The sequence below is a fragment of the Lagenorhynchus albirostris genome, chromosome 11 (genome assembly GCF_949774975.1).
Source record: "Lagenorhynchus albirostris chromosome 11, mLagAlb1.1, whole genome shotgun sequence".
NCBI classification, from domain to species: Eukaryota; Metazoa; Chordata; class Mammalia; order Artiodactyla; family Delphinidae; genus Lagenorhynchus; species Lagenorhynchus albirostris.
In genome coordinates, this window is record NC_083105.1 from 62,292,438 (window position 1) to 62,417,087 (window position 124,650).

The 124,650-nt window shown below is 38.7% G+C and overlaps 2 protein-coding genes and 2 pseudogenes across 7 annotated transcripts; all 4 read right to left on the bottom strand.

Moving 5' to 3' along the window:
* Nucleotides 1–4,092: 4,092 nt before the first annotated feature.
* Nucleotides 4,093–41,150, bottom strand: TMPRSS12 (transmembrane serine protease 12). The gene is made up of 5 exons (XM_060166495.1): nt 40,913–41,150; nt 40,015–40,213; nt 26,280–26,548; nt 8,140–8,282; nt 4,093–4,344 (listed from the first exon to the last, which is right to left on the bottom strand). Exons 1-5 carry the CDS (start codon nt 41,148–41,150, stop codon nt 4,093–4,095), a joined length of 1,101 nt encoding a protein of 366 aa, XP_060022478.1.
* Nucleotides 21,511–22,107, bottom strand: LOC132529041 (large ribosomal subunit protein uL11-like; annotated as a pseudogene).
* LOC132529174 (large ribosomal subunit protein uL29m-like) lies at nt 36,117–36,674 on the bottom strand (annotated as a pseudogene).
* A 21,184-nt stretch (nt 41,151–62,334) lies between the features above and the next one.
* ATF1 (activating transcription factor 1) lies at nt 62,335–116,623 on the bottom strand. Of its 6 annotated transcripts, XR_009543502.1 has the most exons (9): nt 116,398–116,623; nt 109,517–109,615; nt 83,673–83,792; nt 81,322–81,422; nt 71,723–71,853; nt 68,742–68,924; nt 68,497–68,656; nt 65,754–65,873; nt 63,711–63,849 (listed from the first exon to the last, which is right to left on the bottom strand). XR_009543502.1 is itself a non-coding variant. In XM_060166235.1 (8 exons), the coding sequence occupies exons 2-8, from the start codon at nt 109,607–109,609 to the stop codon at nt 63,705–63,707; spliced, it is 933 nt and encodes a 310-aa protein (XP_060022218.1). In that variant the 5' UTR covers nt 109,610–109,615; nt 116,398–116,623; the 3' UTR covers nt 62,335–63,704. The 6 variants fall into 6 exon arrangements, 5 of the variants coding, with proteins under 5 accessions (XP_060022218.1, XP_060022219.1, XP_060022220.1 ...); XM_060166235.1 differs by lacking the exon at nt 65,754–65,873 and having other exon boundaries at nt 62,335–63,849; XM_060166236.1 differs by lacking the exons at nt 65,754–65,873; nt 116,398–116,623 and adding an exon at nt 115,684–115,793 and having other exon boundaries at nt 62,335–63,849.
* Between the last annotated feature and the right edge of the window lie 8,027 nt (nt 116,624–124,650).

The window sequence follows — 124,650 nt, forward strand, 5'->3', positions numbered from 1 at the left end:
TATGGTAGTTCTATTTTAGTTTTTTGAGGAACCTCCATACTGTTCTCCATAGTGGCTTTATCAGTTTACATTCCCACCAACAGTGCAAGAGGGTTCCCTTTTTTTCCATGCCCTCTCCAGCGTTTATTGTTTGTAGATTGATTACGGCCATTCTGACCGGTGTGAGGTATTACCTCACTGTAGTTTTGTTTTGCATCTCTCTAATAATTAGTGATGTTGAGCATCTTTACATGTGCCTCTTGGCCACCTGTCTGTTTTCTTTGGAGAGATGTCTATTTAGGTCTTCCATCCATTTTTTGATTGGGTTGTTTGTTTTTTTGATATTGAGCTGCTTGTATATTTTGGAGATTAATTCTTTGTCCATTGATTTGTTTGCAAATATTTTCTCCCATTCTGAGAGTTGTCTTTTTGTCTTGTTTATAGTTTCCTTTGCTGTGCAAAAGCTTAAGTTTAATTAGGTCCCATTTGTTTATTTTTGTTTTTATTTTCATTACTCTAGGAGATGGGTCAGAAAAGATCTTGCTGTGGTTTATGTCACAGCGTGTTTTTCCTATGTTTTCATCTAAGAGTTTTATACTGTCTGGTCTTACATTTAGGCCTTTAATATATTTTGAGTTTATTTTTGTGTATGGTGTTAGGGAGTGTTCTAATTTAATTCTTTTACATGTAGCCGTCCAGTTTTCCCAGCACCATATATTGAAGAGGCTGTCCTTTCTCCATTTTATATTCTTGCCTCCTTTGTCATAGATTAGGTGACCATAGGTGTGTGGGTTTATCTCAGGGCTTTCTATCCTGTACCATTGATCTATATTTCTGTTTTTGTGCCAGTACCATATTGTCTTGATTACTGTAGCTTTGTAGTATAGTTTGAAGTTGGGGAGCCTCATTCCTCCAGCTTCATTTTTCTTTCTCAAGATTGCTTTGGCTATTCGGGGTCTTTTGTGTTTCCATACAAATTGTAAAATTTTTTCTTCTGATTCTGTGAAGAATGTCAGTGGTAATTTGATAGGGATTGCATTGAATCTGTAGATTGCTTTGGGTAGTTTAGTCATTTTCACAATGTCAATTCTTCCAATCCAAGAATATGGTATATTTCTCCATCTGTTTGTGTCACCTTTGATTTCTTTCATTAGTGTTTTATAGTTTTCTGAGTACAGGTCCTTTGCCTCCTTAGGTAGGTTTATTCCTATGTATTTTATTCTTTTTGTTGCAATAGTAAATGACATTTTTTCCTTAATTTCCCTTTCTGATCTTTCATTGTTATAGGAATGCAAGAGATTTCTGTGCATTAATTTTGTATCCTGAAACTTTACCGAATTCATTGATTAGATCTAGTAGTTTTCTGGTGGCATTTTTAGGATTTTCTGTGTATAGCATCATGTCGTCTGCAGACAGTGACAGTTTTACTTCTTTTCCAATTTGGTTTCCTTTTATTTCTTTTTCTTCTCTGATTGCTGTGGCTAGGACTTCCAAAACTGTGTTGAATAATTGAGGCGAGAGTGGACATCCTTGTTTTGTTCCTGGTCTTTGTGGAAATGCTTTTAGTTTTTCACCATTGAGAATGATTCTTGCTGTAGGCTTGTCATCTATGGCCTCTATTATGTTGAGGTAGGTTCCCTCTATGCCCATTTTCTGGAGAGTTTTTATCATAAATGGGTGTTGAATTTTGTCAAAAGCTTTTTCTGCACCTATTGAGATGAACATATGGTTTTTATTCTTTAATTTGGTAAAATCGTGTATCACATTGATTTGCATATATTGAAGAATCCTTGCATTCCTGGGATAAATCCCACTTGATCAGGGCGTATGATCCTTTTAGTGTGTTGTTGATTCTATTTGCTAGTATTTTGTTGAGGATTTTTGCATCTATGTTCATCAGTGATATTGGTCTGTAATTTACTTTTTTTGTGGTATCTTTGTCTGGTTTTTGGTATCAGGGTGATGGTGGCCTTGTAGAATGAATTTGGGAGGGTTCCTCCCTCTGCAGTTTTTTGGAAGAGTTTGGGAAGGATAGGGCAATACCAGCCCCCGCCAACTGGTAACCACTAGTTCTCTCTGTGACTCTGCTTCTTTTATGTTAAAAAATAATATAATTTAAAATTTGAGTTTATAAGTAGAATGAGTCCTTTGTTCTAGTAAGTTTTTCAGATGAAAGAAATAGGGTATTTATCTAATACATAATGATCTATATAATGAAAAGGGTCGTATGAATCATGGATGGGATAATAATAACAGTAAAAACAGTAACCAGTTATTGAACACCTTCAATATATCAAGAATTTCATATAATCAACTTATTTAATCATTCACAACAGTGGTGCCAAGGAGGTATTAATAATTGTCCAAACTCTTACAGTGACCAAGTTAACAGAAAGAAATTTGAAACAAAGTCTACCTTAGATTCCAAAGTCTTATCTCTTGTGGTGGAGAGAAATGTTACATAACTGAATTCTGGTTGGCTGAAATAAGTGAACTAAGCTGGGGGAAGAGGTAAGAGGTTACAGACAGTAGCTCCTGCCTGATTACAAAGGCAGACCCAAGCAGTAAGTAGGACGGACATACCTTTGAAGTGAAAAGCAAGGGTTTTTCCTCCAGTGCTGTCGATACATTTTAGAAGAGTTTCTTAATATCAACTAATATCCAGGGCTTATCAAGTGAATCTGAATGATAGTCAGGTAGAATAAACAGGAAATGACTAATGTATTATACTGATTGCTATGAAAGCATCACCAACTAATTCCTTATAAGACCTTGTTGGTGGATAAACTAGGGTCTCCTTCAAGAAAGAACAGTCAGTATCCCCTCAGTGTTGCTCATAAGTCTATAAAAATCAGTTTTCTAGGGCTTCCCTGGTGGCGCAGTGGTTGAGGGTCCGCCTGCCGATGCAGGGGACACAGGTTCGTGCCCCGTCCGGGAAGATCCCACATGCCGCGGAGCGGCTGGGCCCGTGAGCCATGGCCGCTGAGCCTGCGTGTCCGGAGCCAGTGCTCCGCAACGAGAGAGGCCACAACAGTGAAAGGCCCGCGTACCGCAAAAAAAAAAAAAAAAAAAAAATCAGTTTTCTACCCCTTGAATGTTAAACCAGTAATGATCCCCAAGGGAATTAATTGATGGAAAACTAATGCTTTCAGTTAAATCCTGAAATTAGGTTAAAGCCAAGCAAAACAAAACAACAACAAAAATACATGATCTTAGCTGGTTGAATGTAAAAAAGAAGGATGAGAAAATAATTATTTCTCCCTTACTACATGGGTTCTCTAAAGTTTAAGGGAGATGTGAGTTGATTAATAGTAGATACTAAACCAGTCAATTTTTTCTTTTGTTTTATATAATCCATATTAAAGATTAGTCATCATAAAGTTAATCCCAGGTTGGCATCCCTCCTTTCCCAGCATGCTCTTCTGTCACCTCTGCTCACAGTTAATTCCAGGGCCCAAGAAATACAGACCTTTCGCATGGGCTTCAAGAAAATAATGTTCAGAAAATAGGTTATAACGTTGCAAAAAAAAGTCACAGTATACATTTCTAAATAAAAAGTAAATTATTTGGGGATGTTTGCACCACAATTCTCTCTTGGCACAGGAAAGGAAGTATTAATATTAAATAGTTTTAATTAGAATTTGAAAAACAGGCAAATACTTACTTCTTCAAATATCCTTTGAGAACCAGAAACAAGATGATGATTCAAAAATATATATATCATACAAACAAATGTTTTTGAATAAAATAAAATCTAACTTAAAAATAAGGTTTGATTAATTTAACAAAAGAACATTTTTAAAATTATTAACTCTTTATTTTGATATTTATATACATAAAGTATATATTTAACTGAATATTTTACACAAACTCTAGGAAGGTATTCCAAATGAAAAAGTATGATTATAAAGTACAACAAGATACATCGAGGAAGCATGTGATTCAGTGCCAAATTTATAATCACTTATCTAATATGTCACAATCCTTTTATTCCAGAAAATGTCCACATGAGGACTCTAAAATGGGCAATTACTTGTCAAAAGAATAAATGATTTTCATTATGTAGAACATGGAAAGGGACACGAGGCAAAATAAAGATTCTTCAGAATTTCTTTATGGAGCTGCTAGTAAGACAACAGAACCTAGGGCTACAAGGACCTGTCCAAGCAGAATATTTATATTAAATATAACTTCATTGCTTGCCTGGTAGAATTGATCTGTCAGCCACTTTTGGTAGAAGGATGGCCCACTATAGACACCAGGAAAATTTTTTCGCCCACAGCCATATCCGTAACTGGTAATTCCCATTACAAAATATCGTTCATGTTCTGGTAAGTAGCACATTAATGGTCCACCACTGTCACCCTATTAAAAAAGTCCCAAAATAGTATTAGTTACTTCCACTAGTCCTTAAACAACAATAAAGCTGAAATAAATTAATCACATTAATCATACATTTATATATATATTTTCAAAATACCTCCAACTTACAAAGAACCATAGATTTTCAGTTTTATATTCTGACTAAAACAGGAGGTATTCAGTCTGGCCTGGTGTTTAGAGGCACCATATAGCTGGTGGATAAACTTCGCACCTGCATAGTTTTGAACCAGAATACTATAAATCAAATTGTTTGAACTTTTTAGTGCAGTTACTCAGGAGAAATGTAATTTAGGAAGTGTGAAAAATACTGCAAATATTGTCTATTAGAATACTTCTGTTAATGCTGTGTGGGAAAGGTAGAACTAAGATATATAAAGGATTCATTTAGGGATGTGTGTGTGTGTCGTTTGCTAACTAGAGGACAGGAGTAAATTGGCATCTTGCAAGAGATGGCATCTTTCTAAGTGTTGACATTGGCTGGTGCAGGATAACAGGAATCAATGGCTAGTCCTCTTAATAGTATTACAAATAACAAATCTCTATCATGGTTTATACAAGACTGTTAATGCACTGAAACACCTTTACTGAGGACTGTTAATCATTCAAAACAGTAAGGACGCTGAGATAACTGTTTCAGTGCCTAAAGTATAAGGACTGTGTTTCTAAGGTGTTTGCAAATTCTCTACATAAGGTAAGCATTGAATAATTATTTTTGAAGGTAAGAATGTTTCACTTAGGAATACAATTCATAAGTGAAAGTATGTAGATTGGATTCTTTCACTCAGCACGATTTTTAAGGAAAAGGACACAGGAAAGATAGACCCTGGATTGCAGAAATCAGAATGAGTAGGAAAAGATCAGAGCATGGGACACTGTTTGGGAGTGATGTGCTGGTAGATTTAGAAGCAGTGAAGAAAAGAGGAATAAAGAAAGATTCAAAAAGCACAAGGGACAAAACAAAAAATAGATAAATTGGACTCCATAAAAAAATCAAAGACTTTTGTGCTACAAATGATAACATCAGGAAAGTGAAAAGACAGTCCACAGAATGAGAGGAAATATTTGCTAACCATACATGTGGTAAAGGACTTGTATCTGGAATATGCAAAGAATGTTTGTGACTCCATAATAAAAAGATAAATAACTCAATATAAAAATGGGCAAAGGATCCGAATAGACCTTTCTCCAAAGACGATATACAAAAGACTAATAAGCACATGCAGAGATGCTCAACATCATTAGTCATTAAGTAAATACAAATTAAAAGCACAGTGAGATACCTTGAGATACCCACAAGGATGGCTATAATCGAAACTCTAATTCAAAAAGATATATGCACCCCAATGTTCATAGCAGTACTATTTACCATAGACAAGACATGGAAACAACCCAAGTGTCCCTCAAGAGATGGTTGGTTTAAGAAGATGTGGTATATATATGTACTATGGAATATTACTCAGCCATAAAAAAGAATGAAATATTGCCATTTGCAGCAACATGGATGGACCTAGAGAATATCATACTAAGTGAAGTAACTCGATAGAGAAAGACAAATATATATGTTATCACTTATATGTGGAATCTAAAAAAATAATACAAATAAATCTATATACAAAACAGAAACACGACTCACAGACATAGAAAATATATATAACTGAAAAAATATATATATAACTGAATCAATTTACTGTATACCTGAAACTAATACAATATTGTAAATCAACTATATTTCAATTAAAAAAAGATAGATTGTAAGAAATGCTGTAAAGGATGTGGAGAAATTAGAACTCTCATACATTGTTGAGATGGCCAGAAAGCACATGAAAAGATGCTCAACATCACTAATTACTAGAGAAATGCAAATCAGAACTACAATGAGGTATCACCTCACACTGGTCAGAATGGCCATCATCAAAAAAATCTACAAACAATACATTCTGGAGAGGGTGTAGAGAAAAAGGAACCCTCCTACACTGTTGGTGGGAATGTAATTGGTACAGCCACTATGCAGAACAGTATGGAGGTTCCTTAAAAAACTAAAAATAGAACTACCCTATGACCCACCAATCCCACTCCTGGGCATATATCCAGAGAAAACCATAATTTGAAAAGATACATGCACCCCAATGTTCATTGATGCACTATTTACAATAGCCAGGACATGGAAGCAACCTAAGTGTCCATTGACAGATGAATGGATAAGAAGATGTGGCACATACATACAACGGAATATTACTCAGCCATAAAAAAGAACAAAATAATGCCATTTGCAGCAACATGGATGGACCTAGAGATTGTCATGCTGAGTGAAGTAAGTCAGACACAGAAAGACACATGTCATAGGATATCGCTCATATGTGGAATCTAAAAAAAAAAGGGCACAAATGAACTTATTTACAAAACAGAAGTAGAGTCACAGATGTAGAAAACAAACTTATGGTTACCAGGGGATAAGGTGGGAAGAGATAAATTGGGAGATTGGGATTGACATATACACACTAGTATATATAAAATAGGTAACTGATAAGAACCTGCTGTATAGCACTGTGAACTCTATACTCTGTAATGGCCTATATGGGAAAATAATCTAAAAAAAAAAAGAGTGGATATATGTATATGTATACTGATTCACTTTGCTGTACACCTGAAACTAACACAGCATTGTAAATCAACTGTACTCCAAAAAAAACAAACAAAAAAAGAACTCTCATACAGTGCTGGGTAAAAATGTAAAATGGTGCAGCCACTTGGGAATACAGTTTGGCAGTACTTCAAAATGTTAAACATTGACTCAGCAGTTCTACCCCTAGGTGAAATTTCCAAGAGAAATAAAAACATACCTACACATGGGCTTTCCTGGTGGCGCAGTGGTTGAGAGTCCGCCTGCCGATGCAGGGGACACGGGTTTGTGCCCCAGATGGGGAAGATCCCACATGCCACGGAGCGGCTGGGCCCGTGAGCCATGGCCGCTGAGCCTGCACGTCCGGAGCCTGTGCTCCGCAACAGGAGAGGCCACAACAGTGAGAGGCCCGCGTACCGCAAAAAACAAAAACAAAAACAAAAAAACCTACACATAAAAACGTACACGAATGTTTATAGCCACGTTATTCATAAAAGCCAAAAAGTAGAAATAGCTCAAATGTCCATCAACGAATGAACGGATGAATAAAATGTGGCATATCCACACCATGGTATATTATTTGGCAATATATCAATGCATGCTGTAATAGAGATGAACCTTGAAAACATTATGCTAAGTAAAAGAAGCCAGTCACAAAAGACCACAAATTGAATGATTCCATTCATATGAGATTTCCGGAATAGGCAAATCTCTAGATATTAGTGGTTGCCTAGGGCTAGGGGTAGGTGAGAGGAGAATGGGGAGTGACTGCTAATGAGTAGAGTTTTTAGGGGCGGGGGGGTGACAAAAGTGATCTAAAAATTAGATTATGGTGATGGTTGCACTATTCTATAAATATACTAAAACCCCACTGGGTTGTACACTTTAAATGGGTGAATTGTATATATGTAAATTGTATCTCAATAAAAGTGGTAATGGAAAAAAAGATTCAAGGCAAATTTTGATTAAGGTTGACCATGATTGTAGAAACCAAGGAATCAGGCAAGCAAGACGATTTGGATTGTTGGAATAGTTAAAAAAGGAGAAAAACAATTTAGACTCGAGAATTAAGACTTCACCAGAAAGTGATCAAAGGACTTGTTCAAGTTCTGTTCTGTCTTTAGAAAGTATTTCTAAGGAAAATTATTTGGTCTTACCTTGCAAGTATCAACAACTCCATCTTCATCACCTGCACAAAATGAAGTGTAAGGGATTATATCCCCATAACTCTTGTCAGAATTACAAAAACTTGGAGAAATATAATGCACTTCTGCTTCATGTAATTTTTTTGTAATATTACCTATTAACAAAAAAATACCAATAAATTATTTTGGAGAGCAGACATTTTGACAGCAATATAAAGTATTCCTGATGAACAAGTTTTCTTTCCATAGTGCCTGATTGAACAATTATGTAAAATTGTATCCATGTATGTATGTATGTATGTATGCCTAGAAAGACTGTGAAAGAAAGTTCACCAAATCTTAATGACAGTTATCTCTAGATAGTAGGAATTTCAGGTTACTTTTGTTACCTTTGCTGTCTTGTATTTCCTGGAGGTCTCACAGCAGGATCTATAGCTTTTTTTTTTTTTTTTTAAAAAGGGTATTTATTTATTTATATTTTATTTTGGGCTGCATTGGGTCTTTGTTCCTGCACACGGGCTGTCTCTAGTTGCAGCGAGTGGAGATGCTTTTCATTGTGGTGTGCAGGCTTCTCATTGTGGTGGCTTCTCTTGTTGCAGATCACGGTCCTAGGTGCGTGGGCTTCAGTAGTTGTGGCACGCGGGCTCAGTAGTTGTGGTTCGCAGACGCTAGAGTGCAGGCTCAGTCGTTGTGGCGAACAGGCTTAGTTGCTCCGCGGCATGTGGGATCTTCCTGGACCAGGGCTCGAACCCATGTCCCCTGCATTGGCAGGTGGATTCTTAACCACTGTGCCACCAGTATTTATAGCTTTTACAAAGTAAAACTATATAAAAATTGTCAAGGGCGAAAGAGGTAAATGCTGAGGTCTATCTTTCTTATGTTGTAAGCTGTGAATAATTTTAATTAAATTTTTAATGATGCTAAAGTCTTGAAGGATGTTGAATATGAAAATAAAACAGATTTTTAATTCATGCACTCCCCTAAATTCCCTGCTAATTCCTGAACATAAAGTGGTTCTTTGCTACAGAAAAGATAGGAAAATATAAGAACACTTCAGGTACTATTAAAGGACAGATCATTTTAAGGTTTATCCATAGAAAAGCTACTGTAACAGCAGCATCTCTTCTCATCAGCCTGTCTCAGAGTTACAGGTGTCACATGTGGTAGCTGAATATTTTGTGTGCCCCACATTCTTCCCTAGCTTTTCAAGTAATAGACATTTTACCCTTAGCTGCAAGTGGGTAAATGACCCAACTGTTCCATTCACAGAATTCCATTCTCCTGGTTGTGCTGATTGGTCTAGAGGTGACTATATTTGGTATAAAGCTAGCCAATTGGAATACTTATCCAGCATTTTAATTTAATTTTATTTTATTTTAGCAATATAGAAATACCTTTAATATCGTAAGTGAAAAATAAGTACATGAAATAGAATGCAGGCTATTATGACAGCTATATACAATTATGTAGAGAAGACCGAAAGGAAGCATATAAAATCATTTGTAACTTATTTAATGATAGTGGGATTATATATTTCCCCATCTATTTTTCAAATATTCTGCACTATTGTTATAATGTTTTAATAAAAATGTTAAATCAAAGATTATTAATAATACTCTTCACTTATTTCCAGTATGGCTGTAATGTTGGCTGTAAATATGAAACTTTCTTCCACACACCAATATTTTCAAGAATGGCATATTCTCACACAGTATGTTTATCCAGCATTTTTAAACTGGAGCTTCCAGAGAAGAATCTGTTTCACCCTAGTCACATGACTGTTTAGCTATAAATTCAAATCAGTCTGCAGCCATAGTTCCAGACTTATGAGGACAGGCAGCCTGAGAAAGTAAAGTCAACATACAGAGAGAATAGCAATAGGAAATAGAAATTAAATATGTCTAATGGCGTCCAGATTCCTGGATCAAGGCTCCTAGAGGCCAGCCTTTCTGCGCTTTATTTATTTATTTATTTATTTATTTTGCGGTACACGGGCCTCTCACTGCTGTGGCCTCTCGCGTTGCGGAGCACAGGCTCCGGACGCGCAGGCCCAGCGGCCATGGCTCACGGGCCCAGCCGCTCCGCGGCATGTGGGATCTTCCTGGACCGGGGCACGAACCCGCGTCCCGTGCATCGGCAGGCGGACTCTCAACCACTGCGCCACCAGGGAAGCCCAATGCACTTTTTAAAAAAATAATTGAAGTAGTACTAGCTGTATATAAAAAAATATATATATAACATATAAGTTATAGAATACAATAATGAAATGAACACGTGTAAATCTACCACCCAATTTATGAACAATACTAATCCAGTGTGGTATTGGTATAGGGCTATTCAAAATAACCAGAGATTTTCAAAGTGAATAGGAGAGAGAGCCCAGAAGTAGATGTCTGGGTTTTCCATTTTGTTCCACTGGTCACTTAGAATATTCTTGCACAAATACAACACTGATCAATTACCATAGCTTTAGAATAAACCTTGATTTCTGGATGGCAACTTCTCCAACATTGTTTTCTTCCATAGGAGTGTCTTGGCTATTCTTAGGTCTTTTAGAATGAACTTTTTCATTGTCTTAACACTCATGTTAGGGTTTATCGTAACCTGGTGCTTTTCAGTTTTTCAGATAGAATTGACATCTTTCTTTTTTTTTTTAAATAAATAAATAAATTTATTTTTAAAAAAGCCAACAACAGTAGAAACGCACCCTTGCATGGAAGGAAGTCCCTGATGTCACATGAAATAGTAATTCAGAACAGTCTGTGTGATTCTGTTTATGGAAATGATGATAATATATGATCATTTTTATAGAGGAAAAATCTGGAAGACACATCCAACTTGATAGTTTTATCTCTGGAGGAACTTTTTTTTTTTAGTATTTGTTGGGTTTTTTTTGTTTGTTTGTCTGTACTGCAGGTTCTTATCAGTCATCAATTTTATACACATCAGTGTATACATGTCAATCCCAATCGCCCAATTCAGTACACCACCATCCCCACCCCACCGCGGTTTTCCCCCCTTGGTGTCCATACATTTGTTCTCTACATCTGTGTCTCAACTTCTGCCCTGCAGACCAGTTCATCTGTACCATTTTTCTAGGTTCCACATACATGCGTTAATATACGATGTTTGTTTTTCTCTTTGACTTACTTCACTCTGTATGACAGTCTCTAAATCCATCCACGTCTCAACAAATGACTCAATTTCGTTCCTTTTTATGGCTGAGTAATATTCCATTGTATATATGTTCCACAACTTCTTTATCCATTCGTCTGTTGATGGACATTTAGGTTGCTTCCATGACCTGGCTATTGTAAACAGCGCTGCAGTGAACATTGGGGTGCATGTGTCTTTCTGAATTACAGTTTTCTCTGGGTATATGCCCAGGAGTGGGATTGCTAGGTCATACAGTAATTCTATTTTTAGTTTTTTAAGGAACCTCCATATTGTTCTTCATAGTGGCTGTATCAATTTACATTCCCACCAAGAGTGCAAGAGGGTTCCCTTTTCTCCACATCCTCTCCAGCATTTGTTGTTTGTAGATTTTCTGCTGATGCCCATTGTAACTGGTGTGAGGTGATACCTCATTGTAGTTTTGATTTGCATTTCTCTAATAATTAGTGATGTTGAGCATCTTTTCATGTGCTTCTTGGCCATCTGTATGTCTTCTTTGGAGAAATGTCTATTTAGGTCTTCTGCCCATTTTTGGATTTGGTTGTTTATTCCTTTAATATTGAGCTGCATGAGCTGTTTATATATTTTGGAGATTAATCCTTTGTCCGTTGATTCATTTGCAGTATTTTCTCCCATTCTGAGGGTTGTCTTTTCGTCTTGTTTATGGTTTCCTTTGCTGTGCAAAAGTTTTGAAGTTTTATTAGGTCCCATTTGTTTATTTTTGTTTTTATTTCCATTACTCTGGGAGGTGGATCAAAAAAGATCTTGCTGTGATTTATGTCAGAGTGTTCTTCCCATGTTTTCCTCTAAGAGTTTTATAGTGTCCAGTCTTACATTTAGGTCTCGAATCCATTTTGAGTTTATTTTTTGTATATGGTGTTAGGGAATATAGATTGACATCTTTCTGATAACTGAGTCCTCCTATTGTGGCATAAACTATACCATTTCGTTTACTTAGATATTCTTTAATGTCTTTTTTAAACGTTTCAGGATTTTTTTCTATAAAAGGCCTGCAATCTTTTGTTAGATTTGTTTTTAGCTACCTAATCATTTTGGTATTATTGTATTTGTTGACTTCCATTATCTTTTGTTACCAAGAATTGTCAAATACCCTTTATTCAGATTCACCAATTGTTTACTTTTTGTCACACTGCACTATCATTTTTATGTGTATGTGTATAAATTTTTCTGAATCATTTAAGAGTGAATGGCTGACATTGTGCCCCTATACCCTTAAATACTTCAGTGTGTACTGCTTAAGAACAAGGACATTCTTTTATATAACAACAGTACATTTATCAAGATCAGGAAATTTAACACTGGTCCAATACTATTATCCAGTTTAATCTCCATGTATTTTTAAATTTTCCAGCTATCTTTCTGTTATTGATTTATAGTTTAATTTCATTGTTTATAGTTTATTTCTAACCATTGCTTTGCTTTCTGTCTCTATGATTTGCCTATTCTGGACATGGCATCATATAAATGGAATTACACAATATGTGGGCTTTTGTGTCTGGCTTATTTCACTTAGCATAAGATTGTAGCAGGTATCAGTACTTCATTCCTTTTTATGGCTGGATGATATTTCATTGTATGAATATATCACATTTCGTTTACCCATTTATCAGTTGATGGACATTTAGATAGTATTCTTTTTTTTGCTATTATGAATAATGCTACTGTGAACATTCAAATACAGGTTTTTGTGTGGACATATGTTTTCATTTCTCTTGGGTATCTACCTAGGAGTGGAATTGCTGAGTCATAAGGTAATTTATATGTTTAAATTTTTGAAAAACTGCCAAAATGTATTCCAAGGCAGCTGCACCATTTTATATTCTTACTAGCAATGTATGAGAGTTCTAATTTCTTCACAACCTCATCAACACTTGTCTAACTTTTTTTTTTTTTGTCTAACTTTTTGATAAGTCATCCTTGTGGGTGTGACATCTGTTACTTTTAAAATTACATTTTCTAACTACTGATAGTGTATAGAAATGAAATAGATTTTGGTATATTGCTTTTATATCTGGCCACTTTACTAGACTCTCTTAATTCCAGTGGATTATAAATTATTTTTTAATATAATGACATCATCTGCGAATAATGAATGTTTTGTTATTACCTTTCTAAGTCATATGTCTTCTGCATCTTTTTCTCGTGTTTCTGTACCTGGTAGAAGCTCTACTAAATATGGAATAAAAGTGGTGATAGTGGGGGAAATCACTGCTGATTTTAAAGGAAATGTTTTTCTGTAGTAATGATGTTTGCTGTAGAGGTAGATAACCTTTATCAGGTTAAGAAAGTTTCCTTCTATGTCCAGACTTAAGAGTTTTTAACAGTGTTTCTTCAGCACTATTGAGATAATCATGGGGTATTTTTTAATCCTTTAATCAGTTAATATGGTGAATTACATTAAGAAACTTCTAATATTAAACCACCCTGAATTCCTTAGATCAGTGGTCCCCAAACTTTTTGGCACCAGGGACCACCGGTTTTGTGGAAGACAGTTTTTCCATGGACCGGAAGCAGTGGGGGGAATGGTTTCGGGATGATTCAAGTGCATTACATTTATTGTGCACTTTATTTCTATTATTATCACATTGTAATATATAATGAAATAATTATACAACTGACAATAATGCAGAATCAGTGGGAGCCCTACGCTTGTTTTCACTTGCCATTCATAATAGGGTTTTGATATGAGTCTGCAAGCAATTGATTTATTATGGTCTCTGTGCAGTCAAACCTCTCTGCTAATCTGTATTTGCAGCCGCTCCCCAGCGCTAGCATCACCGCCTCAGCTCCACCTCAGATCATCAAACGTTAGATTCTCATAAGGAGCACGCAGCCTAGATCCCTCAGCATGCGCAGTTCACGGTAGGGTTTGCACTCCTATGAGAATCTAATGCCACCGCTGATCTGACAGGAGGCGGAGCTCAGGTAGTAATGTGAGTGATGCGCAGCGGCTGTAAATACAGATGAAGCTTGGCTCGCTTACCCGCCGCTCACCTCCTGCTGTGCAGCCCGGTTCCTAACAGGCCACGGACCGGCACCAGCCTGTGGCCCAGGGGTAGGGGACCCCTGCCTTAGTTAAACTCACCTTGGTTATGTGGAATTCTGTTTATACTATTCTTTTTTAAAATTAATTAATGAATTAAATTTTTTGTTTATACTATTCTTGATAGATTTGGTGTGCTAATAATTTGGAATGTCCACATTTATGATACTGGCATTTCTTGTACTATACTTACTTAATTTGGGCATCAAGATGATTATTATCCTCATACACTGAGTCGGGGTATGTTCTCTTTTTTTGGATTCTTTATGAAGATATTTATATAATACTTAAATAATTGCTGGTAATTATGGTTGACTCACTTGTTCTGAGTTCTGGTGTTTTATTTTTGAAAAAAATTTAATTACGGATTAAGTTCTTTTACTGTTTAAAGGACTATTCTTATTTAGTTAGTTTGGGTTAGTTAGAATTTTCTAGGAATTTATCCATTTTGTTTAAGTATTAAAATTGAGAGCATAACATTGTTTAAAGTATTATTTTAAAAAATTATTTATTTATTTATTTAGGCTGTGCCAGGTCTTAGTTGTGGCGTGTGGGATCTTCCTTGCGGCATGTGGAATCTTTTAGTTGCAGCATGTGGACTTATTAGTTGTGGCATGTGGACTCTTAGTTGTGGCATGCGGGATCTAGTTGTCTGACCAGGGATCAAACCCAGGCCCCCTGCATTGGGAGTGTGGATTCTTACCCACTGGACCACCAGGGAAGTCCCTAAAGTATTATTTTTTAATTCATAATATTATTTATATTTGTGCCTTCTCTCCTTTTCTCATCAATCTTACCAGGGGTTTGTGGTTTTTTCAAAGATCTAGATTTTGGCCTTGTTGGTTCTCTTTTTTTCTGATTTTATTTTATTTTCATTAATTGTTGTGCTTATCTTTATTTCTTTTCTTCTGCTTTCTATGGGTCATGTAATATTCTTTTAACCTTTATAAAGGTGGACATTTAATGTATAACATTCAGCCTTTCTTCTTTATTAGGCTGAATATTCTAGGTCAAATATTTGCTCTTCCGTATGGCTGAACCTAAAAGTTTTAAAGCTTTATTATTTTTATTTTATTTATTTATTATTTTTGGCTGCATCAGGTCTTAGTTGTGGCATGCGGGATCTTTGTTGAGGCATGTGGGATTTTCCGTTGTGGCGCACAGGCTTCTCTCTAGTTGTGGTGTGCGTGCTTTCTCTCTCTAGCTGTGGCAGGTGGGCTCCAGAGCACGTGGGCTCTGTATTTGCAGCACGTGGGCTCTCTAGTTGAGGTGTACTGGCTCGGTAGTTGTGGCGCGTGGGCTTAGTTGCCCTGTGGCATGTGGGCTCTTAGTTCCCCAACCAGGTATCGAACCCGTGTCCCCTGCATTGGAAGGCGGATTCTTTACCACTGGACCACGAGGGAAGTCCCTAAAGCTTTAAGTGTCCCTTTATGTAGTACCTTACTTGCAGCACTGAAGTTTTGCTATGTGGTATATACATTACTATTCAGTTATAAGGATTTTAGATGATTATGATTTCTTCTTTGATATAGGAGTTATTTAGCAGTATATGTTGAATTTTCCAAATGTGTGGTTTGAAAAAATTTTTTTCTCATTTTTTAAAAAGCTTTATTGATGTTTAATTTACATAGCGTAAAATTCTCACAGTGTAAGCACGCAGTTCAAAGATTTTTGTAAATTTATACAAGCCCCACATCTAATTTTAGGATACTTCCTTCACTCCAAAGAGTCCTCCTCCCGTGCCCATTTGCAGTCAGTTCTCACCTCCAGCCCCACACTCAGGAAATGATGGTTATGATTTCTGTCTGTGTAGGTTTGCCTTTTCTAGAAATTTTGTGTAAATAAATCAGTTGGTCATAAATATAAGTTGGGTTTTGTTTTGGACTCTGTATTGTGTTCCATTGATCTCTGTGCTATTTTTAAACAACCAGCACAGCAGAAATACAAAGGATCATAAGAGACTACTACAGGCAACTATACACCAATAAAATGGACAACGTAGAAGAAATGGACAAATTCTTAGAAAGGTACAATCTCCCAAGACTGAACTAAAAAGAAATAGAAAATCTGAATTACCGTACTGAAATTGAATCAGTAATTTTAAAACTCCCAACAAACCAAAGTACAGGACCAGATGGCTTCACAGGTGAATGCTACCAAACATTTAAAGAAGAGTTAACATCTGTCCTTCTGAAACTATTCCAGGAACTTGCAGAGGAAGGAACACTTCCAAACTCACTCTGTGAGGCTCCATCACCCTAATACCAAAACCAGATGAAGATATCACAAAAAAAGAAAATTACAGGCCAGTATCACTGATGAACATAGATACAAAAATCCTCAACAAAATACTAGCAAACAGAATCCAACAATACATTAAGAGGGTTATACACCATGACCAAGTGGGATTTATCCCAGGAATGCAAGGATTTTTCAGTATCCACAAATCAATCAATGTGATACACCACAGTAACAAACTGAAGAATAAAAACAATATGATCATCTCAATAGATGCAGAAAAAGCTTTTGATAAAATTCAACATCAATTTACAATAAGGACTCTCCAGAAAGTGGTCATAGAGGAAACATACCTCAATATAATAAAGACCATATATGACAAACCCACAACTAACATCATACTCAATGGTGAAATGCTAAAAGCATTCCCTCTAAGATCAAGAACAAGACAAGGATGCCCACTCTTGCCACTTTTATTCACCATAGTTTTGGAAATCCTAGCCACAGCAATTAAAGAAAAAATAAAAGGAATCCAAATTGGAAAGGAGGAAGTAAAACTGTCATTGTCTGCAGATGGCATGATACTATATATAGAACATTCTAAAGATGCTACCAGAAAACAAACCAATACCATACAGTCTTGATGGCTATAGTTTTTGGTATATTTTGAAATTAGGTAGAGTAACTCTTTCAGCTTTGTTGTTCTTCAAAAATTTTTGGCTATTCTAGGTTCTTTGCCTTTCCATATACATTTTAGGATCAGCTTGTCAAATTGTATGAAAAACCTTGCTGGGATTTTGATAGAGAGTGCATTGAATATATAGGTCAATCTGGGGATAATTGCCATATTAACAATATTGAGTCTTCGAATCCATGGATGTGGTATGTCTTTCCATTTATTAGGTCTTCTTTGATTTCTGTATGTAATGTTTTGTAGCTTTCAGTATACAGGTCTTGCACATCTTTTATTGACTACAATGAGTCTAGGTGTGGATCTCTTTTTTTAATCTTAATTGGGGTTTATTGAGCTTCTTTTATAAATTAAGGGTTTTTTTCATGAAATTTAGGCAGTTTGGGGCCATATTTTCTTCAAATATTTTTTCTTCCCCATTTTTCCTTTCCTCCCTTTCCAGAAATCTCATTATATGTATGTTGGTACATTTGGTGTTGTGCCACAGGTCTCTGAGTGTCTGTTTTTTTCCAAAAATATTTTCTCTGTTTTCTCCAGATGAGATTATTTCTATTGCTGTAGTTTAAGTTCACAGATTCTTTCTTGTGCCATCTCAAATCTCTAGAATTTCCATTTGGTTCTTTTTAAAATTGTCTATTTCTCCACAGACATTCCCCATTTGGTAAGTCATTGTCATCACATTTTTCTTTAATTCCTTGAACAATAATTCCTTGAACAATAATTTCTTTTAACTTGTTGAACATATTTAAAGAGCTTCTTTGAAATCTTCGTCTGCTGTATGCAACATCTAAACCTATTCAGAGTCAGTTTCTATTGACTACTATTTTCCCCTGAGTATATGTCAGTGGGGTTTTTTTTGTTTGTTTGTTTTTTATGATGTCTTACAATATTTTTGTTAAACTGGACATTTTAGATTAATGTATTGCAACAACTCTGGGTTTTGATTCCCTTTTCAACAATATTGTTGTAATTTTTAAAATAACTTGCCTGGACCTAAATTGTGTAATCTGTCTCCCCCACATTGCGTGATTGTTGATGTCTCTGCTCAGTTTTTTAATTCTGATTTTTTTTTTTTAACTTGTTTTGGCCATGCCTTGCAGCATGTGGGATCTTAGTTCCCCGACAAGGGATCAAACCCATGTCCCCTGCATTGGAAGCGCAGAGTCTTAACCACTGGACTGCCAGGGAAGTCCCTTTTAATTCTGATTTTTACCTTTTAACCTGGCTTCATAGAGCTTTCCCATGTGTCTGCATAGTTTACTGGTCAGTTAATGATTTAAACTTTCATCCTCTGCTGATGGATCTGTGTGTGGGTTGGGGAGTGCATTCAAAGTTCAGTCAGATTTCAAATCTACCTTGGTTTTCACTTTATGGTAAGCTGTCTCAGATTTTTTCCCACACATGTATACATGTATGTTTCCCAGTAAGCCAAGGATGTTTGGAGAGCTTATCTAGCCATTCTATAGCTGTCTCATTTTCAGGTTCTTCCTGTCAGATTTCTGACTGTTCCACTCCTGGCTGCATCTAGGACCTCAATCCCAGAACAGCAGAGCTGTGGGTTTCCCCCATTCATCTCTTGCTGAGTCTAATACTTTTTTAAAAATTTATTTATTTATTTTTTCGATACCTGGGCCTCTTACTGCTGTGGCTTCTCCCGTTGCGGAGCACAGGCTCCGGACGCGTAGGCTCAGCGGCCATGGCTCACGGGCCCAGCCACTCTGCAGCATGTGGGATCTTCCCGGACTAGGGCACGAACCCATGTCCCCTGCATCGGCAGGTGGATTCTCAGCCACTGCGCCACCAGGGAAGCCCTAAATTTATTTTTAAAAATTTTATTTAGTTTTTTGAGTCTACTACTTTTATTGACAGTGCTGCTAGACTGGATTATCAACTACTGCTCTAAATCAAGTCCATCTCCTCTGGTACCAAGATCCTTTTTCCTCATGATCCTGGTAAAACTGTTGCACTGATTGATCTGAGAGGGGAGTTAGGAGCAGCCACAAGCAAGAAAACTACAAATTCCTCTTTTTACCCAAATTTCTAGCTGCTTATAATAAACAAATACTCTTCAATTTATTGTGCATTTTGGTTGATTTCCAGGGCTCTGAAATGGTTGCTTTTGACAATTTTTGTCCATTTTATACTTACATTGGGGGAAGAGGATTTTCCAACTCCTTATTCCATCATAGCCAAAATTCCCATCTCTCTTATTGCTAAAATAATTGTAATCAGAGTATATAGTCTGTACATTACCTATTCTTTGAATTTTGAGATTTGCTATATGGCCTAGTAAGTGGTCAATTTTTATAAAGTTTCCACCTGTACTTGAAAGGATGAAATTCTCTGATTTTGGGATGCAGAATTTTCTGATTTGGCTATTAAATCAAGCCTCCTACTTCAAGCATTATAAATCTTTACTAATTTTTCATCTGCTTAATATGCCAATAATAAAAAAGACAGTTGTGTTAAAATTCCCTCCTATCATAGGGAAGTTATAATGTTTGCCATACAGTTCTATCTATTTCTCTTTACTGTTATCTGGGTCCTAGTTATTAGCCTCACAAGTCTAGAACTGTGCTATCTTCCTGGTGAGTTGAATCATTTCTAAACATATAATGACCTTCTTCACCCCTAATAATTCTTTTATCTTAAAGTCTATTTTGTCTGCTGTTTGTATAGCAATACCAGCTTTCTTTTAATTAGAATTTGCTTGGTATATTTCTTTCCTATTGTTTTACTTCAATCCTTCCATATTGTTACATTTTAAGTATGGCTTGCTAAAGTAAGCTGAATTTCCTGCTTCCTAATCTGATTATCTTTATTTTAACTAGTGATGTGGTCCATTAACATTTATTATGATTATGGATGTATTTGGGCTTGTTTCTAATGCCTTATATAGTTTTATTTTTCTTATGCTTCTTATTTCTCCTTTCTTGATTTTTTTAATTGAGATTTTATTTGCCTTTATGTTCTTATTCCTTTTGTTTCTTTCTACTGGTTTACAAGCTGTATCCTCTATTTCTGTTATTGAAATTTGACCATTCATGCTTAAAATCTAATGTTAATCAGTATTTTAACACTTTTCCTGAATAATACAAGGACCTGAGACCACTTTAACTCTGGTTACCCATTCTGAAGTACATGCTTTTTTCCAATTATTTAAATATCTTTTTTAAAATTCCACAGAATATGCATTGTTTTTATTTTATTCCAAGGTTTCTCCGTTTTGGCACTATTGACAGTTTAGGCCAGATAACGCTTTGTTCTGGAAGGTACGAGTACTCTCCTGGGTATTGAAGGATGATGAGCAACATCTCTGGCTTCTACCCACTAAGAACCAGTAGCATGCTTATCCCCTGCCCAACGGTAAAACCAGAATTTTCTACAGACATTACCAAATGTTCCCTGGGGGCAAAAGTGCCCTCAGTTGAGAACCAATGTTGTATACAGACAATGTTTACTTACAATTACCTATGATTTTAGCTATTTCTTTGCTCACTTCTCTTTTTTAATTTTTATTTTAATTAATTAATTAATTAATTTGGCTGCACCATGCGGCTTGCGGGATCTCAGTTCCCTGACCAGGAATTGAACCCAGGCCACGTCAGTGAAAGCCCGGAATCATTTTGCTCGCTTCTTTCATTTCATACCTCCCTTTTGGCAGCATTGGCATCGTTTTCTTTCTCTCTGATATATTTCTTATTTCCTCTGTGAAAAATTATTGGTAGTAAATAGTTTTGTTCACTCTTATTTTTGAATGATAATTTTATTGGATACACAATTGTAGGTTCATAGTTCTGTCCTCTCAGTAATTTGATCATGATATCTTATTGTAGTTTGACTGTCATTATTGCTATTGAGAAGTTTTCTGAAAGCCAATCTCTAGTTATTGTATAAGGATTTCTCTTTTATCTCTGGCTGTATTCAGCTCTTCTCTTTGTTTTTTCTCTTCTACAGTTTCATTACACTGTATGAAAAGGGATTACATTTTGTTTTGGCTCATGTTGTGCTTACTGTAGTATCTAGATTCATGTTGTCTTTCATCAGTGATAGAAAAATTTCAACCCACATCCATTGAATATTGCCTCTCCTCTATTCTCTTCATTTGTTCTCTCTAGTGCTCTCATTAGGTGTATATTTGACTTTCTTTTACTTGACTTTCTCTCTCTCTCTCTTTTTATTTTTGGTTGTCAAATAACCCTTTATTAAATTATTTTTCTTTGCAGTTCTTAACTAGCTGGACATTCCATCACACCACTGTTGATGTCATCTGTGATGTCGTAAGGGTGGTGGCCATCAACATTGCAGCCCACAGACTGGGCAGTTCCCAGGATCTCTTGAATGGTTCCAGAGCGTTCTCTAGCTAAAGATCAATGCCTCATCTGTCAGGCATTGTTGACAATCTAATCAAAAGTGATGTTTCCACTATGCTTAATGTTTTTCTGCTTCTTTCTGTCTCTTGGCGGTTCCTCAAGGGCTTTGATGATCAGGGAAGAGGCAGAAGGTATCACCTCAATCTGGGCCTGTCTATTTTGAATGGTCAGTTTCATTGTAATCCTCAGACCCTTCCAATCACCAGTTGCCGTGGAGCAACTTGGATGCCTTGGATGTCATCACCAACCTTTTTTGGAGAGAGACCCAGGGGGCCGATCTTGGGGGCCAGGGCAGATGTGGCACCAATCTCCCCACTGGTGCACCTCAGGTATACGGCTTTGATCTCGCTGGGGTCGAACTTAGGCGGCATGGTGGAGGCCTCTGGTGTCGGATGAAACCAGATTCAGGATGACTGAAGAAAGTTGCACCTTGGCCTCCTCCGAGCCAAGAGCCAAAAGCTCTTTATTTTCTCTGTGCCACAGTCTAGGCACTTCTTCAGATACATCTCTGATTCACAGATTCTCTCTTCAGATGAGTCTAATAGGATGTTTATTTCATCCAGTGAGTTTTAAACTTAGGCAATTACGTTTTTCATTTATAAAGATTCTATTTGGTTCTCTTTTAAATCTGCCTGATCACTCTAGATCATCTATCGCTCATTTTTAATTCTACTCTTTTATTTCTTTAAACAATTCACATATACTAATTTTATATTCTATACCTAAAATATTAATATCTGAGATCTTTGGGGGGGCTTTATCAGTTATTTAATTTCTGTTGACTTTCATAATTATGATTTGTTTCCTTATGTGTTTAGTGATCTTTGACTGTGAACTGATATTTAGCTGATTTTAATCTGGGAATCCTAAGTTCCTTCTGACTTGGTACTACTTTAGCCATTGAATTTATTTCAATTATTGTATTTTTTAATTGTCACAGTTACGTGGTTCTTTTTCACATCTCTTTTCATTTTTTAAGCACATCTTTTATTCTTGTAATATCAATATATTAAACATTTAAAAAAATATTTATGTATTTATTTGGCTACACCAGGTCTTAGTTGCAGCATGTGGGATCTTTGCTGCTGCATGCAGGATCTTTAGTTGTGGCATTCTGGAACTTTAGTTGCAGCATGAGAACTCTTAGTTGCGGCATGTGGGATCTAGTTCCCCTGGCCAGGGGTCAAACCTTGGCCCCCTGTATTGGGAGCACAGAGCCTTAGCCACTGGACCACGAGGGAAGTCCCATTAAACATTAAAATATATTATCTGATGATTCTGGTATCTGAAATCTTTGTAGGTCTTATTCTGATGTCTGTTGTGCCTTGTTTCCTTTGGTGTTTAGCAATTAAAAAAATTATAATCCATTTTCTTTGAAACTTTGGTGAAGTTCTTTGAGGTTTCAGGTGACATTGGGTTTCTACACAAATTATTGGCATTTGATTCTCTCAGGCACCTAGAGAACATTAACAGTCTAGGAACTACTTAAACTAAATTCTAACCTTGAGGCTTTCTAGTCTACTCAGAGTGATTTGGGGCATATGAGTGGTATTTGTAGTTACATATTTTATGGGAAAATTTCTTCATTTTTTGCCTTCCATTAAGCAGTTTTCCTAGCAATCCTGGGGGTGGGGTGGGGGTTGAGGATGCTTTTGTTATATATGATTCATTTTTTTAAAAAACTTTATTTACTAATAATTATAGTTAACAGGAAGTTGCAAAGCAAGTACAGTGAGGGTCAGTGTAATCTTTACCCAGTTTCCTATAATGGTTCTATCTGTATTATTGAAGTACAATATCAAAACCAAGAAATTGACACTGGAACAATGTGTGTGTGTGTGTGTGTGTGTGTGTGTGTGTGTGTGTGTGTATGTGTGTGTGGTTCTACACCATTTTATGGCATATGTAGATTCATGTAATCACCACCACAATCAAGATACAGAACTATTCCATCGTCACAAAGATCTCCATGCTATCTAACCTTCTTACCCCACAGCGATCAGTAATCTCTTCTCCATCTTTATAATTTTGTCCTTTTGTGAATGTTGTATAAATGGAATCACACAGTATGTGACCTTTTGAAAATTGCTTCTTTTCACTAAGCATAATGCACTTGTGACCCATCTAAGTTGTTGTGTATATCAATAGTAAATTCCTATTAACTGCTTAGTAATGTTTCATATTAAGGATATACTGCAGTGTATTTAATCATTCACTTATTGAAGGACGTTTAGGTTTTTCTAGTTTGGGGATATTACAAGTAAAGCTTTTATGAACATCTATGAACAGGTTTTTGTGTGGACTTATGTTTTCATTTCTCTGGGATAAATGCCTAGGAGTGTGATTGCTGGGTTATATTGTAAGTGTATGTATGTTCACATATGTTTTTAAGAAACTGTATCTCTGCTGTTCCATGGTTACACACTTAGAATTGCTGTGTCTCCTTGGTGGATTTACCCTTATAATTATGTTATGTTCTTCACTGTCCCTGGTAATTTTCTTTGCTCTTAAGTCTACTTTATCTGATATTAATGTAGCCAGTTCTGCTTTCTTTTCCTTTTTCCCCCCCATTCCAGCTTTTCTTTTGATTAATGTTACCATGGTATGTCTTTTGCCATCCTTTTACTTACTTTTTTTTTTTTAATATTTATTTATTTATTTGGTTGTGCCAGGTCTTAGTTGCAGCAGGTGTGCTCCTTAGTTGCGGCTCGCCAGCTCCTTAGTTCTGGCATGCGAACTCTTAGTTGTGGCATGCATGTGGGGTCAGTTCCCTGACCAGGGATTGAACCCAGGCCCCCTGCATTGGTAGCACAGAGTCTTAACCACTGTGCCACCAGGGAAGTCCCCATCCTTTTACTTTCAATCTACCTATATCATATTTGAAATGAACTATGTATATATGAACTATGCAGCTAGGTCTTGAGTCTGACTCAATTTTAGAGTACAGCCCTGAAGCTCCAGCTTTATGAGTGTCTCCCCACACACACTCAAGCAGGCTTTGTTCTTCAAGCCTCTGAAGGCCTATGAAACCACAGAAATCAATATTGAATGTTACCAATTTGACAAATACCCTTAAGATGAAAGGCAGCTTTTGTGCTCCAGTTATCTAAGTTCCTGTCTTCACACTCAGTCCTTGACCTATGCATTTTCTCTCTTTAATAATTTTCAGTGGGAAGGTCGGTGTGTGCATGTAATCTGCCATGTTGCTGGAGAGCCAATATAATCCTCAAAACAACTCTCTGATAAGGTATTATTGCTCTCATCTTACAGATCATGAAAATGTATGACATTGTGAGACATGATATAATATAATGGAAACACATGAGTTTTGAGGCAGGCCGACCTAGGCTTGAATTTTTGACTCCTCAGTTAGCTGTGTAACTTTGGGCAATTTATTTAATCTCTTTAAAACTCAGTTTATTCACCCATATTATAATATTTCTTATAGTGTTGTTGGGGCATTAAATGAGAAATACATTAAAATGCTTAGTATTTTATTTAGTACCTAGCCCTGAATAAATAGTAGTTGCTCCTATCATCATTGTTCTAACTGTTGTAAAAGATTCAATAACCTGCCCGTGGTAATTCAGCTAGTACATGGCCAGGCTGAGATTCAGACTTAGGTCTGTGATTCTAAAGCCCATGCTCTTTTTCCTGCACCATGTCACTTTCCTTATCTTCCTTAGAAAATATTCACAGAGAAAAAAAGAAAAATAATAATTCACAGACTTTTCATACATTTATTTCTATCCTATCTAAATAATCCACAAATATTTAAATGGCTAGGTTTGGTAGAGAATAGAAAAAAAAGAGTCTCAGCACTTGATCTCATATATTGCTAAACAGACTTCAATTCCCTCAGGAGCAGATTGTATTTAATGTACTACTTAAATATTCAGGCTTTAGAATAAAGAAAAAACTTAAACTTGAGTCCCAGCTTCTCAACCTCTAAGATTCACAATTCCTGGTCTGTTAAATGGGAATAACAACATTAACTCCCTAATAGGAATATTGGGAGGATAAGATAAAATAAAGTAATATATTTAGAACAGGGCCTAAAACATGGTAAATGCTCCCAAATGGTAGCTGCTGTTATTACCAAAGGCAGAGACTGTTTTCTACATTTTTCATTCCTCCCATTAGTTCAGTCAGTCAACGATTTGTGCCTCTTTGTGCACTAAAGAAAATACATGGCAATCAACCTGTTCGATACTAAACAGTGCACTAAATAAAAAGTATACTAAATTTGATTCCTTATAGCCAGAAGCTTATTATTTAAGATAAGCAAATCTGCTACAGAGCTTGCTTCATCACCTAAGAGTCTCAGAAACTACAGAAATACTTGGAACCATCATTCTCTCTGAGAATGTCTAAAGGTTTAAGTATCTTGGCATGTATAACAAAAGAAGTCTCTATTTCTGCTTTGGAAGATAATTTTCTCTCTCCCACAAGCAAGAAAAAAAACACAGAAAATTTAAAAAGACATTTCCTTTTCACTGGTTTATAAAGACCTGTTGTTCAAACTCATGATATAAAGAGATAAAGACATACATATTCACCCTCTGCCAATCATCAGGAAAATCTGTATCAACAAAATTCAGATCATAATTACCTTTTTCTGTTGTTCTTCCCCATCCACTTATAAAACACTTCGTGTTTCGGTTCAGTCTTTGGAAAACACCAAAAGGTAGACAGATAGGCTGAATATAATCATTATATCTCACTGCTTTTTTTAAATGAAAAAGCGCAATATCATTTTCATAAGATTCCACATCGAAGTCTGGATGGATAATGATTGCTTTAACTTTCATCATCTTGGAGTGTGGCTGACGCCCACCTATATTATTAGTTCCAATCACAACTCTCCACATTACAGGATCTCTGAAAGAAAGTAAATGTTCTTATCTTAAACAGGTATTTAACTAAGTAAATATTCTTAATCTCCCACTAGTTTTTGTTTTTCTCATGTTAGATTAATAACAAAAAAATTAATCCTACTTTCATGTGACAAAGTCATAGCAAGTAAAAACCTAAATATTGTGATGTAGGAAAAGAGAAAAAGATCAATGGGACAGAAAGTCCCAAACGGATTCAAGTACATGAGAATTTAATATATGGTAGCAATTCTTACCAATGGACAAATGGATGAATTATTCAATAAATGGTATTGGGACAACTAGCTAACTAACAAACTAGTTTGAAAAGTGAAATAAAATTAAATCCCTGAAAAATTATTAAACACTAAAATAAACTCCAAATGGATTAAATATTTAAATGCACAAATCTTTTAAATAAAGACTTCCTATCTTTCAGAGATACGTAAAGTGGTATGTCTGAGATTTCTTTCAAAATAATTAGAGGGGGAGTTGGCAAGAATAAAGATGAAACAAGATCAGCCATGAGTTGATAAACTGAAGCTGCATATTATGCATATGGGAATTCATTAAACTATTTACTTTTACAAATTTTTGAAATTTTAGAATGAAACATTTGGATATTAAATTAGGATGAGAAGTTTAAAAATTAAACCAGAAAGAAAATATAGATGAATACATAACATTGTTATGGAAAGGATGCCACCAGGGAAGCCCAAATTTGCCTTTTTGTAATTCTATTTGAGCAAGTTGGAACATTCCACTGGACTATATCTCAGTGAGAAAGGACTTTATAAAGCATGACACTAAATATAAAAGAAGCAGCTAATGGATCTTGACGTCTTTAAAAGCAAAAAGCAAGCAGAAATCAAACCAAACCAAAAAAGTCTTCTGTAGGTCAAAAATCAACAATTAAAACCCCAAGTGGTTAATACTTATTGCATGTGAAATTTACAAATGCCGAAATTCCTTTCACGCTTCAAATTGGCAGAGTGTGTGTATTTAATGATTATGCTCAGTGCAGACAAGAGTCAGAGGAACAAAGTTACTCTTATTCACTGAGGAATATATAAATAGATAGGCACTCTGGCAGCATGTACCAATAGCCTATAAAAGTTGCATTGATTTTGACACTGCAATTCTACTTCCTAGAATTTATTCCAAGGAAATAGAAGATAATTAGCTATCTTAAAATTGGACTAGGTAACCTCTAAAAAGTTTGTAAAAATGTTTATACAGTCCTAGTTCTATTGTGTTTAAAAAGAAATTGTAGCTTAAATGCTTTAAGCTGCTTTAAAAAAATGATGTTTGGGCTTCCCTGGTGGCGCAGTGGTTGGGAGTCCGCCTGCCGATGCAGGGGACGCGGGTTCGTGCCCCGGTCCAGGAGGATCCCACGTGCCGCAGAGCGGCTGGGCCCCGTGAGCCATGGCTGCTGAGCCTGTGCGTCCGGAGCCTGTGCTCCACAACGGGAGAGGCCACAACAGTGAGAGGCCCACGTACCGCAAAAAAAAAAAAAAAGTTTCTTTTCCAAATGTATACAATTTATCTTTCTTGAATTAAAATTTTTTCCCGTTTTATTGAGAAATAATTGACATACATCACTAAGTTTAACGTGTACTGCATGTTGGTTTGATTTACATATATTGTAAAGCGATTACCACAATAGGTTTAGTTAACATCCATTATCTCATATAGATACAATAAAAAGGAAAGCTGGTGATGAAAACTCTTAGGATCTACTCTCTTAACAATTTTCCTATATCATACAGCAGTGTTAACTATAGTCATCATGTTGTACATTACATTCCTAGTCCTTATTTCTCTTATAAGGGAAGTTTGTACCATTTGACCACCTTCCTCCAATATCCCCTCCCCCCACATCCTGCCTCTGGTAACCAACCACAAATCCCATCTCTTTCTCTAAATTTGGTGGGGAATTTTTGTTTGTTTATTTTTATTTGTTTCTACTTATAACTGAGATCCTGCAGTATTTATTTGTCTTTTTTTGTCTGACTTATTTCACTTAGCATGATGCCTTCACGGTCCATCCTCAATGTCACAGATGGTAGGATTTCCTCATTATTTATGGCTGAATTACACACACACACACACACACACACACACACACACCCCACGTCTTCTTTCTCCATTCATCTATCAGTGGACACTTAGATTATTTCCGTGTCTTAGCTGTTGTAAATAATGCTGCTATGAAATGCGGTGCAGATATTTTTTCAAGTTAGTGTTTTCATTTCTTTTGGATATATTCCCAGAAGTAGAATTGCTGGATCTTGTGATAGTACTATTTTTAAGTTTTTGAGGAACCTCCATACTGTTTTCCATAGTGGATATACCAATTTACACACTCCCATCAGTGGTGCACAAGTGTTCCCTTTCCTCCACATCCTCCCCTTGATGATGGCCATTGTGAGGTGATATTTCATTGCAGTTTTAATTTGCATTTCCCTAATGACAGTGAGTTGAGCATCTTTTCACTTACCTGTCGGCCATTCATATATCTTCTTTGGAAAAATGTCGATTCAGATCCTTTACCCATTTTTAAAATTGGATTATTTATTTTTTTGCTATTGAGTTGTATGAGTTCTTTATATATTTTGGATATTAACGCCTTATCAAATAGATGATGTGCAAATATTTTTCCCATAGGTTATCTTTTCACTTTGTTCATATTTTCTTTTTCTGTGTGGTTTTTTTAGTTTGATGTAGTCCCACTTGTTTATTTTTTATTTTGTTGCTTGTGCTTTAGGTGTGATTTCCAAAAAATCATTACCAAGACCTATGTCAAGGAGGTCTTTTTCCTGTGTTTTCTTCTAGGAATTTCATGGTTTCAGGTCCTACATTTAAGTCGTTAATCCATTTTGAGTTAATTTTTGTTAATGGGGTCAAGTTTCATTCTTTTCCATGTGAATATCCAATTTTCCCAGCACCATTTATTGAAGAGACATTCTTTTCTCCACTGAGTATGCTTGGCTCTCTTGTCAATTATTAGTTGACTGTATGTGCCTGGGGTTTTTTTCTGGGCTATCAATTCTGTTCCATGGTCTATTTGTTTTTATGCCAGCACCATACTGTTCTAATTACTATAGCTTTATAGTATATCTTGAAATCAGGAAGTGCGATGCCTCTGTTTTTTTTGTTCTTTGGATTCAGGATTTCTTTGGCTATTCAGGGTCTTTTTTGATTTCACATAATTTTTAAGGGTGTTTTGTCTATTTCTGCAAAAAGTGCCATTGGAATCTTGATAGGGATTGCACTGAACCTATAGATGGCTTTTGGTAGTACTGACAGTTGAATAATATTAATTCTTCCAATCCGTGAACATACCTTTCCATTTGCTAGTGTCTTGTTTATTCCTAAGTATTTTATTGTTTCTGATGCTGTTGTAAATGTAATCAATTCTTTTATTTCTTTTTCAGAGAATTCATTGTTAGTGTATAGAAATGCTATTGATTATTTTGTACCCTGCAACTGAATTCTTGGATTAGTTCTAATGGTTTTTTGGTTGTGTCTTGGGATTTTCTATATATAAAATCATGTCACTTGCAAATAGAAACAATTTTACTTCTTTTCCAGTTCTCATACCTTTTATTTCTTTCACTTGCCTTATTATTATTATTTTTTTGTGGTACGCGGGCCTCTCACTGTTGTGGACTCTCCTGTTGCGGAGCACAGGCTCCAGACGCGCAGGCTCAGCGGCCATGGCTCATGGGCCCAGCTGCTCTGCGGCGTGTGGGATCTTCCTGGACCAGGGCATGAACCCATGTCCCCTGCATCAGCAGGCGGACTCTCAACCACTGCGCCACCAGGGAAGCCCTACTTGCCTTATTTTTTAAAAAAATATTTATTTATTTATTTATTTAGGCTGTGCCAGGTCTTAGTTGTGGCATGCGGGATCTTTAGTTGTGAAATGTGGGCTCTTAGTTGCGGCATGCCTGTGGGATCTAGTCCCCTGACCAGGGATCGAACCCAGGCCCCCTGCATTGGGAGTGTGGAGTCTTACCCACTGGACCACCAGAGAAGTCCCTCTTTTACTTACCTTATTGCTCTAGCTAGGACTTCCAGTACTATGTTGAATGGGAGTGCGAGAGTGGGCAGCCTTGTCTTGTTCCTGATCTTAGAGGAAAAGCTTGCAACCTTTCAGCATTGAGTATGATGTTAGCTGTGGGCTTGTCATGTATGGTCTTTCTTATGTTGAGATATGTTCTTTCTATGCCTAATTTCCTAAGTATTTTATCATGAATGGATGTTGAATTTTGTCAAATGCTTTTTCTGTGGCTATTGAGATGATCATATGATTCTTTTCTTTCATTCTATTAATGTAATGTATCACATTGATTGATTTGCACATGTTGAACTATCCTTGCCTCCCAGGGAGAAATCCCACTTGATCATGGTGAACAATGCATCCTTTTAATGTGCTGCTGAATTTGGTTTGCTAGTGTTTTGTTGAGAATGCTGCATATATATTCATCAAGGATATTGTTCTGTAATTTTCTTTTCTAGTAATGTCCTTATCTGTCTTTGGTATTTGTAATGCTGGACCTTGTAAAATGAGTTTTGGGAGGTTCCTTCCTCTTCAATTTTTTGGAAGAGTTTGAGAAGGACTGGTGTTAATTCTTCTTTAAACATTTGATAAAATTCACCAATGAGCCGTCTGGTCCTGGGGTTTTCTTCTTTGGGAAATTTTTGATTACTGACTCAACTCCTTACTAGTAATTGATCTATTTAGATTTTCTGTTTCTTTCTGATTCAGTCTTGGTAGGTTGTATGTTTCTAAGATTTTTTTCATTACTTCTAGGTTATCCAGTTTGTTGGCATCTGGTTGTTTACAGTAGCCTCTTACGACCCTTTGTATTTCTGTGGTATAAGTTGTAATGTCTCCTTTTTCATTTATAAGTTTGTTGATTTGGGTCCTCCCTCTTCTTTTCCTTGGTAAAGCTAGCTAAGGGTTTGTCAGTTTTGTCTATCTTTTCAAAGAACCAACTGTTATTTCGGTTAATCTTTTATTTTTATTATTATTTTATTTATTTTTGGCTGCATTGGGTCTTCGTTGCTGCGTGCGGGCTTTCTCTAGTTGTGGCGAGCGGGGGCTACTCTTCGTTGCAGTGCACAGGCTTCTCATTGCAGTGGCTTCTCTTGTTGTGGAGCACAGGTTGTAGGCACACAGACTTCAGTAGTTGCAGCACGCGGGCTCAGTAGTTGCGGCACGCAGGCCCTAGAGCACGCAGGCTTCAGTAGTTGTGGCGTATGGGCTCAGTAGTTGCAGTGCACAGGCTCTAGGGTGTGTGGGCTCTGTAGTTGTGGCGCACAGGCTTAGTTGCTCTGTGGCATGTGGAATCTTCCCAGACCAGGGATCGAGCCCATGTCCCCTGCATTCGCAGGTGGATTCTCAACCACTGTGCCACCAGGGAAGTCCCTGGTTAATCTTTTATATTGTTTTTTTGTTATCTATTTAATTTATTACTGCTCTAATCTTTATTATTTCCTTCCTTCTAATTTTAGGGTCATCTTTTTCTAGTTCTTTAAGGTGTAGAGGTAGGTCGTTTATTTGGGATCGTCTTGCTTCTTTTTTTCTTTATTTTTTGCGGTACGCGGGCCTCTCGCTGTTGTGGCCTCTCCCATTGCGGAGCACAGGCTCCGGATGTGCAGGCTCAGCGGCCATGGCTCACGGGCCCAGCCGCTCCGTGGCATGTGGGATCTTCCCAGACCGGGGCACGAACCCGCGTCCCCTGCATCGGCAGGCAGACTCTCAACCACTGCGCCACCAGGGAAGCCCTGTCTTGCTTCTTAATGTATGCATTTATTGCTCTGAACTTCCCTCTTAAAACTGCTTTTGCTGCATAAGTTGTGTTTCCATTTTTGTCTCAAGATACTTTTTAATTTCTTCTTTGATCCACTGGCTCTTTTTTTTTAGGAGAGAGTGTTGTTTAATTTCCATGTAGTCATGAATTTTCCAGTTTTCCTCTTTTATTGATTTCTACTTTCATGCCATTGTGGTCAGAGAAGATCCTTGGTATGGTTTCAATCTTCTTGAAGTTGCTAAGACTTGTTTTGTGGCCTAACATATGGTCTGTCCTCGAAAATGTTCTATGTGTACTTGAGAAATACTCTGCTGCTGTTGGTTGGAATGTTCTGCGTATGTCTCTTAAGTCCACCTTGGTCTACAGTGTTATTTAAATCTGCTATTTCCTTACTGATTCTCTATCTGGATGATCTGTCCGTTGTTGAGAGTGGGATATTAAAGTCCCCAACTATTATCAAATTGCTGTTTATTTCTCCCTTTAACTCTGTTTTTGCTTTATATATCTAGGTGCTCCAACGTTGGATGCATAAATATTTACAATTGTTATATCTTCTTGATGGATTGACCCCTTTACCGTTGTGTGGTGACCTTTTTTTGTTTCTTTTTACCATTTACATTTAAAGTCTATTTTGTCTAATATAAGTACAACTACCCCTGCTTTTTTGGGGTTACCATTTGCTTGAATGTCTTTTTCTATCCCTTCACTCTCAGTCTATGTGTGCCTTTAAAGCTAAAGTGAGTCCCTTGTAGGCAGCATATTGTTGGACAAAGACTTTTCTGAACAGACAAAAGCTGAGAGAGTTCATTACCACTAGACTAGCCTTACAAGAAATGCTAAAGGAAGTTCTTTGACTGAAAGTAAAAGGACACTAATTAACATCATAAAGACATTAAAAGGTAGTGCAAAACTCACTGGTAATGGTAAATATATAGCCAAACTTAGATTCTGTAATTTGGTAATAGTGGTGCATAATTTACTTACAACTTTAAAAGTTAAAGGAATTAATATAGTAAAAATAACTATAACAACACTAATCTATTAGTTACACATTATAAAAAATATGTAAATCATAACAGCAATAACCTAAAATGTAAGGTGGAGGAGAAGCAAAAGTGTAAAGTTTAGGAATTCTATTGAAGTTAAGTTGCTAACAGCTTAAAATAGTGTGTTATAATTTTAAGATAGTTTATGTAAGCTTCTTGATAACCTCAAGGTAAAAACCTGTAGGAATTACACAAAAGGACTTGATAAAGAAATCAAAGCATACTGATACCAAAAGACATCAAAACACAAAAAAGACAGCAGGCTAAGAAACAGGGAACAGTGGATCTAGAAAACAACCAGAAAGCAATTAATAAATGGTGATAGTAAGTCCTTACCTAGCAATAATTACTTTAAATGTAAACAGATTAAATTCTCCAATCAAAAGACATAGAATGGCTAAATCAACTTATATTACTTACCTATTTCAATTTATATTCAGACCGTGAGATTAAAAAACAGGTTATATACACTGAAAAGTACAAAACATTGCTGAAAGAAATTAAAGAAGACAAATAAATGGAAAGACATCCCTTGTTCATGTATTGGAAGACTTAATATTGTTAAAATGACAGTACTAGCCAGAATGATCTATAGATTCAATGAAATACCTATAAAAATCCCAGTGATGCTTTTGCAGAAATAAGAAACCCATCCTAAGATTCATATGGAATATCAAAAGACCCCAAATAGCCAAAATAATCTTGAAGAAGAAGAATAAAGTTGGAGGACCATACTTCCTGATTTCAAAACTTACTGAAAAGCTACAATAACTGAAACAGTGTGATACTAGCATAAGGGCAGATATATATACCAATGGAAAATAGAGAGCCCAGAAATACACCCTTGCATATGTGGCCAATTGATTTTCAACAAGAGTGCCAAGATAATTCAATGGAGAAAGGAAAGGCTTTTCAACAGATGGTGCTGGGAGAATTGGATATCTACATACAAAAGAATGAAATTGGACCCTTATACCATATGCAAAAGTTAACTCAAAATAGATCAAAGACCAAAATATAAGAATAAAGCTATAAAACTCTTAGAAGAAAACACAGAAAAGCTTCATGATATTGGATTTGGCAGTGATTCTTGGGTATGACACCAAAAGCACAGGCAACCAAAGAAAAAAATAGATAAATTGGACTTGATCAAAATTAAAAACTTGTGCATCAAAGGACACTTTCAAGAGAGTGAAAAGACAACCCACAGAATTGGAGAAAATATTTGTATATCATATATTTGACAAGGGATTAATATCTAGGATATATAAAGCACTCCTACAGCTCAACATCCACAAAAAATCCAGACAGCCGAGTTCAAAAATGGGCAAAGGACTTGAATAGACGTTTCTCCACAGAAGAAATATAGGACTGCCAGTAGTTGGTCCAGTAGTTAAGTAGTTGGTCCAGTAGTTAAGAATCCGTGCTTCCACTGCAGGGGGCACGGGTTCGATCCCTGGTCCAGGAGCTAAGATCCTGCATGCCACATGGTGTGGCCAAAAATAAAATAAACCTTAAAAAAACAGAAGAAATACAAATGGCCAGAAATCACATGGAAAGATGCTCAACATCACTAATCATTAGGGAAATGTGACTCAAAACCACAATGAGGGACTTCCCTGGTGGCGCAGTGGTTAAGAATCCACCTGCCAATGCAGGGGACCATGGGTTCAAGCCCTGGTCCGGGAAGATCCCACATGCTGTGGAGCACCTAAGACCATGCACCACAACTACTGAGCCTGTGCTGTAGAGCCTGTGAGCCACAACTACTGAGCCGGAGCGCCTAGAGCCCATGCTCCGCAGCGAGAGAAGCACCGCAATGAGAAGCCCATGAACCGCAACGAAAAGTAGCCCCCACTCGCCGCAACTAGAGAAAGCAATGAAGACCCAACGCAGCCAAAAATAAATAAATTAATTAATTAAAACAACAGAACCACAATGAGATACCACTTCATGCTCATTCAGATAGTTACCATAGTAATAGTGTAAGTAATGAACTAGGGATATGGAGACTGGTATTCTGAATCTACTTCTCATCAGTGGGGAGTATTGGGGGACAAAAAGAAGCAAATTTAAGAGATACCGCACAGAGAGAGTCAGCTAACTGTCGAGGTAATGGGACTGTTGGTGAGGCTGTTATCTGAGAAAATAGAGAAGGGATAGAATTAGAGGGAAGATTTTTTTTTTAATAAGATGGGAATTTAAACTTTATACCTGATTTTGACCACTTCCAGATTTAGCATGCCATAATAACACTTAGAACAGTTGATAGTCAGTTTTTAAAAATTAATTATCTTTGCCCGTGTTGGGTCTTCGTTCTGTGCGCAGGCTTTCTCTAGTTGCAGCGAGCAGGGGCTACTCTTTGTTGCGATGTGTGGGCTTCTCATTGCGATGGCTTCTCAATGGAGCACGGGCTCTAGGCAGGCTCAGTAGTTGTGGCTCTTAGGCTCTAGAGAACAGGATCGGTAGTTGTGGCACACGGGCTTAGTGGCTCTGCGGCATGTGGGATCTTCCTGGACCAGGGCTTGAACCCATGTCCCCAGCATTGGCAGGCGGATTCTTAACCTCTACGCCACCAGGGTAGTCCCAGTTGATAGTCATTTGACTAAAAACACAAGTTATTTATAAACCACTTAGTATGTATTCACTTTTGTATATAGATTGTAATCCAAGAAAAACAAAATGGTAAATTAAAAGTTCAGATGTCTTAGATAAGACTTGATTTCTGGGCTTCAGAAAGATGTGGAAACTTTTCCTGAAGAAAATTTTCTTTCTTGCTTGCTAAACTTGTCTTCCTTGCTTTGATGCAGGCTTGTTTCTCAATTCTCAATCTGACAAAACGTTTCACCTAGGGCACTGCAAAGAATCGTTTTCTATTGTTTCCTTTATTTAGGTACCAAGGTATAGGCCACTGCTTGAACTGGTGCCAGATGATTCTTCGAAAGATGTCTCTTCTCCAAGAACCAGGTCTAGCTTTTTCTTGACCAGTCTGAAGAATTCTGAGGGCATCTTCCCTTTCCTGGACAACTTTATCTAATGTATCCATGGAATCTACTACCTTTTCTAACTGCTTCAGACTTGGCATTGGCAATCTCTGCTGCTTAGCCTCCTGCTCTAGAGTTAGGAGCATGTTTCTTTCAGGAGAACATACCAAAGTTTATGTAAATCTTCATGACTTTTGTTCCTTAATTGCTGACAGGTCCATGAAGCTCCCTGTGCTAGCAGGGGCCTGAGGACTTATTAACAACCTGAAAGCCTTCAGGGCTGCCGAGACTGTTCTCTAGAGGAAAGAGTTTAAAAGTTCATGTTTGGACTTGTTGGGAATGTGACTCCAGTATATACGTATAGTAGGGAGCTGGAAATACGACTCAGCTGGAGAGACTTGGGAGTTGCCAGGACATGGTGACTCCTAAAACAGAAGTAGATGAGACATCTCTAGGGAAGAGTACAGATGATAAGGCAAGAGGATAGAAGGTGGAACTCTTGAAAATACTGCCACTTAAAAGAAGACAAAGACTCAAGGAATAAGGAAAAAAATTTTTTTAAGGTAGAGAATAGTGGTGTCTTAAAAATCAAGAAAAGAGATCAGAGGGAATTCCCTGGCAGTCCAGTGGCTAGGAATCCGAGCTTTCACTGCTGAGGGCCCGGGTTCAATTCCTGGTTGGCGAACTAAGATCCCACAAGCCGTGCGGCATGCCCAAAAAAAAAAAAAAAAAAAAAAAAGATGTAGAACAGCAGTCAACTTTGCCAAATGTTATACAGATGAAATAGGATGGGGATTGAGTAGAGGTCATTGGATTTGGCATAGAGGTGGGTCTTTAATAGTGTGTTCTGGCTACAAAAATCAGACTGCAATTGGGATTTTATGAGTCAATGCAGGTGAAGCAAAAGGGAGTCTTTCTTTCAAGGAGTCTAGTAGTGAAAGGAAGAATAGAAACAGGTAGGGTTTGTTTGTTTGCTAAATAACGATGAGGTGACCTAAACATGTTTGAAGGCTGTAGGGAAGAAGCAAGAGGAAAATACTGAAAAATACTAAAGAGACAATGAGGTGTAATGAAACAGCTATAGACTTGAGACTAGGTTTAAATCAATAGGTTGCCACTTTACAGCAATGTGGTCTTGGGAAAATTACCAAATATCTCTGATCTCTGACTCCTCAGGTGTGAAATGGAGATAACAGCTATCTCAGAGGGCTACTGGGAGGGCTTTTTTTAAATACAGAGTTATATGTAACATGCTTAAACAGTACCTAATCTCAGAGCGGGTCTTTCATGTTATAAGAAGGAATAAGGGATAACTGATGGTGCAAGGTTTAGGAAATGAGGGGGAACAGGAATAGAAGTGGCAGAGTCTTCTGAGACAGGAGGTACTCCTGAAAAATACAGACTATGCCTCAGTAATGTCGACTTCCTCAGCACCTAGCCCAGTCCCTAGCATATAATATACATTTAGTAAATGTTTGTTGAGTAAAGGGGTAAAAATATCAATAAGATTTAGCCTTGAGAATTGTTAAGTGGAATATTAATATTATCTTCAAATGCTTGGAAGAGTAATGAGGTTTAATATATATGGCTTCAGAAGGCAGAATGAAAATCAAGACACTTAGTTCAACATAAGGAAAGGCTTTCTAAGAAATAAAGCTGCACAAAACTTAAATGAAATTCTTTCCAAGGTAGCAGTTCATCATCACAAGAGGTGTTTCAAGTAGAGAGCCAAATGATATAGTTATGGTTATGTGTGTGGATTTTCATTATGACACACCTGGATTTGATCCCTGATTTCACTGTTTTCCAGTCAGGGTCTCCCTACAGTAAAGAGTGGTTGTGAAGAGTAGTGGAAATTGTGTCTGAAAATATGCCTGACTCAATGAATTAAAGCAATAATTATTTCAGACTAGAGAACCCTTTACTTCAATATTTTAAGAAGGATTCATATACAGGACAGAGAATTGAACAACACCTTTATAATACCTCTTTGAACTCTAAGATTGTATGACAATATAACAAAGCTATATTATTTGACCAAGGTGGTATATCTAGTAGGTTCTGGAATCTTACTTAAAGCCACTGTACCACAAAGTGTCAGAGGAGGACTAGTATACAGGTCGCCCCTCTCCAAATGCATTGTTCTCCCCACGTGTCAAAGGAACAGACTAGGGCTTCCCTGGTGGTGCAGTGGTTGAGAGTCCGCCTGCCGATGCAGGGGACGTGGGTTCGTGCCCCGGTCCGGGAAGATCCCACATGCCGCGGAGCAGCTGGGCCCGTGAGCCATGGCCGCTGATCCTGCGTGTCCGGAGCCTGTGCTCCGCAACGGGAGAAGCCACAGCAGTGAGAGGCCCGCGTACCGCAAAAAAAAAAAAGGAACAGACTAGTAAAGGCCCAATATCAGGACTTAATAGGTGAGAAGAGCTTTTCCAAGAATCTTCAAATCATTCCAAGCAGGCTTTTCCTTCCTTGGTTTAAGGTTTGAAAGCTGTTGAAAAGCAGTTTTTAAAGACAGCATTTCAGGAAAGAGTTGTAAAACACCCACACCTGAAAGACCAGAATTGATTTCTAACTCTGAAGCTGTTTTCTACATCTTTTTCTACACCCTTGGGTTTATACCTCAATAGCTTCCCATTTTTCTGATCTCTATTCCTCAAGAGGCCAACTTATGGAACTGAAATGCATATTTTTTAAATGTGGTAAACAGATTAAAAGATTAAAACCTTAGGAACCCCATCAGGCCAGTTACCCTCAGTTGAATTTTGAAGTTGTTGTTAGTTTTTCTTAGAGACTTTTCATTCTTCTCCCAGATAGCTCATAAAAATTAGAGACTAAAGAGAGACTGTATGACAGGTACCACGGTTTTCCACAGTATTTATCTTAGAGCTTCATTTTAAATGTTAGGAGGGTCATAAAGTTCTATTACAACTGTGGTAAATCTATTTCTCCAAGACTGACTTCATCCATAGACTCAATAAATATTTATTATGTCTCCTGTAAAGTAGGCCAACTCCTGTATTAGTACCAGAAATACAAAATAAAACATGTAGTCCTTGTCTTCATGGACTTGTCTCACCATGATCTAATGGTGAGAAAGACAAATACATGATTACAATACAATAATTTTTAAAGCTAAAAGAAATGCTATTTATTATTTAAAGCAAGGTCCAACAAACTACAACCCACAGGCCAAATCTGGCCTGTCTTCTATTTTTATATAGCCCATAAACAAAGAATGTTTTTTACACTTTTGAATGGTTGGGGAAAACCCAAAATGACAAAATAGGATTTTGTTCAGATTTCAGTGTTCATAAATAGTTTTATTGCATCACAGCACACTCATTCAATGATGTATCATCTATGACCACTCTGGTTCTACTGTGACAGAGTTGAGTATGGCCTGCAAAGCCTAAAATATTTACTGTCTTTACAGAAGACGTTTGTTGACCTCTGACTTAAGGGATTTATTTCAACAAATATTCAGTGTACTATTCAGTATAAGGCATTATGGCTACTTGGAAACATATCGCTTAACTGAACATGGCTGAAGTCAAGTGGTCCTCCGCCACTTCAAAATATCCCCCAAGAGCATAAAATAAGAGTTCTGTTCTGAATACATACCTAGTGTCCTTATTAGTGCAGTGGGCAGCCGTGAGGACCCATCTATTTTTCACTAAGCTTCCCGCACATACATGAGCACGATATCTGCCAGATTGAATCTGTAGGCTAACTAGCCATGGCCATGCGCCCATTTGAGCTTCTGTGCCCCCTACAATCCGAGACCCCTGGAACATACTTGCAAGTGGTGCTGTTCCACAATCTAAAAATAAAAATGATATATTATTTGGACTGAACATATTATTATATGTATTACTTTATAATCTTAACACGTTAATATAATATTTGAAATCCTTATTGAAAAAACTCATAAAGCAAGCTGGATACCTAAGCCATGCCCATATTTTGAAAAAAGACCTTAGAGAGCTAAGACAAACATGCCTTAATTGCTTACTTACAAATAGAAAGACATTAAATCAGCACAATTCATCCATTTTAAAACTCTTCTCCTCAGAAGTATAACCATGAGGCAAGTTTCTCTGGCCGGGTATCATATTTTTCCCCCGTGTGAAACGGCCACTAAAAGAGCCTGAGACTGGTCAACCAAGAGCTACAAGTTCTAATACTTGCCATTTAACTTGTTGGGTTAATTCTCCTTAACTGTAGTATGAAAAAGTCACCTAACAGCCCTTTCATCGTTCAATTCTAATGAATTATTAGTCTGTAAAATGGGAATGACAAAGCCCAGAATGTTTTGAGGTGCATATACAGACGCAGAAGCGTATGGCATTTTTACTATTAGTACTACTACTATAGTCATTAAAATCGGGCTGCTTGGATCCGTAAATTTTTAGTTAAAGGCAGCTGGAAAAACAGAAAAGGAGGGCCCCAAATTCAAATACTACTTAAGTGGGGAAAAGGCAAGGACGACCGTCCAAAGAGAAGAACGAACAGATACTGCCCTTTGCGTTCAACCCTTCCTCTTCCGGGGCCTGGGGCTCCTGCGCCCTGGGCCTCCCACTCATGGCTTCGGGCCACCTCCGACCTCCGGCCTGTTCCCGCGAGGAGCCATGCCCACTCCTTTCAGAGAGTGGGTAGTGTTCTGAGCATATGAGAGCGCCCCCCAGAAACAACAGCGCTGCGCTCAGGAGTCCCAGCCCCATGTCGGAACTCCTGGTGGGCAAGATGGCGGCAGGCATTTCCTGCCCGCCCCCCTGCCCCCTTCCCCCACCCCGCGAGCCTGTGGGCCCTCGGCCTGAGCAGCCCGGCAGAGGAGGTGGGCGAGGTGGGCGACGCGGGAGCTGTGCGGCTGGCTAGGTGCAGGGGGCGTGGTGGGGGGCAACGTCACACAACCGAAGTAGGTGAGGGGTTTTGATGGGGGCTGAGGCCTGTGAGGCTGCGGAAGTGCCCGGATGAGTCAAGGCCTCAGCCGGTGTTCTGGTTACGCGACCAATGAAATGTCTCGCCCTCAGCCAGAATCTGGGGATTCGCTAACTGGCGAGACCTTCCTGAGCCAGATCTACACACTTAGATGGTACAGTAGGACTGTTGTGGTGAGAGGGGAGCTGCTGGAACCTCTGGAGCAGCTCAGACTTCAAGGCCAGGAAGGCTTCCTGAAGTAAGAGCACCTAAACTGAAGTGGGTAAGCTGGGGAAGGGAGACGTAAAGCAGAAGGCAAAGCAAGTGTAGAGGTTGGGATTTGAGACAATGTGGGCGTTGGGGGAGCCCAATTTCTGTAATGCACATTGATCTCATCATTAATTGTTCTGTAGTAGTTTACCTTCGACTGGTCACCTCATGGTGAGCTGATTAAATCAAATGTAAGGACCTGCAGGGACATCCCTGGTGGTCCAGTGGTTAAGACTCCATGCTTCCGCTACAGGGGGCGCGGGTTCATGCCTCCAAGCGCACCCCCCAACCCCAGAATTTAAGAACCTGCCTGGAAGTTGAGGACAAAGTCTGACTGAAGGTCACTGCACCCACCCCCACCCCAAACACACACACACACACACACACACACACACACACACACACACACACACACACACACACACACACACACACACACACACACACACACACACACACACACACCCAGTCCCCAGCCTGAGAGGTACATTATTCCTTGCACCATCAGAACCCCCAAGATGCCCCTTGACATTACAAACACTGTGGGAAAAGAGCACAGAGAAGTGGCTCCAGTTAATCGATCCACTGAACACGTAGGTATTAACCTCATACTACGTACCATACACCAAAATAAGTATCATATCATGGGAGGTGTGTTAAGACCTGGCCCTCTGACCCAGAGAACTTTATAACTTGGCTAGAAGAGAAAATCAGGGGTAATTCACTTGGAGAACAAAGAAGGAAGCCATGACACCCAAGCCTAATATGAATTCAGACACAAGGGATTGGTGTGGGCTGTGGCAGTCTGGGAAGGCTCCCTGCAGGAGGGGAATGTGAGCTGGACCTAGGTAGAGGGGGAAGATCAAGAAGAGGAAGGAGATGTAGTGAAGACAGACTAAGCAAAGGTATGGATATGTATTTGTGTTTCTCCAGAGAAACAGAACTGATAGGATATATAGAGATATATAAGAGGAGATTATTTATGGGAATTGGCTCTCCCAATTATGGAGGCCGAGAAGTCTCATGATATGCCCTCTGCAAGCTGGAAAACCAGTGGTATAATTCAGTCCCAAACGAAAGCCCGGAGAACCAGGAGCTCTGATGTGGGAGGGCAGGAAAGATGGATGTCCCAACTCACGAAGAAAGGAGAAATTGCCCTTTGTGCACCTTTTTGTTCTGTCTGGGCCCTCAGTGGATTGGAGTGAACGATACCCATCCAACATTGGTGACGGCAGGTCGTCTTTACTCAGTCTACTAGTTCAAATGGTAATCTCCTTCAGAAACACCCTCACAGACACACCCAGAAATAATATTTTACCAGTGATCTGGGCGTCCCTTAGCCCTATCAAATTGACACATAAAATTAACCACCATAGTAATAATAATACAATGTATAATTTTAGTTTTTTGGGTTTTTTTTTTTTTTTTTTACTGTTTTCTGTTATCTTTCAGAGACTGAAGAGAGAAACCATGCCTTAAAATTTTTGATCAGGATATATAAGAGAAAAAACTAAGTTTAAGGCTTCTTCCTGGTTTTGTATTTGATTTGATTCTTTTTGGAGTCCAGGATTGTGTATGACCCTTCTTCCCTTTAGCAGAACCATTTACTATGGTTTTGGATACGCAGTAGTAGGCTTGGACCCTGCTTTGTACTTAGGGGTGTAAGTATGCTCAGCATAATGAAGAGAAATTTTTCAGTGTGCAAAGGAGGAGAGAGAGGAAAGAGGTAGGCCGCCCACCAACATGGCAGAAGGCCAGGCCCAAGCCAAAAAGGTATCTGTGAGAGTTTCACTGTGGTGGGTTGACCCATGGTTTTTAAGAACAATGATGTGTAATGTTTGGTTTTAAATTGTTTTATCATTGCTATCTTGAGCTGTGCTAAAGGTTTCCTCAGTTAACCTGACTCCTTCAGTAACAAGGGCACAGTGTGGGCTTGTGGTAGTCTGGGAGGCTGGTCACATGGTGGGGAATGAAAGTAGGGGTCAGCAAAAGGACAGCGCTGTGCTCATATCATCCTCCTAGTTTGTCATGGTTGGCTGCATTAAATCAAAGGAGCCTATTAGTTGAGCCTTACAGGTGGTAACAAGTGGAAAGAGAACAGAAGCTCCTGGGCTGAGCTGAAATCAGTGGGAGGGAAGCAGGTGGTGTTGGATAAACAAGTTGCAGCATGAACTGACCTAACCCAGGAGCAGAACAGGAAACAAATTGACTTTTCCCCAAATAGTTGAGTGAAAGATGATACTTGAAAGGGGGGAGACACAGTTGGGGTGTGTTTCTGTGGGGGAGGGATGTGATCAGATTGGAGATGGCATTGTAAGCAGGGCAAGATGACTGGTCTTGCTGTGGCAGATGACAGACATTCAACAGATTTCTTTTCCACATCCTGATCAAAAACAGTTGCATGCAGCCAAGTCATGAAAGAGCAATGAAAAATGCAGTGGACCGGTACATGCAAAGGTCCTAGGCCTGGATTTCCTCTGCCTTCTCTAGGTCTTCACTCTTCTCTCCTGCATTGCTACTTCCTTGTTTTGTGGTATCACTCCAGTCCGCAGACAGATGTTCTCTGGTGTGGTAGGCAGCCACCACGATGGCCTTTAATTAGCCTTGTCTTCTGGTATTCATACCCTTTGTTAGCCCCCTCCCCTAAGTTGGCAACTCTAAGTTGGCTAGATTTAGTGACACGCTTGTAGCAAACAGATGGTGGCAGAGGGGATGGGCTATCCCTTCCAAGCCTAGATTATAAAAAGATTGTGACTTGTCTTGAACATTTTCTCTAGCTCTCTTGCTCTGAGGGAGGTCGGCTGCCATATTATGAGCTGCCCTATGGCCCTATGGAGTAGCTTACAGTCATAGTAGATCTAACGGCCTATGAAGAAGCAAACCACACCACATGAGTGAGCTAGGAAGCAGATCTTTCCCAGGTCAAACCTTCAGATGAGACCACAGTTCTGGCTAAGATCTTAAATGCAGCCTCATGAGAGGCCTGAAGCCAGAGACATCCCCCAAGCCACACTCAAAATTCTTGACCCACAGAAATTGTGAGATAACAAAATTTTGTTGTTTTAAGCTGCTAAGTTTTGGAATAATTTGTAACATAGTAGATAATGCATCTTGTTTCTCTTATCTTTGAAGGAGGATGAGGGCATTAGTGCTGAGCCTGGGGCCTGGGGTAGGGTGTGGGGGGGGGATGTAGGATGGTAGGGTTGATTGGGTCTGGAGTTAGGGGAGATTTTATTCTTCTTGGTTGTCCCTTGCTCCACTTGAGTTAGTGCTAGAAATCTTTTTTTTGGATAGTGGATGAACAATAAATTTACTGGATGTCTGATAAATATGTGGATAGTCAATAAATGTGCCCCCAAGTATTCAGTGAATGCCAAACAAATATGTGCAAATACGGACGTCTAACAAATGAGTAAACAAAAATGAAAGAAGAGGTATGTGACTTGATTTAACCTCTCTCAGGCTCTATTTTTTTCAGCTGAAAAGGGGGATCCGATACCTAACTCATGGGAGCAAACCTTAAGAGAGGAAAGAACCTAAGTAGATGGTAGAAATTACTATTTTTCAGAACTTGCGTCCTGATTTTTAGTTCAGGGTCTTGAGCTCAACGTCTCGAGATTTATATCTTAAGCCATGAGAGGACCCTTTTAGGGTTTTTTTGTTGTTGTGTTTTTTAAACATCTTTTTGGGGTATAATTGCTTTACAATGGTGTGTTAGTTTCTGCTTTATAACAAAGTGAATCAGTTATACATATACATATGTTCCCATATCTTTTCCCTCTTGCGTCTCCCTCACTCCCACCCTCCCTATCCCACCCCTCCAGGCCGTCACAAAGCACCGAGCTGATCTCCCTGTGCTACGCGGCTGCTTCCCACTAGCTATCTACCTTACGTTTGGTAGTGTATATAAGTCCATGCCACTCTCTCACTTCGTCCCAGCTTACCCTTCCCCCTCCCCGTGTCCTCAAGTCCGTTCTCTAGTAGGTCTGTATCTTTATTCCTGTCTTACCTAGAAATCTTTTTAATAAAAATATTTTATTATGTAGACTTTAAATAATAACAACAAAATAAACTTCTGTGTACCCACAACCTCATTCACTATTTTTGTTTTGTTAAATATTTAATCCTTTTGAAGGAATGTTTATAGTACAGTTTATGTACAGATTAAAGAATAAAAACAATATAAGGATACCTATTTAAGAAAAAGAACATCATTGTTACTTTGGAAATCCCCCGTGTACCTGTCCCTGTCCCTTTCCCTTTCCCTTAGAAAAAACCAATATTCTGAATTTTGTACTTAGTATTCCATTGATTCTCTTTATAAACCTGACTGTACAGTATGGTGGTCACTAGTGACAGGTGACAATTTAAGTTTAAATTTAAATTAAATTAAAATTTAGTTCCTCAGTCATGTTAGCCCTGTAGCCAGTAGTTACCATATTGGACAGCATGTTTAGTTTTGCCTGTTTTTAAACTTTATATCAGTTGAATCATGCAGTTCATTTTCTTTTGCAGCTAGTTTTGTTTCATTCAGTATTGCATGCTCAGCATTCATTCATGTGGTTATTTATAACTGTAACTTATTTATTTTTACCATGTGCATGGTGTGAATATGCCATGATGTATTTATCTACATTGGAATCTATTACTGATGAACATTTGAACTGTTTCCAGAGTTTTGCTCTTACAACTGATACTATTATGGATGTGAGCAGGAGTTTCTCTGGACTATATACCAGGTTAGGACTGCGGACTCTTACAGAATATACACCATCACCTTCTCTAAATAATGCCAAATAGTTTTCTGAAATGTTATAACAACATACTGTCCAACTAGCAGCACGTAAACGTTCCCATTATTTATATTATCATCGATGCTTTTTAATTTTTTACGAATCTTGTTGGTATGAATTGAGAACTCATGGTTTCAATCTGCATTTTCCTGACTCTAAATGAGTTTGAGTATTTGAATATCTTTTCATATATTACCTACTTAGGTCTTTTATGTGTTTATGTTATGCATTTCATTAATGCAGCCACTCATCTTTTACTGTTTCCATAGTTTTGTCTTTTTCAGAATACCGTATAATACATACCTACAGTATGTAGCCTTTGCAGATTGGTTTCTTTTACTTAGTAATATGCATTTAACATTCTCCATGTCTTTTCTTGTTTTAATATTTATTTATTTATTTTTTTGGCTGTGTCGGGTCTTAGTTGCGGCACGCGGGGTCTTTGTTGTGGCGCTTGGGCTTTTCTCTAGTTGTGGTGTGGTTTTTTTTCTCCCTCTAGTTGTGGCGTGCGGGTTCCAGAGTGCCTGGGCTCTGTAGTTTGCAGCACGTGGGCTCTATTGTTGAGGCACGTGAGCTCAGTAGTTGTGGTGTGCGGGCTTAGTTGCCCCGCAGCATGTGGGATCTTATTTTTTTTTATTATTATTATTATTTTTTGCGGTACGCGGGTCTCTCACTGTTGTGGCCTCTCCCGTTGTGGAGCACAGGCTCCGGATGCGCAGGCTCAACGGCCATGGCTCACGGGTGCATCCGCTCCGCAGCATGTGGGATCTTCCCGGACCGGGACACGAATTCGTATCCCTGCATCGGCAGGCGGACTCTCAACCACTGCGCCACCAGGGAAGCCCAGCATGTGGGATCTTAGTTCCCCGACCAGGGATCGAACCCTGCATTGGAAGGAGGATTCTTTACCACTGGACCACCAGGGAAGTCCCCCTCCATGTCCTTTCATGGCTTAAGAGCTCATTTCTTTTTTGTGATCAATAATATTCCATTATCTGGATATACCACAGTTCATCCGTTCACCTATTGAAGCACATCTTGGTTGCTTCCAAGTTTTGGCAGTTATGAATAAATTGGCTATAAACATCTGGGTGCAGGTTTTTGGGTAAACATAAGTTTTCAGCTCCTTTGGCAAATACCAAACAGTGCAATTGCTGGATCATATGATAAGAGTATGTTTAGGGCTTCCCTCGTGGCGCAGTGGTTGAGAGTCCGCCTGCCGATGCAGGGGACACGGGTTCGTGCCCTGGTCCGGGAAGATCCCACATGCCGCGGAGCGGCTGGGCCCGTGAGCCATGGCCGCTGAGCCTGCGCGTCCGGAGCCTGTGCTCCACAACGGGAGAGCCCATGACAGTGAGAGGCCCGCGTACTGCAAAAAAAAAAAAAAAAAAAAAAAAGAGTATGTTTAGTTTTGTACGAAATTGCCAAACTGTCTTCCAAAGTGTCTGCACCACTTTTGCATTCCCAGTAGCAATGACTGAGAGTTCATGTTGTTCATGAGCATTTGGTGTTACAAATGTTTTGGGTTTTGGCTATTCTAATGGGTGTATTAGTGGTATCTCATTGTTTTAATTTGCATCTCCCTGATGACACGATGTGGATCATCTTTTCACATGTTTATTTGCTATCTATATATCTTATTGATGAGATGTCTGTTAAGGTCTTTGGCCCATCTTTTTGTTGTTTTTTTTTTTTTGCTGTATGCGGGTCTCTCACCGTTGCGGCCTCCCGCATCGCGGAGCACAGGCTCCGGACGCGCAGGCTCAGCGGCCATGGCTCACGGGCCCAGCTGCTCCGCGGCACGCTGGATCCTCCCGGACCTGGGCATGAACCCGCGTCCCCCGCATTGGCAGGCGGACCCCCAACCACTGCGCCACCAGGGAAGCCCTGGCCCATCTTTTAATCAGGTTCTTATTGTTGAGTTTTAAGAGCTCTTTGTATTTTTTGGATAACAGTCCTCTATTAGATATGTCTTTTGCAAATATTTTCTCCCAGTCTGTGGCTTGCCTTTTTCTTTGTCTTTCACAGAGCAGAAACTTTTAGTTTTAATGAAGTCCAATTTATCAGTTCTTTTTTTTATGGATCATACTTTTGGAGTCATCGACAAACCCAAGGTCATTTAGATTTTCTCCTATGTTATCTTCTAAGAGTTTTATACTTTTGTGTTTTACATTTAGGTCTGTGGTCCATTTTGAGTTAATTTTTGTGGAGGATATAAAGTCTGTGTCTAGATTCTTTTTTTTTTTTTTTAATGTGAATGTCCAGTTGTTCCAGCACCACTTATTTAAAATACTATCTTTGCTCCATTGTATTGCCTTTGCTCCTTTGTTGAAGATCAGTTGACTGTATCCCTGTGGGTCTATTTCTGGGCTCTCTGTACTGTTCCATTGATCTATTTGTCTGTTCTTTTGCGAATATCACCCTGTCTTGATTACTGTAGCTCTGTGTTATGTCTTTTTTCTTAACTGTTTTTTTTCTTTTTGGCCACTCGGCATGTGGGATCGTAGTTCCCTGACCAGGGGTCGAACCTGTGGCCCCTGCAGTGGAAGTGTGGTGTCTTAACCACTGGACCACCAGGGAAGTCCCACTATGGTATGTCTTGAAGTCAGGTACTGTCAGCTCTCCAGGTTTGTTCTTCTCCTTCAATATTGTGTTGTCTATTCTGAGTCTTTTTTCACTGTGTATAACCTTTAGAAGCAGTTTGTTGATGTCCACAAAATAACTTGCTGGGATTTTGATTGGGCTTGTATTAAATCTGTAGAACAAGTTGGAAGAATTGCCATCCTGACAGTGTTGTTTTTCTATCCATTAACATGGAATACCTGTCCATTTATTTAGTTCTTGTTTCATTTCTTTTATCAGTTTTGTAATTTTCCTCATATAGATCTTGTACATATTTTGTTAGATTTATACCTAAGTATTTCATTTTGGGGGGTGCTAATGTAAAAAGTATTGTATTTTTAATTTCAAATTCCAGTTGTTCATTGCTGGTATATTCTAATGAGATTGACTCTTGTATATTAACCTTGTATCCTGCAACCCTGCTGTAATCACTTATTAGTTCCAGGAGTTTCTTTGTCAAATCTTTTGGATTTTCTAATAGATTAACATATCATCTGTGAACAAAGACGATTTTATTTCTTCCTTCTCAATCTGTATACCTTTAATTCCTTTTCTTATCTTATTGCATTAGGACTTAACAGTATGATGTTGAAAAGCAGTGGTGGGAATTCCCTGGCAGTCCATGGTTAGGACTTGGCGCTTTCACTGCCAGGGCCTGGGTTCAATCCCTGGTTGGGGAACTAAGATCCCACAAGCTGCACGGTGCAGCAAAGAAAAAAAAAGTCCACTCTTTCCAATTCTCTTTAACATTATACTAGAAATCCTAGGCAGTACAGTAAAGCAAGATAAAGGCATACAGGGCTTCCCTGGTGGCGCAGTGGTTAAGAATCCGCCTGCCGATGCAGGGGACACGGGTTCGAGCCCTGGTCCGGGAAGATCCCACATGCCACAGAGCAACTAAGCCCGTGCGCCACAGCTACTGAGTCTGTGCTCTAGAGCCCGCGAGCCACAACTACTGAGCCCATGCGCCACAACTACTGAAACCCATGTGCCTATATAGCCCATGCTCCGCAACAAGAGAAGACAATGAGAAGCCTGCACACCACAACGAAGAGTAGCCCCTGCTTGCTGCAACTAGAGAAAGCCCACGTGCAGTAATGAAGACCCAACACAGCCAAAAATAAATAAATAAAATAAATTTATTAAAAAACTAAAGGCATACAGACTTTAAAGAAAGATATAAAGCTGTCTCTATTCACAAATGCCACTATCTCAATAGAACCCCTCCCCCCCAAGAAAATCTATTTTAAAAACTCCTCAAACTTATAAGTCAATTTATAATAAGGTTACAGGACAAAATTCCTCTTTTTATATATTAGCCAACAGTTGGAAACTGAAATTTAAACATTTAAAATACCTATAAGAAAAAAGAAAAAGAAGTAGTAATTAGGTATAAATCTAACAAAATATGTGCATGGTCTCTGCCAAAAACTACAAAACACTGAAGAAAAAAATCAAACACTAAATAAGTGGAAATATATTGTGTTTATGAATTGGATGAATATTGTTAAATGTCAGTTCTTCCCCAGTTGATCTGTGTATAGTTTTAACACAACCCCAGTCAAAATCCCAGCAGGATCTTCTTTTATAGATACAGACCAGCTGATTCTAAAATTCATATAGAAAAGCAAAGAAACTGGAATGGCCAAAACAATTTTAGGGGAAAAATAAAAAATAAAACTTGAAGAATTCATACCACCTGATTTCAAGACTTACTATGAAGCTACAGTAATCAAGACAGTGTGGTTTTGGTGAAAGGAGAGACACACATAGATCAATGGAACATAGTCTGGATAAAACCAGTCCTTTGGAAATTTGTTGAGACTTTACTGCCCAAATTATATGGTTCTATTTTCATAAATACTCTTATGTGTTATTTACAGTTGTATTTTCTACATCAAATTTCACTGATTAAAAGATGTCTGTTTTTCACATTTAAACATCTCTGAAATCAGTATGCATCTGGCCATCCATGGCATGGCGTAGTTTAACTGGCAGTGGCTTTTCTTTCTTAGTGGTACTTAAGATATAGCTTGCTTTACAATCAGCGGTGGCTTACAGTTGATGAAATTTAGTATGTTAGGTCAAGTTTTTTTATTGTTCAAGTCTTTGTACTGATGATTTTCCTGCTTTTTGTATCAATTATGAGAGAGGTATGCTAAATTCTACTAAGATTGTGAATTTTTCTTTCTCATTATATTTCTGCATTTTGCTTAACATCTTGATCCTGTATTATTGGGTGTATCCAAGTTTAGATGTGTTTTATCTTCCAAGTGAGTTAAATCTTTTTTCATTTTATAGTGACCATCTTTGTCCCAAGTAATAATTTTTTCCTTTAAAGTCTATTTTGTTCAATATAAATATAGCTATACCGATGCTTTCTTTTGGCTAATATTTGGCTGGTATAACTTCTTCCATGCCTTTACTTTCAACCTTGCTGTGTCCTTATATTTTAGATTTACCCCTTATATAAACAACATATAGCTGGATTTTGTTTTCTAATCCAATGTGACAATTTTTAATATTTAACTAATATCCAGTGCATTTTTATTTATTATCATTACTAATACACATAGATTTCTATAATTTTATTTTGGGCAATTTGTCCTGCCTGTTTCTTTTCTCTCCTTTCTTATCTTTTGGATTGATGAGTGTTTATTAATTAAAAAAAATTTTTTGGCAAGCATTTTTTTCCAGATGTGATATTAAATTCTAAGAGTTGTCAGTTGGAAAAAATAATGCTCTGATGCTCAGGTTTTTTCCAAAACAAAGTATTGTTACCATAGCTAAAATCCTAAATTTTCTTTGGTCTGAATTAAGGTACCATTTATAAGCTTGTAAAAAAGGTACTACAGTCTGATATGTGTTATTTATGTATTCATACAATAAATATAAAAACATGGACTGGTTCCATCCTAAATTCATGATAGTGGTTTCCATCAGGGAGGGAAATTGGACTAGGGAAAGAAAGGTGAGGAATTTATCTGTACATCCTTCCTCTTCAGAAAATGATCTGAAGTAAAGGCAACAAAATGTTAACAGTTATTAATTATGGATTGTGCATGTACAGGATTTGATATATTAACTTCTGTAGTTTTCTATATATTTATTTTAAAAAGTTTGTAAAACTTCCGTGATTTTGAAATGGAGGTTGCCATCTAGTGGACACATTTAAATAGGACTTTTTTTTTTTTTTTTTTTTTGCGGTACGCGGGCCTCTCACTGTTGTGGCCTCTCCCGCTGCGGGGCACAGGCTCCAGATGCGCAGGCTCAGCAGCCATGGCTCACGGGCCCAGCCGCTCCGCGGCATGTGGAATCTTCCCGGACTGGGGCACGAACCCGTGTCCCCTGCATCGGTAGGCGGACTCTCAACCACTGCGCCACCAGGGAAGCCCTAAATAGAACTTTTTAAACCTTTGATGTTGAGTGCAGAAGGATTCAATGAAAAAAGCTTTTCAGACTTTGTAACACATGCAAGACAGAAGGTACACTCTGGTGGCTAAGACCACAAACTTTGGAGTTGATCAGACCTAGGTCCGAACCCTAGTTTTGTTATTTACCATTTAACCTTAGGCAAAGTATCAAACCTCTCTGTGCCTTAGTGAGTTTGAACCCCAGACCCTCATTCATTTTAACAAACATTATAGAGCACTCCTTTAAACCAGGTGAGCACTGCCCTAGACTGTGGGGATACAGAAAAGCACGAAAGAGACAGAGTCTCCCCTTCACGTTTGATAAAGGAGTGTGTTGGGCGGGGATGTGCTACTATTTCATATTGAATGGTTAGAGGTTAGGTTTATATCTGAGATCCCTAGTTACTAATACTCATATAACTTTAGGTAAGTACCAATCTCACAGGATGACATTAATATCCAAGTTCCACAAGAGATATAACTCTGCCTTGTCACTCCTCCTAGTAATGCTTGGCATATAAAAGGCCTTCGATAAATATTTGCTGAATGAATGAATGTCATTACTTTTACAGTTTCTTATGCATAGTAGATACTCAATAAATAGTAGATATTAAGGAAACAGTAAGGCTGTGTATGTTATGTACATAGGTAACCCTAGATTTTTCTTTTTCTGGCTGCACTGGGTCTTCATTGCTGAGTGCGGGCTTTCTCTAGTTGTGGTGAACAGGGGCTACTCTTCGTTGCGGTGCATGGGCTTCTCATTGCAGTGGCTTCTCTTGTTGCGGAGCACAGGCTCTAAGCTTGTGGGCTTCAGTAGTTGCAGCACGCGGGCTCAGTAGTTGCGGCACGTGAGCCCTAGAGCGCGTGGGCTTCAGTAGTTGCAGAACGTGGGCTTAGTAGTTGTGGCTCGCAGGCTCTAGAGCGCAGGCTTAGTAGCTGTGGCACACAGGCTTAGTTGCTCTGTGGCATGTGGAATGTTCCCGGACCAGGGCTCGAACCCATGTCCCCTGTATTGGCAGGTAGATTCTTAAACACTGTGCCACAAGGGAAGTCCAACCCTAGATTTTATAATAAATTAAATTGACAAATATTTACCTAAGTTAAAAACATATATACTTATTGAAGGCAGCAAACTATTAAATATATCCAGTCAATTTTGAGGAAAAGGATTTCAACCATGAAAGGGCAAAGACTTGGCCTCTAATGCCTATCTATGTTTGCTATAAAGAAATTTACACTGATAAAAGGGGATTGAGTTATCAGAATCTCTCTTAAAAAAAAAAAAGTTAAATGGCCTAAACCTCCTCCAACTGACTCCCTCAAAGACTTCTGCCAGGGACTTCCCTGGCGGTCCAATGGTTAAGACTCCACCCTTCCACTGCAAGGGATGAGGGTTTGATTAAAAAAAAAAAAAAGACTTGCCAAACACTCCCTAGAGTGGCCTCCTGAATTCTACAACCTTGATATAAGTGTTCCTTTACTTTGTTTTATAGCAAAAAAACAAGCAGTATTTATTAAAAATAAAAACCTACTTTGTATAACAGAGTAAATAATGTTATATGATTACTGCAATTAGATTGTGGTATACTTTGACATTATTTCATTTCACTATAACCTGTGACTTTTCCTTTAACTTAGCTATCAAGTCCCTGGTCAAATTCACTCACTTTATATCATTTCAGCATCTTTTCTGGGAATTTGAACTGCATTTACGACAACTTTATATTCCAAAGCATAATACATTTTTTAAAATATCTGTTGTTACTTTATTTAATTATTTAATTTTTTGTTTTTTGGTGGTACTCGGGCCTCTCACTGTTGCGGTCCCTCCCACTGCGGAGCACAGGCTCTGGACGTGCAGGCCCAGCGGCCATGGCTCATGGACACAGCCGCTCCGCGGCACGTGGGATCTTCCCGGACCGGGGCACGAACCCGTGTCCCCTGCATCAGCAGGCGGACTCTCAACCACTGCGCCACCAGGGAAGCCCTATAATACATATTTTTTTATTGGAGTATAATTACTTTACAATGTTGGGTTAGTTTCTGCTGTACAACAAAGTGAATCAGCTATATGGATACAATATCCCCTCCCTCTTGAGCCTCCCTCTCACCTCCTGCATCCCACCGCTCTAGGTCATCACAGAGCACCGAGCTGAGCTCCCTGTGCTATATACAGCAGCTTCCCACTAGCTATTTTACACACAGTAGTGTATATATGTCACTGCTGCTCTCTCAGTTTGTCCCACCCTCCCCTTCCCCACACTCCCATGTCTGCAAGTCCATTCTCTACATCTGTGTCTCTTTTCCAGCCCTGCAAATAGGTTCATCAGTACCATTTTTCTAGATTCCATATATATGCGTTAATAGACAGTATTTGTTTTTCTCTTTCTGACTTACTTCACTCCGTATGACTGATTCTAGGTTCATCCACATCACTACAAATGACCCAATTTTGTTACTTTTTATGGCTTAGTAATATTCCATTGTATATATGTACCACATCTTCTTCATCCATTCATCTGTTGATGGACATTTATGTTGTTTGCATGTCCTATTGTAAATAGAGCTGCAGTGAACATTGGGGTACATGTATCTTTTTGAATAATGGTTTTCTCAGGGTATATGCCCAGTAGTGGGATTGCTGGGTCATATGGTAGTTCTGATTTTAGTTTTTTAAGGAACCTCCATACTGTTCTCCGTAGTGGTTGTATCAATTTACATTTCCACAAACAGTGCCAGAGGGTTCCCTTTTCTCCACACCCTCTCCAGCATTTATTGTTTTCTTTTTAAATTTTTATTTATTTATTTATGGCTGCAGTGGGTCTTTGTTGCTGCCTACAGGCTTTCTCTAGTTGTCTCCAGCGGGGGCTACTCTTGGTTGTGGTGTGCGGACTTCTCATTGCGGTGGCTTCTCTTGTTGCAGAGCATGGGCTCTAGGCACACGGGCTTCAGTAGTTGTGGCACGGGGGCTCAGTAGTGTGGCTCGTGGGCTCTAGAGTGCAGGCTCAGTAGTTGTGACACACGGGCTTAGTTGCTCCGCGGCATGTGGGATCTTCCTGGACCAGGGGCCGAACCCATGTCCCCTGCATTGGCAGGTGAATTCTTAACCACTGCGCCACCAGGGAAGTGCCCTCTCCAGCGTTTATTGTTTGTAGATTTTTTGATGATGGCCATTCTGACCGGTGTGAGGTGATACCTCATCGTGGTTCTGTTTTTTGTTTTTAATTGGGGTATAGTTGTTTTACAATGTTGTGTTAGTTTTTATTGTACAGCGAAGTGGAGTTCCCTATGCTGTACAGCAGGTTCTCATTAGTTATCTATTTTATACATATCAGTGCAGCAGTCCCCAACCTTTCTGGCACCAGGGACCGATTTCGTGGAAGACAATTTTTCCACAGGGCAGGGGGGATGGTTCAGGCGGTAATGTGCACAGTGGGGAGCGGCAGATGAAGGTTTGCTCGCTCACCGACTGCTCACCTCCTGCTGTGTGGCCCAGTTCCTAACAGGCTGCAGATCGGTACTGGTCCATGACCCAGGGGTTGGGGACCCCTGTATTAGTGTATAAATGTTAATCCCAATCTCCCAATTCACCACCCCCTTCCCCCCTTGGTGTCCATACGTTTGTTCTCTACATCTGTGTCTCTATTTCTGCCTTGCAAACTGGTTCATCTGTACCATTTTTCTACATTCCACATATATGCATTAATATACGATATTTGTTTTTCTCTCTCTGACTTACTTCACTCTGTATGACAGTCTCTAGGTCTGTCCATGTCTCTACAAATGACCCAATTTCATTCCTTCTTATGGCCGAGTAATATTCCATTGTATGTATGTACCACTTTTTTTTAATCTATTCGTCTTTTGATGGACATTTAGGTTATTTCCATGTCCTGGCTATTGTAAATAGAGCTGCAATGAACATTGGGGTGCATGTGTCTTTTTGAATTTTGGTTTTCTCAGGGTATATGCCCTGAGGGATTGCTGGGTCATATGGTAACTGTTTTTAGATTTTTAAGCACCCTCTATACTGTTCTCCATAGTGGCTGTGTCAATTTACATTCCCATCTACAGGGCCAGAGGATTCCCTTTTCTCCACACCCACTCCAGCATTTATTGTTTGTAGACTTACTGATGATGTGAGGTGATACCTAATTGTAGTTTTGTTTTGCATTTTTTTTTAATAATCAGTGATGTTGAGCATCTTTTCATGTGCCTCTTGGCCATCTATGTGTCTTCTTTGGAGAAATGTCTATTTAGGTCTTCTGCCCATCTTTCGATTGGGTTGTTTGAGTTTTTGGTATTGAGCTGCATGAGCTGCTTGTATATTTTAGAGATTAATCCTTTGTCGTTTGATTCATTTGCAAATATTTTCGCCCTTTCTGAGAGTTGTCTTTTCATCTTGTTTATGGTTTCCTTTGCTGTGCAAAAGCTTTTAAGTTTAATTAGGTCCCATTTATTTATTTTTGTTTTTATTTTCATTACTCTAGGTGGTGGGTCAAAAAGGATCTTGCTGCAATTTATGTCAAATAGTGTTCTATGTTTTCTTCTTTTTTTAAAAAAATTATTTATTTATTTTTGGCTGTGTTGGGTCTTCACTGCTGCGCGCAGGCTTTCTCTAGTTGTAGTGAGCAGGGGCTACTCTTTGCGGTGTTTGGCCTTCTCATTGCAGTGGCTTCTCTTGTTGTGGAGCACGGGCTTTATGCGTGTGGGCTTCAGCAGTTGTGGCTTGTGGGCTCTAGAGCAGAGGCTCTGTAGTTTTGGCACATGGGCTTAGTTTCTCTGCAGCATGTGGGATCTTCCCGGACCAGGGCTCAAACCCGTGTCCCTTGCATTGGCAGGCGGATTCTTAACCACTGTGCCACCAAGGAAGTCCCCATGTTTTCTTCTAAGAGTTTTATCGTGTCTGGCCTTACATTTAGGTCTTTTAATCCATTTTGAGTTTATTTTTGTGTATGGTGTTAGGGAGCGTTCTAATTTCATTCTTTTACATGTAGCTGTCCAGTTTTCCCAGCACCACTTATTGAAGAGATTGTCTTTTCTCCATTGTATATTCTTGCCTCCTTTTTCATATATTAGGTCACCGTAGATGCTTGGGTTTATCTCTCAGCTTTTCTATCCAGTTCCATTGATCTATATTTCTGTTTTTGTGCCAGTACCATACTGTCTTGATCACTGTAGCTTTGCAGTATAGTCTGAAGTCAGAGAGCCTGATTCCTTCAGCTCCATTTTTCTTTCTCAAGATTGCTTTGGCTATTCAGGGTCTTCTGTGTTTCCATACAAATTGTAAAAATTTTTGTTCTAGTTCTGTGAAAAATGCCATTGGTAATTCGATAGGGATTGCATTGAATCTGTAGATTGCTTTGGGTAGTATAGTCATTTTCACAGTGTTGATTCTTCCACTCCAAGAACATGATATATCTCTCCATCTGTTTGTGTCATCTTTGATATTTTTCATCAGTGTCTTACAGTTTTCTGCATACAGGTCCTTTGCCTCATTAGTTAGGTTTATTCCTATGTATTTTATTCTTTTTGTTGCAATGGTAAATGGGATTGTTTCCTTAATTTCTCTTTCTGATTTTTTTTGTTGTTAGTGTATAGGAATTCAAGAGATTTCTGTGTATTAATTTTGTATCCTGTGACTTTACTAAATTCATTGATTAGCTGTAGTAGTTTTCTGGTGGCATCTTTAGGATTTTCTGTGTATAGTATCATGTCATCTGCAAACAGTGACAGTTTTACTTCTTCTTTTCCAATTTGGATTCCTTTTATTTCTTCTTCTTCTGATTTCTGTGGCTAGGAGTTCCAAAACTATGTTGAATAATAGCAGTGAGAGTGGACATCCTTGTCCTCTTCCTGATCTTAGATGACTTGCTTTCAGTTTTTTTACCATTGAGAATAATGTTTGCTGTCGGTTTGTCATATATGGCCTTTATTATGTTGAGGTAGGTTCCCTCTATGCCTACTTTCTGGAGTTTTTATCATAAATGCGTGTTGAATTTTGTTGAAAGCTTTTTCTGCATCTTTTGAGATTATCATATGGTTTTTCTCCTTCAATTTGTTAATATGGTGTATCACATTAATTGATTTGCATATATTGAAGAATCCTTACATCCCTGGGATAAATCCCACTTGATCATGGTGTATGATCCTTTTACTGTGTTGTTGGATTCTGTTTGCTAGTATTTTGTTGAGGATTTTTGCATCTGTGTTCATCAGTGATATTGGTCTGTAATTTTCTTTTTTTGTAGTATCTTTGTCTGGTTTTGGTATCAAGGTGATGGTGACCTCATAGAATGAGTTTGGGAGTTTTCCTGTCTGCAGTTTTTTGGAAGAGTTTGAGAAGCATCGGTGTTAGCTCTTCTCTAAATGTTTAACAGACTTCTCCTGTGAAGCCATCTGGCCCTGGGCTTTTGTTTGTTGGAAGATTTTTTTTTTTTTTTTTGCGGTATGTGGGCATCTCACTGTTGTGGCCTCTCCCGTTGCAGAACACAGGGTCCGGATGCGCAGGCTTAGTGGTCATGGCTCATGGGCCTAGCTGCTCCGCGGCATGTGGGATCTTCCTGGACCGGGGCACGAACCCGTGTCCCCTGCATCGGCAGGTGGACTCTCAACCACTGCGCCACCAGGGAAGCCCCCTGTTGGAAAATTTTTAATTTTTTTTTTGCGGTACGCGGGCCTCTCACTGTTGTGGCCTCTCCCGTTGCGGAGCACAGGCTCCAGACGCGCAGGCTCAGTGGCCATGGCTCACGGGTGCAGCTGCTCCGTGGCATGTGGGATCTTCCCGGACCGGGGCACGAACCCATGTCCCCTGCATCGGCAGGCGGACTCTCAACCACTGCGCCACCAGGGAAGCCCACGTTGGAAGATTTTTAATCACAGTTTCAGTTTCAGTGGCTTGCGGTTGGTCTGTTCATATTTTCTATTTCTTCCTGGTTCAGTCTTGGAAGGTTGTACTTTTCTAAGAATTTGTCCATTTCTTCCATGTTGTCCATTTTATTGGCATATAGTTGCTTCTAGCAGTCTCTTATGATCCTTTGTATTTCTGTGATGTCCATTGTAACTTCTCATTTTTTTTTTTTTTTTTTTTGCGGTACACGGGCCTCTCACTGCTGTGGCCTCTCCTGTTGCGGAGCACAGGCTCCAGACGCGCAGGCTCAGCGGCCATGGCTCATGGGCCCAGCTGCTCCGTGGCATGTGGGATCTTCCTGGACCGGGGCACGAACCCGTGTCCCCTGCATCGGCAGGTGGACTCTCAACCACTGCGCCACCAGGGAAGCCCTGTAACTTCTCCTTTTTCATTTCTAATTTTATTGATTTGAGTCTTCTCCCTTTTTTTCTTGATGATTCTGGCTAATGGTTTATCAACTTAGTTTATCTTCTCAAAGAATGAGCTTTTAGTTTTACTGATCTTTGCCGTTGTTTTCTACATTTCTTTTTCACTTATTTCTGCTCTCATCTTTTTGATTCCGTTCCTGCTATACTAACTGTGTGGGGTTTTTTTTGTTTTGTTTTGGGGGTGTTTTTTTTTTTGCTTTGTTTTTTGTTCTTTCTCTAATTGCTTTAGGTGTCAGGTTAGGTTGAGATTTTTCTTGTTTCTTGAGGTAGGATTGAATTGCTATAAACTTCCCTCTTAGAACTGCTTTTGCTGCATCCTGTAGGTTTTGGGTCGTGTGTTTTCGTTGTCATTTGTTTCTAGGTATTTTTCGATTTCCTCTTTGATTTCTTCAGTGATCTCTTGGTTACTTAGTAGCGTATTGCTTAGCCTCTATGTGTTTGTGTTTTTTCACTTTATTTTCCTGTAGTTGGTATCTAATCTCATAGTGTTGTGGTTGGAAACAATGCTTGATATTTCAATTTTCTTAAATTTACCAAGGCTTGATTTGTGACCCAAGATGTGATCTATCCTAGAGAATGTTCCGTGTGCACTTGAGAAGAAAATGTATTCTGCTACTTTTGGATATAATGTCCTGAAGATACCAGTTAAGTCCATCTGGTCTAGTGTGTCATTTAAGGCTGTGTTTCCTTATTAATTTTCTGTCTGGATGATCTGCCCATTGGTGTAAGTGGGCTGTTAAAGTCCCCCACTGTTATTGTGTTACTGTTGATTTCCCCTTTTATGGCTGTTAGCATTTCCCTTATGTATTGATGTGCTCCTATGTTGGGTGCATAAATATCTACAATTGTTATGTCTTAATCATTATGTAGTGTCCAAGGCATAATACATTTTAACTGGAGAAAAACACAGGTTTAACTAGTAACTTCAATATAATAACTGCTGAATGACTAAATGTATATGGTAAGATTTCCAAAGCTCTAAACATGCCCATTCTTTATGCTCTATTCCAGTGGTCCCCAACCTTTCTGGCCTCAGGGACTGGTTTCGTGGAAGACAATTTTTCCACAGACCCTGGGGGGGATGGTTTTGGGATGATTCAAGCACATTACATTTATTGTGCACTGTATTTCTATTATTAATACATTGTAATACATGAAATAATTATACAACTCACCATAATGCAGAATCAGTGGGATCCCTGAGCTTGTTTTCATTTGCCACTCACTGATACCGTTTTGATATGAGTCTGCAAGCAATTGATTATGGTCTGTGTGCAGTCAAACCTCTCTGCTAATGATAATCTGTATTTGCAGCCACTCCCCAGCGCTAGTATCTCCGCCTCAGCTCCACCTCAGATCATCAGGCATTAGATTCTCATAAGGAGCGTGCAAACTAGATCCCTCACATGTGCAGTTTACATTAGGGTTTGTGCTGTGAGAATCTAATGCCACACTAGATTCTGACAGGAGGCGGAGCTCAGGAGGTAATGTGAGCGATGGGGAGTGCCTGGAAATACGGATGAAGCTTCGCTGGCTGGCCTGCTCCTCACCTCCTGCTGTGTGGCCTGGTTCCCAACAGGCCATGGACCCATACTGGTCCATGGCCTGGGGGTTGGGGACCCCTGCTCTGTTCAATAAAATTAAAGGGTTATCATATTTTATATGCTCAAGATGTGTTCCTGGGCAATAATGTATTTCCGTCGATATAACAAATTAGTAAATTGATTATTTAAAATAGTAAATTGAACTAAGGAACTAATTTCTTTGGTCTGATGAATTTCTGAAGTCTAATAATTTCAGGTTTGTACCACAATCACCTTTAAAGTGTCATAAGCCCCACACTGAATTCAAATTAGAAAAACATCTAGGAAGATAATTTGGTATGCATTTATGGAATCCTCAGTGGCTTGCCCATGCCTGTTACATATAGCTAAACTAGTTAACATTATCTAGTGAGCAAGGCCCTATACCAGCAACGTGTAGGCTGTGGAGAATTTACATATATGTGTGGATGTCCAGTTGTTAAGGTACTAAGAGCTAGGCTACTGGAGCCAAACACAACACCTACCCAATATATTATCTTTTAAAACACTCTGGATATAATCCACTGACCCCATACCTCCTAATATTCTTTAGCCTAATGGGTGACTATTTTGAGACTCAGGCTTTACACAGGACAGGGATATAAGTAATCCCACTGGTGATCAGACTTTATCTATCTTTCTTTACATAAACTGCTGCCAAGTCAACAAAATCCCATTTTAAAAGATGCCGTTAATGAAAAATTTTACTAGGATTAATCACAAATTTATCTGTTAGGTTAAGATTTCTACACGACAGGCTCCTTAACCATGTCCTAAACACTTGTAGAACAAAATATTTAGCTATCTTCAGTTTGTTATAATTGGTTCTGACTGAATCAAAACATATAAACATATCCCCTTCTTAAAATAGGTAGTGTAGCCCAGATTTTTAAATTTATCCTCATTTTAAAACTAGAAATGCACTATAGTTAGTATAATTAACACAATGGCTATCAGGAAGCTTGTCATTCGTATATCAAGCAATATATTTTACATTCGGCAAACTTAATTTTTATCAAATGTCCTTTAATTTCATAGACAACAATATGATACATATTGTATAAGAAGCACACAATAGTTTTGCAGTACAATTTCAAAGTGTATACAAATTGGAATACAGAGGTTAAACACTGGTGTGCTGACAGCATTTTTGAACTCTGGATAAACTGCATACAAAACTTACAATTCAAATATTAGCCAACCTGGAAACTTTACTTCCTATAATATAAAAATGATACTTTGAGATGCAAAATATTTTTTACTAACAAACTATATAAACATTTAAAATAATCATTAAAAACTCAACTTTAGAATTTATAAAGATTAGCTATAAAAATATATTGGCAGTCACATTTCTTATAAATGTACCATTCACTACATTACAAAATAGTCTCTCACATAAAATTGCCTTAGTAACTGTACTATTTTAGAATCTGATAAACCTTACATTAAACCAATTATAAAATCCTCTTGGAAAACTTTGGTATGCATCTTCAGAAGGTTTTTAAAATACTCTAACATCTCAAGGGCCTGTAAACATTCCATTCTATTAAAGCACAACAGAATAAGTAATGTATATTTAACTAACTGCATACAGAATATAGAATCAAAAAACAATTTATTAAATATTTGTAGAAAATCACCATTCCCAGAGTAACCAAAAAACAAACGATTTAAAAGTATCAAACTTTTAAACAATTCTCTTTCCATTCTGATAAAAAAAATGTTACAAAAATCACCACACTCCATTCATGTACCTTAGATGCCTTTTAGGACAAGGCCTCAAAAATAGTTAACCCAGTCTCAAAAATCCTCTCAAGTTCAATAAACAAACTTTTAAACACCCATTTAAGACCTGATGATAGAGCAAGTATACATAATCAGAACACATAGTTTATATATTTAGTTGTATATTAGCTTTTTTCTATTTGTAATTTAGAATTTATTGGCAGAAGTTGCACACACACACAATTGAGAAAGGTAAATTTTAGGAAACGGTAAGAAATGCAAACCTATAGGGTAAATTGATTTATTTTTAAAAATCTGATTTATCAAATTTCATCTTATCTGCCATTTTTGGAATATGACAACTATTGTTATTTAGAAAATTTGAATTTGTGAAAGTTTATTTCTTGTTTCTTGAGTATGTTTAATTTTTACAGAGTTTCCAGTTGTGCCAGTAACCTCCTTGAGGTCTTTTTCCACTTTATCCTCTGTCACCAGATCTCTTGCATAAGATATTTATCTTTAAGTTGCAAAAGCCTAAATAAAAAGCTTCATTTTTGACCTTTTAATTCATAAAACTCCACTAAAAAAGAAAAGAAATTCCGTCTAATTTTTAGGCAAGTCCACAAAAATATTTTCTTTCTTAAGCATCAAACACTTTTATTAGAATAAAGATCCTTCAAAGTTTTCAACTCTTCTATTAGAGTTTTATTTTGATTTTCCAGGACTGCAACTCGATTTTCCAGACATTTCACATATTCTTTCTTCTTTCTGCGACATTCTCGAGCAGCTTCTCTAAATGTAAGCATTAAAAAAACCAATGTTAGAAAAAAGTTCACATTCCTTAAATGGTAAATGCACTTCAGTAATCTTCCCTGGTCATTTTCCTCATTAAAAAAAATTAAGGTATAATCTATATACAGTGAAACACAATGATCTTCAGTGCAGAATTCAATCAGTTTTGGCAAATGCATATACCTGTATAACCCACCCACTCATCAAGACATACATTTTTATTGCCCCAGAAAGTTCCCTCATGCCCGTTCATCTCCCCAAGCAACTACTGTTTTGATTTTTATCACCATAGATGAAATTTTTCCTATTCTAGAACTTCAGATACCAGAGTCATACAGAATATACTCTTGTGTCTCATCTCCTTTCACTCAGTGTATTTTTGAGGTTTATCTGTGTTACTGTGCAGTGGTTTGCTCCTTTATATTGTTGGGCATATTCCACTGTATGAACATCATTACAATTTGCTGATCCATTCTCTTGGGCTGTTTTCTAGTTTTAGCTGCTATGCATGTTCTTGTGCCAGTCTCTTTGTAAACATATGTCCCATTTCTCTTGGATAAATACCAAGAAATGAAATTTATGGGTCCTCTTATTAACTTTTGGCACATAGACTCTCTAATTTTTATTTATTGAGTTTTAATTACAAACAGTGATTTCATTCTCAGTTTTGTACATGTCCTGTTAGAATATTTCTATGGATTTACATTCAAGTTTTACATACATATAGAAGTAAAAAGTATTACTTTGAGTATTTTTTATACTACGGACTGTAGATATTATCTGCAACTTGCTTTTTTTACACATACTATTTTAATGATGTTTCTATTGATATACTGGTACACAGTTCTTTGCATGTGGACATTTCATTGTTAATTTTCACTTCCCTAACTACTAGTGTGATTGAGCATATTCTCAAAAATTTAACGGTCTTTCAGATCTGCTCTTACGTAATTTGCCTATTCATACCCTTTTCCATTCATACATTTTGCCCATTTTACAATTAGAAATTATTTGAAAGATGAACAACCTAAGAACTCTCAGTGCATTATACACAGTAACCCTTTATCTGTTTCTACATTATTTTCTAATCTACCACTTGATTTCTGATATTTTTATTTCTTAATGCAATAAATGCTCTTTTTTAAACTCTTTCTTGGCTTAAATTAAAATGTGATACACTATGTATTTCTCTCTAAATTTTATCTTAAAGATTTTATTGCTTAATTTTCACAGTTAAGTCTTTAATCCATCTGCAATTACTTCTGTATATGGTATAAAATAGGGGTCCAATTTAATTTTCCTCCAGATGTGGAGTTGTGTCAGTATCATTTCAAAAATATATTCAACATTTTTTCAGTTGGGTTGTACTTCTGATTAATCCAGAAGATCTTTATATTTTTTCAAACAAATCTGTTGTTTTTGGTTAGACATGTTGCAAATATCTTCTATAGGTTTGAAGCTTATATTTTCATTCACTTTGTCTTTTGATGAAAAGTTACTCATTTTAATGAGGAGTCATCAATTTTTCATGTTAATTATTGTGTGTTTATGTGTGTTGTTTTAAGGAATCTTCCTTATACTTGAAACCATGAGGTTATACATTTTCACCTAAAAGTTTTTAAAATTTCACCTTTCACATATATGTTTTTAATCCATTTAGTATGATTTTTGTGTATGGTGTGAGGAAGAAATCCAATATATTTTTTCACATATAAATAACTATCTTAGCACCATTTATTGGAGTCCCTCCTTCCCCCAATAATCTGCCCTACCAGGGTTTCATGTATTCACAGATCTGTTTCTGAGCTCCCTACTCTATTTCACTGGTGATTTTGTTTATCTCAATGCCAATATAACATGATTTGAATTACCACAGCTTTAAACAAAACTTGATATCTCCTCACCTTATTCTTGTCTGGAATATTTTGGCTGCTCTTGGCCCTTTACTCTTCTACAAATTTTAGTATCAACTTGTCAAGTTCTTCAAACAACCTGTTTGGGTTTTGATTGGAACTGCATTGAATCTATGGATCAATTGGGGGGAAAAATAGTCATCTTTATAATACTGAGTTTCCATATCTATGGACATAGTATATTTCTCCATTTATTTAGATCTTCCTTAATGTCTTTCAAAAACATTTTACAATGTTTTCTGTAAACGTCCTGGACAGCTTTTGTTAGATTTATTCTCACATATTTTATTTATTGATAATATAAATGATATCTTTTAAATAATTATTTACCAAACTCTTTATTGATGATGTGAAGAAATACAGTTGATTTTTTTTTTTTGCGGTATGCGGGCCTCTCACTGTTGTGGCCTCTCCTGCCGCGGAGCACAGGCTCCGGACGCGCAGGCTCAGCAGCCGTGGCTCACGGGCCCCAGCCGCTCCACAGCATGTGGGATCTTCCCAGACTGGGGCATGAACCCGCGTCCCCTGCATCGGCAGGCAGACTCTCAACCACTGCACCACCAGGGAAGCCCTACAGTTGATTTTTGAAAACTGATTTTGTATCTAGTAAACTCATTACTTACAATAATTTTTCTCTAAACTGATTTTATATCTAGTAAACTCATTACTTACAATAATTTTTCTCTAAATCCATTTGGTTTGTTTTTTTTTTAAATCAAGCAATCGTATAAAAGATAGTAATAGTTTCTATTTTTTTCATTTAAATCCTTGTAATTTCCCCTCCCTTTTCCTGTTTTACTAAACTGGCAAGGGCTTCTGGTACAAATGTTGATTTTCAATTTCAAATAGTTTGCAGACAGATCTTCCTGGATATTCTAAGCAGATGAATATATCTTTGCTAATAATAATAGTTTTATTTTTCCTCTCCAATTTTTATCATTTTTATAGTCTCTTGAGCTTTGATGATTTACAATGACATCCTTTTTTTTAAATACAAAAGACATACTTCTTTCCCTCTCTCCACTCGATTACTAAGACTTCACAAAACTCATTCTGTCGTCTGCTCTTTCTGCTGACTCTTGCTCCTGAAAGGCAGTGTGGGATTCCCTAAGACTTTGGACTCTAAAACTTGGACCCATGAATTTAAACCCTACCTCTATCAGTTACTAAGCAGTGTAACCTTGGTCAAGTAACTTAACTTCTCTAGGCCTCAGTTTCCTCATCTCAAAAAAATGGAAATAATTTTTTGTGACAGTTGCCTAAGGGGTTGGCACATATAATGGAAGCCTAATTCCTTGGGTAGTCTGATTTTTCAACTTATATTTGTTAGAACTCAATGTATGGGAATTCATTAGAGCCAGTGTTGAAGTTGCTTTCTCCAACTGGGGGCACTAATTTTTAAAATTACAATTCTCAGCTTATGGATGTAGTACTTCTTGGGTCTTGACCTCATGAAAAATAATCTGTGATCCAGTTCTCCAGCCTGCAGAGGCCCCAGGCTCTGTCCCGAGTCCCCTCTGCATACCAAAGCTATACCAATCACAAAGATCTGAATTTATCCCTAGGATATACAGGGGCTGCTTAAGTGCTTATTTAACATCATGGTCCTGGGCTTCTGGTTCGCACACCTAACCTCAATAGATTTCTCTTACTTTCTGCATGCTCATCCAGTCATTTAAAAGGATGGTTTTTATCTTTCATCAAGCTTTTATTATGTAGCTGACGTTACATTGTCAGAAAGAGAAGTCACACTCTAGTAATTTTTAACAAGTCTTTTGGGTTTCCTAGGTACACAGTCATATCATCAGCAACAAGATACAATTCTTTTCTAATAATTTACATAACTTACTTCATTTACTTGTATTTGTTGGAACCTCCAAAACAACAGATGGTCCCTGCCTTGTTACCAAGTCATTTACAGTGATGCTTCCTCTTGTTTTTAGTAAAGAAACATTTTATCTTGAAGTAATTAAATGTATCCATCTGGTCCTTTTATGGTAATTTTTATTGCTCTAGAAAATTATCCTTTATTCTAATTTTCTAACTTACTGGAGAGGACCTGAAAATAGAACCTTATTATAATTTTAAAAATTTGTTGTATCTGTGGCTATTTACCCTTTTTTGTTTCTAATATAGTTTACTGGTGTCTTTTCTTTTCCCTTGAACGCACTGCAGAAGGCTACCCATCATATTCTTTTTCTCAAAGAACTAGTGATTTTTAATGCCTGATGTATATGTAGTGCATATAGCAATGTTTAAAATACATTTAAAACAAACAAATGTTTCTGGGGGTTAAATGACTACTATATTTCATGATCAAAATTCATTTTTAAGAGCAATTCTGTATCCAGAAGTATATTAGGTATTATGCAGAATCCTACTAATTCTTGCCTATTCTTACTCTGCTCAACAGCAAGCAGCAAATTATTATTTTCACTTAACTTTGTCATCTGAATAAGAACAAAATATATTGTTTGAAAAGTTTTGCTTAACAGTGCTATTCAAAGGACACAATAAAAATAGAAGAACTCTAGGTTATATATTAAATAAAGAAACTATGCAAAGGGACTCACTGATCCACTGGAAATGTACTAGACATAATCTAAAACTCTTAAAATAATGTTGATATAATCCCCTCTCCTTGTTTCTAATATACAATCTCAGTTAATATCTGGTTATATTTTGAGGTTTATAAAAACATTACCCATTCTGATAGTATAATTTTACTACCTACCTATTTTTCATCAACCTTATTTCTCTTTTCAGTTGGGGGTCATCTGTCTTAGTTGTCTGAGATGTAAGGGTTACGGGAGATGTCATCACCACGGTTTGTGGTAGCGAAGTAGCTGAAGGTGTGGTACGGATCTGATATGTCTGCATATCTCCTGATGCAGCTGTGTGGTCAAAAGAATTAGTTAATTTGTAAGTGTCTTTGAAAGTACTTTGTGATGCTTTCCATAGATACTTAAGCAAACTTACTTTGTACAACCACCTGGTTGCTGGGCACAAGTATTTGCTGTCCATCAGAGGTCTGTGCATACTGGAGAATTGTTGTACCTTGTTGAGTACTGCCTGAATTTGTCATGGTTAATGTCTGAAGCCCCTGTACTCCATCTGTGCCTGGACTGGCCAGCTGTAAGGCTCCATTTGGGGCAATGGCAACTTAAACCAAAGAGAGAACATAGCTAATATAAGGCTGTACAACACACTAATGACAAAGGATTGGCAAAAAAAAAAAATTTGCTATTTATTAAAACAGGTTTAAATGCAATTCCACTTGATAACTGTTGACTACTTTGGGTGAGCTATATGTAAAACAAGTAAAACGGCATTTCTTCAGAAAATATTGTATTTCAGATGCACTAATCTTAAATTTAGTCTCAAACTGTAAAATAACTGACTGGTCAAAACCCATTTGGGGCTCTATAGAGCATTCCATGCTGTTAATGTTGTCACAGCAATTTTGGGCCATTAGAAGAGGGTACCACCGATGACAAACTTTTAAAGGAAAAATAAGTAGTAGGAAATATTAACATAGTTTGTAATTTTTATTTAAAAGCATTAAAAAGATTGTATTTTAAAGTATTTTTGAATAGATAAGTGTGCCTATGGAAGAAAATTCAAAAAGGATAAAAGGTTACATAATGAAAAAGTAAATCCTCATACTCTTTCTTAGCTCCACTCTCTAGTGGTGACCACTGTTTCTGATTACCCTTATCCTTTCCCTACTACCACACAACAAATATTCCCATATACTTTAATTTATAAAATGACTTTAGAAGTAAAGACATTAAAATTTTTTAGGGGCTTCCCTGGTGGCGCAGTGGTTGAGAGTCTGCCTGCCAATGCAGGGGACACGGGTTTGTGCCCCGGTCTGGGAAGATCCCACATGCCGCGGTGCGGCTGGGCCCGTGAGCCATGGCAGCTGAGCCTGTGCATCCGGAGCCTGTGCTCCGCAACGGGAGAGGCCACAGCAGTGTGAGGCCCGTGTACCGCAAAAAAAAAAAACATTTTTTAGATTCAGAGATTCGCTTTAAACTTATACTAGGAATTACTTTCAATCTCCTTCCCTGCAACACACATTACATACATATATAAATATATATATAAAAAGTCCCATTATCCCTATTTATTCCACTGTCCACTCCCCACTCCCCTCCTGAGGTAAACATTATTTTGGTGCACAACCTTCCTAATCTTTCCCTATGCTCACACAGATTGATATATAAATATCGAAATAGGTTTATTTACACACATTATAGATACACATCTTTTGATGTTAAATATATATGTTAATACAGGATATTTTCATTTTTGCGACATATCTTCCTGTACTTGCTTAACAAATGTATATTTACCTGGTTGAATTTACTTCTTTGAAGAACTCAACTGTACTGTTCAATACAGTAGCCATGAGCCATGCGTGGCTATTTAAATTAACTAAAATTAAAATAGAAAATTCAGTTCCTCAGTCTCACCAGCCACATGTCACGTGCTCAGTATTCAGATAGTTTAGCAGCTACTGTACTAGACAATGCAAATACAGAACGTTTGCATCATCAAGTTCTACTGGATCATGCTGCCCTAAATATGACTTGTACTGTACTTACTTCAGTTGTAACATATGAAATATTAGCCCAAGTTTCTTTGTAGTTTTCATAATTCTAATTTTTAATGGGTTTAGAATAATAAACCATTTAATATATCATAACTTTTAACTTGCTAATATGCTGCCTTAAAAAAAATTTTTTGGAAATAGCAATACATGTATATGATTAAAAAAAAAAATTCAGTTTTGTTTAAAATGAAAAGTGAACCTCCCAATTGCCTCTGATCTCTGCTCCTAAGTTTCCTTCCTTGCAACTGCTATTCCCAGTTTCTTATGTGTCCTCACAGAAATATTCTACATATATTCTTAAAATCATATATTCATAACACATTTTAATGAAAGCCTACATGCGCCAGGCCCTGTATGCCAAGGTCATAGTTGTGAACTTACATTCCTTGAGAACAGATCATAAATAAGCTAATCTATAATTATATACATTCTGTAATTAAGCTACTATATTTTATGGCATTTATACGTAATTATAAAAAGTGAGGATGTAAGGCATGTGAGGATCTGGTGAAGAACGCGCAGGTAGTAGGGATGACACCTCCAAAGATCCTGAGGTAGAAACAAGCTTCATGTGTTAAGGAACAGCAAGAAAGTCTGTGTGGCCAGAATGGCATCAAGTGGTAGGAGATGAGATCAGAGTGGCAGGCAAAGCCAGATCCTGAATGTAATGCTTTGTGGGACCTATTCTAAAGTCACTGGAAGATTCTGAGCAAGAATGGTGTGATCTAATTGACATTTTAAATAAACTGCTTTGGCTGAGATATGGAAAAGTATTAGAGCAAGAATGGAAGCAAGATGACCAATCGGATACTGCAGTAATTCAGATGAGAGTGTAGACTGAGGTGGTGGAGAGGATGACTGGAGATGGTGACAGGTGGTCAGATGGGACGCCAATAAAACTTGAAGAACAGAGGTTAGGAGAGGAGGGAGAGATTATCTACAGACGGACACAGCACAAGTGAATTTCTTGGGGTGATGGAGTGTCTTGATTGTGGTGGTGCTTAAGACAGCTCCATGTATTTGTCAAAACTCACAGACTTATACCCTAAAGTAAGTATATCATTTACAAGCCGTGTATCACTTACAAGCTGTATGACTTCAGGGATATTATCTGACTCTCTAAGCCTCGGTTCCCTCATAAATTGATAACTGCCCACCTCACAACAAAGTTGTAAGGAATAAATGAGATAATACTGAAAAAGAACTTTGCATTATTTCTGGCTCAAAATGTTATCCTTTAATAATCATCACTATAAAGTATGACAGTTTACACACCACTTCTTCAAACAGAAAGGTTAGTTTTTGTGTGTCTATCGGGTGGGAAATTTATTCCTATACGTACTGTACTGTCCGGTGCTAGTCTGATAGATGGGAGTTGGAACAGACATAGAAGTGACAGCAGAAACTCCAGGATTTTCTCCGTCTCCTTTTCTGCCCCGTGTATCTTCAGAAGATAGGTCTTTCAAAATTTTTCTGTGAAAAATAGAACTCTATTATTACTGTTGGTGATGAGGACAGCTTTACAAAGAAATTACTAAACCTTTTAAATCTCAGTAATCTGGTAGACACCTAAACTCTTATGTCAAGGAATCCTTTGTTTAGCACATACTGTATTTTAGCACAAACTAGACTTTGTTTATTAGCAGGCTGGTTATATTTTAGTTTATGACGACATGAAAAGAGACACTGAGCAAATACCCATACAGAGTGCCTTTCAATATACAAGGCCCTTGTAGAGGTATAAAATGTCTCCTTCCCCTACAGGAGAGATGGCTCCATTGTGAGGTATTTCATTAATTAACAAAGTACTATTCATTTTCTAAATAGTGTCAGTGACCTTTATTAAAAAGATTAAATTTTGGACTTCCCTGGCGGGTCCAGTAGTTCCAGTAGAACAATCCGCGCTTCCACTACAGAGGGCACAGTTCGATCCCTGGTTGGGGAACTAAGATCCTGCATGCCACGTGGTGTGGCCAAAAAATTAAAATGAAAATAAAAAAAAATACTACTATAAAGACTGGTGGTTGTCAAGGGGGAGTGAGGTGGGAGAGGGATGGATTGGGAGTTTGGGGTTAGCAGATGCAAACTGGTATATATGGAATGGATAAACAACAAGGTCCTACTGTATAGCACAGGAAACTATATTCAATATCCTGTGATAGACCATAATGGAAAAGAATATGAAAAAGAAGGTATATATGTATGTATAACTGGGGGGAAAACCCCATTTTCCTAACTTTGATGGAAAGTACAAAAAAAAACTACTATAAAAATGCAGTTATCAGTGATAAATAAAATTGCTTATTTTAACGAGAAGTACATTTGATTCCACAGGCATCCCTCAGACTTGGTTAAAAAAAAAAAGGGACTCATGGCAAGAATAAGGGGATGGAAAAAGATGCCTTGCTGAAAAGAAAGGTCTTCCAAAACACAGCTGGGGATGGAGGGAGCATAATTTTGTTTCTGGGGAAAAAAAGAAAAGGAAAAAAATGTTTACTCAAGAATTCTGTGTTTATTGTAGAAAAATCAGAAAACCTAAACTACTTGTGTGGAAACAATAATAAAAAAGAATCACAAAGGAAAAAAAAAACCCCTCAGCATTAAAAGGGATCTTTCATGTTATCTATGCTAACCCTCCAGCCAGTGGAGGAATTCTCTAGCATTGCTAACAGCCTCTACTTCCAGGAATAATTCATCTACAACTTCCAAAAAGCAAACTATTCAATTTTTTGGATGGTTAGAGCTCATCCTTATTTAGACTCAAAGCTAATTCCACCCAATGAAGCTAGAGAAAGTTAAGCTTTACCCTACTTGGTTTGGCCAAAAAGTTCATTCGGGTTTTTCCATAACATCTCACAGGAAAACCCGAATGAACTTTTTGGCCGACCCAATATATCCATGTCCTTCTTTGCAATATTTGACAACTGCTACAGGTCTTCTTTATTGGAGGCCAAATAATTTTAGATCCTTCAGCTGTTCTCTTACCACACATTGAAGATCCTTCTCCAGCTTGGTCTCTTTACTCTGGACAGTCTTCCCACAAAGACCTGCAAGTGTAGACTGTACTAACAGAAGTCCCACACAGAGAGCAAGAGAGGTGGCAGTCCTATAGGACTCTGTGTTAGCCATCTGTAGAATTGTCACAGTGGTTCCTAAACCTGCTTATGTACCAGAATCAGCTGGAGAGGTTCACTGAATTCAGATTCCCAACTGGTAACCCTAATGATCGAGTGGACAGAGCTCCAGAATCCATTTAACAAGCTGCCTGCATGGTCTTAAGCAGCCAGCCTCGCATGAGACTGGGGAACGCTGTGGCCATTTCTTTTTCAATTTTAAGTTACGAAACATTTTGAGCATAAAGAGAAGTACAGAAAATAAAACACCAATGTACCATGTACCAAGAACCATTAGATGGTATTTTGCCATGTTTGCTTTAGATATCTCATTTTTAATAGGAATTAACTTACAGATACACCAAAATGTCACTACCAATTCCTTTCCCTGCTCTTCTCCCCCCTTAAAGAGTACCATTATCTAAATTGTTGTTTACCATTCCCATATATATTACTTTATTTTTACTATATTTTGAGATATTATTTGCCACTGTTTTGCATTCTTCCTCATCCTCCTGCCTCATTCTTGGAGAACCTTAGTCTTTTGGACTTCTCTTTATCTGTATTCTTTCTAATGAGCTCATCTGTCCCATAGGCTTGAATACCTTGTGTATACTGATGACCCCTCAAATGATATTTCCTCAACTTCTCTCCTTAACTCGAAACTCCTATATCCAATTGTGTATTGAATACTTCCACTCAATAGCACCTCAAACTTAATACATCCAAATCTAATGTCAGATATCCTTCCACCGCTTGCAGTCTTACCCACGTCAGTAAATATCGACTGTTTTTCAAAAATTTTGGAGTCATTCTCTCTTTCTCACAACCTTTATCCAATTCATAAACAAATCCCATTGTCTCTATCTTGAAAATATATCCAGAATCTTACCCACCCTCATCACCTCCACTGCTACACCCCAGTCCATGCCACCGCCCTCTTGACTGAATAGTAGTAGCCTCTAACAGGTCCTCCTTTAGTCTACCCTTCTCTTGCTACATTCCATTCTCCACACCAATCATCAACAACCAGTCATCTTTTTAAAAAGTCAGATCAAGTCACTCATCTGCAGTGGCTCCCTATCAGAATAAATGACACAGTCTACAAGGCCATAACTTGTCCCTGTGACCTCCCCAACCTCATCTCTGACCACTCTCCCCTTTATAGTCACCATTCCCCCCATCTTGCTACCGGATTATCAATTTTACTAATTCTTTTTCCCCCAAAGAACCACCTTTCAGTTATATTATCTCTATTAGTTTTCTCTTTTCAAGTTCATTGACTTCTGCTCTATTTTTCTCCCCTGGCCGTGCCATGCATCTTGCAGGATCTTAGTTCCCCCACCAGGGATCAAACCCGGGCCCCTGGCAATGGAAGTGCAGAGTCCTAACCACTGGACCACCAGGGAATTCCCTGATTTCTGCGCTTAATCTCTGTAATTTCATTTCTCCTGCTTGCTTTGACCTTATTTTGTTTTTCCCCTAGTTTCTTAAAGTGGAAACTTGTTGATTTGAGACTTTCCTTCTTTTATAAGTTTTTATTTAATAAGGTAAATTTTCCTCTAATTATTTCCCACTGGTTACAGCTCCAGATTTCGATATTTTCATTTTTCATTAAGTTCACAGTGCTTTCTAATTTCCCTTAAGATTTTCTGTTTGGTCCATGGATTATTTCTAAGTGTGTTAATTTCTGTATGTTTGGAGATTTTCCTCTTATCTTTCTTTTACTGGCTTCTAGTCTAATTCAAATATAAAAGAACTTTGCACAATTTCAATTCTTCTAAATTTGTTAAGGTTTGTTATGATCCAGGATGTGGTGTTTCTTGGTGAATGTTCTTTGTGCACGTGGGTAAAGTGTTCTAAAAATGTCAATTAGATACGACTGATTGATTGCATTGTTCAGTTGTTCTATAATCTTGCTGAATTTCTGGCTACAAGTTCTGTCGGATACTGAGGTAGGTGTACTCAAATTTTCAGCTATAACTGTGGATTTATTTTGCTTTCCAGTTCTGTAAGTTTTTGATACATGTATTATGAAGCTCTGTTGTTAGATGCGTACCTATTTAGGATTGTTATGTCTTCTTGGTGAACTGACTCCCTCTTTATCTCTGATAATCTTCTTTGCTCTTAAGTCTTATTTTGTTTGCTTTCTTTTCCTTTTCTTTTCTTTTCTTTTTTTCAGTACACGCGCTTCTCACTGTTGTGGCCTCTCCCGTTGTGGAGCACAGGCTCCAGACGCGCAGGCCCAGCGGCCATGGCTCACCGGCCTAGCCGCTCCGCGGCATGTGGGATCTTCCCGGACCGGGGCACGAACCTGTGTCTCCTGCATCTGCAGGCGGACTCTCAACCACTGCGCCACCAGGGAAGCCCTTAAGTCTTATTTTCTATGATATTAATATAGCCAATTTTCTTTTGATTATGTTTTTATTTCTCTTGCTTATATATATAGCAATAGTAGTAATGGCTTATAAGGTATGTATGTTCAGTATTTTGAAGAACTGCCAGACTGTTTCCACAGCCACTGCCCCCCTTACCAACACCTGTTATGGGTTTTTTGTTTGTTTTTTAGGCATCCTACTAGGTTTGAAGTCATATCTCATTATTTTGATTTGCATTAACCTAATGACAAATGATGTTGATCAGTTTTTCACATACTTATTGACCATTTGTATATCTTCTTTGGAGAAATGTTTATTCAAATCTTTTCTTCATTGTTTAACTGGGTTATTTGTCTTAACAATATTTAGTCTTCCAACTGATGAACATGTGATGTCTTTTTGTTTAGATTTTTAAAAAATGTCTCTCAACAAGGTTTTGTAGTTTTCAATACACAAGTATTATACTTCTGTTTTATATAATTTGAATTTATAAATTTAATTGCAAGTATTAAAGTATTTTATACATTTTATGTTATTTTAAGTAGGACTGTTTTCTTAATTTTATTTTTGGATTGTTTATTGCTAGTGTATAGAAAACCAATTGATTTTGTATCCCACAACCCTGCTGAACTTATTTATTAGTTCTATTTTAGTGGATCCTTTGGGATTTTCTATATATGAGATCATTGTTATCTGCAAACTTTTATTTCTTCTTTTCCAATATGCCTTTCATTTCATTTTCTTACCTGATTGCCTGAGTAAAACGTTAAGTAAAAATAGTGAGAGCAGACATCCACAGCCTTGTCTTGTGCCTGACCTTAGGGGGGAAAACATTCAGTCTTCCACCATTAAATATGATGTTAGCTCTGGGCTTTTGTAGATGCACTTTATCAGGCTGAGGAAACTCCCATCAATTTGTTTGATGAGAATTTTTATCATTAAAGGGTACTGGATTTCATCAAATGCTTTTTTGTGTCTCTGTTCAGATGACTATAAGTTTTTTGTTTTTATTCTATAAATACGATGTATTACATTAATTGATTTTCAGATGTTAAACCAATTTTGCACTCTGGGATAAATCTTACTAAATTATGGTGTATAATACCATCTATATGTTGTTGTACTTGGTTTACTAATATTTTCTTGAGGATTTTTGTGTCTATTTATAATCTGTCTTTTAGTGAGTTTAAGTCATGCTGTCTTAATATAACTACTGATATTGGTTGATCTACCATTTTATTATTTGCTATCTTTTAAAAAAATTCTGCATTCTTTTGGGTTAAGATTTTTCAAAACTCTAATATATTTATTGTGTATTTGACTAAATCTCTTTGTAGTTTCTTTAGTAGTTGTTCTAGGTGTTACAGTATAGATGCCTAGTCTACTTATAGTCACTATTTTATCCCTTCAAGTGAACCTTAGAAACTTTACCACCATATTAAATCTCTTTATCCTCCCCCATTTATGTTGTAGTTGTCTTACATATTAAAACTGCCTACACTGGAAACCCCATCAGACAGTGTCATTTTTTTCAACCATCAAACATATTTTAAAGAATTTAATAGGAGAGTAGTCCATTATATTTGCCCAGATCTTGCTGTTGCCTTTATTCATTCCTAACCTTCCAAGTTTCTTTTGGTCTTAACTTTCTTAGCAGTTATTTTAGAGCAAGTCTGCTGTCAATGATTTCTCTTAGTTTTCCTTTATCTGAGAATACATAGTTCACCTCCATTTCTGAGGTTATTTTCACTAGATAGAGAATTCTGGATTAACAGTTTTCTTTAGCACTTTAAAAATGCTATTTCATTTCTTCTAGCTTGCACAGTTTTTGATGAGAAATCTATAATCATTCACATCATGCCCTTATAAGTAGTGTCATTTTTCTCTGGCTGCTCACAATATTTATGCATTTTTCAGCAGTTTGATTATGATATATGTCTGGGCAGGGATTTCTTTGCATTTTATCTATTTTAAGATTTGCTAAGCTTTTTCAATTTGTAGGTTTCACCGAATTTGGGAACATTTCAGCTATTATTTCTGCAAGTATTTTTTCTGCAACATTTTTCTGTTCTGTAACTCAAATGACACAGTTTAGATCTTTGGATATTGTCTCACGAGTCCCTGAGAACTAGTTAATTTTTCCAATCTCTATTCTTCAGATTGGATAATCTCCAATGAACTATCTTTGAAGTTGACTAACTCTTTATCTCTGTTCTCCTATTGAATCCGTCCAGTGAGGTTTTGTTTCTGTTAGTGTATTCAGCTCTTAAATTTCTATTTTGTTCTCTTTATATCTTCTGTATTTTGCTAAGAGTTCCTATCTTTCCATTCATTTCAAGAGAATTCACCCTTACTTGTTAGTTAGAACATTTCAGTAATAGCTCTTTTAAAGTTTTTGTCATATAATTCCAACATGTGGGTCATGTAGGAGATGGCATTTGCTTATAATCTTTTCCCTTACAAGTTAAGATTCTTCCAAGTTCTTTGTATGCCATGTAATGGTAGACATTTTCAATATTATATTAGACTCCTGTTTAAATCCTATGGAGAATTCTTGATATTCTTGTTTTAGCAGGCTTTCAGCCTGGTTGTGTCCAAGCTGCAAGTTCTGACCAGCCTTCTGTGGGTCGTGGTTCCATCAATTTAGTTTTCAAAGACTATGCAGTGCTATTCAGATTTGGTCCATGTGTGTACCATGTTTGGAACTTGAGCTATGATCTGTCCTATGTATAGTTCAGTTCTCAAAGTCTGTATATGCTAGGAAAGTCCATTTTTATTCCTATTTGCTAAAAATTTGAGTGGGTGCTGAATTTTATCAAATACTTTTCTGCATTTATTGAGTTCATTGTATATTGTTTCTGCTGATTCTCACTTATAATGGTTTATTTCTTTGTATGCTTGATGATTTGTGACTGTAAATTCATATTTGGTTGATCCTATCTTTGGTAATTCGGAAAGCTTAACTTGGGGAAACTTTGTTTCAGGTGCTCTAGCCTGCTGTAGGGATCTCAGCTTAACACAAAAATCTCAGGTTCGTAGTCCCTTCCTGCAGTAGACCTAAAGTAATGGGTGTACCTTGGTCTTCATGCTTGCTTCTGCTTCCCATTCTAGTTTCAGCTCATGTATTTGTATGTATATGGTTTTATGTTTATTAGAGTAGGCTGATAAGACATTTCTGTTATTTCCTATAAATGCACAATTCATTAACAAGTATTTATCTAGGAGCTAAATAACTGTTTTGTGCCAAAAGAGCCCCACTATTTGGAAATTAAACTTTTTATCTGTATTCTTTTGCCAGTTACCTCTAACAGTCTAAGGTAAGTCTAAAGGTAGTCGATGTAAGACTCTAGTAGACCATTCCTGTCTTATATATTTCTGCCTGATATATTTCTTTCCATTTGTTTTTAAACTACCCAAATTAATCAATCATTATTAGTATTATTCTAAAAAGTCAATGGTAACTTAAATGAATGTCTTGGTTCACCATTCTTTCTTATATTCACGTTCCTTTTGTTTGGTTTCATTTTCTTCTTCCTGACATGTACCCTTTAGTAATTTCTTAAATCAGTTTGAAATGATTTTAACTTCACCATTATTTATGAGTGATTGTTCAGGTGGGTATATAATTCCAAGGCCAACTGTTACTTTCTCTTGGCATTTAAAGATTTTAGTCCATTGTCTTCTAATATTACCATTCAAAAATCTGTTGTCAGCCTAATGGTCACTCCTTTCTAGGTAATTTGTCTTTTCTCTGTGGAAGCTTTTAAGATCTTATTTTTATCTTTGGTGCCCTCCAATTTTGCTTCATAAGATATATCTAGATGTAGGTTTAGATTAACTTACATGGTTGGAACCTTGCTTTCTAAGGCTGAGAAATTCATAATGGATTACTTTTTTTTTTGGCCACACCGCGTGGTATGTGGGATCTTAGTTCCCTGACCAGGGATCGAACCCATGCTCCCTGCAGTGGAAGCACGGAGTTTTAACCACTGGACAGCCAGGTAAGTCCCTGGGTTATTTTTTTATAGTTTCAAATTGAACTCATTTTAGTAGGCTTATTTTTCACCCCCCCAAAAATTCACAGACAAAATTTTTTGTGTATTCAGTAGAGTCCCAATTCCTTAACATGGTAACAAGGTTCTAAGTAATGTGGCTCCTGTTTACCTTTTCTTGCTAAACCACCCCTTCTTCCTTGTACCTTAAAATTGCCAATTCCCAGAACAGGCCAACCTCTTTGATATCATACAATCTACCTTTCATTACACACTGTTCCCTCAACCTAAGAAGCTCTCTTCCTGCCTTACAAAACCCCTCCCTGCTCCCAGAATTTATCAGATTGATGATGAACTAAATTACATCTTTTTTTTTTTTTTTTGCGGTACGCGGGCCTCTCACTGTTGTGGCCTCTCCCGTTGCAGAGCACAGGCTCTGGACGCGCAGGCTCAGCAGCCAGGGCTCACGGGCCCAGCCGCTCGGCGGCATGTGGGATCTTCCCAGACCGGGGCATGAACCCGTGTCCCCTGCATCGGCAGGCGGACTCTCAACCACTGCGCCACCAGGGAAGCCCTAAATTACATCTTTTATGAAGTCTTTCCTACTTCTTCCGTCAGGCAGGAATGAATACACCCTATAAAAAGTTCTCTCGTAACATCGAAAACCTTACTGCATTTGTCTATGTGTTTCAAAAGAGCATTTCATCCTTTTCTGTCTCCCTTTCCTCCTACCATCTAGTCATCAGGTTTGGTCAGTTCTACCACAGAAGTGTCTCAGATCCAGCCATGCCAAAGATACCACACTACCTATATGAAATCACCCAGATTATTTCAAAAGCTTTCTGTCAGTTAGTTGTACTACTTCAGCTTTCTCTTCATTCAACAAGTAATTATTAAGCATCTACTCTCATCTGGTCATTCTGCTCGGCCCTGAGGTGACAAAAAATAATAAAGCACTGGCCATGCCCATAAATAAACTGGAATTCCAGTAGCATGAGATAAGTACTATAATAGGGGTTAGTAAAAAGATGCCACAGAAGAAAGACCTAACCTGGTCTTGGGAGGCTGAAGAAAAAGTAAACAGAGAAGGTTTCCAGGAGGAAATGAGGCCTAAAGTATGTGCAGAATGTAGAAGAATGTGTTTTAGCAAAGGGACACACACACAAGGGAAAGACAAAGGCTCAGAGCTAGGAAGCTAAGAAAGGGAACACAAAGTCGTTTAATTCTTTCATATTACTATTAAAGTTAGTAAATATGGATATCTAATACTTTGCCAGAAGATGAGTCTAAATTCCTCTTCAGCACAGCAACTTGGGCCCTTCAAAATCTTGCCCTGTCTCTCTTAACACTTCCCTTCCTATACAAACACATGCTCCTTCTTGATATAATTTGCTTTGCCAGCACCATTCCAACTCATATGGTAATATAACACATGCAGGGTTTGACACGAGTACTCACCTGTAAGATGGGCGCCGTGCTAGGATCCCGTGGGTTTTCTGTGAGGAGCCTATGCTGTCAGATGAGTCCTGAGACTCTTCACTTTCTGATAAAGATGATACCTGAAAAACAGAACTGGTTTTACTATGATGAACAAAGCAGGTAGAAAAAGAATTAAATTTAATTTTTACTTTCAGAAAAAATGATCTGTCTTCTGCCACCCAAATTCCTTTGTCATTAAATCTAAGGTCGAAAAGAAAGAAATAAAAGGAAAAGAGAAAGTTTATTTCAGGAGCCCAAACTAAAGGAACATACAACACAGCAGGCTTAGAACTAAGAAGAAAGTCTATCCCCCAAATAAAGCAATACTACTTCACTAGAGTTGTAAAGATCAGTCTCTACACTGATGCACATTATTCAAAGTTTTTTTTTAATCATTAATGCTGTCCGATTTGGATTTTGGACATGCTAACTTTGAAATGTTATCAGATATCCAACCAATATCTAATTATTAGATAATGAAATTGAGGAGACTGCTGAATATACAAGCCTGTGAGTCAGGGAAGGGGTCTGGGTGAGACATATATTGGAAGTCACAGTTCTTTAGATAGTCCTGAAAGCCACAAGACTCAGTGAGCTCAATAAGGGGATAAATATAGGACAAAACCCAGGGACACTCTAGCAGTAAGAGGTTGGAAAGAACGGGAGGAACCAGCAAATGAGACCAAGAACAGGCCACCATGAGGAATAACTAAATGAGCAAAGTGTCCTTGGAAAACTAGCGAAGACAGTGTATTGAGGAAAAAAGAATAATCAACCATGTCAAATTCTGCTAGCAGGTGAAGTAAAACAAGGACTGAGAACAAGCATTAGATTTGGCAAAGTGGAGGTCACTGGCAAGGGCAGGTACAAACACATGCAACTTAAATATCTGTAATAATTAGCTGTATCTCACTGCACAGTTGAATGAGTTAATACATGTAAAGCACTTAGTGCACGGCACAGCGCAAGCACACAGTAAATGTTAACTCTTATTAATAATAAACCTATTAAAACTAGTTACTACAATAACCATATGCAAGTTTTAAGTTATGATATCTTACAATTGAGGAAACGACTTATTTTCAATTTTTAAAATGTATTAAATTTCTCAGCATTTTTCTGAAGTTGCATTGTGACACCTGACTTCATCTTCATTAAAAAAAATAAACAAAACAGGCTTCTAGAACGGACATAAATTCTCTACCTTACTTACTCTCTACAGAAGGCCTTCCCCTGAACTATGTAGACTCAGATCTTAAATTTCCAGAGAAGCTTGTTTTACATTCTATAGTCTCCTTCAAAAACAAGGTCTAGTGTACTTCTACTTTTTTGTATCTTAAATCTTTGTCTTTAGATAGGAAAGAAAGATCACAATCTGTAATAATTAAGAAATAATCGCAGTAACGAATAATAAAGTAATAATTAAGGAAGATCTGTCACTTCTATATTTCCTCATGCACCACAGATATGCCATTTCTAATCTAAATATTAGCTGTTTTCCCTGTCTGTCCCTAAATTTACTCCAAAGCCTCCCACTGAACTCAAGTAAGAAAATCACTTCTAAAACTAAGAGATTCCTTATAACTAAGATCAAGTATTTCTCTTTAATAACAGCACTAATAAGAGTAAAATCTTCATATAAAACCTCAAAAATCCATGCAGCAGTCACCTTTCCTATAGGAAAAAAACCAAAAACAAAGACAAAAACAAAAAACACATAAAGATGCAGCTCTAGAGCTGACAACACATTCAAGAGGAAAAAATGAGTTATACAGCTTTTCTTCCAGGATAGCTGCTTCTAAAAATGAGAGATGACCAAAGGCATTCTGAGACTCACAGGAGCCAGAAGATAAAATGGGGAGAAAGAGTAAAAAGAAAAGGAACCCAGGATGGCCTTTTCCTCCCTACTGTTGTCAGGTGTAAATATGAAGGTAGATAGATATAAATAAGAACTTCACTATGAGAGAACTTCTTTTATTTGATTGCCATAAAGCATAAGGTAGGTACTTTCTTAGTTTGCTAAAATGCTCACATTATCACCCTTTCTTCAGAATTCTCTTTTTCATGAAGGATACCACTAGGATAAAAAGGTGTTTTCCCTTCAGAAAATTTTTCATTTCCTTAAATTCTAAGCAATAACTTCTTCCCAAAATTGCCTTATATTTTTACCGGGTAGTATATACATGAAGCTAGAAGTTCTAAAATCTAATTTCTAAGACAACTTTATTATCTTGTTTTACAATATTATAACTATAGCAACTTCAGTGTGTCCAGAGACTCAGGGTTCAAAAGTCCCCTCTCTCAACCACTAAGTCTTTGAATTTCTGTACCGTTTGCACGTGTGGTGGGTGAATTACAGAAGACTGAGCTGTCTGGATGACCCCCTGAACCTGTACTTGCTCTCCAGGAAGAGGTACAATTGTCACTGGCGCAGATCCTCTTAATGACATCTAAGAACAAATAAAAATTCAATTAACATAATATAATTATACCTGTGCACGTAAGAAAGCTGAGTTCTTAATACTGGAAAATACATTTCAGAGCTTATTATATTTAACCACATCTATTAATCACATATTAGGTATCTTCTGTGGGCAGGAGACTGCATTAGGGGGTTGAGAGTACAAACTAAACAAACAATAAGAGCTATAATATAAGCAGAGAAGTAGACAGCACTGTACTGTGGGAGCAAAGAAAGGGTGCTACTTCAGCTAGGTCTTGAAAGATATACAATTCCCTGAAGGTGTGCTTGGGGGATAGGGTTGGAAGGTATTTGGGGCAGAGGAACTGATTGTGTAAAAACATGGTGGCTCTTCAGAACATGTCATTCTGAAGATATCTGGTTAAAAAACAATTAAGAAATCAAGAATCAAAAAGTGAGAGAAATACCAACTTTGGGCAGTATCTTCAAAGAAAAATAAATTATAATTTCATGATTCAATTATTTACTTGAAATATTTTATTTCTGTGGAAAGTAGATGGGGTTTCATGGAAATAACACAATAAAATGCTAAACCAAGAAAAGCCCACCCGTCATCCTTCAAGACTCAGCTCAGGTTCTACCTATTCCAAGAAGCTTTCCCAGATATTTTCAGATCTCTCACCTTCCTCTACACTATCCTGGTTCATACCATCCATCTTGGGCTTAAATCACAAAATAAAATCCAAGGCTGCTTCTCAAGTCCTGAAAAACACCTTTATGACTCTTTTCTGTGTTTGCATCAGGCCCCCAGAACAATGCCTTATTCTGTTTCATTGAAGGTTCTTTACCCTTTCCCAAGACTGGATTAAATTCCAGTCTCATTATCTCCCAAATGCCCAGGTCAGGGAAATATGTATATAAAACTTTATCCAAATATCAGAAAGGAAATGTAAAAAAACAGTACCTTTTAAAATCACACCTCCCCAAAATAAAATACTTAGGAATAAACCTGACCAAGGAGGTGAAAGACTTATACTCTGAGAACTATAAAACATTAATAAAGGAAACTGAAGATGATTCAAACAAATGGAAAGATATCCCATGCTCTTGGAAATGAAGAATTAATTTGTTAAAATGGCCATACGACCGAAAGCAATCTAATGTGACCCCTATCAAATTACCCATGACATTTTTCACAGAACTAGAACAAATAATTCTTAAATTCATATGGAACCATAAAAGACCCAGAATTGCCAAAGCAATCCTGAAGAAAAAGAACAGAGCAGGAGGCATAACCCTCCAGGCTTCAGACAGTACTACAAAGCTACAGTAATCAAGAGTGTGGTATTGGCACAAAGTCAGCCATATGGATCAATGGAACAGAATAGAGAGCCCAGAAATAAACCCACACACCTATGGTCAATTAATCTTTGATAAAAGGGACTTCCCTGGTGGTCCAGTGGTTAAGACTCCAGGCTCCCAATGCAGGAGGCCTGAGTTCGATCCCTGGTCAGGGAACTAGATACCACATACGGCAACTAAAGATCCTGCATGTGGCAACAAAGATCCCCTGCAACTAAGACCTGGCGCAGGACTTCCCTGGTGGCGCAGTGGTTAAGAATCCTCCTGCCAATGCAGAGGACATGGGTTTGAGCCCTGGTCCGGGAAGATCCCACATGCCGTGGAGCAACTAAGCCCGTGCGCCACAACTACTGAAGCCCATGCGCCTAGAGCCTGTGCTCTGCAACAAGAGAAGCCACCACAATGAGAAGCCCATGCACCTCAACAAAGAGCAGCCCCCGCTCTCTGCAACTAGAGGAAGCCTGCACGCAGCAATGACGACCCAACGCAGCCATAAATAAATAAATTGATTAAAAAAAAAACTGGTGCAGCCAAATAAATAAATAAATATTAAAAAGAAAAATCTTTGACAAAGGAGGCAAGAATATACAATGGGAAAGACAGTCTCTTCAGCAAGTAGTGCTAGGAAGGCTGGACAGCCACATATAAATCAATGAAGTTAGAACACACCCTCTCTCACCATACACAAAAGTAAACTCAAAATGGCTTAAAGACTTAAACATAACACATGACACGGTAAAACTCCATGAGAACATAGGCAAAACATTCTCTGATATAAACTGTACCAATGTTTTCTTAGGTCAGTCTCCCAAGGCAATAAAAATAAAAACAAAAATAAACAAATGGGACCTAATCACACTTACAAGCTTTTGCACAGCAAAGGAAACCATAAGCAAAACGAAAAGACAACCTAAGGAATGGGAGAAAATATTTGCAAATGATGTGACTGACAAAGGTTTACTTTCCAAAATATACAAACAGCTCATACAACTGAACAACAAAAAAACAAACAACCTAACTGAAAATGGGCAGAAGACCTAAATACACATTTCTCCAAAGAAAAAACACAGATGGCCAATAGGCACATGAAAAGATGCTCAACATTGGTAAGAGAGACATGCAAATCAAAATTACAATGAAGGGGAATTCCCTGGCTGCCCAGTGGTTAGGACTCTGTGCTTCCACTGCAGGGGACATGGGTTTGATCCCTGGTTGGGGAACTAAGATCCCACATGCCACATGGTGTGGCCAAAAAAAACCTACAATGAGGTAGCAGCTCACACCAGTCAGAATGGCCATCATTTAAAAGTCTACAAATAACAAATGCTGGACAGGGTGTGGAGAAAAGGGAACCCTCCTACACTGTTGATGGGAATGTAAGTTGGTGCAGCCACTGTGGAAAACAATATGGAGGTTCCTCAAAACTAAAAAATAGAATTAGCATATGGTTCTGCAATCCCACTCCTGGGCATATATCCAGACAAAACTTTAATTCAAAAAGATACATGCACCCCTATGTTCATAGCAGCACTATTCACAATAGCCAAGACATGGAAAGAACCTAAGTGTCCATTGACAGATGAATGGTAAAGAGATGTGGTACATATAGACAATGGAATACTACTCAGCCATAAAAAAGAACAAAATAATGCCATTTGCAGCAACATGGATGCAAATGGATTATCATACTAAGTGAAGTAAATCAGAAAAAGACAAATACCATATGATGTTGCTTATATGTGGAAATATGACACAAATGAACCTATGAAACAAACAGAATTGCAAACAGAGAGAACAGACTGGTGGCTGCCAAGGGGAGGGGCTGTGGGAGGGATGGAATGGGAGGTTGTGGTTAGCAGATATAAGCTTTTCTATATAGAATGGATAAACAACAAGGTATACAGTACAGCACAGAGAACTATATTCAATATCCTATGCCAAACCATAATGGAAAAGAATATATAAAAAAATGTGTATATATATATATATGTATAACTGAATCACTTGGCTGTACAGCAGTAATTAACAACACTGTAAATCAACTATACTTCAATTTAAAAAACAAAACAAAACAAATAACAAAACAAACCAACCTTTATCCAGGTACTGAAAACTGCAGACTTTCAGCACAAACAACTCCATTCAACCTCCCTCACACACACTAAGAGACATGACCAAACTCTACCACAGCTTCTATCAGTTCAAGGCTGAGTCCCTAGGATGACCCAGCCTCCTTAAAATGCCTCCTAGAGAAAGCTCAATGCTGCCAAAATAATTAACTGTTTGTTCTAGCCAAAACCTGACTATAGGCCTTTGACCTCACTTTTCTTAGAGCACTTACTTTAGAAAACTTGCAGTTGTCAATCTCTGACCCTGGAGATAAACAAATCTTGTACAACCCAGAAATGTCTTTCTCAAGGACCTGGGAGTCATCCCTTCGCAATGTAGTCATCAAGAAGGATAGGGCCTTTGTCTACCAGTCTCTGTTGGAGGATGGGAGCCTAAATTTGATAAGCACCAATTAGCAACTGGACACAAATGGCTGAATCACAGTGACCAACCTCTCCACCTAACATCTTCAGTACTTTTCCTTTAGCACACTCCAGCATTTTAAAAGGGACCCACCTTTTGTTTCAGCAGAGTTGAGCTCAATTTATGCTGGAGTCTCTCTTCCCTACTGCACTAGTCTGAATGAAATCTATCTTGCTGCCTTTAACAGGTGTCTGGCTCTGTTTCTCACTGACAGTATCCCAATATGGGGACACAGAAATTAATGAGTAAAAATAAACAGAATTCATGAATCTGAAGAGTCCAGCTCTAGAGTCATCATTACACTCAGAGGTCCCCTTACTTTTCAGACCCTAACTAAAGCCACTCACTCAAATAATGAGGAGAGCTTGTGAGGGGGTTAATTTACGTTTCTAAAGGGATAAAAGCAATCATTCCTCCAGAGTTTCTGGCAATCCTTGTGATTTTGTGCAGACTGAGGATCTGGCAGGCAGAAAAGGAAAAACAGCACCAGATTTTGTTTTAGCTAGCAGTCATCACTTCCCCTTATTATCACTGTTCTAACCTCACAAAATGCTCATCACTCAGGGTCCCAAAGCCTGGTGTCTTCCCACTGCCACTCTCAAATGTGATCATCTAAATCCTGAGATCTTTCTCAAAGAAGGAAAAGAGGGACCTGCTGTTCCCCACCCCCCAATTTTAATCTGCAGTTGAAACACAGATGATTGCCTTCACCTGTTACTTTTCAGTGCTGTCTGAGCCTTCTGCAATGATAGAAATGTTCTAAATCTGCACTATCCAATATAGTAGTCAGTATCAAGCATTTGAAATGTGGCTAGTATGACTGAAAGACTGATTTTTAATTTTGTTTAACTGTAAGTAATTCAAATTAAAATTGAAATATCCACTTGTGGCTGCCATACTGAACAGTGCAGTCTGAGATCTTAGAGCTGTAGCACGTGCTAGTACACTATAGCACCAACCTCAGAACCCCTCTTAGGAGATGTTAGAAGAAGTAGAAAAGGATTTTTTTTGGAGCTGCTCTGATTAAATTGGGAGCTGTAGGACTAAGGCCCCCTGATTGCCTCTCACTCCACAGGGTAGCTGAGCTCACTCTTATTCAAGTGACTGGGCAAAAATTAGCATTCTCCTTAGCTCCCTAATTAGGGGATCCCTGGACCACAAACACTTGGGTGAGGGAGGGTGGGAAGTTAGTAGAGTGGCATGGGAAAAGAAACCTCTATTTAACAGAGTTTGAATCCAAAGTCTTCTAAATCCAGAAAGGCATACAGATTTTGGAGTCAGACAGGCTTGGGCTGATTTTTAGCTTAAGGCAATCATTTGCTGCTCTGTGATGCTAAACAAATTACTTAACTTCCCAGGACCTCAGTTTCCTCCTTTGTAAATAGAACTAATAATACCTTTTTCAGAGTTACAGTGAAAATTAAATAATAAGTTAAAAACAAAAGGTGTGTTAAAAAAATTGTGTACACACATACAATAAATAACAATTTAGAAAATTTAAACACTGAATGGTCATTTGATAATATTAAGGAATAATTTTTTTAGGTGTGTTAATAGTATTGTAGTTATGTTCTTTAAAGGAGTTCTTATATTTTAGAGATACATACTGAAATATTGAAGGCTTTAATGATACCTAGATTTGCTTCAGTATAATCCAGTTGGTGGTGGGTTGGGGGGACAAGGAGCCGTGCTGAAACAGGGTGACGGGAACCATGATGGCTTAACCTAATCATCTCTTCTTCTGAATATGTTTGAAATTTTCTGTATTAAGTATTTTGAAAAGTAAAATACTGAACACAATAATGGGTGGTCCTGTGTCGCTCCAGAGCCCAGTGCTCTTTCCAAGACATCTTATCCCTCCTGGTACCACTGACTTTTAAAACCTCTCACACTCTGTATGTTCTCAATTTGCTTCCTACACAACAAGTTTATTTGTTTTGCCTTTTCATTTCAAGGAAAAAGGAAGAACAGACTGTTTTGACATTTGGAATAATGATTTTTTACTTACTTCAGTATCAACTATGGCAAACCCTTAAGCCCAGGGTATCCTGCACAGTTATTAATGGACTGAAGCCGTTATTTCAAAATACAAATGAAAAATAAAATGAACCAGAGCTGTACATCTTTTAGTTTATTATTTCATGTAAAGATAATTTAACTGTAATTTTGTGGTTTTAATTTTTTTGCCCCATAGTTAAGCCTACGCTGTACTTGCCCCAAAATGTCACTACTTCCTAGGTCTCAAAAGATTCAAATGATCCTTGGACAGAGAGGATTTATACATGGTAAACTGACCAAAGTAAAGAATTCATACTCAACAGCATGCTTTCAGGAAAGTGTATCTCCTATACTATTATTTACTTCTTATTTTTCTTTAAAGTATATATCTGCTTTTGTAAACTCAAAGTACTTAAAAAGAAAACCTTAGGGCTTCCCTGGTGACACAGCAGTTGAAAGTCTGCCTGCCGATGCAGGGGACGTGGGTTCGTGCCCCGGTCTGGGAAGATCCCACATGCCACAGAGTGGCTGGGCCCGTGAGCCATGGCCCCTGAGCCTGTGCATCCGGAGCCTGTGCTCCGCAACGGCAGAGGCCACAACAGTGAGAGGCCTGCGTACTGCATTAAAAAAAAAAAAAAAGAAAAAGAAAACCTTATTTCACTATGATAAATAGAAACTAGTATCACTTGCTGTAAGTATATGGTAACTATAAAAATAAATATAATGAAAACAATGCTGTTACTAAATATATTTTTAACTTAAAAACAGGGTAAAATTTTAGATGCTTCATATTTCTTGACACTTCTCTGTCCTCTGCTTCTTATATTCTAAAGACTCTATAGATTCTAAATCACCAAGCCAAAATCTGAAGTACAGTGAGAACAAATAAAAGAGTAAACAAAATCACCTATCAAGGTAGATTTGAACTGCTCTCAAAGGAGAGGTGGGAATAAGAGGCCAGATTTTTCTCTAGGTAAAAATAGGGGACCTCCTATTAAGCTGGGACTTTCAAAGGGCCACATCATCAGGGTAAGGTAACAGAAGGAAAGTTGCCTAGGTATGGAGGAGGGAAGGGCTGAAGAAGATGTAACTAGCTCTCCAGCAGACTCAGAGCCCAATTAACATCACCTAGGTGGTACAAAAAGACAAAAAGAGCCTCAAACCCTGAAGGCGGTTCCCCAGGCACCTGGCAATAGTAAATTCTTTCTGGAGAAAGGCACACTCATCCTTGGCCACAAAAAATTCCCACAGTTTGTCAAGATTAATGGACAGTAAAGAATAAAAAATAACAACAAGGCACCAGGAGCAAGATGCAAAAACAGCAGACAGCACAAGCAGACCCAAGTGATTTTTAGATATTGACATTATCAGACATTATAAAGCAATTATGCTTACTATGTTTAAAGAAACAGCAGATTATGTTTCAAGACAAGCTTGAAAATGTCTTCAGTAAATAGAAAACTACGGTCGATTTGAAAAAGAACCAGATTTTCTAAAAATAAAGATATAATACTTGAAATTTTAAATATCATTGTTCAGGGCTTCCCTGGTGGCGCAGTGGTTAAGAATCCGCCTGCCAATGCAGGGGACATGGGTTCGAGCCCTGGTCTGGGAAGATCCCACATGCCACGGAGCAACTAAAACCGTGCGCCCCAACTACTGAGCCTGTGCTCTAGAGCCCGTGAGCCACAACTACCAAAGCCCATGTGCCTAGAGCCCATGCTCCACAACAAGAGAAGCCACTGCAATGAGAAGCCTGTGCACCGCAACGAAGAGCAGCCCCCACTTGCCACAACTAGAGAAAGCCCGTGTGCAGCAACGAAGACCCAACACAGCCCTCCGCCCCCCAAAAAAGTCATTGTTCAGATATACCAAACAAAGCTAAAGGGAAACTTAGTGAGCTGGATGACAGGTAAGAAGAAATTATCTGAACTGCAATACAGAGAGACAAACAGATGGAAAATATAAGAGAGGTTAAGAAATACAGAGAATAGAGTGAGAAGAACAAAGAGTAGGATACAGGCAAAATCTGAAGATATAATGCCTGAAAGTGTTATAAAACTCATGACAGACACCAATCCATACATTCAAGAATCCTAGTAACTCCCATGTGGAATAAATAAAAAGAATTCTACACCTTGGGACTTCCCTGGTGGCGCAGTGGTTAAGAATCCACCTGCCAATGCAGGAAGACACGGGTTCAATCCCTGGTCCAGGAAGATCCCACATGCTGTGGAGCAATTAAGCCCGTGCACCACAACTACAGAGCCTGTGCGCCACAACTACTGAGCCCGAGTGCCATAACTACTGAAGCCCACATGCCTAGAGCCCGGGCTCCACAACAAGAGAAGCCACTGCAACAAAGAGCAGCCCCCACTCGCTGCAACTAGAGAAAGCTCGTGTGCAGCAATGAAGACCCAACACAACCAAAAAAAAAAAAGAAAAAGAAGTCTACACCTAAACACAACACAGTGGAACCTACAAAACAACGAAAGGTAAAAAGAAGACTATAAAAGCACCCAAAAGAAAAAAAACAGATTATATTTAAAATAGCAACAGTCCTGTTTTAAGCTTACTTCTCAAAAGCAACAATGGAAGACAGAAGCCAGCAGAATATTTTGAATGTGCTAAAATATAACTTAGAATTCTATGCCCAGTGAAAATACCTTTTAAAAATGAAAATGAAATAGGTATTTTCAACAAATAAAAATAGAGCAGCAGACCTACATCAAAGTAAATTCCAAAGCAGTGGTTCTCAACCAGGAATGATTTTTGCCCCCCAGGGACATCTGGCAACACCTGGGGACATTTCGGGTTGTCATAATGGGGTGGGGTGGTTGGTACTGACATCTAGTGGGCAGAGGCCAGGGGTGCTGCTAAATAGCCAACAATGCACAGTCCACCACAACAAAGAATTATGCAGCCCAAAATGCCTGCAGTGCTAAGGTTTTTCTAAAGCAAATACTTAAAGTAAAAGAAAAGTAATCTTAAATGGAAGCTGAGACATGTAAGAAGGAATGAAGAGCAAAGAAATGATAAGTACGTGGGAAAAAAGCAAATAATGATGAATACATAAAAGAATTATGTTTTATGGGATTAAAAGAGAAAAAGATAAAATTAAATCCTAACAACAGTGACAAGTGAGAGGATAAATGGGAAATAAATGTTTTAAAGTTACTGGAATGTCTGAGAGGAAACGTATTAACTTTGGACTTTACTAAGTAGGCATGCTATAATTAGTAGTAGCTGAGTTTATGTACAGTCCAAATTGATACAAGTGATGGCAGGATGGAATGAGAAGAAATAACTCAAAAGAAGACAAGGAAGGAGAGAAAAAGAAACATGGAACACGTGGATCAAAAAGTAAAAAATAAGATGGTAGGTCTAAATTTATATGTATGAGTAATTATGTCAACTGTATATGGATCAAAGCTCTGTTAAAAGTCTAGAAGACTACAATGGAATACTATTCAGCCATAAAAAAGAATAAAATCTTGCCATCTGTGACAACATGGATGATCTTGAGGGCATTATGCTAAGTGAAATAAGTCAGACACAGAAAGACAAACACCACATGATTTCATTTATATGTGGTATAAGCAACAACCACCACCACCTCACAGAGAGACTGGTGTCTGCCAAAGGCAGGGGGTGAGCAAAAAGCACAAACTTCCACTTATAAAAACAATTACTGTACTGCCTATTTGAAACTTGCTCAGAGTACCTTTTAAAACTCCTCATCAGAAGGAGAAAAGTATTTCTAACTATGTGTGGTGAGGGATGTTAACTGGACTTACTGTGGTGATCATTTCCCAATGTACACAAATATTAAATCATTATATTGTACACATGAAATTAATACAATGTTATATGTTAATTATACCTGAAACAAACACAACAAAACAAAAACCACAATGAGATACTGCAACACATTCATCAGAATGGTTACAACTTAAAGAAACTCACAATACCAATTTTGGGTACTTAAATGTATCAACAGCGCTCTCATATACTTCTGGTGGTGTTGTAAATTGGTGTAAGTTTATAAAATTGTTGGCAGTATCTACTATAACTGAACATTTGCATATCCTATGACCAATTCATGGGCAGCACAGACATGTACAAGTGTGTGCACTAAGCACAATTCACAATATGTAAAAACTGAGGGGAAAAAAGTCTAGGAAACTAGATCTTTTTTTTTTTTAAATCTAGTTATATACTGTTAACAAGAGATACACCTAAAACATAACCTAAGGACACAGAAAGTTTGAAAATAAAAGCACAGGAAAAAAAGATGCCATTAACATACTAAATTAAAGCCAAATTAGTATCAAATTAGACTCTAAAGTAAAAAGCATTTCTAGAAATAAAGACACAAAAGGGACAATTCTCCAGGAATATACAATTTTAAAATCTAGGGACTTCCCTGGTGGCGCAGTGGTTAAGAATCCTCCTGCCAATGCAGGGGACGCAGGTTCAAGCCCTGGTCTGGGAAGATCCCACATGCCGTGGAGCAACTAAGCCCGTGCGCTGCAACTACTGAAGCCCATGAGACTAGAGCCTGTGCTCCACAACAAGAGAAGCCACCGCAATAAGCATGCGCACCGCAACGAAGAGTGGCCCTTGCTTGCCACAACTAGAGAAAGCCCATACGCAGCAACAAAGACACAACACAGCCAAAAAACAAACAAACCCAGAACTCTTTAAAAATAAATACATAAAATCTGCATTCATTTAATAACATAGCCTCATAGCACACTTTCAATCACACAGCATAAATTGAAGGACCACTAGGCAAAATCAGTCCACAATTATAATGGAAGATTAATGCAATGCTCTCAAATTAGTCATAGAACAAACAGACAAAAAGTGATAAAGACGCAGAATATTTAACAACATGACCAACAAAGCTGAACTAATAAATACACAGAACTCTGCATCTAAATGCAGAATATACCTTCTTTTCAAGAGCACACTAAACATTTTTTAAAAATTATCATAGATTCTATGATAGCAAAGTTGTATTGCAAATTAGTTTCTAATTTATTAATTTTATGACCAAAATCACACACATTCTATTATTTCATGGGAAGAGATATCAAGAAACCACAAAATTGCTTCTCAAGAAAAAAACAGGGAATTCCCTGGCAGTCCAGTGACTAGGACTCGGTGTTTTCACTGCCGGGGCCTGGATTCAATCCCTGGTTGGGGAACTAAGATCCTGCAAGCTGTATGGCGCAGCCAAAAAGAAAAAAAGTACTCAAAATTATATCATTACTTAGAAAAATGCACTTAGTATGAAAATTCTGAGATACAAACTCAGTTTTCTTTTTTTTTTTTGGCTGCACTACATGGCATGTGGGATCTTAGTTCCCCGACCAGGGATTGAACCCATGCCCCCTACAGTGGAAGCGCAGAGTCCTAACCACTGGACTGCCAGGGAATTCCCTGAAACTCAGTATTTTTTTTAACAAATTCACCAAAGATGGAGTCTTATTACCCTTAATGATAGAAACTTGCTGGTCATGCTTCCTCCAAATAGTTGTATGTGATATAATGTACCAAAGTTTCTTCTAAGGTTTAATCGTTCTTCTTAGTCCTTTTACCACAAAAACCTCCTTCATCAACAGAGAATGCTACTGTGTGTACTCATATTTGCTTTGAAAAAGCTCATGTATACTCAAGACCTCTTGGGTTTCCAACATTCAGACATTTTCAGTGACCTCACTAAGTCTATCAACACATTACAATACTATTTTGCTACTACGTACTATACTTCAGTTGTAGATTAGAACATTCACTCTATATTCTGTGGAACATTCATCTCTTACCACAGACTGTTAAGTGAGACCTCTCATGTTAAACCCCTCCATATATACTGATTAACTTAAAATTAAGAACCTTTTGGTCTATTAGTTCAGTCATTACTTTCCGTAATTTGGGGCTGTAATCTAATAGTTCCATAGGCCAAGTCCAGAGTATTATTAACACTACAGACACAGTTATTATAATAACTGTGATGTATCTAATGTCTACTATAGGTAAAATTTTTATTATAGCATGATATTTGTAAATTATATGTACTCTCACATCCCACTGAAGAAATTAGCTATTCCTTATAAATACATTTTCTCATACTTTCTCAAGCTAAGAGTCATTCCATTATAACAAAATATCTCATTTCACACTGTCTGCAAAATAAATGGATAGATGAAGAGAAAATCTAAGCTGTTCATAACTCTTAATCTGCTTTCAAAATGAAAGAATGCAAATGAACCACTTTCTTACACCATATACAAAAACAAAAAAACAGATTAGGGCTTCCCTGGTGGCGCAGCGGTTGAGAGTCCGCCTGCCAATGCAGGGGACACAGGTTCGTGCCCCGGTCCGGGAAGATCCCACATGCCGCGGAGCGGCTGGGCCCGTGAGCCATGGCCGCTGAGCCTGCGCGTCCGGAGCCTATGCTCCACAACGGGAGAGGCCGCAACAGTGAGAGGCCCGCGTACCGCCAAAAAAAAAAAAAAAAAAAAACAAAACAGATTAGACCTAAGTGCCAGATCTGAAACCATAAAACTCCTAGAGTAAAAGAGACAGTAAACTCTTTGACACTGGTCTTAGTAATATTTTTTTGGATCTGTCTCCTCAGTCACGGGCAACAAAAGCAAAAATAAATAAATGGTACTTCATCAAACTTAAATACTTTTGCACAGCGAAAGACAATATCATCAAGACAAAAAGGCCGGACTTCCCTGGTGCACAGTGGTTAAGAATCCACCTGCCAATGCAGGGGACACGGGTTCAAGCCCTGGTCTGGGAAGATCCCACATGCTGTGGAGCAACTAAGCCAGTGCGCCACAACTACTGAACCTGAGCTCTAAAGCCTGTGAGCCACAACTACTGAGCCTGTGTGCACAACTACTGAAGCCCGTGTGCCTAGAGCCTGTGCTCCACAACAAGAGAAGGCACTGCAATGAGAAGCCCATGCACCACAACGAAGAGTAGCCCCCCACTATCCACAACTAGAGAAATCCTGCATGCAGCAATGAAGACCCAGTGCAGCCAAATATAAATTAATTAACTAAAAAAAAAAGGCAACCTACTAAATGGGAGAAGATATTTGCAAATGATATATCCAATAAGGAGTTAATATCCAAAATATAGTTAGAACTCATACAACTCAATACCAAAAAAAACCCAAACAATCCAAATTTTAAAATAGGCAGAAGACCAGAATAGACATTTCCCCAAAAAGACATACAGGATCGCCAACAGACACATGAAAAGATGCTCAATATCACTAATCATTAGGGAGATGCAAACCAAAACCACAATGAGATATCACCTCACATCTATCAGAATGGCTATCATCAAAAAGACAACAAATAACAAGTGTTGGCAAGGATGTAAGGAAAGGAGAAACCCTCATGCACTGTTGTTGAGAATGTAAATTGGTACAAACACAATGGAAAGCAGTATGGAGGTTCCTCAAAAAATTAAAAATAGGACTACCATATGGCCCAGCAATTCCACTTCTGGGTATTTACCCAAAGAGAACAAAAACACTAGTTCAAAAAGAAATATGCACCCCTATGTTGATGGCAGCATTATTTACAACAGCCAAGATATGGAAGCAACCTAAGTGTCCTTCGATAGATGAATGGATAGAGAAGATGAGGTACGTACGTGTACACACACACACACACACACAGGAATATTAGCCACAAAAAAGAATGAAATCTTGCCATTTGCAACAACGTGGATGGATCTAGAGGGTATTATGCTAAGTGAAGTAAGTGAGACAGAAAAACAAATACTATATGATTTTACTTATATGTGGAATCTATAAAAACAAATAAAATGAACAAACAAAAGATACAGACTCATAGAGGAGAACAAACAGGTTTGCCACAGGGAGGGGAATGAAAGGTTGGGCAAAATAGGTGAAGGGGATCAAGAGGTACAAACTTCCAGTTATAAAATCATATGATCACACCAACTGATACAGAAAAAGCATCTGATAATCTCACATCATTTCATGGGAAAAATAAAAAAACAAAAAACCTCTCAGAAAACTAGGAATAGAAGGGAACTTCCTCAAACTCAAAAAGAGCATCTATAAAAGACTTACAGCTAATGTCAGGTTTAATGATGAAAGAATGAATGCTTTCCCTTTGAAACTGGGAACAATGAAAGGATGTCCATTTTCACCACTTCATTCAAGATAATTCTGGAAGTTCTAGCCAGTGCAATAAGGCAAGAAAAAGAAAGAAAATGCATACAGATTGGAAAAGAAATAAAACCAACTCTTATTTGCAGATGACACGACTATACATAAAAAATCCTAAGGAATATTAAAAACAAACAAAACCCCCAAATCATCCCTCCTAGAACTAATAAGTGAGTTCAGCAATGTTGCAAGGTACAAGATCAATAAACAAAAATCAACTGCATTTCTATGTCCTTACAACAAACAAGTGAAATCAAAATTAATACAATATCATCTACAATAGCTCCAAAGAAAATATGCAATATTATTTACAACTGCTCCAAAGAAAATGAAATACTTAGGTGTAAGTCTAACAAAACATGTATGGGATCTGTATGTTGAAAATGACAATATGCTATGGAAAGAAATCAAAGGAGATTGAATAACTGGAGAGATTTACTATATTTGAGAACTGGAAGAGTCAACAAGATGTCAGTTCTCCCCAAACTGATCTACAGGTTTGCAGACACAGACAAGCTTATTCCAAAATTTATATGGAAAGGAAGAAGACCTAAAATAGCCAAAACAATTTTGAAAAAGAAGAATAAAATGTGAGGAATCATCTTCCTGATGTTAGGGCTTACTATAACATGGTAAGACAGTGTGGCACTGACAGAGGGACAGACATATAGATCAATGGAACATAATAGAAAACTCAGAAACAGACAAATATGCCCAAATGATCCTGACAAAGGTGCAAAAGCAATTCAGTGGAGGAGAGATACTCTTTTCAACAAATGGTGCTGTAGCAATTGTACATACATAACAAAACCCCTCAAATCTATACAAAAAATACCTTAAAATGAATTGTGGACTTAAATGTAAAACATAAAACTTTTAGGAAGAAACAGGGGAAAAAAATCTTTGAAATTTAGTTCTAGGCAAAGAGCTCTTAGATAACATCAGCACAATCCATAAAAGGAAAAATTTATAAATTGGACCTAATCAAAATTTAAAACCTTTAGCTCTGTGAAAGACCCTATTAAGCAAATGAAAAAGAAAAATTATTCTTCTATTCCCCATACGATTCATACTGGAAACATCGAAATAAATTCACCTAGATTTCTAACTCTCTATAGAAGAATCTTTCTTTTCTAAAAAGTAAAATCAATGTGACCAAGCACATCCAAAACATTAGATAATCGCCAGGTAAGAAAGGATTACCAAAAACACTGGTGCGCACGCGCACACACATTCTTAGCTTATCCCTGGACAAACCCTTGGGCTAAATTCTCATGTCAAAAATATGAATGGAATGAAAATCAATCTGTTTTAAAAGTGTTCTGGAGCCAAGCCTATTTGTTAATTTCTTAAATTATCCTCATTTATCATCATCCACTGCCTGGAGGCAACAAAGGACTGTGGTGATTATAAAGTCTGCAGTTGTAGTGGACACCATGATGCAACAGCCAGATCCCCTTTTCTCTGGTAAAAGACTTATTCCCCAGCTGCTGGAAGACAGCTGCTGACAGTGTTCAGTTGTCAGCCCTCTTTGGAATTGCCCTGGCTGATGAGAGTCACTCTGCCTGAGGTCACACGTACCCCTTCCCGGGTCAGTCAAGATCCAATGCCTGGTGCATGCAGGAATATAAAGGCCTGGCTGGTCCCTTACCCCAATTCTGAAGAGCTATCTCAGCTTCTAATCTCCCTATAGGGTCAGTTGAGGTCTTCATTGAGACTGAATCAAAGTCCAACTTTTCCCTCTGTTCAATCCTGCTTCCTCTATTCCTTTCTTTCCCTTCCACAGGTGGCAATCCCAAGAGGACCTCCTAATAAACCTCCTGCATGCTTATGTCCATCGCATTGTCTGCTTCTCAGGAAACCCAAGCTGTAAGAGAAGTCAAACTGCTGGAATTCAAATCATGTCTCTAGCCTTACTAGTTGTGTGACCTCTAAAATGGGGATTAGAAAAGCACAGTAGGTTGGTAAGAGGTTTGAAGGCATTAAAACATGTAAAATGCTTACAATACACTTGGCACACAGTGGATACTCAATAAATGTTACCTATTACTATCAACATTGTTTTCCCCATTCACACATAGTTAAAGTACACAAATTTCTCTACGGTATGAGAATTACTGAAAGTTAGGAGCTGGAAAAGACTTTACAGATCACCAAGTCCGATGCCTTTATTTCCAGATGCTGAACATCAAGTCTAAATAAGTTAAGTGGGGACTTCCCTGGTGGCGCAGTGGTTAAGAATCCGCCTGCCAAAAAAAAAAAAAAAAGAATCCGCCTGCCAATGTAGGGGACACTGGTTCAATCCCTGGTCTGAGAAGATCCCACATGCCTCGGAGCAACTAAGCCCGTGCGCCACAACTACTGAGCCTGCGTCCTAGAGCCTACGAGCCGCAACTACTGAGCCCACGTGCCACAACTACTGAAGCCCACACACCTAGAGGCCATATTCTGCAACAAGAGAAGCCACTGTAATAAGAAGCCTGTGCACCGCAAGGAAGAGTAGCCCCCAATCGCCGCAACTAGAGAAAAGCCTGTGTGCAGCAACGAAGACCCAACGCAGCCAAAAATAAATAAATAAAATGAATTTTTTTTAAAAAGTGATTTAATAAATAAGTTAAGTGACTTAGTCAATGTTCCAGAGTCACTAAGTGACAAAACCAGGATTCAGACCAGGTCTTAAGCAAGGTTGCCTCTCAATCTATATATACTTTGCAATTAAATGAAATTCATCAAGTACTGAGTCCCTCCCCTTCACCTTCTTGCCATAATTGAACCTCTGCTCTCCTCTGGAGAACACTGCCTCTCTCCTGCACTCATACCATGAGCCTACAGACAGAGTTGGTATTTCCTTTGCTCTTCATTGCTACTTCCAGGCCACTGTCCCAAGTTCTACCTGAAAACTCCCAAGTTTGAGGCTCAGAGCAGTAGACTGTTCCTGTGGCAGTCATGTCCCCTCATTTCTTTAAGACTTTAGCCCCAGGATCACTCTGTTCTCTCCAATACTATTCCTGATGTAATTTGTGGTGATTTCAGTATGCAACATCCAGTATCCTTCCATGTCTGGGCCAGTTTTTGATTCCTCTCCTCCAAAGCCCTGTCTTCTACCCTTCTTGGCCACCCACTCCCATTGTCATACCCTACAGGGTTTCTGAACAGGCATTTGGGGTAGGACAATTCTTCCACGTGCAGGAATATCCTGCACAATGAAAAACATTTAGCATCTCTAAATTGCCCATTAAATGCCAGTGGCAACCACCATCCCTAACCCCCTACATATTTCTAGACATCTCAGTGGGGAAGCAGTACCACTCCAGTTGAGAACTACTTACCTAAACCTTATCATTACCAATAACCCCTCCTATAATCTCAAATTCAAGTATCCCTCTCTCTGAGTACCACCTACTTCCAACTCACTACCTCTACTATTTGGACTCTCAACAATTCTTGGACTCCACAGGAACTTATAATCCATCGAGTCTACTATCTTTTCCCTGCTCTTGACCCCATCAAGTCCCCACTTCTTCCTTATACAGCTTAAATTTCATGGTACAGCATTATAATCACTGTATCACATAACCTTCAATGTCCTTGTCTTTTTTTGCTTTGCTGTAGTCCCTGGACTAAACAGCAACCTGTTAACTCACATACTCTATGCCTGTAACCTGTATGCAAGTACCTGAATCTGACTGGAGAAAGACACACAACTGAACTTAATGGTCACACTTTAAGTTCATGATCAGTAACCTCAAGTAGACTGTTAATGCTCTCCAACAATCCTACTATATATCCCTAGTCCACTTACGTTCTCAAAACATTTTATCTGACTGAAAAACAAAGAAGTTATCAAAAGGAAACTTCCAGAGTACCTCATTCCCAATCTACCTACCTAACCTGTATTTGATTGCTTTCTTATTATGAATGAGGTACCTATGCTCATGTAAAATAAATTTTCCACTTGCAGACTAATGCTCATCCCCGCCCCTCCTGAAGGACATCATCCCAGATTGTCCTTTCTATATGTCCTGTGTCATCAAATATTATTGCATCACTCCCACTGGTATATAGACAGGCTGTTAATTCCTCCCATCATAAAAAGTAATAATAAAAATAAAACTTCCATGACTTATAAAACCCCCTCCAGCACTTCATTTTGTAGATCCCTTTGCAGCAAAACTCCTCTCTACTCATTTTCTCCCCTCTTTTCTTTTTCCCATGTTCTCTTAGATCTAATTAGATTTTTATCCCCACTTCGACTGAAAACAGTCCTTGTCAAGGTTGTCAATGAACTCCATGTTGCCAAATACAGTCAACTCTTGTTATTTGTGGTTATGTTCTATGAAGCTGCCATGTACACTGAATTAGCAAATGCTGAACCATTGTTCCTAGGGGAAATACAGGGTTAGGTTGCTGCAAGCCTCTGCGCACAATATTTTCATCAACCGGTTAACGTATAACCTTGTTTTAAGTGTGTTTCTGTTTAAAGACACCTTATTTAATACAGGCATACCTTGTTTTATCGCACTTCACTTTATTGTGCTTTGCAGATACTGCATTTTTTACAAATTGAAGGTCCGCGGCAACCTTGCTTAGAGCAAGTCTCACTGAAGGCACAAAAAGTTAGCACTTTTTAGGAATAAAGGTTTTTTTTTTCCCTTGGCCGCATGGCTTGTGGGATCTTAGTTCCCTGACCAGGTATTGAACCCAGGCCCTCGGCAGTGAAAGCTGGACCACCAGGAAATTCCAGCAATAAAGTATTTTCTAATTAAAGTATGTACATTGTTTAGACAGAATGCTGTGGCACATTTTTTTTATTGATTGATTGATTGCTGTGTTGGGTCTTCGTTTCCGTGCAAGGGCTTTCTCTAGTTGTGGCGAGTGGGGGGGGCCACTCTTCATCGTGGTGTGCAGGCCTCTCACTGTCGTGGCCTCTCTTGTTGCGGAGCACAAGCTCCAGACGCGCAGGCTCAGTAGTTGTGGCTCACGGGCCTAGCTGCTCTGCAGCATGTGGGATCTTCCCAGACCAGGGCACGAACCCGTGTCCCCTGCATTGGCAGGCAGATTCTCAACCACTGCGCCACCAGGGAAGCCCTATGGCACATTTTAATAGACTACAATATAATATAAACATAACTTTTATATGTAGTGGAAAACAAAAAATTTGTGTGACTTGTTTTATTGCAATATTAGCTTTATTTTGGTAGTCTGGAATATAGTACTGTTAATTCATTAACATTGAACTTATGGTCAACAGCACTACAAGTCACACCTGAATGAAACTTATCTAACACATGTATTTTCTACATAAGGTACATCACAGCCTTCTTGCACTTAACACTTAAGCCCTATGCTTAGAGGCCATTTTAAACAGCAACATCACCAACAAAAAGCACAATAATGCGAAAAACACAGCACTAACTAGACCACAAAAAGGAGAATTGTTTATAGTATGAGACCTAAAATTGTAAGACAGAGTATTGCATTGTTCGAGCTCAACTGAGAAAGTGACTTAAATTTTTCACTACTCCACACATGTCCACTAATGACCACAAGAGTGCATACTGATTTTGGGGTTACAAATGAATTTTGTCAAGTAGGTGAATTTGCAAATACAGAATCCTTGAGGGACTTCCCTGGCAGTCCAGTGGTTAAGACTGCACATTTCCACTGCAGGGGGTGCAAGTCTGATCCCTGGTCAGGGAACTAGGATCCTGCATGCCACAAGGTGCAGCCAATAAAAAAAAAAAAAAATCCTTGAATAATGAAGATAGACTATATAACAGTTACTGTTACTCCTCATTTGACCTACCAGCAGTATTTTACATAGTTGATCATCACCTCGTTCCTAATTTCCATGATCCCCATTTCTGTTGATTTTCTTTTTACTGCTTTGGCCATCCCTCTTCAATCTCCCCAATCCCCAAATGTTGGAAAGTCCCAGAGTCAAATCCATTGACCTCATCTCTGACTACACTCACCCCCAGTAATGTCATGTAGTCCCATGACTTTAATTACACTTATGGTAAATATTTAGATATTGTCCCACAGCTCTCAGATGCTCTGTTCTGTTTTTCTCCCCACTTTTTTTTCTTTTTTCAGTTTGGATAATTTTTGTTGGCCTATCTTCAAGTTCACTGATTCTTTCCTCAGCTGTGTCAAATCTACTAATAAGCCCAAAAACATAATTCATCTATGTCACAATTTTTATTTCTAGCATTTCCATTTGACTCTTTCACACAGTTTCTATTCCTCTGCTGAAATTTACCTCCCGTTCATACATGTTGTCCACTTTTTCCACTATAGCCTTTAATATATTATTATTATTTTAAATTCACTATCTGATACTTCTAACAACTAGTCATCCTGAGTCTACTGATCATTTTTACTTCTGACAGCGGGTGATTATTTCCTTGCTTTTTTGTATGTGCTTCATAATTTTTGCCTGAATGATGGACATCATGTGTAGTAAGATAGTAGAGACTGAGGAAACAGTATTCATGCCTAAAAATGGCGTGGTAGTTCTTCAGTACTTCTTCTACTAGGCTTTTAGTGCAGGTGGTGGCTGGGGGAGGGATGAGTCAATCTATCCAAGAATTGAGCAGGGTTTGGGTTTTGTTATGATTACCTTAAGTACACAACCAGCTCTAAATTCCTCTAGTGTGACCTTCTGCTTAGGGTGGGGCCTGGTTTGCCAGAGGGTTTTTCTCAGTGATCCTGCTCCACCCTCAGCTTTAGGCTTTCTCTGTGCACCTGACCCAGAGTGTCTCTCCATACTCTTAGTCCTCCCCAGGGATAAACTGCTATTGCTTTACTTGCTGGAGGAGCTAAGGGGAGACTGAGAAGTTGCTCTGTTATCCTGGCCTAGTCTCAGTCTCAGGGGGTAGGGCTTTCTCCAAGTAGTAGGAAAACTAATGGTCTGAACCCAGGAAAATTTTCTGCCCTTCCCTCAGGGTTTATGTATTTTCTTTTTCTTTTCACTTCTACCCACACTGGAAAATGGGGTTTATTCCCTTCCCCCAGTGGCTTAAAGCTCTTTTCCACAGGGAAGAAGGGTCCAGGCAGGCCTGTACCACCTAGAGAGGCTTTCTCTTGTCTCCCTTGCTTCCCCTAATCTTTCTCATGAGCAACTCTTGGGGATCCCTGGAGTGGGTGTTACCTACCCTGTGTCTGCAGCTCCCAAGGGTTCTATGTTCTCATACTAGCCTACACTTAGACTTTAGCAATTCAATAAAAATTTAGCTAAATTCTTCTCTTTTTTTGACCATTTTTAATTTCTTTAATGTTGTATCTACTTTATTTATTTTTATTCTTGGCTGCATTGGGTCTTCGTTGCTGCCCACGGACTTTCTCTAGTTGCGGTGAGCGGGGGCTACTCTTCATTATGGTGTGCAGGCTTCTCATTGCGGTAGCTTCTCTTGTTGTGGAACATGGGCTCTAGGCGCGTGGGCTCCAGTAGTTGTGGCTCTCGGGCTCTAGAGCGCAGGCTCAGTAGTTGTGGCACACAGGCTTAGTTGCTCCGCGGCATGTGGTATCTTCCCAGACCAGGGCTTGAACCCGTGTCCCCTGCATTGGCAGGTGGATTCTTAACCACTGTGCCACCGGCGAAGCCTCAATTTAGCTAAATTCTTATTTCCCCTTGTATGACAGCCCTGCCTTCTTCCTGTACTCTGCTACTGCTACAGGTGAGCCATGCCCACATGCCACTACTAATGTGTTGAAAGAAGTTATGATTTTTGTATATTATAGCTTACTCTTGTTTTACAGTGGGAGCAATATGCTTTCCAGCTTTCTACGTCCTAAAGAGAAGCCAGAAATCACCCAATGAGTTTAAATACCACCTATATATCTACAATGCCTAAATTTACATTTCCAGTCTGGACCTCTCCCCTGGACTCCAGACCATATATATCCAACTACCTATTGGACAAATCTACTTGTATGGTTTGGCAGACAAATTCTAAGGCGGCCCCTATGGTCCCCACCTTCTGGTGTTCATGCCTTTGTGTAATCCTCTCCCCTTGAGTGTGGGAGGGATCTGTGGCTTGCTTCTAACCAACAGAATAAGGCAAAGATGATGGGACGTCATCGCTGTGATTATGTCACATTTTATGGCTAAGGAATGGGATATCATTCCCTTGATTATATTATATAAGACTCTGTCTTGTCAGCAGACTCACTCTCACTCTCCTGCTGAACTTAAAGTAGGAGGCTGCCATGTTGTGAACTACTTATTGGAGAGGGCCAGGTGGCAGCGAATTGCAGGCAACCTCTAAGAGCTGAGGGTGGCCTCCAGCTAAAAAAATGAAAGTTCTCAGTCCTACAGCTGCAATAAAATGAATTCTGCCAACAACCTGAGTGAGCTTAGAAGTGAATTCTTCTCCATTCTAGTCTCCAGGTAAGAAGCCAGCCCTAGCCAACATCTTGACTGCAGCTTGTGAAACTCTGAAGCACAGAACCCAACTAAGAGAAATTTTAGGATAATAAATGTGTGTTGTATTGTTTTAAGCCACTAAATTTGTGGTAATTTGTTTTGCAGCAAAGAAAACTAACAAATAGTATCATAAATTTAACATGCCCAAAAGCTAAATTCCTGATTGCCAACATCTCCCCAAAAAGAAAAAAAAAAATGCATCAATGTTGTCCATCTCAGTAAACAGCAACTCCATTCTTACTGTTATTCAAGTCAAAAACTGTAGAGTCAATCTTGACTCCTTTTTCCCTCTACACCTACATCCAATCCAAAAGCAAACACTGGGGGACTTCCTTGGTGGTGCAGTGGATAAGACTCTGTGCTCCCAGTGCAGGGGACACAGGTTCGATCACTGGTCAGGGAACTAGATCATCCCACATGCATGCTGCAACTAAGAGTTCGCATGCCACAACTAAGGAACCCACCTGCCGCAACTAAGACCCGGTGAAACCAAATAAATAAAAAAATTTTTTTTTTTTTAAAAAAGCAAACACTGTTGGCTTCACAACCAAATTATATCCAGAATCTAACTTTTTTTTTTTTTTTTTTGCGTTACGTGGGCCTCTCACTGTTGTGGCCTCTCCCGTTGCGGAGCACAGGCTCCGGACGCGCAGGCCCAGCAGCCATGGCTCGCGGGCCCAGCCGCTCCGCGGCACGTGGGATCCTCCCAGACCGGGGCACGAACCCGTGTCCCCTGCATCGGCAGGCGGACTCTCAACCACTGTGCCACCAGGGAAGCCCCAGAATCTAACTTTATCTCACCACCACCACTAATACCACCTTGGTCCAAGCCACTACTGTCTCATGCACAATCAATGTAACAGCCTCCTAACTGGTTTTCCTACTTCCACTCCACAAAGCAGCCAGAGGAATCCTATTAAAATATCAAAGTGCTTTCTCTGTAAAATATCAGTCAAATCAGGTTTTTACTCAAAAACCACTCCCAAGGTTCCTTATCTCACCCAGATTAAAAGCCAGAAATCTTACAGTGGCATACAAGGCCTACATTATCTGGCACTCTCCTCTGCCATCCCAAACCTCTCTGCCTCATCTTGTATCCCTCTCCCCTCATTCATCCCTCTCCTACCACACTGGCTGCCCTGCTGTTCCTTAACCATGCCAAGCACATATCAGTCTCAGAGTTTACAGCTGTTGGTCCATATAATTGAAGAGGTATTTCCACAGATACGACTTCTCAGACCACCTTACATAAAAAGGCAAGTCCCCATCCCCATCAACAACCCCCTATTCCTCCTACCCTGCTTTATCAGCCTCCACAGCACATACTACGAACTGATACATTTTATTCTCCCCAACACTAGAATGTATGTTCCATGAGAGCTGAAACTTTTGTTCACTGTTATATCCCCACCTTATACTGAATGACTGAATAAATACTACTGTTATTAGATACTTCTTCCTTACAGAAGTTAGCGTCTAATAAAGCAGTCAAGCCACAAGAATTTGGATAGCAAGTCAGTGACATTATTTTTTAAAATCACTATAAAATTATTTACCGCCTAGAAATGTACTTATTCTATCTCTGTAAATATGCTTCTGAGGAAACCTGTAAAACATTCACATCTAACCAACATAACTGAAATGTGTATGTAAGCCAACTGAATTAAAACATTTCTGTGAAGGGCCCTATTAACAGAAGGTAAATGAAAGACTCTATCATTGTTTTTCCAGTACCATCTAGGGAAGATATCATTATTCTTCACAGATATAGCCAAATAAGAGAAGGATACCTCAAGCTTGAAGGATTAATCCTTTAGTTGCTTGGTTCTCTAACTTTTTCATCTCAAGACCCTTTTATACTCTTAAAAATTACTAAGGACCCCAAAGAAATTTCATTTATGTCAGTTTTTAATCTAATACTTACATTTAAAATTTAAACAGAAATTTTAAAACTATTTAACAGTTCATTTAAAAACAGCAACTAGAGAAAGCCCGCGCACAGCAACAAAGACCCAACACAGCCAAAAATAAAATAAATGTATAAAAAATAAAAAAATAAAAACAACAATCATAAATCCATTACATGTTAACATAAATGATATATTTTCACTAATATGACTAAATATACCCCCCCAAATTCGTGACAGAAATGACACTGTTTTACATTTCTGCAAATCTCCTTAATGTTTGAGTTAATAGAAAACAGCTGATTTCTCTTATCTGCTTCTACATTAAATATTTGCCATATGTGGTTTTGTTGAGGTATATGAAGAAAGTCTGGCCTCACTCAGGTATGTAGTCAGAAAAGGGGGGGCGTGTTTTAATTGTTTTTCCAGATAACTATGGATATTCTCCTTTGAAACCACATTAAAACTTGACAGGTTGCAGTTTCTTAAAGGTTGTCTGCAATGTACAATTTGAACTCTGTGTATTCTGTTAACATTAAAATCCATTGGTGTATCTCGCATTCTGAATGGATCTTATACCATGCGTGATTTTGTAACACAATTTTGTAACGAAAAAGTTGGTAGCTACTGGGAAGCTGTCAAGTTCATGATGGTGAATACAAGTTATCCAAAATTCTAATTTTTACTTGAAAGTTCAAATCCTGTCACTGGCAACACATAGTTTCAGTTGTTTTCCCTGAAGTGGGTCAGGTGCATGGATCAGACAACTTGAAATTTTAAAAATATCATCAGTTCTGCAATATGCATGTCTGTCAATTTAAATTCTCTAATGAATATGCCTATTTTCCAGTTCAGCAAAAATATTTCTTTTATATCCACAATACATCTGTTGAATTGAAGATGGTCTGCCTCCTGAAACTATTAGTCTCTATTTCAAGTCAGCCCAAAGGGCCAAATAATTTTTCATTTGTCTTATGCAGCAACAAAATTAGTCTGAAAAAAAACCTAAAATAATCATGTACCGCATAAAATGAACTCTACCTCCCCAAGTTTTGAGAAGTATATACATGTTAAAACACTAAATATGTTATAACAGAAAATAAAACTGAATGATCTTGACAAGATATTTAAATCAGATAATTCCTTCCTTCCATACATTTCAACATTTTACAGGGGTTTTTTTCTCTTTTGCTTGGTTCTTTTTTTGAACGTTAGTAATTGGTGATCTGCAACAACAGCTTAATCTGCACAACAAATATTCCTAACTGGTTCAATGTTTTGGCTCGTTCCTGCCTTACCTGTTGAGGAATATGAGAAATATGAGCTCCCTGAACTGTTGAACCAGACTGAGGTGCTGTCTCTGAAGCGTTATTCTTGTGAGAATCTTCCATAATCAACTGTAAGGGGAAAAAAAAAGTTAAAAGATGCTTTCTAACTTCATTTTCAAAAAATCTTAAGACATTTCTTTTCTTAACATGCATACTTTTTAAGAGGAACAAAACAGGCTTTTCTATACTAAGGGCTGAGCTCAATTTATCCAGACTCATGTTTCCACACCTTCGCTCTGGGTGTGTAGTGACCTATGATAAGAGCTTTTAAAATGGAAAATAAAAAGTGCTACAGAATATGGATAGTATACTCTATAGTTGCTTAAAAATTGGTAACTTGGTTACCTCCACGGAAGAGAATTGGTAGCTACGGTACAGAGAGAGAAAAGAGATTTTCCTTTAAATTTTTTGAATTTTGATCCACATGAACATGTTTAAATTTAATAAATGGTATACATAAGATAGTCTTCTGTGCAGGAACACAAGCATTCTTTTCTTTTTTCTTTCCTTTAAATTAAAATAAAAATTTTTTAATTTATTTTTGGCTTTCTTGGGTCTTCGTTGCTGCGTGCGGGCTTTCTCTAGTTGCAGCAAGCGGGTGCTACTCTTCGTTGCGGTGCGCGAGCTTCTCATTGTGGTGGCTTCTCTTGTTGCGGAGCACAGGCTCTAGAGCGCAGGCTCAGTAGTTGTGGCGCACGGGTTTAGTTGCTCCATGGCATGTGGGATCTTCCCGGACCAGGGCTCGAACCTGTGTCCCCTGCATTGGCAGGCGGATTCTTAACCACCAGGGAAGCCCAAGCATTCTTTTCTACAGTCTACGGAACAGTTTTTCTTTTCTTTTCTTTCTTTGGCCTGCAACATGTGGGATCTTAGTTCCCGACCAGGGATTGAACCTGTGCCCCCTGCAGTGGAAGTGCGGGGTCTTAACCACTGGACTGCCAGGGAAGTCCCCTAGGGAACAGTTTCTAATTGCATATATAGTTTAATATAGAGAACTTATTGAGCAAAGGTTGAACAGAATAAATAAATAAATGAAACCATAACTAAGGAGTTTCTGAAGATCTAGATGATCTAGATAATCAATTGCAGGACATGTAGGCTGGGTAAGAATGAGAATAAATGGGTTATGAGAGATGGAATATGTCAAATAGGAGAACTACGTAGAAAGAGGCTGGTAAAAGATTTGGGTAGAATTTAAGGTTTTTCTAATTATGTGAAAAGACATAAAAAGAGAGAGGGCCGGCCAGCAAACAAATGAAAAGATGCTCAATTTCACTAATTATTAGGGAAATGCAAATCAAAACTACATTAAGATATCACCTCACACCCATTAGGATGGCTAATATTTTTTTTAAAAAAAACAGAAAGTAAGTGTTAGCAACGATGTGGAGAAACTGAAACATTTGTGCACTGTTGGTTGGGAGTGTAGAATGGTGCGGTCACTATGGAGAACAATATGGTGGTAACCCAAAAAATTAAAGATAGAATTACTATACGATCCAGCAATCCCATTTTGGGGTGTATATCCAAAAGAATTGAAAGCAGGGTCTTACAGAGATATTCGTACACCTATGTGCATAGGAGAATTATTAACAATAGCCAAAAGGTGGAAGCAACTCAAATATTCATCAGTGGATGAACGAATAAACAAAATGTGATATACATATACAATGGCATATTATTCAGCTTTAAAAAGAAAGGAAAGGAAATTGTGACACATGTGACAACATGAATGAACTTTGTGGACATACGTTAAGTAAAATAAACCAGTCACAAAAAGACAAATTCTGAATGCTTTCACTTATTTAAGGTACTTAGTAGTCAAACCGATAGAAACAGTAGAATGGTGCTTAATAGGGACTGGAGGGAGGGGAGATGGGTAGTTGTTTAATGGGTATGAAAAAGTTCTGTATATTGGCACCACAATAATGTAATGTACTTAACACTACTGAATTGTATACTTCAAAATGGTTATGATAGTAAATTTTATTTTATGTGTATTTTACCACAATTCAAAGAATTTTTAGAGAGAGAGGGGGCAACTAGGTACTTAGCCCTTAGCATCATTAATTTAATAATTGTGAAGTTTAAGCCTGCATATTCTTTCTTCTCTTTTTTTTTCCCGTTTTGGACAGCAGAAAATAAATTCATTCTTAACTCTGGATTGATGCTACTGTTTTTAGCCATTGAGAAAAGGTATAAAATCACCTCAAACATAAAGTGCTTCTAATGCTTTTCCCTCTAAATATGTCATGAGCCTTTTCTTCTAACATGGAAAATATAGAACAGAAAGAGAAAGGATGATAAAAACTTAATTATAATATTGTCTAATTTCTTTTCAGTCTTCTCTTTCCACAACTTTTAAAAAATCATAAACATACTGTATGTACAATTTTGTATCCTGTTTTCATTTATCACAAATATTTTCTAGGTTTCAAATAGAAACATATTTAAATGCTACATAATATTCCATCCAGTGAATGTACATAATTCACATTTTTTTACCAAACAAAACAATACTGAGATTAATATGTTTAGCATATAAAGCTTTTTCTGTAATTAAAATTATTTCCATAGGATATATTCTAAAAATGAGAATTACTTGGTTAAGGAGAATGAATATTTAAGGTTTTCTGAAAGAATTACAGTCCACCAGAAGCACATGAGAAAGCAATGGGAATTTTTTTTTTTTTTTAAAGAATTCAGGGTTTTTTTTTTTAAAGTCTTTATTGAATTTGTTACAGTATTGCTTCTTATGTTTTGGTTTTTTGGCCCCGAGGTATATGGGATCTTAGGTCCCTGACCAGGGATCGAACCTGCACCCACTGCATTGGAAGGTGAAGTCTTAACCGCTGGACCGCCAGGGAAGTCCAGTGAATTTTTTAGTCATGACTAACCTGATAGATGGAAAATGGTACATTGTTTTACATTTCTTTAATTCTCTATTAGTTATGTGAGCTCTCTGTTCATATTAGTTATCCATCCATCTATCAGATCTTGTGTTTTCCTTATTACCCTATATTATTTCTTCATATAAATTTTATCTTTCATTTTGATACAAATGTTTCCAGTAACTATGATTTTAAAACTTTAAATTTTGACAAGTTCATCTAGTGTTCCCCTTGTTTGAACTGCTTTTAAGGGAACTGCTTGAACTGCTTTTAAGCTATATATAGTCCCTTCTTTAGGAAGAGTGCAGTGATTTTTAATCTACACTAAGAGAAGTGTAATTCCAAAGACTGAACATACAGACAGCATCAAAGATGGAATTTTATACTTTCTACATACTATCGCTACTGAAAATGCCTTTTTAAACACTCCATTTCAGAAGACATAAGAATATAGAGCAGAGAGAAAAAAAAAAGATGTAGTGCTAAAGCACTGAAAGAAACTATAAAAGATTTTATAATACCTTGTTAAATTACTGAAAATGATACTTTTCTGTTTCACTGTGACTCACTGATTTTCCCCCATAAGAATATTATTAAGAAATTTTATATCTAATGGAAACTAACATCATCAACAAAACATCTGACATTTCATAGTAAAAGCCACTACAGTCAGCAAATAACACTTTGGACAATTACTACAACTATATTTCCTACAGAAACGAAGACAGTCTATTTTCTGTTTTGTTTTTTTTTTTTGCGGTACTCGGGCCTCCCACTGTTGTGGCCTCTCCCGTTGCGGAGCACAGGCTCCGGACGCGCAGGCTCAGCAGCCATGGCTCACGGGCCCAGCCGCTCCGTGGCATGTGGGATCTTCCCGGACCGGGGCACGAACCCGCGTCCCCTGCATCGGCAGGCGGACTCTCAACCACTGCGCCACCAGGGGAGCCCTCTATGATTTTTTAAAAGAGGAATTAACCAATCAGTTTTTTTTCCAAAATGAAAGCAGCCTTTATACCTTCGGCTCATTATTAACAATACATACATAGTTTTTTAGTGACGTTATCAGAATGTGTAACCTTTATTTGCTTACTTTTTAAAGCTATTATTCCTAAAATTAAGGTTAAGATTAACAATCTGTTAAAAACTTGCTCAACACAGAATTTTATGCATACATTTTTGTAAAAATAAAGTAAGCCCAAGGCAGCAGATGGAAGCTTAACATGAAACAATCCCAAGTTGGGCAGAATCACAAGTGGGCAGTGAAACACAGCTTCAAAAGTACCATCAATGGGGTAGTTCCCTGGCAGTCCAGTGGTTAGGACTCGGTGCTTTCACCTCCGTGGCCCCAGGGTTCAATCCCTGTTTGGGGAACTAAAATCTTGCAAGCCACACAGCGTGGCAAAAAAAAAAAAAAAAAAAGAATCGAACTGGATTTCAAATGAATAAAATAAACAGACTGAAAGAAGAAAAAAAAAGTACCATCAATGGGAATGAATTTGGGGAGCTAAATCACAGCAGGCTGCGATCCTGCTGACATGTGAAGAATGTTAAAGTAAAGGCATGGCACTTTAAGAAAGCTTGTTAAGAAAGGAACATATGCTAGGCACTAAACTAAGAGTTCTTTATATATCATCACCTGGATTCTTTATTATTATGTTTTTGGATTCCCTATTTTAGAGATGTGTAAACTGAGGATCAAAGGAATTGCCATTTCTGTGGATCGCACAGTAAGATGTGAATGCAAGATCTGAAGCCAGAACTGTTTTAAGCCAAAATCCATGTTCTTTCATTCCACACTGTTCCTCTTCCAAGAATACCTTCACATCCCCAACTCGTCCACCTGGCAAACTCCTCATTTTCAAAGTTTCATCCCAAACATTATGTTCCCAACTGCTCTAGGTCCTTCCTTCAAGCCTTAATGCTTGTTCCACTGTGCCTTGCAGATATTTCTAATGAGGTTACTTAACATTCTGAACTGTGTTTATAGGCATGTCTGTTTTCGCCAGTCTTAAGGTGCCTAAGAACAGGGCCTCTATCTTGTGAATGTATGCTCTGTGCCCAGCAGACTGTCACGTATGCAGTAAAATAGTAAACATCAACAAATATAGTTTTCTCATCTGATGAATGAAGAGGGTCTTAAGTTTCTCCACCTACAGATGATGTAGAAGCCTGTGGGCAAGAAGTCTCTTGCTCAACATTTCCACAACTTAACTCACAATCTCCCCTCAAAATTGCTATTAGTCATACTGAATTTGTTTCAGATCTTCAAATGTGCCTGCGCTGCTTTCTCTCACCTTCAGGCTTTCATGTATGCTATTCCGTCTGCCAGAAACACTATTCCTCTTCAAGCGGCCTATTCCTATAAGTTATAGTTCCAGGCAAACTTTCATGACTCCTTTAGACTGGTCTAGAAGCTTTGGCTGTATCCCCACAGCACATGCTTCCCCCACCTTTCATGGCACTTATTATCACAGTATAGTAATGGCCTGTTTTCTGTCTCTCTACCAGAATGCAAGCTCTAGGGAGTCAAAGACCACTTCCTGTTCCCAATATAATACCTTGCACTTAACTACTGCTGAATAAATCAATGTGTTTAGTTGGGTTTACCTACTTAAAACTGATAGAAATAATGGTTAGCAAAATATCTTTAGACAATTACTCCAGCCTAGCTTTAGGAACAGGAAAATTCAGGCACAACACCCTACTTTAGAGCTGAAAATTCATTAGTATAAATAAATGGGATGACATGTGAAAAAAAAAAAGCATTTTTTGAAGGTACTACCACCTACTGGTGATACAGTAGTACTGCACAGATGTAGCACAGACGAAGCCGAACCTTAAAGGACAACTGCAAATAACAGACCTAACATACTCGTCTTAGCAACACAGTAGTGATTCTAATTGAGACACCGAGTAAACTGCATATTATAAAGTCTATAGGAAAAACAGCATTTTAATAAAACTGCATATTTCTGTTGGTAATGAAATTTTCAGGATAAAACGAATTTTGCGAACATAAGCAAACATAGTGTACAAACTCTTAACCACAAACGAGGCCAGTTTGACAGATGCTTGCCAAATCTATGCTGAATAAGCCTCAGAAACGTAAAGGCTCCCAATGACTATTTTAGCCCATTACGCCTCAAAAGCTGACAAAACAACTAGTGATTAACATCTACAATAACTGTAAAGAGATCAAGGGGGACGCTCCACGGCGTCGTTGACGCTATGAAATACCATGCTTACTTTCGTGATACAGGAGAAAATCAAAGAGAACGTTTGCTCAGTTTGATCGTCTGTCCGGGGGTAAACAGACGAGCTCTGTCACTCCACACTCCCCTTCCTCGCCTGCCGGCTGCACCTTTCCGTGATTATTTAGGGTGTGTGTGATTATTCTACGTCTCCCCACTCGACTGGAAGCTCCCAGCGGATAAGGGCTGGCTCTGCCCACACAGCGAGCGTCCTGGGCCCCGCACCCCGAGGGCGCCCGGCGCGCTCTGCGGGGTCCCGGGCGGAGATAACCGGTCGCGGGCCGCGCTCGGCGGAAGACGCGCGGAGGCCAAGGCCACGCCGCCCTCCCCGCGGCTCCCGCCCCAACCCCGAGACCTTCGACGGAGGGCGCTCGCCTTGGGCCACAGAGCGGCGGCTTCAGAGGCGAAAGCCACCCTGCGGCAGGAGGTCTTCGGTTTATTTTTCATTGGGGGGGGCAGCAGGCGAGAGGGAGGAAGGAGGAGACCGTCGACTGAAGGGGCACCGGGCGCCAAGGCAGGAGAACCGGAACCGCGAGCAGCCCCTCCCCCTTCCGCCGCGCGCCCTCCGCGCCCCTCCCCCACCTTGGCCGCCCCGCGCGACCCCCACCAGGCGCGCAACCCGGCTTGGCGTCCCCGCCGGCGCCGCGCCCCCGCGCCCTCCCCTTGCCCGGGGACTCGGGAGCCCGTCCCACCCCCGCCCCCTGCTTACCTGTGGCTGCCGCCTCGCCGCAGTCCGGGGTGGGAACTTCCACTCCCCCCTCCCAGGTGGATCCGAATTCACTACCCACTTCCCCACCCCCTCACTTGGCGGGGACGTGCCTCTTTCTCGGGGGTCAGGCGGGGCGGGGAGAATCAGTGTCACGTAACAGCTAACTGTCCTAGGCTACCGTTTCCTCGGCAGTCAGGGCCGCCACTGGCGGCATGATCTACACCAGGCCGGGGGCGGGGGAGGGAAGGGGGGCAAAACTGAGTAACTAAGCGTGGGGGGTGAGGTTAGGGCCGTCCCTCCTTGCGAGCCGCCGTCCTACGTCACCGCGTTGCGCACGTGACGCGCCGCCATCTTGTGCCGGGGCACTCCGGTGTGGCGAGTTAGTATCGCGGAGGTGTTATTCTGGCGAGAGCGGGGCGTAACAGTTACCTGCGGTTCCTTTTTACTTCAGGAGCTCTGTCCTCACTGCTCCCACACGTGTTTTCGGAGGCCGGCACCTGCTCGGGGTGTCAGGAGACCGCTCGGTGTGGGGCAGTTTTCTTCGGTTGGGGCGTCGCGCTCAGCCCCTACTTGCTGTGGCCTAGAGGTGTAGTCCTCCCCGGCCTTGACCCACGCCTGACCTGCCCGCCTCTTGTAGACAGAGTGACTTGAAGCTTGAAGGCTTGTCCTCAGCTTTTCTTACCACCCAGACTAATGTTAATCCCGGAAATCTGCGTTAAGAGTTGTATCTTTCAACACACGTGAAAGGATTAAAAAGCCACACCCACATGGTACTCGTAGGGTTAGTGTGTTAGTGGGACTTAAGTGTGTCACGCTGAAGCACAGATTTACCCCAGCTTTTAAACTAGAAAAAAGTTACGTACGATCGAGTGTCGTAAAATAAAATCACACCGTCATTTTAATACATTACAGAAACTTAAAAACATATTTTTTAATGTGTGTCTACCTTTATGGAGAAGGGATTATGCATTATTCTGATTTTTTTTCTTTATTCATTTCCTTGCAAAATCTTTGATGGCTTTCTAGTGATAATAAACAACAAATGATAAACCTTTCAGTTTGCTCTTGATAGAAAGTTCAAGAATTTTTCTGAAATTTTACTAGTTTGAGATCTCCAAGTAAAACTGATTGAGTGGATAGAGCCGTTCCTGGTTTGACCTTTAGGGCCAGATGATGTGATTTAAAGCTCAAGAGTTACTCTGCCCGACTGTCCTAAGAACTCACTAATGTTTATCAGTTGTCGTTCATTGACTACCTATTAAAACCTACAATAGGCAACTGCCCTTACTTTACATTTTTGATTAGGCAAATCACCCAGCCTCTCTTAAGTGTCTCTTCTTATCAAAGTTGGGAAAAGTGTAATACTCATCCCATATCCCAACATTATTTAAAGAATCAAAATGTCATATATCACAGAAAAGCAAAGTGCCCTATAAAAGTAAGGTGTGGAGAAGAGATTCTCAGACGTCGGCCTTTCATGATTAACAAAGTCCAGCGACAGTCGTTCTAGAATCCAGAATATTAATGGCTGGGAGGCTGGTTCTAAGTTTATTGTTCTTTTCTTGTTCAGTTGTTTCTTCCTTAGAAGACAGAATGTTTAACAAATGTTGATCAGGACAAGAGGGATGGGGAGACTGAAAAACGTCAACCATCAAAAGAAACTAAATTACTGAAACCTTCAAAATGTTAATGGACTGCTCCTTCTTTAGTTCCTCTTCCACCCATAAAGTATCTTAAGTCTAAATCAAATATTATGCTGTGCAACACTGCCACTCACAAGTATTTCCACTGGCCTTGTTTCTCATAGAAGTGTCACAAGCTGTACCTACTACTCTTCTGCAACTTGAGGAATAACTGAAGATGAAGAAAAAAAAAGTATTGGTTATGATGCACATAGTTCTATCCAAATAGTAAGAGTTTTAAAAACCAGATGGACAGTTCTTTGACTTCAGAAGGGAGGAAGTAGAGTGAAACAAAGAAATTTAACTTTCAATTACCTTTCAAAGGTAACTTTTAAAATAAACTGGTCAAGCCAGTGGTGACACCTCATGGGCTCTCCTGCAGTACTGTTTTCTAGTTAGGAGAGAGGGACATTATAATGAAATGGGTTTAACAATACTACCTATCCCATGGAGTTTTGTAGATTGAATGAGTTTAACACCTGTAAAGTTAGAGCCAATGCCTGACACAGAGTAAGCACTAAATAAATGTTGGATATTAATATGGAAGATACTGCAATATAACTGCTGGAAACTTAGCTAAAAACATGAATTGGCTGCACACCCTGAGAAGCCTCATGGGTTAACAAGAGGACTGAGCTGGAGTGGAGGACTTGAGAGCTGTGAAACAGTATCTGGAACAGGGTAGCTCTCAAAAGGCAGAAATTATTTAAAGCTAGTAAATGTAGGCTTTGTGGTCTAAAAATAGGCTTAATTTTTTTGTTGTTGTTTTGTCCTTTTTCAATACTCAAGTCTAAACTCGCAGGAAAACCTAACTAAGGGGACTTCCCTGGTGGCACAGTGGTTAAGAATCTGCCTGCCAATGCAGGGGACATGGGTTCAGTCCCTGGTCTGGGAAGTTCCCATGTGCCACGGAGCAACTAAGCCTGTGCACCACAACTACTGAGCCTGTGCTCTACAGCCCGCGAGCCCCAGCTACTGAAGCCCATACGCTCCAGGGCCTGCGTGCCACAACTACTGAAGCCCATGCCGCCTAGAGCCTATGCTCAGCAACAAGAGAAGCCACCACAGTGAGAAGCCCGTGCACTGCAATGAAGAGTAGCCCCCGCTTACCGCAACTAGAGAAAGCCCACGTGCAGCAACAAAGACCCAATGCAGCCAAAAATTAAAAAATAAATACAAAAATTAAAAACCTAAATACGGATAGGTCCTAAATGCCTGCAGGAATTGTATGAACTACAATCGTACTGTTTCAGCTAACACTCCTAAAACAGAGTTGTCCCAGATAACTTAGCTCTGAAACTTTGCTGCTTCATCTTAACTATGCTTGAATTGAACTCCTAGAGCTAGTCTGTGAGGCCCTTGGAGTAGTGGACAACTACAGGGCTGTCCATCTATCCCTCCTCCTTTTTATGGAAACTTCTCACAGTCATCCATATCTTACCAACAGCGGGCACCTGACCCAAGCTGGGCCATCAGAGTCTCCCCTATGGAAATTTGTCTTTGGACAAAAATTAGTCTTTCTCTAGTTAAATGATCCTAAAGCTTAGGAGCTTTGTAATGAGCCTCTTCCATCTGTGAATGATGCAGATGAGCTGAGAGCTACCCAGTGGCTTTGTAGGCCCCAGTTCTAGAACCTGCTGCCTGCCTCAGCCCTTAGGTTCCATGAGCCACCCTTTGTCATTCTAATGAATAGCACTTTTCTATTTAAACTGGCTTACTTTGATTGCTATTATTTCTAGAATCCTAACTAATACACCTGGATACAGGAGAAATTATTTCCATGTGACCTCCTCCCTTTCTGTGTACCTCACCACTATCCCCTAAATCCAACCTATCACTATTTCTTGCATTGTGAATTGCAGTAGACTCCTAGCTGGTTCCACTAGAAAAATCCTGCAATGGACAAGTACTAGTTATTGTGCTAGTTGGAGTGTATGCAATCAAGTTATTTACCTTCAAGATTATGATGACAGAGTTGTAGCAAGACAGCTTGGAAGTGAAATTCGGCTTACTGGAGGAAACTTCTTTATGTTGGTCAGAGCAGCCTGCAAGTATCATGCCCCTTTGTGAGCCCCCAGGTAGTGATGCTGAGGGAGGCTCAGAGGGCAGGATGGTCAAATTCTTATCCAGAAAAGGTAAGTCTATTCACATGAGAACAAATCACTAGCCCTTCTAGGATGGAGGAAGCCTAGTGTTGTCAACTTACTATCAAGTGGCCAATTAGTCTCCTAAATAAATAGTGCCACCTTGGGAGCTCAGTGTTGGTCTCTGTCAATATTTACTTGAAGATTCAGAGACAGCAGTAGCTACGTCAGCCTTGGTAAGTGGGAGTCCGTGCCATGGGGCCTCTGCATAGCCTCCTTCTCTACCACTGTATCTATTCCATTCATGTGCTGATCGTGCCGATACTGAGATGGCCAGTATGTGGCTGACATCAGCCAGCCAAGTCATTCTGTCTATTAGGATGTTCAGTGTCTCTTCCATGGTGAATTCTTTTTCATGGGCATTGATATATGAAGCAGAGATCTTCATCATCTGTCTTCCCTCCCCGATATCCATCCATATACCTCTACTGCAGACCTTGTTGCAGCCAATCTTCCAGTCTTTTTCCTTTTAAGACACTGACCAACTGGCCAGGCCATTTGCCACTGCCCATGAGTTCATATATCTTCTCACTTTGAGCCACTTCTCCTTCCACACCAAATGGGTGATCACATTAATATCTGCCAATTGGGAAGATTTCCACTGCAACTGCCTTTCAAAGTTACCCCTGAAAATGGTCAGAACCCACCCATAGCCAAACAGGCTTTTTACACCTGCTTCAGCTGGAGCCACCCCCATGCACCACTGTGGCCATAGGTGTGAGCTGAGTGAAGAACACTTAGGTGCAACTGCAGTGGGTAACAGTGGGTTCTGGGTTGTCTCTGCACGCATAGTGCTTGTGTCCTCTGATTCTGCTTAGGCTTGGTCCTAGGTGTAATGTTCCTGTCTTATGTCGTCTTGGTGTTGGGCCCATCTGACTTTACGACTTGGTGCATATGCCAGAATCCAGCCAATGATGGCCAGTTCCAGATGCATAGTCACTTGGGGTCCCCTGGTCAAGTTTTCCATCTCTATCATGGCCCAGTAGCACACCAGTCGCTATTTTCAAAAGGCTTACAATTCTCTACTACAACTAGCATATTCTTGCTCCTGGATTTCAATAGCTTGCATTGTGATTCTCCTGCTGGGTCTTGCCATAAACTTCCCACTGCTTCTTTTTCCACGACTGTCACCTCCACGGAATCTGCAATATCATATGACTCCACGCCTGACTTAAAGCTGTCACCTGGTATTACTTTTTCATGGGCATTATTACTAGGCATAGAATGTACTGTCCCCAGAACCTGAAGAGGCCTGCTTACCAAAGAGTGTGCTTCCTTCTTTGAGAAAGGGGATGCAAGATGCAGTCATTTGTTTTTTTTCTGTCTTAGGGGATATGTCAGCACGCCCCTGACCACTAGACCTCTGAATCTTTCATAGAGTTTATTTCCCATCCTCTGGATTGCGTGCAGCTTACCAAGACCTTCAGCGTACTAACCACTTCTTGTTCTGTCTGTCTGATCAGAGTGATGTCAGGTAATGTAATTCTGGGGCAAAGCTATAAATGTATGTTCCTGTCCCTTCTATGTGAATGTGAACTACTTCTGATTCTTTAAAAAATTAAAAAAAAATTAGATATAATTGACATATAGCATTATGTTAGTTTTCAGATTCAATATATGTGTATATTACAAAATGATCACCACAATAAGTCTAGTTACTATCCATCACCACACATAGTTGCAAATTATTTTCCTTGTTATGAGAACTGATTTTCTTTCTTCATTGGAATACAAAAAGACACATTTGTCAAATCAATGGCTACATACCATGTACCTGAGACCTTATTAATCTGATCTAGCAAAGATACAAGTACAACAGCTATAATTGGGTCTACTATCTGGTTGAATTTGCAGTAGTGCACTGCCATCCCCCAGGATCCAAGAATTTCTGCAGGGACCAGACTGGTGAATCTAAACAAGGACCAACGCCTCTGAATCTGACATTCTTATGAATGGCACTAATCTCCACCATTCCCCCCTGAGATGCAATATTAATATTGTTATTGTTTTATTAACTTGGCTGGGTTGGGGACAGTTTCAGAGGTTTTCCCATTTCTGGACTTTCAATTCTATTCCACTGATTGATAGGTCTATCCTTATGCCAGTATCACACTCTCCTTATTATAGCTTTGTAGTAGGTTTTGAAATATGGATGTGTAAGTACTCCAACTTAATTATTCTTTTCCAAGATTGTTTTGACTACTCTGAGTCCCTTATATTTCCAGATGAATTCTAGGATCACTCTATCCATTTCTGCAAAATAGTCAGCTGGGATTTTGATAGAGATTGCATTGAATCTGTAGATCAATTTGGGGAATATTGCCATCCTAACAATATTAAATCTTCCAATCCATGAACATGGGGATGAACTTCCGTTTGTTTAGGTCTTTAGTTTCTATCAATGATTTCATAGTTTTTAGTATACAAGTTTGTACTTTGGTTATAATAAGTAATATTTTATTCCTTTTGATGCTATTTTAAATAGAATTAAAAAAAATTTTAGTTATTTATTTATTTTTGGCTGCGTTGGGTCTTCATTGCTGCGCGTGGGCTTTCTCTAGTTGCAGCGAGCAGGGGCCACTCTTCGTTGCAGTGTGCAGGCTTCTCATCTTGCTGGCTTCTCTTGTTGTGGAGCACGGGCTCTAGGCATGTGTGCTCCAGTAGTTGTGGCATGTAGGCTCCAGTAGTTGTGGCATGTAGGCTCCAGTAGTTGTGGCATGTAGGCTCCAGTAGTTGTGGCTCGCGGGCTCTAGAGTGCAGGCTCAGTGGTCGTGGTGCATGGGCTTCGTTCCTCCACGGCATGTGGGATCTTCCCAGACCAGGGCTCGAACCTGTGTCCCCTTCATTGGCAGGCAGATTCTTAACCACTGAGCCATCAGGGAAGTCCTAGAATTGGTTTTTAAATTTCATTTTTGGAATGTTCGTGGCTAGTAAATAGAAATAATATCTTTTTTATTGATCTTGTATTCTGCAACCTTGCTGAACTTGTTTAATAGTTTGGGTGTGTGTATTCCTTAGGATTTCATATATACAAGTCATTTCATCTGGGACTAGAGATAGCCTTAATTTTTCTTGTTCAATCTGGATGCCTTTTGATTCTTTTCCTTGCCTAATTGCCTTTTATTCAATGTTGAATAAAAGTGGTAAGAACAGACTTTCTTGCCTTGTTCCCAACCTTAGGGAGAAATCATCCTGTTTTTCACTATTAAGTGTGGTGTAAGCAGTGAATTTGTTTTTATAGATGGTCTTTATCGGATTGAGGTTTCACCTTCATGTTTGAAGGATAGTCTGATGAGTTATAGAACTGGATAGCTTTTTTTTTTCCTTCCAGCACTCTAAATATATCATTCTGTGTTTGTTCTTGTGGCTTCTGTTATTACTAATGAGAAGTTGGCTATTAATTGTATCATTGTTCTCCTGTATATAATGTGTCACTTCCCCTTGGCTACTTTTAAGACTTTTGCTTTATTGAAGTTTAGCTGTTTGCCCTTGATCATGTTTAAGTGTGGTTTTCTATATACCACTTGGGGTTCCTGGAGTTTCTTCAGTTTGTAAATATATGTCTTTCCAAATATGGGGAGCTTTGCCACTATTTCTGCACATTTTTTAATTTTATTTTTTTGGCCGCACCATGTGGCATGCGGGATCTTATTTCCCTGACCAGGGAGTGAACCCATGCCTCCTGCATTGGGAGCACAGAGTCTTAACCACTAGACTGCCAGGGAAGTCCTCTGCACATATTTTTTTTTTTTTTTTTTTGTGGTATGCGGGCCTCCCACTGCTGTGACCTCTCCCGCCGCGGAGCACAGGCTCCGGACGCGCAGGCCCAGCGGCCACGGCCCACGGGCCCAGCCGCTCCGCGGCACGCGGGATCCTCCCGGACCGGGGCACGAACCCGCGTCCCCTGCACCGGCAGGCAGACTCCCAACCACTGCGCCACCAGGGAAGCCCTGCACATATTTTTTTATGTCCCATTCTCTTTCCCACCTGGAACTCCAAAGGACTCTAAAGCTTTCTTCATTATTTTTTTCTTCAGTTTTTTTTCTCTTGTTCTTCAGACTGATAATCAGTCATCAAGTCCACTTATTCTTTTTTTAAAAAAATAAATTTATTTTATTTATTTATTTTTGGCTGTGTTGGGTCTTTGTTGCTGCACGCAGCCTTTCTCTAGTTGTGGAGAGCAGGGGCTACTCTTTGTTGCGGTGCATGGGCTTCTTATTGCGGTGGCTTTTGCTGCAGAGCACAGGCTCTAGGAGCGTGGGCTTCAGAAGTTGTGGCATGTGGGCTCAGTAGTTGTGGCGCATGGGCTTAGTTGCTCCGCGGCATGTGGGATCTTCCCGGACCAGGGCTCGAACCTGTGTCCCCTGCATTGGCAGGCAGATTCTCAACCACTGCGCCACCCAGGGAAGCCCCATTTATTCTTTATT

Excerpts from the sequence above, each read along its gene's own strand:
- ATF1 (XM_060166235.1), bottom strand. The coding sequence starts at position 109,609 with ATGGAAGATTCTCACAAGAATAACGCTTCAGAGACAGCACCTCAGTCT. Across the intron at positions 71,854-81,321 it reads GCACGGCGCCCATCTTACAG|AAAAATTTTGAAAGACCTAT; the intron begins GTGAGTACTCGT and ends TATTTTTCACAG. Across the intron at positions 68,657-68,741 it reads CAACCAGGTGGTTGTACAAA|CTGCATCAGGAGATATGCAG; the intron begins GTAAGTTTGCTT and ends TTGACCACACAG.
- TMPRSS12 (XM_060166495.1), bottom strand. The coding sequence starts at position 41,150 with ATGCCTGCCGCCATCTTGCCCACCAGGAGTTCCGACATGGGGCTGGGA. Across the intron at positions 40,214-40,912 it reads GGAAGGGTTGAACGCAAAGG|ATTGTGGAACAGCACCACTT; the intron begins GCAGTATCTGTT and ends TTTTATTTTTAG. Across the intron at positions 26,549-40,014 it reads TGCACTAATAAGGACACTAG|AGATCCTGTAATGTGGAGAG; the intron begins GTATGTATTCAG and ends ACTTTCTTTCAG.